The 122,015-nt window shown below is 35.6% G+C and overlaps 4 protein-coding genes across 4 annotated transcripts; 2 read left to right on the top strand and 2 right to left on the bottom strand.

Annotated features, from left to right (window-relative positions):
- The first annotated feature begins 24,805 nt into the window (after positions 1-24,805).
- On the top strand, positions 24,806-27,593 carry LOC121423116 (cytochrome P450 1A1-like). The gene has a single exon (XM_041618405.1). It carries the CDS (start codon positions 25,397-25,399, stop codon positions 26,837-26,839), a length of 1,443 nt encoding a protein of 480 aa, XP_041474339.1. The 5' UTR covers positions 24,806-25,396; the 3' UTR covers positions 26,840-27,593.
- Positions 27,594-52,082: 24,489 nt separating this feature from the next.
- LOC121422734 lies at positions 52,083-77,403 on the bottom strand. The gene is made up of 9 exons (XM_041617912.1): positions 77,058-77,403; positions 72,683-72,745; positions 71,924-72,105; positions 71,149-71,214; positions 70,357-70,462; positions 69,010-69,125; positions 67,549-67,640; positions 63,866-63,951; positions 52,083-54,412 (listed from the first exon to the last, which is right to left on the bottom strand). The coding sequence occupies exons 1-9, from the start codon at positions 77,070-77,072 to the stop codon at positions 54,281-54,283; spliced, it is 858 nt and encodes a 285-aa protein (XP_041473846.1). The 5' UTR covers positions 77,073-77,403; the 3' UTR covers positions 52,083-54,280.
- Positions 77,404-81,319: 3,916 nt separating this feature from the next.
- On the top strand, positions 81,320-94,753 carry LOC121422692 (dynein regulatory complex subunit 3-like). Its single transcript, XM_041617858.1, has 12 exons — positions 81,320-81,426; positions 84,605-84,829; positions 85,407-85,523; positions 86,014-86,180; positions 87,073-87,219; positions 87,890-88,009; positions 88,483-88,595; positions 89,497-89,671; positions 90,260-90,391; positions 91,554-91,624; positions 92,936-93,059; positions 93,789-94,753. The coding sequence occupies exons 2-12, from the start codon at positions 84,670-84,672 to the stop codon at positions 94,032-94,034; spliced, it is 1,572 nt and encodes a 523-aa protein (XP_041473792.1). The 5' UTR covers positions 81,320-81,426; positions 84,605-84,669; the 3' UTR covers positions 94,035-94,753.
- A 3,185-nt stretch (positions 94,754-97,938) lies between these two features.
- On the bottom strand, positions 97,939-105,425 carry LOC121422670 (ATP synthase mitochondrial F1 complex assembly factor 2-like). The gene is made up of 6 exons (XM_041617832.1): positions 105,257-105,425; positions 103,428-103,621; positions 102,395-102,492; positions 101,821-102,014; positions 99,751-99,866; positions 97,939-98,777 (listed from the first exon to the last, which is right to left on the bottom strand). Exons 1-6 carry the CDS (start codon positions 105,381-105,383, stop codon positions 98,640-98,642), a joined length of 867 nt encoding a protein of 288 aa, XP_041473766.1. The 5' UTR covers positions 105,384-105,425; the 3' UTR covers positions 97,939-98,639.
- Between the last annotated feature and the right edge of the window lie 16,590 nt (positions 105,426-122,015).

Genomic DNA, 122,015 nt, shown 5'->3' with positions numbered 1-122,015 from the left:
GTAAGTTTCAATAACGGAGTGCAGCAGCAAGGTATATGTTCTTTCACCCTATGTCATTTTTGTTTTTCGTAAATTTAATGTCTTGTTTTCCTTTCTGTTAACTCTCTTGATTGTCTTTCTGTTTATCTTTCCATTGATAACCCTTTTTTTGTTTTGCTTTCTATCCATCCCTGAAGCTACTTCAGATCACCTCACAAAAATGGAAGAAAATACAAATAACACACTTCTCTTTTCGTTTGATAAAATCGATATCATTAGGGCCTCTTGATTATGCCTTCGATCGGACATTTTAATTAGGTAAAAGGGTTTAAAATGTCCCCAACTGGATAAATTGCAAGTTCGCAAGTCAGATGACCGTTTGTAAGCATCATTCAATATAAACGGGGAAGTCATGCCGTTCTGGTTTCAAATTTTCACAAGCGCGTTGCTCTGAATAAAACACGATGATACGCATTCTCAATCAATTTAACAGGGATCAGATTAATCTCTCCTAAATTGACTTCACACGCATTCTGCACACGCGATATCATGCCATTGCGTGCGTACTGCTAGTGTGCGATGCTCTCGTGCGTGAGATAGATCGTTACGTTTGTCGGTCAAATGGTTATGAGTAAGGATAGTTGGCCTGTGGGTTCGGATCAACATAATTATCATATGCCAGGTCAAATAATAAAAATCAATGATTGGATAAATAGATAAATAAATGAATCAATAAAACAGATAAAAATAATACACTGACATGATTAACGATAGCTCTATGGCTCTATGATCATGATGATTGAATAAAGCAAAATCACACAGAAACAAATAGTTTTTAAGTGATGAGGCCTGTATCGATACACCAATGAATATATAAATAATATAAGCCAAAATAAGTGGAGTTACATAAAAATATATAATACGACAAAATATGATCCTTGCAGCTCTGGTCGCGTGATGGCTTTTTGAAATATCATTGACTAGAATCTTGGGTGATATCCATATCGAATAAACATAGCTTATATCAATTACTGTTATTTTAGCATCAAAATTACTCCTAGGATGGCATTTCCTTTACCTAAAATGCACACATACATGGTCGGATTAATCTCTTTTCCATAAAGATAATCAATATAGGCAGAGACACGATACGAACACACGGGTAAAGTTATTTGAATTTAAAAAAAGGTTATACTTGTTTGATTAGGGGGTACTGTTTTCTCAATAAATTCTGCTCGGAAAGCCCATGGACGATTTAATGGAGTCACGGCTCTGAATCTAGAATTTGAAATGAACAAAGACTTTAAAGCATATATTTCATAAACGTGTTTTCCGCTTCGCGATAGTTCGTTTTCCAGTTCGAAAACAGCGATAATAATGAGGGGTAAAAAATCCACTCATTAATTGGGTGAAAGGGGTATACATGCTCGTTTGTTGGGTAAAAGTCATGTTTCATGGCCATATTTTTACACATTGTGTCAATTTACCCAGCACTTGGTGTTTATATATATCCAGTCTTGATTAGGCATTTAAGGCCTACTGATGTAAGGGGTGGGGCTTGTGCTACTACCCCCCCCCCATGAAAAAATATGTCACCCCCATAAAAAAAACTAAGAAGTGGGTGAAATGTGAGATTATCAAAACAATCGCTGCTATATACACACGTTTATGACCCTTTAAAGGTCAAGTCCTCTCCAGAAAAATGTTGATTTGAATAATTAGAGAAAAATCAAACTAGCATAACGCTAAAAAAATCATAAATATCGGACGTATGACATTTTAAAGCTTATTATTATGCACAAAACCGTGATATGCACAACTCAATGATTTGCAAATAAGACAGAAGTTGATGTCCATCACTCACTATTTATTTTGTTTTTTTTATTATCTGAATTTTATGTCTGATTTCTTTTTTTTCCAGATTTAACGATAATTACAAACTTGACTGATCCATATTGCTTATTACACGTGTTCAGGGAGGAATTAATCGTTGTTTCACTTGACAATGAGAAGATGATTAGAATTATTTCATATAATGAAAACAAAAAAATAGTGAGTGGATGACTTCATCAGTCTCCTATGTGGAGAAGCGGTGGTGTAGTGGTTCTGACTCTCGCCTTGTAAACAGAGGGTCGTGTGTTCGAATCCCACCGCGGTCTAGCGTCCTTTGGCAAGGCGTTAATCCACACTTTGCCACTCTCGGCCCAGGTGCTAAATGGGTACCCGGTAGGATGTGAAAGTCATTGTAGCTTGTCCAGTACTGTGTGCGCCTCACCGGCGACTGACTGGAATACTCCCCAGTGAGTGGAGGATGTGCACACATTGTGTGCGGGAATAACTGAATGAATCAGATGACCGTGTTAGACACATCGTTCCGATGTATTAAGCGCTATATAAAAGCGAATTATTACTCCTCATTTGCATACTGACCAAGATAGCACATAGCCGTTTATTCAGCGAAACTTAAGAAAAAAATCATAACTTTCATCTTGTACATCCGATTTTGATGAAATTTTCAGTGTTATGCTTGTTAGATTTTTCTCTTTTTATTCAAATCAACTTTTTGTTGTGTTGGACTTGCCCTTTATTTAATAATACAGTGAGTTCGGACATTATGACCCCTAAAAGGTGCAGAATTGTACCATTTTTATTTTAAGGAAGGTCTGGTTTGTTGGTTGGATCTTGGTGGATTGGACCTGAGATTGCTGATGATCCTGATTGGTTAGTGGGTTGGGCCTTAGATTGTTGATGATCCTGATTGGTTGGTGAGTTGTACCTGAGATTGTTGATGATCCTGAGTGGTTGGTGGGTTGGGCCTTAGATCGTTGATGATCCTGATTGGTTGGTGAGTTGTACCTGAGATTGTTGATGATCCTGAGTGGTTGGTGGGTTGGGCCCTAAATTGTTGATGATCCTGATTGGTTAGTGGGTTGGGCCTTAGATTTTTGATGATCCTGATTGGTTGGTGAGTTGTACCTGAGATTGTTGATAATCTTGAGTGGTTGGAAGGTTGGGCCTTAGATTATTGATGATCCTGAGTGGTTGGTGGGTTGGGCCTTAGATTGTTGATGATCCTGAGTGGTTGGTGGGTTGGGCCTTAGATCGTTGCTGATCCTTATTGGTTGGTGAGTTGTACCTGAGATTGTTGATGATCTTGAGTGGTTGGAAGGTTGGGCCTTAGATCATTGATGATCCTGATTGGTTGGTGGGTTAGGTCTTAGATTGCTGATGATCATGAGTGGTTGGTGGGTTGGGCCTTAGATTGTTGATGATCCTGAGTGGTTGGTGAGTTGTACCTGAGATTGTTGATGATCCTGATTGGTTGGTGGGTTGGGCCTTAGATCGTTGATGATCCTGAGTGGTTGGTGGGTTGGACCTTAGATCGTTGATGATCCTGAGTGGTTGGTGAGTTGTACCTGAGATTGTTGATGATCCTGATTAGTTGGTGAGTTGTACCTGAGATTGTTGATGATCCTGATTGGTTGGTGAGTTGGACCTGAGATTGTTGATGATCCTGATTAGTTGGTGAGTTGTACCTGAGATTGTTGATGATCCTGATTGGTTGGTGGGTTGGGCCTTAGATCGTTGATGATCCTGATTGATTAGTGGGTTGGACCTGAGATTGCTGATGATCCTGATTGGTTAGTGGGTTGGGCCTTAGATCGTTGATGATCCTGATTGGTTAGTGGGTTGGGCCTGAGATTGTTGATGATCCTGAGTGGTTGGTGAGTTGTACCTGAGATTGTTGATGATCCTGAGTGGTTAGTGAGTTGGGCCTTAGATGGTTGATTATCCTGATTGTTCAGTGGGTTGGGCCTGAGATTGTTGATGATCCTGAGTGGTTGGTGGGTTGGGTCTTAGATCGTTGATGATCCTGAGTGGTTGGTGAGTTGTACCTGAGATTGTTGATGATCCTGAGTGGTTGGTGGGTTGGACCTTAGATCGTTGATGATCCTGATTGGTTGGTGAGTTGTACCTGAGATTGTTGATGAACCTTATTGGTTGGTTCAGTAAATGACGGACAATCTGGGGTCTTCCAGAGGCCGATGTTTATTTGCATAACACTTGTTTCTACTCTGTTTTGAGAGTTATAGTTTGATCGACAGATTTCTAGACATCCTTTATTAGCTGTGTTAATTATCAATGATTTCCATCTAGGATTCCTTTGTCGTTTTCACCATTCGTAAATCAGAAATATTCAATGATGAAAGAATATTCCATCAACCTACAACTCTCAGACAAGATAAAAATCAGAACAGCTTTGATTCATGGCATATTTCAAAGATAAAATCTTTAAAAATATTTTTTCAACTTTGGCGAAATCATGTAGCCATGTAAAAGGAAACGAAGTGAACTAGAGCATTGATGATTGTTCTCACAGAAAGTATACAGTGATGATATCAATAGGGAATGAAATTCATCTTTGATGTAATGATCGTGACTTGTAATGGAGAGAAGAAACAGAGATTTCTCGCATAAACTCTGGTGATATTCTGTTTGAAATTTGCAAATATTATATTTAAATCTCTAATTCCTGTAGCTAGTAGTACACTTTATGACTCTCGTCTTTCAATTTGAGGGACGTGGTTACGATTCCAAGCCATGTCGTGTTTTCAACCAAGGTGCAGGAGTACCCGGTCTTGACGGTAGGAAGAAATTCCTCGAACGTTGGAGCGCCAAGGCAGCCCAGCTAAAGCCGGGGTAATGATACCAGTAGGGCCCACTGGGAGTGGCTACCCTGGGTAGACATGCCGTTATCACTATCATGATTGTGCTTTATTTTTTCTTTCTCTTCTTCTGCTTCTTATTATTATCATTATTATCTATTATTATCATTATCTAGTATTATCATTAGTAGCAGTAGAAGTAGTAGTAGACGTAGAAGTATTAACATTATTATTATTATTACCTGTGGGTATTTTTTAAGACGTTATTCAATATCATAAAAATATAATGCACGAAAGCTCTGAAAATAAGATCCAGGTTAAACCTAATACTGAAAATATGAATATTTAATGGAAGATGACACAAAGGCTATAAAGGCTGACACCTTTGGAATGTCATAATACCATCTGTTTATTCCAGGTGTTTATCAGTTAAATCATCTCACTTCAAAGGTTCACTGGACAGTTCAAATAATATTTCTAACAAAGAAAAAGAGATGATCCGTGCCATAACCCGGAAGATCTTTCAAAGATAAACTCGTATTGTTCGTTATGATTTATAATTTTTATTCATCTTACTTGATTGACATAATAAAGAATAGTGGAAGAATCATCTAGAAGTCACTAATAACAAAATAATTCAAAACAAATAAGACAATACAAAAATGGGGAACCTTGTATTGAAAAAATAATAATATGAGTATACAGGTAACAGAGTCTAGCTCAATATTTAGGGAATATTGGATGACCTTGAGTGGGATGCGAAGAAATATTGTACGAGCTGAAAAACTATATTGGATGAGTCAGAGACGAATCCAATATTGTTCTTCTGCGAGTAACAAAATTTCCGCATCCCAAGAAAATTGGTCATCCATTATTATTATTATTATTGTTTATATACCCCCCACAAAGCTAAACATCAATTAATAAAGCAACCAAAAACAAATTTTTTTACTAACCATCATTTATGGCAATTCTGTAAATCATGAGCATGGCGCCTAAATGTTGTAATTTTTTAAAATAAATTTCTGTTGAGATGCATTAGCATATAGTGCAAGCGCATTGACGCAATCTATCTCCTTTTCCACATCTGCTGGCAACTACTGTAATACGCGATGGAATTTCATTGTGACGTAAGAATAGATTCATGCGCAAAATCATTATTAACCAATGATAATCTTGTGGGCGGGGCAAAATATTCATTTCGTCCAACATTTTCAATATTGGATGGTTTTCATAGGCGTGCACGTTAAAAATCAGTTTTAATATTTTGTCTCGTTGAAACAACCTCGCAAGACGTCAAATATAATGCGCCTTTAAAACCCTACATTTAAATAATAATATACTTTCTTTGAGCTTTGTAGAGCTTCGCACTGTTTTATATTTTGCGGTCATTTATTCCAGATCGTGGGACCCTTAGTAAAACTATAAGAATAGAGATTAATAATTGCATGAGTATCTTCTAAAATTATTGTATATGTACATCTCTTAGGTCTTTTTTTATAAAGAAATTTTTGGATATTCTAAAGAAAATTATTTTGATTATATACATTATTATTTTATCTTTTACAAATTGCTGTACAAAGTAATGTATTGATATATTAATGTGACCATCGTTTTTATTTCGCTGTTTTAACTGAACGAAATGAGATGTATGTTGAACTATATTAGCCCTGGCTGTCAATCAGTGCAAGGCGGATCGTGAATCGCGTGACAGCTATATCATTCAACAACATGTGAGCGCACAACAGAGGTATTTTGCTTTACAAATTTCAATGGAAGAAAACGCCGAAACGTGCAAACGAACAATGGGCATCGTCAAATGGCATGATAACAGTCTTTGAGATCGGCCTTTGAGAAATCATTATGAATGATTTCAACGCAGACTGTGAGAGCACCTTGGATGGCTCCTATATTTATCCATGACCGGGTAAATTGACAATAGAAACATCAAGCGAAATAGCAATGAAACCAATGCACCGCTCGCACGTCGCGTGCAACATTTTCATTTTACCTGCCTTCCGTTCGCTGCTTCCGCAATACTCCCTGTAACTAATTCACATTACACAGGTGTTGAAGTCGTCACTACAGTCAGCTAATGAGAGTTGCGTGCAGATTGACGGCGACTTTCAGCGCGAACGCAGCTTGCGTGCATAAAATAAGGACGAAGTTAAATGGCATGTAGCGAGCAAGCGATGGGAGATCTATAGAGTAAGAGATTTACTCTTAGCCATGCTTGCCCGCGTCGATTGATATCATAATTCGCTATACTTATTAATAATAACATCACAGCATTGCGTGTGCGGTGTGTTGTGCGTGAGAAATTCAAGTAGATTGGACCACGGTATTGCGTGTCCACTTTCAGGACGTTTAAGTAGCGTGCGTGCGAAGCAGATTAATGATCAATGAATCGCTAGGTCATCACAATCTTGACCTCATTAGTCCCATGGAATTACTCCATGTCAACCTTTTGTTTAACAGCCCGGTTTAACAGAAAGAAAGAAAGATATAATAAATAAAAGCAATACATATGTGAACAAATGAATAAATTGATGAATAAATGAGGCCCCTTATTTACGAAACAAGATAATGAAAGGCTAAATCAAGAAATTAATTGAATATTCCAGAAGGGAAATTACCCCCAAACTAAAAATGACTGTACAAACTCGAAACATATCGCGCAAAAAATGGACGAAATATGGACATTTCTCTTAGATGAATAGTATTCTTTATTATCGATCTATGGGCAAAAGAGCGACGTATCTATAGCCATAGACCTAGATCTCATACAAAATAACAATTTCTTAAGGTCAGTTGAGTAACTACTAAAAAAAAAGAAGAAATGATATAAAAAAAAAAAAAAGTGGCGTCCTGTCTCCCATGCATATTGAATGTAACAAATAAATTAATTTCGCATTTCTCACGATGTTCACCTTTCAATCCGCATCACCCCCACATACACACGCACCCTTAACACGCACCCCACCCACAAATATATCTCACACACGCACACCCTACCATAAACACACCCTCACACGCAAGTGCGCTCAACACGCACTCCACTTCTCATGCTTCCCAATACACTCTTTCAAAACCTCTGATTCAGTCTCTCTCCCCCTCTCCCTCTCTTATCGTCTGCCGTCTTCCAGCTCAAGTATACGACGTTCAAAGGCTAGGCCGGGACATTGACCTTGGCGTGCTAATATTTATATTCTAGGGCATGAGTTTGGATAATAAAGCGACTTCCATCTCTGACCGAGTTATGGTCACGAATAGCTTCCGTCGTTCATAGTCTACTCGTTCAGACACACTAGTTCAACGTTTTACCACAAAACTGATGTTTTTCTCTTCATTCTGATTCTATGTTTCGCAACTAGCAATTTTCAATTTTTAATAAGATCAATAACAAGTGTACCCGCCCTGCTCTCAAGATCATTATTTTAAGAGGGAAATAGCCAAGTAATAATTCGTTTCAGTAAATTGACCCGAGTACACTGGTATAAGATCAAACTATCACAAGAAATCGCAACCTAGACCATATTAATGCCAATTTGATATGTTAATAAAATGCAGTTGTAGGACGAATGATAAACACCAACCCATCATGCATGCCTTGTTGCTGATATTCGATATCTTTATCATTTTCTTTTTTGAACAAAAGTAAAGAAAAAAGGAGGCATATACTTATAGATATCAAAATCATCATCATCATTGTCATTATTACCTCTCCTTCTTTTATCAGCATTATCTTCTTCTTCTTCTTCTTGTGGTAATGATGACCAATCGTTACGTGCAAGACAGGGATTTATTCAAACAAATAATGAAATAAACAAAAAATTATTTTCATTAATGGTATACTGTCATTTTTCGTTAAAACGAAATTCGAAAAAGGAGCATTGTACGAGGCTTGTTTTATTATTGCGGGTAAAAAATTAGAAAAGCTTGTGTGGAAAATGTATAGTTGTAACAATTCTCTTGCCTTAAGAGACTGAATGTATTTGATACTGTGTCAATGTCAAGTTGCAATATTCATGTATTTACGTTCTAAAATATGTTATATCAAATCATTGATGGATTATTTTTTGTCTTAACACAATACACTCATATCAAACAGGAAATACAGTAACTATATCATCTACCTTAGGGAAGAACAGCTGCTTATTTATAAAAAAGGGGGGGGGGTCAGTATTTTCCAACGGCCCTAAATTATTCTTAACCTTCTCTTAATGCATTCAAACGAAAATATCAATATTTTACTTAAAATCATCCATAATTCTTTTAGCGTCGCATGTTTGTTTGTGTGTGTGTGTCCGTCAGTGTACTTTAAACCTGCACAATTATTTTTAACAGGTATGTTTTAGGGTCAGCAACTCATTAGTCGACTTCTTAGCTGATCCTCATCCATGTAATATTGGCTACATCACATGGAGCTTTTTTCCTGTACCTGAATAAAAATAAAAATTGAATTGAATTGAATTAGTTGGTAATTTTCATATATATCCTTATAAATATCCTTATACCCATCAAACTGAGATTGGTACTTTGATAGAAAATTAAGTGATAGAGAAGTATGTTGCCCAATGCACATCCCTTTTTTCGGTAAATGATCGTATATAGCGTGTGAAGTTCGGTCAATTTAAAAGTAAATTTCGTGCGAAAGCCAACCATTTTACAGTTATTTCATTAAATAGAAATAGTTTATAATAAATATTTATATAATAAATATTTATGAAGAATTTTACACAAAAATAAATTTATATCTTTCAAAGACATGAATCACTGAAATAAAATGGAATACAAAGATTTCGAAAGAAATTCTTCAAGAAGTGATAGTGATGTAAACGTTGACCCACTCCCCTTTAGACCAAGCATCGCGTGCAGGCTATCAGAGAAAGACCGACCGTATGAGCAAACTTCAAATAATAAACATTAAACCTTCTAAAGATTGTCAAGTGTTTGTACCTTCTTCATCATAAAAACGCAATTAAGTGGTCTCTAAATAGACAAAAAAATCCAACTCGCTATTTTGCTTTATCATTTTAGAATCGCTCTTCCGAAATCAAAAGAGATAAGTAACACGCAAGGTCTCCGGCGAGCCTTCTTGTGTAATTAAAGGAACTGGTGATCTTACTTGAAATTAATTGCAAAGTTAAGATTATCTAAGATACAAAGTTGATTTTTTTTTGTAGAAATTGTTTGTAATATTTTGAATAATTATTTAGTTAATTACTTCATTGCTGGATTTATTCTATCACATACTATCCTATCGATTTTATAGTTAAGGTAAAATTATCATTATTTATGTAGATATAGGTGTCATTATTTATTCAAAATAGCAAAGAACAAAGGGAAAATAAGTATAGGTGGAATGTGCCATAGTTAGGGATATTGCAAAATCATCATCTATATAATTATCTTCTTCTAATGTAGCCTGAAGATTTTTTTTAAACCAACATTATTCAAACCCAATATCTATTTTTTTCTTTTTGAGCATGATGAGCGCGGTGATTTTTTTTTATTCATGAGATTACTACAATTTGTGTGAGATGTATATTTAGGTGTGTACCTGAAATTGAAAAGCGTATTATTCCGTGATGAATCTTCAAGCAATTTGGGGTTATAGTTTCAGAGTAATAATTCAGATAAGAAAAAGTATCGATTCGTTTTGCTCTGATAAGAAATTGTAAATATGAATACAAAGACATATGAACATGAGTACATTAATGTAAATTCCTTCATTATCGAAACTGATAATATAATAGTGTGAGAAATTAAATGTACAATTAACACCTCTGGCAACTCTTTCTTACTTATGCTGTGAAAGAAATGTATCTACATCCAGATTTCTATCACAATATATATATATATATATATATATATATATATATATATGTATACTATATATACATGTATTTATATATTATTCGTTTCGATAATAAAGGAATTTCCATTGATGTAATCTATATATAAATATATCTGCAATCATATCTGGTTTTCTCTCTCTTCCTCATTAAACGTTACTTCCATCCAGTATTTGAACGGAAATTTAAATTTATTGACGGTACAAGGGACAATAATGCTAAAGTCTGAAACTGTTTCAGTTCTTTCATTCACACATTTCGTTGGTAAATATACAATGAAAGATTTCGTGCAAATTTCAATGTCCACGAACACAATCTCGTGTGATATCTTGGCACGCCATAATTTAATAGTTTACTCAGCACACACACTCATTGACACACGTATAAATAATGTCACGATAGTCATAGTCTCACTGCACAAACGTTATCAATCAAATTATACATGATTACTCTCTGAAACTATGTCTCTTAATCAATTAATATTTTTTTATGGAAATACATAAAACAATTATCCCATATATAGGTCTATCATACTGTATTACTTCCTATTTCCGACTAAAAAATGAATGCATAAAGTCATTGTCGGAAACACAGTTTAGAACAAGGAGACTATCAAAAAGTACTTCCGTGCAAGAGATAGAGAGAACTCGAAAGATAAAAATGATAATGTACATATATATATTTCAATAAAAAGTTTAATGTAAATAGATTGTCACGAAATCTATTCATGATTATAATAAATTCCTATTTCGTTAATACAGCAATATAATTATTATTCGTGTTTTTAACCCGACGAACGCTACTTTTAACTATTTTATTTTTAAGATTGTTATTCTTATATTACTAGAATTACAATGATAAGATACGTTTCCTAATTCCAATTTATCACATATACCTGAATTTTAAAGTAAGGTTAGAAATGAATATGGGCAGAAATAAAAGAATAACAGAAATAAAATTCAAGAGAAGTAAATACATAAACACGGTTTATTATTTTTTTTGGTTAACTGCATGTGGTAATACATTCTTTTATTTTATGTTTTCGGTATTGTTCTTATTCCTATATACCGATATTCATTCTTAGGGATGACAATCTACTTTTAATTTTTCTTATTATTCTCTGATGTTGTATTTTTTATTGTCAAGTTTCTTATAATATCTATAATTTCTTTTATTTTGTCTGAATAATCATGATCAATAGAAAATTGAGTGAAAACAGCCAGCGATTACATTTTGAAAAGTGTTAATGGTTTATTGACGTGGCCTATAAGCGGATTGGCTGGGTGTCAAAATATAATTTTTCGTGAAACTTTAGAATTTGCTGCACCAAGACGTTCTCAAGCCCTTTTCAGTATTTTGTTTACAGATAGCAAAATGGAGATCACAATTTGAAAAAGGGCTCTTATTAATGCATTTTGAATTGTTCTGGAAACATATAGCACCCGACAAAGAGAGATTATCAATTTAGATATACTCATTGATATCAAAGTAGCGCCGTTAACTAAAAACAACCCCGAAGTACTCTGGTAGCTCTGGTTATTAATGTTGACATACCCCATCTACGCAAAGGTCTTTTCATGACAATTGAAATAAAATTATTCGTGAATGAGTGAATCAATCATAAATCCAAGAAATTAACTATGACAAATCGACAATTACGTTTCATTCTTATTGTTCTTTTGTTTAAAGATTAATGGAACTACTCATCGTTCAAAAGAATTAACATTGTTCAAATTATGTTCATGGTATTAGTCTCATCGTCAGGAACGATAACTATTTAATTTCTCAAAGGGGGTATATAAGCCAAACAAAACACTCAAAATTTTATCAAAACCGGAAAAGAATAACAATGTACATGATGTATGACATTTCAAAGTTTTGAATTATATTCGGTGAAATAGTTCTATGCTCACTTATCTGTAATTAGCGAAGATGCTATATCTCCACTTATTTTTTTCTATTTAATGATACAAAATATACCTATTCGAATTTTGTCCACCAATTAGAGGGGGAAATGGACTGATGAGTACTTTAACGTGAAAAATAATCACTGCTGTAACTTATTATGGAGATTGGAGTATAATGCATGTATGAATAATCGTGTAATAATAAAGTAAGAAAACGGAAAGTGGGAACATGACACCATCAACCAACCCATTGCATATTCATAATTATATGCATAGTACTGTTCTCTCAAAATATTGCTAAGCATTAAAATTCATTAAGTTTCTTACTTGTTATTAGATATGAATGATTTTTTAAGCGTTTTGCTAAGTCAATTTAACTTCATTTCTTAAGATATAATTATTTTCAGCCTGGAGTACCCCTCCTTTTCTTAATCTTATAAAAAACGATTTTGTTTTACAACAGAGCGATGATTTTGTACAATATTTCCAGTAAATGCAATCGAATCAGGAAGCAAAACATTCTGCATTTTTAAACCGAACTTTAATCTTACATGTATATTTTTCAACTGCCATTATGATCTATTTTCATCGTAATTGAACATGGAAACAAACACTTTTTATTATTAAGTTCTTTGTTTTAATAAATGATGCATCTTAAAATTTTGTTGCCATTTTATACCGATTTTATATTTATAGGTCCCGACTAGTGAGAAGAGTTTCAAAACAGAAACTATTTTTTCTTTTAGTCATCCTCAGGCACTAGTCGGTGGTAATTTCTTCCTCTTGTACATATTCTCGTTGTCTTTTCCCTGGAAATAAAATAAATAGAAAATAAATATTTACAGCCTTCCTTGATATGTCAAAAGTTTTACCTTTATTAAGTCCTTTATATCATTAACATATTCACTTACACCTTAATTGTTTAGGATTCTTGAACCATCTACAGAGTGGAATTGGGCTTTACAGTTACATTTCATTATTATCATTTTCCGAAAAAATACAGATGATTTTAAAATTATTTACATAATAGTGGTGCAATTTGATAATTCATTCACTTTATTCACAATTCATTTCGTTTATAAGAAGATATTTTCTTACCCGGTTAGATTACATTTTCATTTCTTTGAAAATAACTGTGGCTAAATTTGCTTTTATCTATTCGATTGGAAAGGAGTTAGAAAATATCCAAGGTTCATTAAAAGAAATTGGCTGCATGTAAGATATAAAGTGGGGGTTTTAAAACACTCAATTGTGTATGACATATATATTTTATTATGACGGGTGGCTCACATGTGAGTGTATACTTGCATACGAAGGCATATAATATGTTGTACAGAGTGAATTTCTTTCTGACTTGGTCACCATGTCAAGGACAATTCAAAGTCGTACAGACGAATATCAAGAACAAAACTATGATCAAAGGTGCCGAGTTTCGGCTTTTACTTTGTCACTTATTTAATGTAATTGAAATAACTTCTTCGGCACCAACGATCCGTATTTCAAGCGTATAAGAGCGAAAGCGTTTACTGGCAATGTAAAATTAACAGATGCTATCCATGTACGTTTCGGGGGGGGGGAGGGGGGGGGGGGGGGGGGTCGGTATAAAGGTATCGACGCATGCTTGTAGTCCTATAACCGATCGGACTTACATAATAAATTCGGAAATCCCGTAATCATGATAACCTAAATCATAGCAACTGCGATTGATTATGTACAATTATAAGTGGAATCAATCGTAGAAATCGTTCAGTTTTATGTTAGTATATGCCCTGATGCCAGCCGGTGGTTCATTATATCTCCGCATTGTAATGGAGATGTCTGAGTATGAACGAAAGTGTACGAAACATGTCGGGAACAACATTCGACATAGTTCACCATTTCTGATAAAATCCTACGTCAATATCACATTCTTGCCAACATGAACATGACGCTTGAAAAAGAAAAAAGATTCCACAAAAATAAAGAATTGCAAATCGATGAGGCTGCCATTATAATAAACATCGAGGAATTCGGGCACGAAGTTTTATTTTGTGTCGGTTTATTTGGAAATACAATCGGAAAGTCGGGCTATCATGTTATCAACCTGTTTTCAAAGAGTTCTAATTGTTATTGTTCATAATACGAGCAGACCACTCCAGGGAAATTAGCTTACATTAACGACATTTTAAGCTATAAAAATATCATTATCCGTTTTCTCTTCCCCCCTCCAGACAGAGATGAGATATTGCACTCTTTAGAATGTAAACTTGATTAGAATCGTTTCAAGTCAAATTTGTATTTAGTTCTAAAGAAATATATATTCATGATTCCTGAAGGTGTCAGGCGTCTACGTGGGTATCAAACAAAATAAATCTAACTTGAAAATGACTAAACTTTGCCTATTAACACACAAATGCGTGTAATGATTAGCCATGTGGCTAAAGTTAAAGTCTGGAAAAAAGGCTAAAGTTCATCGTACTTTCTCTCGACGTATTTTACATGAGGATGTGATCGAATGTCCAGTTTATTCATCTGACATCTGGTGAAATGACGTGCCAAGCTACGGTTTTCGGTAACATCGTAGTCATGTAAATTTTTGTATTTATTATTCTATAGAACAGACTATATTTAGTTAAATATCAAAGATTTCACAATAATATATTTTAACTTGATCAAAATAATGTGTTTTCATTGGCATCGGCGGCTAGGAAAATTCAAGAGGAGGCGAGGGGATGGCAAACCAGCGATCTGGCGTATGGAATTATGAATGCACAGACAATAATAGCATCCGGCGGATTGAGATCTGTGACAACATCCGACGAGATAGCGTTGCGACCGAGCAATAAAATCAATTATTTTCATACATTATCTTGCTAAGTCGACTTTTGAAAAAAAAAATGCATGTTGACAAGACGAGATGCGTTGTATTGCCATGTCGACTTACTTTCCTAATTTTGTCAACATGGCGGTATACCTCGACTTGGCAAGATAAGATATCTCGCGATGTTCACATTATTAGGCTATACTTAACTTAACTTAAATGGTTCCTAATGAATTATTTTTGTTTTCTTTTTATGATCGGGTGTGAGATGATTTCTCTATTGACCCATTTTCAATTTTCTGAGAAAATTACACTTCATTGAGTTTTTTTACCATTCGCTATGTATGAATATGACCTCACAGATCGAATAATTAAAATTCTAATGATTTTTTAATTCTTTGATGGATTCATCTCAAACCTTGGGCAATATTTTTTTTATTATATTTCTGCTATTTTTACAACAAAGTTTTGTCAGGGTGAACTACCCCTTTAAAGGCTACGTCTTTTTATCATTATGTTTACAGTACGAACAGAGATTATCTTGAACAAATCCAAATCTAAAAAAATTAACTTTAGTGTAAATTGCCCCATGCAGAAGCTTAAATTGAAATTCCCTCTGTCTTCCAATTAATAATGTTATTCTTGGTCTAAAAAAACATTCACCAATATCTTTCTCTGTATAATTATAATTATTTTGTCCATCTCTTATCTGTAAATCATATGACTTTTGCAATTCTTTAATAAAATATTCATATATTTTTCTTGATGGTACCTCCTTAAAGCTAATTTCCCTCCCCAACAGAAGCAAGTTTATATGACAGTTAATTAAGTCTATCTCACAAAATTGTATCGAACCTAAATCATTTCTCTAATCACTTGGAATTGCATAATATATTTCACCTATTGTAAACAAAAGATGATATACCTACAAAAGATGTAGGAGGTATACACACACACACCGCCTCACACACAAACACACGCCTTCACACCCCCACACATACACCCCCTCACACACAAATACACGCCTTCACACCCCCCACACATACACCCCCTCACACACAAATACACGCCTTCACACCCCCACACACACCCTCACACACACGCCTTCACCCACACACACCCTCACACACGTTGACGCACACACATCGTCGACTGTATAACCCGACCTATATAATATGTGCAGCGTCTGCTCGTATAAGACTTAAATCTGAACAGCAAATTAGCGTATAGTTTGAGTTTTTTTTTCATCCTGCAGGCGTATGGTTTAAAGATTAGCTCCAACATGAACTTGAACTCGATTCATCTTTGCATAAAAGATTACTTTCCTTGAAAGGGTAGCCTGCCCCGTGGGTTTCTTTGATTCAAGTGGCGATTCTTGAACAAAATTATTGCATGCGCGATTGTGGGCTTAATTTGCAAGCGAACCAAAAAATAATTTTCAACAATGTTTACCACGGAATTTCCCTTACTGAAAAGGGTAGAAAACTGAATCTGATGAATGACGATAAGCTAATTTTATTTCTTTTACATTATGCATTCACTGGTAATCACTCAAGTTCAGGTAACTGAATTCATGAACGAATCATATATAACGACAATTTCAGGGGCGGCTGAGCTGGAGGGAAGTGAGGGTACCCCCTTCCTCCGAAAAAAAATCCCCGTAAGAAAAAAATGCATTTTTTTCAAAAAGGAAAGGCTTTCTTCTCAAAATATAATATGCCCTTTTTCACAATGAAATGCCCTTTTTGAAGTAAAACATAATACATTGAAAATTAGAAAATCAAAAAATTTTGGGCTCGCGCTTGCATCAATTATTGTCTAGTAGGGTACTCACTCTGTCCTTGGTTACAAAATGCGTAGAATGTCTAGTCTTAAGGTTGGAATATAACAATGTTACAAAAAGTGCTTAGAATGTCCAGTTTTCATGTAAAAATATCACACATTTTCAGTTCCCGCTTCGCGCTCGCATTATTCTATTAGTGAGATAAATTATGTATCCTATTCATCATAATACCGTGTTTACACAGTGACACGGCTCGGGGGTTCGACAGGCGAGCCGTGCTCAACACGGCAATTTTATGCTGTGTAAACGCGATCAGTGTGATCCGCGAGCCGTGTCGAACACGGCTTTTTTGATCCGCCAAAATCGTAGGTTTCAACCCGCGAGCCGAGTCAGACTCGGCAATTTTTTCGTGTGTAAACAGAAAGCCGTGTCGAACTCTCTTGACCAGGTCACTGCGCGCGCTTTCACTTTTGGCATTGTTGTTGTTCGCACGGACAAGATTCGATTCCGGCGGTGAATTTCCCGCGTTTAATTTGCGACGTCATAATTCTTCCGTTCGAGATCCGCGAGCCGTGTTGAACTCGCCTTTTTATATGTACGTATAAACGCGATCTCTGATCCCTTCTTCGCAGTGTTCAACCCGGCTCGCGGATTCAACACCCGAGCCGAGTCAATGTGTAAACACGGTAGTAATGCAGTCCTTATCAGGGTACTTATGTGGTCGGTATATTTATTCATGCTCGCAATATTTTGGAATGATGCCCTTCTAACAGTAATAAGCGCCACAAATGACCAAAAAGCGACCTTTCACAAATTCAGATTTTAAAAATTGTCTAAATCACTCTCTCGCTACGCTCGCTCGCGAAATGAAATAGAGCCTAACTATATATTTTATCAATCAGAAATCACTTCAAAAGGACTTACTCAACATATCTACTACAAAACACAAAACTACTTCGCCCAGATGATAATCTCGTGGTGACAATATTTTGCACCAAAATTCCAATGTTGACATATAAGTGCCTTTGTTTGGCTCTGCCCCCCCCCCCTTCCTTGAAAATACGTTCCGCCTCCCCCGGATCATTTAATGTTTTGTTCATTACAAAAAACCAAATTGGGTGATTGGGTGGCACTGTCGATGCCTAATTTTTTTTAATTGCTTATATCAAAGCCCAATTAAGTCACGTTTTGAAAGGCCGCCCCCTTCTTCCCGCAAAAAAAATTATAATTTCATATCCTCATGATCCACCACGAGCTTTAGGGCCTAAAACACGTGAAGAATCATGAAGATATGGAATTGAAATATACTCTATTGGATAAATTTTGCGATTTTATTTAAAAAAGGGCTTTTTGATCGGCATGATATCATAATCGGATGACCGAGCAAAATAAAATATCTTTTTTTAATTAAAACACTTTTTTCTAGCAATGAAATGTCAGTAAATAAGAACTATGTAGCTTTCTGATATCTAACTACTAAATATGGAAGATTAGTGCTGAAATTGCTATTTCAACATGTTCAAAGAAAAAATAAAACCTGCAGAAGAGAGGGCGCTAAATACTTTAGGTACTTAATTTTCTAAGTTTTAAAAAATAGATTGACGGATGATTAAAAAAAATCCAAGAGTATAATTCACATTGCTGAACCTTTACCATAGTTCTAGACGGGTTAAACAATGTTGAATTTAAATTTTGATATGAATTTTTAAAATACTTTTAATCATTCTGTAACAAAGTCAAAATGCAGTGAAAGTACATCGTTTAATAGCATCTTCAATAGATGTCAATTCCATACGAAATATCTATAAGTCGATCAGAATACAAGATAACAGATAATTAACATTTAAAACACCGCAAATTGTATAAAAATGAATGTCTGATAAGAAACCTATGACATTATATGTTCAGCTTAATTTCTTAAAATTTCTTTGTGTTTTGTTTAAATTGTTCACTTGTATTTTGTTTATATGAATATGTAATCGGAGGCTGCATTCTACATGCTTCGCTTTTTAGAAGGTTCCTCCGTTTCCGACCTGATACATGGTTATCTTGAGTTATAGTACATATAATAAGTTTCCTTGTTTTATTGATCATGATTATATCAAGATGTATGTAACAAAACTTATTGTAAATGATTGTTGTAAATGGAAAATAAATGAAATGAGCTGAAATGAAAATAGTTGTAATAATAGTATGCTCAACACTTGATGATGTTTCACACTCGTATCATGCACTGTAAAAACTATGGTGTTAAAACTGACATCAATTGATGTTAATAGAAGACCACACCCTGAGGTGTTAAAATAACACCCTAGAGATTGAACATAACACCAAAGAGTGTAAATGTAACAACCATAGGTGTTGTAATATAAACCTATAGGTGTAAAAGTAACACCACCAATTTAACACCAGTGTAAAATAAATGGTGTGGTCCTCTATGTACACCGGTTAACACCACAGTTTTTGCTGTGTGACATAATCACAAATTTTCATTTCTTTAATTCAGTAAAAAGGAAGCTTCTGATTGTATCAAATAAAATCAGACATGTTCAAGGTAGAGTCAAACCATAGTTTAAAGACTCTTGCCTGAAATAAAACAATATACAAAGGGAAATTTGTGTGTATGACGTCATCGGTTTCCTCATTTAATAGCAAATCACCCGCAATGTACCTGCACAACCTTTGTGAAATTGTTTGAAACTTTAAAATATTAAAACTTTCTTTTTTTGACGTCCGCTTTTGTTTATCTTTTCAGCATTGCTCTTGATTTGCCACTTTTGATCACATCAACATTTTTGTTGGGGTGGAATTGACCTTCGGACTCCTGTAGCATTTACGATTTTAAATCATCTGGGTCACTAAATAAACAACGAAGAGTGCGTAATGATTTATGTGTGATGTATACAGAGTACTAATCTCGCTATCAATATGTCTTTTTATTGTCTTTGGGAAGATGAAATAACCCTCGCAAAAATCAAAATCGCGTGATGAGGAGGGCGACGAAGCCCTACAGCTAGGCCTCTTATAATCCTCTATGATCTATATCAATGATGTATGGCTTCAATCGTGAGAAGAGAAGATCATAAATAAAAATGGGGTATCCGTAGAAATGAGTTACCTCCCATTTTAGTTTCAATTAAAATAAAGGTCAAGTTGTAAATGTATTTTACTGTTATATACCATGTTGACGAAACATAATTATCGTGTGCTCATTTGTTTTCAGATGTCAGATGAAATAATCGCAACGTGTAATTTTCCTAGTATTCATGCTCAAAATTGATTGTAAGTCTATGTGTCGTTTGTTGGAAATGTATTTTCCTTTTATTCTTACAGAACATGATTCATGATACATCAACATTTTATTTTGATATGGCAAAGAATAAAATAATGATAGGCCTATTATGAATAATATGTGAAATGTAACAATAACTATCAATTGGTAGCTGCGCAATAATATTATAGAATCATAGTAAATATCAATTCCAAATAAAATCGCGAAGTCAATATCCTTTCCGAAATCATTAGAAATGTTTTTTTTATGAAATCGGAAATATCAAAAACAATGTTTTATAAACATGATGTTACCAATGAGCATTACAAGTTTCACGTTGTTAAATAGTAGTATATCGGAGGCATATTTGACAAACAACTGAGTGACGCATAAAAAAATTAGTAAAAGTTAAATAAAACAAGTGGAATGCCTCTGACCGTCTCACCTGCATCACGCGGTTCAATGTAGCAGCAGTGCTGACTTTGAATACTACTCTAACTCGCACAAGATGTTCAGTGATACATGGTTACTCTTATGTCCACTTTTTATGAACTAGACCAATAAACTTACAGAGATATGATGGTTATTCAACAAAAAACCCCAACATGGCCAAAGTTCATTGACCTTACATGACCTTTGACCTTGATCATGTGACCTGAAACTCGAACAGGATGTTCAGTGATACTTGATTACTCTTATGTACAAGTTTCATGAATCAGATCCATAAACTTTCAAAGTTATGATGGTAATTCAACAGATACACCCAATTCGGCCAAAGTTCATTGACCTTTGACCTTGGTCATGTGACCTGAAACGCGCACAGGATGTTTAGTGATACTTGATTACTCTAATGTCCAAGTTTAATGAACTAGACCAATAAACTTTCAAAGTTATGATGGTAATTTAACAGATACCCCCGATTCGGCCAAAGTTCATTGACCCTAAATGACCTTTGACCTTAATCATGAGACCTGAAACTTGCACAAAATTTTCAGTGATGCTTGCTTACTATTATGTCCAAGTTTCATGAATCAGATCCATAAACTTTCAAAGTTATGATGGGAATTCAACAGATATCCCCAATTCGGCCAAAGTTCATTGACCCTAAATGACCTTTGACCTTGGTCATGTGATATGAAACTCATGCAGGATCTTCAGTGATACTTGATTAACCTTATGTCCAAGTTTCATGAACTAGGTCCATATATTTTCTAAGTTATGATGACATTTCAAAAACTTAACCTCAGGTTAAGATTTCGATGTTGATTCCTCCAACATGGTCTAAGTTCATTGACCCTAAATGACCTTTGACCTTGGTCATGTGACATGAAACTCTAATAGGATGTTCAGTAATACTTGATCAACCTTATGGCCAAGTTTTATTAACTAGGTCCATATACTTTCTAAGTTATGACATCATTTCAAAAACTTAACCTCAGGTTAAGATTTGATGTTGACGCCGCCGCCGCCACCGCCGCCGTCGCCGCCGCCGCCGCCGTCGGAAAAGCGGCGCCTATAGTCTCACTTTGCTTCGCAGGTGAGACAAAAAAACTGGGAAGAAGAGTCAATTTAATGGACACAAGGAATGAAAGAGGGGCGATAGACAAGCTAAATAAATAGCAAGATATAAATTTCAAATGGAGAGAGGGTGGATGGGGAGGGGTGATGAGTCATTGAGATATAATATTAAAACTGTTATTTCAACTGTTAAAAACACTTGACACTTCGATATAATCACAATTGGTCAGCATGCTGGTTTAAATATATCAAATAATAATTAAAAAATGAAATTATTGAAAGTATTTCCTAAGTAACGCTACAAAAAAATAATGTAAATCTCAAGGTATAACTGGCATTTTCCTTTTAAGACAATAAACATTCACTTTTTCTTATTTCATGACTGATGAATGTTAAGAATAACAAATAAAATCATCTCTTTTTTAAGGAAATGATTGAAAAAAAAAAACATTGAGATAGCCATCTTATCCCCTGTAAAATAGAAAAAGAAGTTTTCAAATGAAAGGGCGAATATTTTGAAACATCAAGCATCACTTATAGAAGCAAGACTCTACTTTACACCCATCAGCATATATCATCGACTGACTTGGTATCGCGGCTTCGTTGGTGTGACTGAATCATAGCTCGCTGGTAGTCATCAGTAGCAGTAATACTGGTCAGTGGTTATCATCGCGTGAGATCATTTTAATTAGATTAAGAATACTAATCAGAAAATAGCGTTCCATTACTGCTTTACTCATCAATGATCCTCTATAGTAAGAAGATTCTGTATAACATAGGGCTTGATGTGTACTTGAAAATAAAACAGTTCGTTGAAGCTGCTTTCACCGTTGGTCTTGCGACTGTTTGGCAACTACGACAGGCTGTACAATCTTCAAAATGATCAATAAATCAAGGAATATTGCCTAAAATGAAAAGGACGATTATTAACCAAAATGTATATAAATCATGAAGGAAGGAAATTTCCATGCAGTATTTCTTTTGTATTTCATTGTTTGAAATATGAAATATTTTGATTTTCTCGTCATTGTCATGTAAAATGAAGTTTCATTCCTCCCTGAACACGTGGAATTCCATTATTTTAACATTTTGTGCTTCAGGCAATGAGGTCCTAATCATCAAATTCGTAAAAATTAAAATATTGTATAATTCAAACAATAAAAACAAAAGAAAAATGTGAGTGAGTGACACCATCGACTCTCTCATTTGGATGTAACTTGCTCGTTCATATAACTATTTTGTTAAAAATAAGCGAAACTTTGAAATGTCATAACTTTCTTATTTTACATCAGATTTTGATGAAATCTTCAGCATTGTGCTTGTCTGATTTTTTTCTATTGATTCAAATCAACATTTTTCTGAGGTGGACTTGACCTTTAATTAGGTTAAGGAACAAAACTAATCATCCGTTTTTACCCTACCCCAATCCGTATTGAAAGTGTGAGCTTTGAAATAAATGTAACAAATAAATTGATTATTATAGATTATTATCATGTCATCTATTGTATTAAAAAAATAAAGAGTCCTTCCATTTTCCTTTGCCCCACCCTACCCTACCCCACCCCACTCTTTTATACGCACGACTTAATATAATCATCAACCAGCCTGATGTTATCATGATGAATGAAAAATGGGCCTTCGCGTGCGAATCCAGTAATTTGCATGATGGTCACTCATTGCGTGTATGCATGCGGGATGACTTTAGATAATAGCTGAAGCTGAGATTGCGTGTCGAGCTACGTCGCAAGGGCAGCAAAATAGAACGAGGCGGTCATACAGAAAAACAAATAATGAATGCTAGATTTATGAATTGTGCGATGATGATCGGGCGTTGATGGTAGTTTTCAGCAACCCTTTTGCCAATAACTATTGAATACAATGAACATGAACAAAGTAATAAAAAAGTTTTTTATTGTGAAGACACATAAACGGAAAAGTAAACGAATCGCTAGTTCGACACTTCATAAAAGAAGAATTATTTGGGGAAGTAGTCGAAGACTTGTCACATTACCCTTAAATTAATCCGTCATGAACAGAACTCATACAAGATGACGGTGAGACAGAAAAGTACATCTTCTACATCAAAATATTTCATTGTTCCAGAGGAGGTTGCCATGGTTATATTATGACACATTTGTATTTCATAATGAACTTATCTCGCTCTTGTTGGACTTTGGCTTTGCCATTTTTTATTTTATTTCTGTTTTTATTTTAGCTTTATAAGTAGAAATTCTAAGGTTGTCTGGTATAAAATTAAAAAAAATGCCAAGAAGTAATTGATCCCTACCCTCTGGAATAATTTGATATAGAGCTTGAAGTGACTATTGTAAGCAACGAATTATAACAAATTAGTAACTAAAAAGATCAACAAACCATTTCAGTCACATCAATGAAACGGACTCCTAATCGACCAGCGATCTGTCATTGAAAAAATAACGTAATAGCTTTTATTAGTATAACTTTATCAGTTTAACGTAAGCCACTACTCTGCGCTAAAACTTATAGGCCTATGGGAAGTCGAAAATGTCAAAAAATATGTTTAAATCATATATTTGTAATGTTTACTGTGTTCTTTTATCATGTTCTAATGACGAAAATAACTGATTTAGGTCCTATTTACAAATATTTATTGATTATTTGGGTATTAAAAGAACGGGTTAATTTAACATGTAACATTAAAGATTTATTTTACAATTAGTTATCCATGGTTAAACCATAACTTTAGATCAGAGTTTAGATTCAACCCCATTTCAGAATACGGGCTAATGGCTTAAAAAGACAATAATGAAAATCAAATTGCCATGTTTCAAATATTGTTCTATCTTGTTCTGTCATTTGTCATTATCAAAATCGCAACACGTGATATCTTTATTCGTTGTTTTAAACAGCCTAAATACCAGTTTTCAACATCGTCATCACAACGTCCTACGAAAAATATATTCAGTTATTCCTTTTATATTCTTCTTATTGAGTGATTGGTAGTATTATTCCATTCATCTTACAAACAGAACATCATGTTATTGTACTACCTAAAAGAGTGATATTTTGATATGATATTCTTTACCGGTTTTAATCTACAAAAACAAGTAGTGAGCCGATAAGAAAGTCAATGTGTATATACGGTAGAGGAGAAGCCTCGGCTGTTGGATTCCTATCGCACATTCCAAAGAGAAAGTCAATGCCCTTTCACGTGAGCAAACGTAGTAGAACGTTGATTGACGTGGCGTGACAAAGCTTTGACCAATCACAGGCCTCCTGTCATCTGGGTCGGACTGAAGTGGGCGGGTACTTTGATTCATTCATGACCAATTGGGGAGGTGGTTCAACCGTGTACAGTTTGGCAAGGGGGCGTTCTTTGAGAACAACAGATTTTACGCAGCTAAAGTTTTGACACTTTTCATTGCAAGTATTTTCCCCCTCGTACTGCGATGAGGTGTCGTGAACAGCTGAGGTGATTTCCGCAGAATTATCATACACGAATGACCTATGATTTGCCCCTATAAAAAGACGGCGGCAAAGCCCTTGAAAGTCACAATCAGTGTGCCAAGCAATCAAACCTCAGCGAGGCAAAGCTTTCATCATCCCACGACTTGTGAGAACGTCAGCTGGAAATATGAGCGAGAGCAAAGCTAAATCGCTGCCCGGCCCGTGGGGGTTGCCAATATTGGGTAACCTTCTAAACCTCGGTAGTGACGAACCGCACGTAGGTCTGATGAAATTAGCCAAAGAATACGGTAACGTCTATCAGATTCGACTCGGCAGTCGACCTGTGGTTGTACTTTGTGGCCAGGAGGCTATTAGAAGTGCACTTGTACACCAGCCAGTGGCTTTTGCGGGTAGACCTGACTTAGCATCCTTTCAATTTATTCGTAAGAACACAGAGGCAACCGTTGCATTTCAGACAAACGATGCAACATGGAAATTGCATCGTAAACTAGCTGAATCCTCAATTCGATTCTTCGTCTCAGGACAACGAAAATCAAGCATAGAATCAACTGTGACACAAGAGGTTCAAGAACTCATCAATTACTGGACAAACAATAACAACAATGAAGATAACATGCAGATTGACCCCGTTAATGTCATCAAACTTTCAGTGAGTAACGTAATGTTGTGGTGCATCCTCGGTAAACGACATTCGCTCGACGATTCTAGACTTCGTGAATTTGTCTCGAAATCGGACGACTTCGCGGTCGCGGTTGGCAGCGGAAACATCGCAGACTTCATGCCTTGGGTTCGTTTCGTCACCGTTCGTACAACACAGAACCTCAAGAAACTACTTAATACATTCCGTGGATGGTTTATTCCGTACATCGAGGAGCATCGCCGTGAGTATGAACAGGACTCCGAGAAGGATATCCTTGATTACCTCGTCACATCGTCCAACAAACTAGATGATGCTGATCTTCAGCAGCTCGGGGTGTCCCGTGAAGCATTGCAAATATCAACAGTATTCGACCTCTTTGGAGCAGGGTTTGATACTACATCAGCTACCATCACCTGGCAATTGTACTACGCCATACGTCATCCTGATGTCATTGCCCGAGTCCAAGCCGAGCTCGACGAGGTCCTCGGGCGAGACTGCCTACCAAACCTCGCCGCACGTGATCATCTACCACTGACTCAGGCGTTCCTCCTGGAGACCTTCCGTCACTCATCGGTGGTACCGTTTACCATCCCACACAGTACGACCTCAGACACCACTCTTCTTGGTTATCATATCCCTAAAGACACTGTGGTTTTCGTCAACCTTTACTCTGTTCACCATGATCCAGATACTTGGCACCGACCATCGGATTTCAATCCAGATCGTTTCATTGACAAGGAGACTGGTCTCCTTGATAAGACCAAGGTGGATGCTATCATGCCATTCGGAGCTGGACGGAGGCGATGCATTGGTGCTGAAATGGGTCGTATCCAATCCTTTCTTTACTTTGCCATTTTGATGCACCAGTGCAATATCAGTTCCTTAGACAAGGCATCACTGGACAGTAAGCCAATCTATGGTCTCACCATGCGACCGCCACCATTCAAAATCTGTGTGACTAGGAGGTAGGCATATGAACAGAAAATGGACTGATAACAAGTCATTTTCATAACTCTAAAAACATTCGATATCGATAAGAAAACTTAACTTTTGCTCACATTGTCCTTACAAGAGATGTGCCTCCATGTACATTTTTCATTTTCCTTTAACAACGTTATGTCATTAAAGAATCACTGACTGACTGTTTTGTTAATTTAAGTTTTATGGCTTCACATACAGTAATTTTTTTCATCTTTTGTAATTTTGTAAGAGACAGGAACCGAAAATAATTTTCGGCGGCGATATGGCATGAAGACTTATTACTTAGAGATAAACTACTTACCAAAAAGCCATTAAGAATTTTATTTTGCTTATCTTTTTTTTCTTATTTATACAATGTGTCATACTTTTCAGTTTTTATATCTAAAAAAATAAACAATGACGGTCAGCGCTTTACAGTTATACTGTATAATGAAGTAGATAACATTGTACTTAGAAGACAAATTTACATATTCGATGGGACTTCTTTTAAGATTTCATGAATATAAACACAGTCTAGAGATACGAAATTTGTTATTAACTGTATATGATGTTGGTGACGTAGTAATCTCTTCATTGTTAGACGTGAGAATGCGAGATTTTCAGTCGTTGATTTTTTGCCGTTCGATATTTGACGTGAAGTCAAAAGTTTATTTTTACACTATTTTCTTCTTACATCCAGGGGCCGCGGAACCGGGGGGGGGGGGGGGCTTCAGCCCCCGCACTTTTTTTCCCCAAAACGTAAAAATTACCATCCGATTATGATTTTTTGCATGATCAGCCGCCCCCCCCCCCCTCAAAACCGTTCCACGGCCCCTGATACCTCTATTAAAACAGACCTATTATGCTCCAACGAGCTAAAAAAAAATCACTTGATTTTGATGGTGTTCGTAGAAACAACATGCTGTGAACAACAGTGGATTTTTGACAAGAACAACTAATCAGAACGCTCAGGTATCTGATTGTTGATTTGCTAAATTTGTTCGAAAGTATCTATAAAATGTGAATATTTTATATTGTAAATATCAACGGAATCGTATTTGTGTATATTTGGTAAATGTAAAATCGTATTTATTCAATGTAAATACAAACTTTCCTATTGACTGATTCGAGGCATTTATATATTCAAATATACAAAGGATTGACGATGAAAAAAAAGTATATTACTGCCATAATGTTCAAACTTCATTTTTGCTGATTTACATTGTTTTGAATATTTCATATTATTGTTCTTTTCGAATTGTATAGTGGTGTAGTAACGAAACTTCAAACCAAACCCATCGCACAGAGATCATGGAAATGATGACAAAAGCTAAACCATATGTTTGAAATGGGTTTGAGAATGATAAATTGAACACTCATCTATATAATATTCAAACAAACATGCAGATGGCATTTTGTACGTGAAACAATTCGAAACAGAAGACCTTCACTTATTTTTTTTATTGTTGTCTAGTTTATAATGTAGGTTTAATTTATAAGACATGATATAATTTTGAAATGTATGTGGGGGATTTCGTTGATGCAACGGTTTATATACAAAGCATATACATTTAAAAGGAAATAAAGACTTTTTTATACATTTTGAAAATACTGATCATCATAATCATTGTTATTATTTTCTATTATTTTTCATCAATAATAATATAATTCCCACAGTTTACCTGTTATAGGTCTACATTTCTAGTGTTTGTATTCATTTTTCTTCAAATAAGTCAAGCTTATAAGATTATGCGAACCAAAATTATTCGCAAATGTCTGATTCTCTTGTCCCAATTTTAAAATTGTGATTCAAATTGTTTTCTTTCTACTTCAAAGAGGGGATGTTGATATGTAGTACCACAGATGCAAAATGGTTTTATCACAGAATTTAGTACGTATCTGTTTTTATATTTTTATGTAATTAATTTCTAATTTGAATTGATTTGATCTGATTGAAGTGATACAACATTGGAAAAACACAATTGAAGTTAAACTCCCGCCTTCTAGAAGTTGGTAAAGTATATCTCAGGAAACGAATTTCAGAGTATTAATGAATCTCACAGGATTTAGAAATCTCGAAAAGTAATGCCTCGTATTTTGTTTCAAATATGTATTAGTATATTTATTTTTGTTTTACTAAAATTTACATATTTATAATGGAAATGACAACTATGCAGAATGAATACTATAGTGGTTATGATTATGTTGTTTAGTAAAACTATAATGTCTTAGACACACCTACAAAACTGACGACAAACTGACCGATATCATCGGAAATAACATTATTTGTGGTCGCTTTGAAATCAGGATCAATGGTATGACTGCGGTATCGCACAGTAAAAACTGTGGTGTTAACCGGTATACATAGAGGAACGGCACACCAGTTATTTTACACCGGTGTTAAATCGGTGGTGTTAGTTTTACACCTATAGGTGTCATTACAGCACCTTTTGCTGTTACATTACACTCTTTGGTGTTATGTTTAATGATCTCTATGGTGTAATTTTAACACCTCAGGGTGTGGTCCTCTATTAACACAATTGGTGTCAGTTTTAACACAACAGTTTTTACAGTGATCGGAATGCGGCATACATTTTGAGGAGAAAAAGGTTTGCAAGGTTACTGAAAATAGATACTGTTCTCATTTTTACATCACCAATTGATGTTTTATTATGTAGAATGATAAGATCGAACCGAAATTCGCTATCTGATGTTGAAATCAGTATACAACCATTGAAACAAAGATACGAGTATGATTTAGTTGGGGTGAGGGCTGGGGGCAGTAGCCCGCCGAAATACCCCATCAATAGGCACACAGCAGTGTTAAAGTATCTTCATTGAGTTCTGAGGAAGAAAATATACAACTCAGAAGTCATTGATCTATTCTGTTCATGAAAAATACCCTGGATTCCGATATGACTGATATCAATCCACAAGATGGAGAATCAGATGAGGTTTATCACATGTCGGTGAATCTATAGGCATGTTAGACTATGGTCATTCGAAATTTATAAGAAACTAAATAAATGTTCCCGACTTTGAGTTCAATAACCAGTTGGGATTAAGCATATACGACCATGTTAAACTTGATTACTAAACCTTCTAGAAAAAAAGAGTTTCAATGTCTAATTACGATTATGTTCATAATATATGTATATTTATGTCCAGACCGTTTTTTATTCATTAAAATATGAGATTAAACAATACGAAATTGTATGAGTTTTGCTCCTTCATTTTCGTTCTCTCCTTTTTTCAGTTTGACGATGTTGGCTGAATATTTCCTACAATGCATTTAGTGGTGCCAGTGAGGCATGTCGCCCATGTGACACTTTCAGTTAGTGCCAAAAATGAAAAGAAAAAGAAAGGTAAATGGGATGTTTGAATAATATTGTTTGTTGGTTATTGATTAGTTGAGGTGCAGAAGATTACTTAATGAAATGATGACTTTGTTTGTTGGTACGATGACGTATTCGTGGATTGATTGATGATTGTTTTATATATTGATTGGTTGCTCCATTTAAATATTCAATCCATTCCATACTCGAGAATTAGTTTGATTAGTTAGGTCGTAGTGATGTGCTATTTTGGTCGAGATTCCGATCCCCAAATATGTAAAATCGCAAAAATTCGCAAAAATACATAAAATAGAAACAGGTTTTTATTTCATACCATCCACACCATAACCATGATAACAGTTATATGACATACGGTGTTTCACAAGCTGTTCGTAAGTTTAGAGCGATTTTAAGAACGACTGGTGAACCTTTCTTACCCTATAAATAATCACCAATTAATTGTGAATGTTATTTACCTCAAGAAAGGGTAACCAGTCGTTCTTAGAGTCCCTCTTAATTTACAAACAGCTTTAATACATGATAAAGAATTACTAAAACCAAGGAGAAGCATGAACTACCGATTTATCCCTGTATATACATTTTCTATCAACATATTTGACGATTTTCAGAAATGTTGCTTATTATTTTTCATCAGTATTCTGAAATTCACCTTCTTTGAAGAACAAAACCCCCCAAATTTGATGATTTGGTTCTTTAAGATAGTAGTTTGGCAATGAACTTTCTGTCTATCGACATGATCGAAGATCGGAGAGAGAACAAGGTCATGTTTCTGAAAGGTCAAACCCCTGCAGAGCTTAGGTTCATCATCATCTATCTGATACCCTCAGAAAGAAGGCTCATTGCTTTCTCTTCCACGCCTCACTCACACCAGCGAAACAAACTCCAAAGTGACCGATAGTATGACATTGGAAATAGCTTTGATCGGTCTGGAGTCGGTTTCGTTGATGTAACAATCGCATCATGTATAGCTCTGCAGTGCAAATAAAAAGGTTGCAGTATCAAAATTGAAAGGGCTAAATACTTAGTGAATATCAAGTTTACCCAAATGAAAGAGCAAGTCTTCGGCTTTCTGTCGATATGTTACTTTTACCTAGACATGCTCAGTATTGGAGCGGTACTTAGGGGATGGAGGGCTGGAGGAGGGGAGGGGGCATGACGACTTAAATGTGATGTGGTTTGATTACATGGGCAATATATCACACCCCAAAAACGTCTATAATAGATACTTTTCTTTCTTTCCTTTTATTCACGTTTCCGTTTTTCTCGGAAATCGTGGGGGCCCAGCCTTCCCCCGTTTCATCATTTTGCCTCCCTCCCCTACCTGTACCACTGTAAACCATGGCTCCGTAACACAAAGGTTTGCGATGAATACAAATATGAAAGAACAGCGCTGATTGGTTCCTGGTCAGTATTTTAAACAGAGTGCGCATGCAACGATGATCTTGATTGGTCATTGGTATTAAGCTATCGATTGCAAATCTTTGTGTTACGGAACCCTAACCATGTGGTAGAGACATCGATTTAAAAAAAATACATATTTGTAGAGTTTTGGCAAGTATTGCTGAGATGAAAGTCTCACTGATGCCTCTGCTAAATTGATTTATTTGTTACTTGTTTGTTATTTGTTTGTTTGTTTATTTGTTATTTGTATAACTTGTAAAAAATTCCTTTTTAATTCATTTTACTGAATGCAAGACTAGTAACATTCACTTTATTTACACCGATTAAAAAGGTACAATAATACAAAGGGATATAATAAACAACAAAAAATATATTTCAAAACTCAATATAATGACACAAGGAAAAGGTCGAAAAATATATGCAGTGGGTGTAGGGATTAACAAAGGCAAAATACTTATCGAGGTCAATTCCCCTTACTTCAGCGCATTGGTTAATACAAATATAACGATGATTAAACAATTACAGTCAACACCTTAACATAAACAAACACAAGAAAGGGTATAAAAGCCGAATCTCTTGATTGAAATATCAATTTTCAAATAACAAACGAAACTATAAAAACTGGAGTCTGTAGCTGTTTTCTTTCAGTCATTCATGCATGACGCCAAAGTATCAGTGTGAGGGAGAGCCTTTTCGTATTGTGATATACAATATTAATAAATGTTTTGATAGAAGTCCTCTAAATTAGGATGACATTTAGATTGATGTACTCATTGTAAATAATTGTTTTCCTCCCTTATATAAACCTTTATTATTTATATATGCATATTTAATCATTTTTTCATGTGGGGTTAGAGTTTATTTTGGTTTCTATGTCTACGTTTACCTTTCCCTTCTCTTATTCTTTTCCTTTATTTTGTAAAACTTGTCCATTATCACCGAAAATTGTACAATTCTTGATTAAAAAATGTTTAAACACTTTTGAATCAATAATTGTACAATACTTGTCATAATTTTTCACAACAACAGCTAAATCACTCAGAAAGTCATTTGAGTTATTCAACGTGACAAAACTATTATGTTGAGGGATGTATTCAACATATCTTTAATGACCATATTCAAAATATTCGCAGCGTTTGTCTTTACTTGAAAATAATTCTTTTTTTTCTTGTATATATATAAATAATAATAAAATAATGTAGGATTTGTATAGCGCACGTAATTTTAAGGCGCTCCTATATTTCCCCGGCTAACCTAGTCTACCGATTGTGGTGCGCACAGCCTTTTAGGAATTACTCCTGCCAGTACCTATTTTCCTCACCTGGGTCGAGTGCAACACAGTGTGGATACATTTCTTGCTGAAGGAAAACACGCCATGGCTAGGATTCGAACCCACGACACTCTGTTTGCAAGGAGAGAGTCAGAACCACTAGACCACGACGCGCCCAATATACATAATTGTTATTGTAATTCGTAATCCTAAAACATTGAGGCTTACGGATCAATTTGTATGTTTATATGTTTTTTCAAGCAAAAATCTGTCAAGAATGGTAAATTGAATATATTTATGCAAGTTCCCTTTTCTTCTTCTTTCACTCTAAATTACAGGGATTTAAAATAAGTCCACATGGACTGTAGTTAGGGACCAATCGAATTCCAGATTTAGTTTGAATCCTTAAGATTCATTTTTAAATCTCAAAAGATTTAAATTCAAATCATTTGAGATTTAAATTCAAGTCCTTAGGATTAAAACTAAATTCAGAAATCGATTGCTCCCTAACTACAGTCCATCTGGACTTATTTTAAATCCCTGTAATTTAGAGTGTTATTTGCCACCATTCTCTATGGTAGGTCCATGTTAGTCTCAAGGCACATGTTAGTCTGCAGGCACAGACCCTCATTGGAACTATGATCAACAAGTGTGCCTCCACGCAAAGACTAGCACATACCTGAGCGAGAGAGCCTTCAGTACACAAGGCATGCATGAGTAGGCTGCAAATTCAGACCCTTATTTTCGAGTGAAGGGTTTTCCCAGCAGACTAGGTCCATGTGATATTGATAAACCTACCTCGAATAGGTCCCCATCCCACAAGCAGGTCCATGACAAGACACGAACACGTAAACCTGAAACCACATTATCAAACATGTCGAATGAGACAGGGGAAAACCCTTAATTGCGTGTTGGCCCGGAGTTGCCCACAGGCATGACAGGCGAGACACTCACTTCTCAAGGGCTTTTTCAAAGTCTCTACTCGGGGAACATTGGGAATGGTTTTGTTGGTAGCTCACCAATTTCTTTCCCGAGTTCTAACCGTTGTCTGACTTTACAGGAAGCACACCTGCATTCTGGGACACCATTCTTTTATTTTAAGCTTCATGTTTAACACGTGACGTTAATAAGTTTTCACCAAAAAGAAGAAAGAATAGTGAGAGAAAAATTAAAATGGGTTCACACGCTATGAAGAGGATTAATTCCCGGCTGGGGGAGAGTCGTATAATTATATTAAGAAGATAATAAAAACAAGACATAAGGAAAGGAAATGGAGGATATTTCTTAACACGCATTATTTTGAAATCATAAGCAGACCACATTGTAGCCCCGTCAAGTTTATTTTAATGGCTGAAATAAAGGCCATCAAACTAAGTTATTTTCTTTTAAAACAAAATAAAAATAAAACTCCATAATGATCAAAAATACCTTTTCACATTTTCGCGTTTAATCAATTACAAATTTCCAGGCACTAGATGTACTTTTTTTAAATCCCGTTTTGAGGGTTTCTTCGACACAAATAAATGATATTGAAATCAAGTTGATTTTTTTATAACTAAATGTTTTTAGTATTTGTTGCATTGGTTATTAAACACATATTTTCTAGCCACAGTTTAAAAAAGTTGCATAACATAAGCTTGAATATGCAAGATGTCGATGCATTATAGCATTGTTAATTTTTATTTAAATGATTATTTGCCTTCGCCAAGAGTTTGGTCGTAAATAAATTCATGTCAACGGGAAGGAGCAGTGGGCACATATTCTCAAACAGACTAAAGATACACACCTTTCACAAAAGTAAACTGTAACAAAAAGAAGTCATCTATAACGCGATATTTATGCTTTAAAAATAATGATCGTTAATATAAGAAAATGAAAATGGGCAGTATTGAGATAATTTATACTCCTAGACTGTTTTGTTCATAGCTTGGTAAGGGTTGGAACAGAGACTTGAATTATAGACCATAGACTCAAACTTGAACAGTTTATCACCAATATACTATAGCAAACAGCTGCATGAGTTTTTTTTCTTTTAAGTATAAATTTCGCATTTGACCGATGAATTCTGAAAAGTAGAAAGCGGGGTTATGGCAGGTCGCCGATACCTTCGTATATCATTGTTCCCCCCACGGAAACATAATATTGGTCCTATAGGACATGTAGGAGATTGATATAAAGCGATGTATATCTATTAATGATTGATTTAAGAAAAATTAAGAAAAAGTTTCTTCAGTAAGATACACATGTATTGACAGTCACGAAATTCCATGTCTACCAAAATGAATGCCAATTACAGCTTACATCATCAACAAAAGATTGCTCTATGATAAGAGTAAATTGTTAATAGTTTTAAATGTGTTCATACACATGCAATATTCCCAATAGTACGGAATGTGTTGATCATCTTGGTCGAAATAGCTGAAATGTTTATCTGTTGTCACGCGATATACTTATTTGAACTAAAAACTATCAAATTATGAGGGGCTAAATGATCAAACCATAATAGGCTGAATGAAAAGGGTATAAGCCCATCCTATATGCCCTAGGGTTAACGGTAGAGGGGGGGTGTCACAAAGGAAATTCGTGCTTAGTGAATTGGATATCATATATTCCGAACTGAATCACCCCCATACGACATGCAATTTATTAATTTCGAAATGGCTTCGTTATTCGGACATTTTCAAATGTTTGATAATTTCACACCTCATTGCCATGATAGAATTCAACCTATTCATTGTACAGACAATAGGGCAATCATAACTATTGTACATTCATTCACTCCGAAATGATATAAATGCACCTGTGATATAGTTCATGATAATTACATGGTGCACTTGATGCGCAATAATTTCCATCTAGAATAAATGATTTTTGCAAAATGAGGATTGTTATATTTCAGTTGGTCCATCCAGCTGCCTGCTATTCAATTTAGAATCATGCGTTTTGATAGAGTACGAGTGTAATACCTTAAAAGATAATCCGGGCTGAATTATCTAAATAAAAGTGTAAACTTCGTTGAGGAAAACTGCTGAAAATTTCATCAAAAAATGATAACAAATAAAGAAGTTATTGAAATTTAAGGTTTACAGTAACTTTTCCGGTAATTCTGCAAGAATCACGCATTTCTTATATAGTGAGGAAAAAAAGTAACTATTTCTATCACTTTCATTTGTCATGTAAGTAAATTGTTTTTCTTCTGTAGGCCTACAGAATTTACAATTTGAAGTGTAAATTCGATCCTTAAAGGCACAAGTGGAATGCCTCTGGCCGTCTCACCTGCATCACGCAGTTCAATATAGCAGCAGTGCTGACTTTGAAAACTACTCTAACTCGCACAAGATGTTCAGTGATACATGGTTAATCTTATGTCAACTAGACCAATAAACTTACAGAGATATGATGGTTATTCAACAAAAAAACCTAACATGGACAAAGTTCATTGGCCTTACATGACCTTTGACCTTGATCATGTGACTTGAAACTCGCACAGGATGTTCCGTGATACTTGATTACTCTTATGTCCAAGTTTCATGAATCAGATCCATAAACTTTCAAAGTTATGGTGGTAATTCAACAGTTACACCCAATTCGGCCAAAGTTCATTGACCTTTGACCTTGGTCATGTGACCTGAAATGCGCACAGGATGTTCAGTGATACTTGATTACTCTAATGTCCAAGTTTAACGAACTAGACCAATAAATTTTCAAAGTTATGATGGTAATTCAACAGATACCCCCAAATCGGCCAAAGTTCATTGACCCTAAATGACCTTTGACCTTAATCATGAGACCTGAAACTTGCACAAAATGTTCAGTGATGCTTGATTACTATTATGTCCATGTTTCATGAATCAGATCCATAAACTTTCAAAGTTATGATGGGAATTCAACAGATACCCCCAATTCGGTCAAAGTTCATTGACCCTAAATGACCTTTGACCTTGGTCATGTGACATAAAACTCACGCAGGATGTTCAGTGATAATTGATTAACCTTATGTCCAAGTTTCATGAACTAGGTCCATATATTTTCTAAGTTATGATGACATTTCAAAAACTTAACCTCAGGTTAAGATTTCGATGTTGATTCCTCCAACATGGTCTAAGTTCATTGACCCTAAATGACCTTTGACCTTGGTCATGTGACATGAAACTCTAAAAGGATATTCAGTAATACTTGATTGAGCTTATGGCAAAGTTTCATGAACTAGGTCCATATACTTTCGAAGTTATGTCATTTCAAAAACTTAACCTCAGGTTAAGATTTGATGTTGACGCCGCCGCCGCCGCCGCCGCCGCCGCCGCCGCCGTCGCCCCCGCCGTCGGAAAAGCGGCGCCTATAGTCTCACTCTGCTTCGCAGGTGAGACAATAAAATGAGAAAAAACAAAGAAGCATAGCAATGAAAATTCATCAATATCGGATTTAAAATAAGAAAGTTATGACATTTTAAATTTTCGCCTTTTTCACAAAACAATTATGCACAACTTGGTGATATGCAAATGGGAGAGTTGATAATGTCCCTCACACACTATTTCTTTAGTTTTTTTTTTTTTTTGAAATGTACAATATTTCAATTTTTACAGATTTGACAATAGAGACATTCTACTTGTTTCAACCATAAAATGTTAAACAATGATAATCACAGATGTTCAGGAAGGAATCAAACTTCGTTTCATATGACAATGAGAGGAAAATTAGAATTTTTCATATTCCATGTAATAAAATACAAAAGGAATAGTGAGTGGATGATGTCATCAGTTTTTTATTTACATACCGACCAGGATGTGAATACAACTATTTTTCAAATTAAGCAAAATTTTAAAATATCATAACTTCCTTATTTTAAATCCGATTTTGATGAAAATTTCAGTGTTATGCTAGTTGGTTTTTCTCTTTTTATTCAATTCAGATTTGTTGGAGTGGACTTATCCTTTAACAATGTTGCATTGAATCACAGTTGCCCATACGGCAATTAAAAGACAAGTACAGATGTGTTACTTGCCCGCCCGGTGTATTGTCCTATAGAGGGATAGTTGCCCAAAGGAATAGATGAGGGTAATCATCTTACCGGGTTATCTCATCCCAGGGAATTGCTCTCCCAGAAGGGGATCCTCCAATGGGCGTTTACCCGTGGTTGTCATGGGGTAAGTCTACTACAATCACTTCGTATGATATTATCGATTTATTAGATAGCATTTTCCAGCCGCGGTCGTTTTATGATTTATCGTATATACACATATAAATTGCATCCATTACCGAAAGGCATGTGTTAACACCTTTTCGAACTTGCTACTCAAGTAGTCACTTCTATGATAATTTACGAGAGTATACACAATTCATCATCCGTATTTATTGTTTCTAAGTGAATTATAGTCATATGCCGTGCTGACGGTGTGGATATTCGATTAGAGTCAAACACGCGAGTACGAGCTAGCTTGTGAATAAATCATGGTTAGCATGTGGGTATGGCACGGACGTTCAGGGGGGCAAGTAATAAAGGCGTTTTGGGGGTTCAATATTCTCAGAGAAAGTATGCTATCTGGCAAACGATGAACAGATGTAACTTTCCATTTACTAAATTTTATCGGGGAAGGAGGAGTATTATGTTTTCTTCTTGATCGTATATCGATTCATACTTCTAACAGATGCTTCTGAAAAGTATTTTGCATATCTATTTTATGTTCAAAGCAAAACACGCGCTGATCATGCTATCGCATAAGGCAACTAACAGCTCATATTTGTTTAGCCTCCAAGATGTTCAGAGCTGATGTTCCATGCTCAGACATAATACTGGGAGAAATATTCGTTGTAGGTCTCCATATTTTTTTTTCATTTGGGGACTGACCTAAAAAAAAATCGATATATCAAAAGAGGGAAAGGTTTGAGCTAGATACAAAGCAGGGGGAGATGGGGGAGGGGTTATGGGAGGAAAGGGGCGGGGAGATATCTTTTTGGAGTGGGGCCAGAAATAATCTGTGACTGGGATCAATGCACAAACTATTTCAATTATCATCTCTATACTGAAATATTTCCGTCGACGATATACGAGCACGCGATCCATGGGGAAGAAATGGCGAGGATGAGTTCATATAATATTCCTTCAAGAGAATAATCTTATTGCAGCCACCCCGTCCTTCTCGTCAAAATTATAAATGGTTGCATTTTATATTTCAGGCCCTAGACAAGACTAATCAGTGATATCAAGGTTGGTCAATCGGGAAAAGTTCATAATAATAATAGTAAGATCTTGTTGCATGTTGAAAATTTTAGGGAGGTTTACTACCGGTTTTTTTTTATGAAATGACAACTTGCTTGAACTTACCCAGTCCTGCAGAATTAGCAATGGTCAACGATCATTCCGTCAAACTGACGACGGTGTGTAATCTGGATAATCTTATTTTGTTTGTATGAACATATCTTGATGAAGCCATTGACCTGGATGGTCTAGCCTTGACATCTATTGACTCGACGATCTGTGTACTTTTCTATTCGATTGTTCATTTCTTCATCTTTTCACAAGGGAATCTTAGTTCTGCACTGATGTTTGGCTGTAAATTGAAATAGAAAGTCGTCATAAATTCAAATTTTCGCTATGCCCTTCAAAATTATGTCACAGTGGTATCATTAAGTCTGCATGGACCTACTTAAAGGGATGGTCCGGGCTGAAAGTATTTATAGCTTAATAAATAGGGTAGAATTCACTGAGCAATATGGCGAAAAATTTCATCAAAATTGGACATCAAATAACAGTTATTGAATTTTAAAGTTTAGCAATATTTTGTGAAAAAAAGTAATCATGAATATTCATTAGGTAGGCTGATGATGTCACATCCCCACTTGTTCTTTTGTATGTTATTATATGAAAATAGGTTTATTTGATTCTTTTTCCTCCAAGACCTAGAAAAATTGGATTGACAACTGATTTAGTGCATTAGATATTTATTGCTGCAACTTATTTCGTTATAAGGGAGACACATTATTCACACAAATATGAAATAATGAAAAAATTACGATTGTATGAAATAACATGAGAAAACTGAATGTGGGGATGTGACATCATCAGCCCACCTAATGAATATTCATGACGACTGTTTTCACAAAATATTGCTTAAGTTTAAACTTCAATAGCTTTATTATTTGTTATGCGACTTTGATGAAATTTTCGGCATTTTGCTCAGTGAATTCTACTCGACGTATTAAGATATATATATTTTTAGTCCGGACTATCCCTTTTAGACCAACTCTCTTAAGACCTGCCCTACATGTATGACTCTCTTCATTGTAAGAACTGTGGTGTTAAAACTGACACCAATTGGTGTTAATAGAGGACCACACCCTGAGGTGTTAAAATTACACCCTAAAGATTGAACATAACACCAAAGAGTGTAAATGTAACAACCAAAGGTGCTGTAATAACACCTATAGGTGTCAAACTAAAACCACCAATTTAACACCGGTGTAAAATAACTGGTGTGGTCCTCTATGTACACCGGTTAACACCACAGTTTTGCTGTGTTGAAACAAGTGAGGTTTTTATCAAGATGAGCATTGTTTACCAGCTTCTGTCACGTCAATTGCATAAAACGAAGTTTTGATGATAATAATTTAACTTATAGGCAAACATAGCGTCAGATCCACTCTGTGGAGTACTTGTATAATGTGCCTTCGATAGTCAAGGGACTCTGTAGTCTACTGCTTTATTGCAATGGCGCGTTTTGTTTTTGCTGTTGCTGTTGTGATTATAATGTGTATAATTATGCACGTCATTGATTTGGCGCCTATAAACTCGGCCTGAAACACATACTTTGAAATGACTCTTTATTGTTTCGACTAGGCATCCACTTTTTGATCTATATTTAAAGGAAAGTGATTTCTTTATTATCAAAAAGTAGGGGAAAAATTATTTGGCCATTTGAATAACCAATCAGGGAGTTGTCATACTGCACTTTTCTTGCTATTGTTGTGTTATGGGTGTCAATTTCATCCAATGATATCGCTATTGCACATCTCCGGTGTAAATCAATGTTCCTTCCCTGAGATACAATTAATAACAGTATCATCAATCCTCATTGGAATAACAATGACGTGATCTTATGAATGACGCTGTAGCCGTCGCCAATATGATCATGTTATGTCACAGTCACACACGCTAGACCAACTTCGGACCGACCAAATCTATTAGGCCCCTATGACAATGACATGATTAATGATCATCTGTCGGGTTTGGAATCAATTGTGTTGGTGTGACCGTAACATCAGCATCATAGCATTCCAGACTCCCCATTTCCTCATTTCCTGCCAATAATCATAATTCTTCGATTCTAATAGGAGGATATACTCATTTTCTTGTTGATATTACGAAAGTCATCAATCTAATCAAATATCTGCAATCTTTTGACGTTGTAGTTCCAATGCCAAATGATGCTTAAATAACATAAAATACTTGTTGGGACGCAAAATACGACACAGTTTTTTTTGGCAAATTGTTGTTATGCGCTTGCGCAGAACATACTCCATAATTTTGGGCAGGCGCAGAATGATGGCTAGATAAACGCGTCGAGGAAGTTATCCGGCAAATTTGAAACTCCCAAATTGATAACGAATTGTTGTAAAAATAATTGGATGGTTTAACTCGGTTGGGGTTTGACTTGCCATTTTTTTTATCTTGAAGCCATGGGTATAAACGTAAATTTAAAAGTGACATTCATTTACTTTTGTTATGTGAGGTGCTATCAGCATCTTATCACTGTCATCCCTAACGTTCTTCGCTTTGGTCCTTGATATCTAACAAGGTCTTCACCTCTCAGGCGCCAACAAGGTTATCTTAAACAACATTTACATCCATCAAATCCTGTCAAAGTGCTAATGATGGACGAGAAAAATATATTCTGATGTAGATGTTCTTTTGCTTCGAGATATCTATTCTTTATCTTGCTTCCCCTCGTTTTTTCCTGGAGTATTGAGCCTGTCTGTCCTTCCATTTGTCATGTGACATTCCTTTGCTCTTCCGTTTCTAGTAGATCTATTATATTTTCGAGAGTATCTTTTAAAGTCTGTCTTATTCGTTTGACTGAGTACCATCGATGTATCCATCTTTTCTGTCTTCTTCGCTCTCATCCTCCTCTACCTACGTGCTCCAGGCCCAACTCACATTCTTCCACCTTTCCCCGACCTCCTCCACCCTCTGTGCCTCATCCTGGAGGTATGGTCTAACCTTTGTCTTCTTTCACATAAACCTTTCCAATCCTGAATTTCATTTCTCCCTTGACACCCAGCTTCTCCTTCTCCTGTCATCTCATCTGCTACCATCATGCATTTCGTTTTACCCCTCGATCCGTAGTTCACAACCTCCACCACTGGTTCATGCTCACCAAGTGTTGTTTAAATTGAATATGATGCTTAATTTTTGAGCGAGCGAGCAAAGCGTGCGTTCCAGTTGTTTTAACGTAATGAATAATTTCTAGACACGGTTATATATCGGTATCAACTATATCAAAATAAATGACTAGAAACCAACAAACAAAGTAACGAGACATATCAAGATCTCAAAGAAGTGTTAAATAAGACAATTAAATATTTCAGTGGTCGTAAAGAGTTGCATGCCAGAAGGTTGCGCAGCGATGGGAAGGAAAACCTGGAAGTGTAAGCTTGTAATTGTATTCATTACGTTATCTCAGTTTCCCTAAGAGGATGGTTCGACAAACGGAGAGCTCAAGCAGGTGAATGAAGCACGAGAAACCCTTAAAAAGAAAATTTTGGGATGTCATCAACATCTCCGTCATAAAATAATGTCTGTCGATATATGAAAAGCAACTGTAGGCCTATAGCAATTAAAAACAGTTTAAATTGCCAGTTTCGGCAGCTTAAGATTAAATGAATATGAATGGAATTTAAAAAAAATTGGGGGGTGAGGTTAATAAAGTGCGAAAATAATGGCATCGGTTACGTTGCTTCTCTATATGTATATCATTATTTTGCAGAGAAAACTAGACGAACTTTGACTGACATTCCTGTTGCTTGTCAAAAGGTTGATCAACGCTCGCGGGAGGTATTGTTTGTTGCGATGAAGTAAGGTGTAAGATGTCATTCCCATATTATGAAAATAAAGTTAAAACGAGAGGGAGAAAGGGAGAGTGAAAAGGGGCGTCGTTCTAACATTTCTATTGGGGAGGGGGACCTGGTTATCCTTAAAAAAATTGTCGATGGTGTTCACTATTATCATTATCTAGTTGCAAACTACCACCCCCAATAAACACACACCGAATAATTTCAGCAACATTCAGGTGGATCTTCACATGGTTTAAAATCAAGATTGACGAGTCGAGCTATAAATCTGCGAGCGAGCGAAAAATAACAAAAAAGTTAATTTTCCTTGAAAGTACACTACCAAGACAAAATCACGGTAACCTATAGACGTAGAGTCTGAAACTAATCTTTTTTTTTTAGAAATTGCGAGTGAGCGAAGGAAGAGAGGAAAATCATTTTCTCATTACGATAGAGCTGATAAAGATAAATGAATCCATCGAATCATATTGGATCATAATAAGACTAAAGCAAACTAATGTGTATGAGCAGGTTGAGACAGCCACGAGCGCACTTTGATTTCACCTTGCTCATGTTGCTTTCGTATCTGTTCGCTTTTCAAGATCATCTTCGAGAAAGCGTAACAAGCGAGGAAAAACTAAGAATTGCTTTAATTCGCACAATAACTATACTGCTATTTGGATATCGAAATGGAGGTAGAGATGCGTTATTTATTTCATCTCTAAAATGTTTTGTTTCCAAACTATTGAAGCAACAGCATTCCGTAACCACTTTAATTGCGGTCACGTATATTGCGAATTTCGACTTTTCTAGTGCTTTATTTAGTGTTTATAATCTTCCGAGGATAATACCGCGGCCGTTTTGGTTCGATTTTTGTTTCACTATTAGAGCTTATATAGCCTATGAAATTGATTACGTTTTCAGTGCAAAAATTATCTTTGAAAATGTTTCTCTCTCATGATGTGTCCCTAAGAGGAATCTCCAAGCAGTATAAGAGCGAGAATGATTGTTCTGTCATCACCAGCAATCACATGTTACTGGTTTACTCGAAGGAAAACATCCTCTTGTTTCAATAAAACCCGGCTTTGATGAAGATTACTTCATTCTTGGAGGAATTCTCCAAGCCTAAGTGGGAAGAACGAGATCCTACAATCTCATTTTGGGCGTGTTGTACCCTTTCGCTCCTGTAAGGGTCTCGATTCCATACGAAATCGTGGTTTGCTCTCTGATTTAAACAAACGGTGCTCTAGTTGCCATGGTTACCAGGGATTGCTGAAAGGTCTAAAGTAATGCTTGGTTAAAGCTTAATCAGGGATGGAATTGCAAATGTAGCATATAAAATGACATCTATGTGGGTTGGTTATACCTACTACCGCACGTAGGCATACCCAGGCGAGGGGACCTTTCTTAAACTTTCCTCGAAAATTGTAAAAGATATAGAATCATGATAGCACGAAAACGCGGTCTTCGACCTTGGGTCCAGGTCTGTGGCATGTTACTTAGATCCGATTTAATGCAATCGATCTGTGATTCATTGCAGAATGAGTTGTAATCAATCGATACTCTAAGTTTGACTAAGAAGTGCACATTTGCAACTAGACATTGATTATTTTTAGTTTATAGTCAATTAGATGTGATTGCCGAAGATAGAAATACTCCTTTCCCCTGTATTCCTTTGCTCCTCAGAATGGTATACTGGAGCTGGAGCCATATAACCGCTCTATTTATTATCATCATAAAAAAAATCAATGATGACCAATACGGGGGAGGGGGACTGAGCCTAAGTCAAACCCAATCCAATCCAATCCAAAGATCATTTGATGTAGCGCATTTTTCTCTCGGTAACAAAGCACTGCACTGCGCACAACTACACCAAGTTTTGGCCACTAAAAGAATAATCAAACACCTCAGAATGCAATGCAATGCAATTCATTGTTCTCTTTAGCAAAAAAGATGATGTTCAATAGCTTTCTTGAATTGCTCAACAGAGGAGGCTGTCTTTGCAGAAAGCTCTCTGTCATGTCTGTATGCTACCGATAATACTCAGAAAGTCCCGGTTTAAGGTCTAAATCTATTTTTTAAAAATAAAGTTCGCGCTTCGCGCTCGCATCATATATTTGGTAAAAAAATGCTGAAAATATTGCTTAAATTTCCCTCAGAATGTCAAAAATTCTCAGCTCGCACTTCTGTACCGACATTGATAAGAATGTCCCGGTTTAAAGTCTAAATCTGAAAAAAAATCAGCTCGCTTTGCACTCGCATCATATATTTAGTGAAAATGTTGCCTAAATTTCCATCAGAATAGCAAACATTTCCGCTCGCACTTCGCGTTCGCATTGAGATACACAGATTGTTAAATGGCATATGCATATCTGAGTTTGTTCTTTACATAAAAAACGTGTGAAAATTAAAACATCAAAAGTTCTCAGATCGCGCTTCGTGCTCCCATCATATATTTAGTGAAAATTTTGCCTAAATTTCCCTCAGAATATCAACAATTTCTGCTCTCACAGATAAACAGATTGTTGAATTGCATATACATATCTGAGTTTGTTCTTATAAAAAACCGTGTGAAAATATCAAATTTTCAAGTCAAACCATCAAAAGTTCTCACCTCGCGCTTCTGTACCGACAATGATAAGAATAATACCGGTTTAAAGTCTAAATCTCAACAAAGTTTCAGCTCGCGCTTCGCGCTCTCATCACACATATAGCGAGATCAATATTCTCTCCACAATTTTCTTTCATGTTGATGTTGGACAGTGCTTAAAATTTCTCTTCCGGGTCAGTACTATACCAAAAATTTCAGCCCGCGCTTTGCACTCGCACTATGATTATTGAGATACACAGCTTGTTCAAATGCAGAACCCTGGTTTGCTTTTATGTAAAAATATGTAAAATTAAGTTAATTTTTTTCATTCAAAATATCTAACTAAATTTTCGGATGAAAAACCGAGTTTGTTTATGTAAAAACGTTTAGTTTTCAGCTCGCGCCTCGCATTAATGTTTGTATAGACACAAAGATTGTTTAATTACAGATGCAGAAACTGAGTTTGTTTTAATGTTAAAACATATTTTTAAAAAATTAGTCAAAATACCTCAAAATTTAGTTTGGATCAATTTCTTTGTTGTGACTGCAGCATTGCAATTATACACTGATGAAAGTCTTCTGCTACAGTCCTTTCAACGATCCCGGCTTATTACCGACAGAAGATACAGCATTCGAAGTAACGTAATACATTTGATCGGTTTGCGCGGAGTTCGTCGGTGTGACATGGGTTTGAAGAAAGCCTCGATGAGCGGTGGGTGTAAAGGTTCAATGTCATGGGAATGTAGAAGCATGCTTGGTGAGAAAGAGGACCGGATTACCTTCTATGTTGACAAACCTAGGGATACATCGACACTTGACCCGAAACTATGGACCTCCCTGTAGGATTCACAGACATTCAGACTGCCAAGTAAGTTTGGATTTATATGGGAGAGGGAGAGGGGGGTAGAGAAAGAGAGGGAGTGAGGGGGAGAGAGATACAGTGAGAGACAGAAGGAAGGAAAGAGGGGGAGAGCGCGCAAGTGTGAGAGAAAATTGGGGTAGAAAGGTGGCGTATCTAGAAAAGCGATAAAATATTAATATCTTTACGAGATTAATATTAATATCTTTGAGAGCGGTGTTGGCTCAGTCGGTAACGCGTCTGCCCGTCGAACCAAAGATCGTGGGTTCGAGTCCACCCCGGGCGGATGACTGAAGCCAGTGCGTTGTGTGTAAACGTCTCTCCCATGTTTCATAGATGCAGGCTATGTTACAATGGAAAACACTCCGTCCCTCGGATAGGACATTAAATGGCGGCCCAGTGTAGAGGAGAGTCACCACCTTTGCACGTTAAGAACCCATTGCACTATTCGTATAAGAGTAGGGGGGAATCCCGATGTAGTGGTCCACCTGCATTCCCCCAATCAGTTATATCGGGAGGAGAGACCTGCGGGTCACAGTGATTCAGTTCGCTTTTCGCCTCCCAGGCACAGGTGACGCCAAACAAATAATAATAACAAAAATCTTAAAATCCATATTTTATTGTTCGAAATAGACACCAGAAATGAAATACTCCGAAAATTTGTTTTGCCCAATTGATCGTGGGCCCGGCAGCCGCTGTGCAGCGCAAGATCGACGAGGTTCTATCCCTTTAATTATTGAACGCCAAACGGGGTAGCAGCAACTCCCATCTTTTAACGTCTTTTGGTCTGACGCGGCCGGAGATTGAACCCCCGACCTCCCGGCTGTGAGACGGACGCTCTGCCAACTGAGCCAACACACCGGTCGCCACTTGAGCCCCTACCAACATTTCACGTCAGGGCAAAATTGCGCCTCCTTCAAAATTTCAACGCTAGTGGGTTTTTTTTCTCGTTGTTCAACATTTTAGTCCTCTTTTTCTTTTCCCTTTTCCCCCTATTATATTTTGTGTGCATTTCTTCCCTCTTTCTTTTCCATTCTTGGCGCCCCTGAAACAAGTGAAAGTGGCACCCAAAGTATTGCATGCACCTTGCCCCATAAATACGCCACTGAGTTTAAAGAAATAGAGAGATAGATGTAGACAAAGAAATGGAATGAAGGAGGTAAGATGGAACAATGGCGACAGAAGCAATTTAGAAAGTAAACAGCAGAGCAAGTAACATATTTAAAAAAAAATATATAACAAAGTTTGTGCCTAATATCGAGCCATTTAATCTTTGATACATTGAAATGAACTTGATAACTCCGAAGTGGAGACTTGTGTCCCCTCAATCGGCTGGGGGGACGAAGTGAAAAAATAAAAACAGAATGAAAGAGACCGAAAATGGTTAAAGATGAAACCTATAGTAGGGAGCGAAAGCTTCTCAAATATTTCCCTCAAGCAAATCAAAAATGTGTGACTGTCAACGAGATATCTTTTTCCTTTCAAAATTTAAAGATCAAATTTACTTAAGCGGTCTCTCTTTCTTGGGACCCAAACATAGTTTCTTCACTTGAACAATTTCGTGATTATTCCACATCGTAAAGATCGTCGTCTTTCTTGATGAAACTTCCTTCATCTAACTTTTGGAAAGATAGTTGCATTCAGATACTAGTAACTTAGCTAGGAGTGATAGTGTGTAATTAGAAAAAGCTATAACTTTTTGATGACAAGATAATGAAATATCCTTTATTTTGGAGAAAGTCAGATATGGAACCTGTCCGTTGCGATGCAATATCCGTTATATAACGCATCAACGCATTGGTCAGATCACGCATGTGACGAGCACCGCCGCGTATGTCTAAATGTAATTCAGTTTTTGTGAAACGCCCCCAAGATGAGGGAACGAAATAAGATATATCAAAGTAAGAAGTTCAAAGTCATTCACGGAACGGAGAGAGACTGGTGGGATTGTTGACAGACCTATCATGCCTATGGTTAGATTAACCTTTGACCTCATATTTCTAGATCTCCCTATATAGAATGGAACAATCAAATTATATGGAAATGAATGAAAAGACAATGTAGCAAATTTGGGTTAATGAAAGGTTATAAACGAAACAGGATTGATGGAAGTATACACTCTTGAAACACGATTGGCGGGTCGAGGAGTGTGCACCTTCATTTAAACGCTGACACCCCTCGTTTTTATAAGTGGTTATTTACCCCATTCCCACTTACGTTTTAAGAATGCTGCAGATTTGAAACAGAGAGAGGTGGAAAGAGAGGGGGGGGGGGTGGAGAGAGAAAGGCTCTTGGTATGATCTGCTTCCACCTGAACTTTTATCGGCAATTTTTATCAGTCAATAAATAGTTCAGTCCGGCATTCATGGAAAGACAACAAAATTCCGAGTTGATGCTCGGTCACAGCCAGGTTTATTAAACTACAATATAGCTCAAACGTAATTGCATAAGTATTTAAGTATTTTATAAATTATTGTATGTTACCAAATATTCCTTTAAATTATGATCACTTTCACTTCTTCAGGTCATGGACCTTCGTAATAGGTCCATGTTCAGGTCCACAGGGAACCCTGGAGAGAAATAATTGGGCATTGGTGTAGGTCAGTAAGTGTATGTGTGTGTGTGTGTGTATGTGCGGAGGGCTACTGAAAAAACTAGTACGTAGCGAAGTAAATATAGATAATATAGGCTAAATGCATGCAAATTGTGCTTTGTTTTTTGTCTGTTTTGTGAGAAGAGTTCTGTCAATTTGTATATTCCAATCCAACATTGATGAATGTTGATCCTTGGATTACGTAATACAGTCAGTTGCGTGTGACCTCAAGCTGAGGACATCTAGGGTCTGTGTTATTCTATTACGTAACAGTAGGATAGACACTCAATCGTGTGCTAGTCTTCTAATTTCACACCGAGAACAAATGCCACCGATTCAACATTAAATCTTTTTCTAATTTATGAAATCTAGACTAACAGTACCTTGCACTGTTCTCTTTAAATACATTTATTTCAATGAAAAAAAAATCAATTATAAGTCACTGATAGAGAATACGACTACAAATTAATGAAGAGTATGAGAATGATTATAACCAGCATTTGTTGTATTTTTCTTTAAGGAGAAATATACAAACGTTTGTACTTTCAACGTGAAGGCGGATTGTTGATTTAATGGATATAATTACTTTCGAATGGGGATTGAGCTTACCCGATACGCGTAACCGAACACGAGAAAGAGAAATTTGAAAGTCCTGAGAACGGACTCTTTTGGCCCTTTGTCGGAGTGAAAACATGGGTTTTCTTGCCATTTCTTACAATTGATTTCAGTTGCTCGGGAAAAGTAAGTGAAATATGAAGATTACACATTAACGATGTTACTTCATTTGATATATCCAGCAATATATCAACAGGAATCATTATACCGTCCTCTATACATGTAAGCCCTCTAATAATTCATCCCATCATTTTTCCCCCTCCCCCTGTCTCTCTCTCTCTCGCCGCTCGCTTTTGAAATCATTATATTCTTAAAGGGGAATCCAACCCAAATAAAAACTTGTTTTTATAAAGAAAAGAAAAATCAGACAAGTTGATAGGTGAAAGTTTGAACAATATTGGACAAACAAAAAGAAAGATATGAATTTTTAAAAGTTGTAAATATTGGTAATCACTATACCCATGGAGATTTCAAATTGGCCGCATATGGGATGTCATAGTGATGTAAGGCAAGGACTACTCTTCCATGTACTCCAATACATGTTATGGCTAAAATGTCATTTTTCCCAAAAGTTTTATTTCAAATTATATTTTTCTTTCATGAGGACATATAACAATATACTACATGGGTTATATTTAGATTACTGCCCCAGGGGAATGGGTACTTAGGAGAAAACCACAAATCCCTGATAATAAAGTCCATGGCCTATGGGAAAGTTGTCCTTGCCTCTTGTCATAATTTACTTACCCAGTTGCCAATTTGAAATCTACATAGTATTAGTGATCTCAATTTTAAAGCAGCTATAACTTTCTTATTCCTTGTCCAATTTCTTTCAAACTTTCACCATTCTGTTTAATTTATTTTTCTCCTTCCCAACACAACATTTTATGGCTAAGGCTGGATTCCCCTTTAAGTGGTGTATTCTCCTCAAACAGCAAATGGATTGAGGTTTATTGGCAGGGACAGTCCTCTCATTTTGTGTTGTACTTTTAATGAGCAATATTGTTGCATCCTCGTGAAAGAAAAATGTCACTTTAAATCCATGTCCCAAGTCAAAATTCTGAAAAGGACATGATAGCCATCTTTAGTATTCTGACCAATCAGGGGACGTTTTCTTTAACACGATCGAGATCACTGCCAATACGAAGTCCCCCATTGGTGTAGTTCCTACAACTCATTGAATAGTTAATGATCCGAGATTTTGCCCAAAGTTTATATTTTTGGTTTTATTATAAATACCTTTCGATTACGATTTAAATCAAATAAAATTATTAGTGTTTGTTTTTTCCTTTTAATTGATTGATTAATGCTCCGATTAAACCAACGACTGTAGACCCATCAAAGTTATTACCTAATTTTGATTGGCATATCAGTGGTCGGTTTGGGGTTTAGTGGGACAATTACACCTTGATTCGACGGAGAGGGCGTGGGGTAGCTTACGTGGGAGAAAGACAGGGATATGCAAAGCAGGGGGGACTGGAGAAAAGAAATTAATAAAGACAGTTATTGTTAATCGCTAGCATTTATTTATTTTACAAACGTGTCATAATGAAATGGCAATTGAATCTTGAAATATATAATCTTATAATACAAAATATTGCAACTTATTAACACATAAACGGGATAACATATACAAACATTCATAAATCTGAAAGAAAATAAGATATCATATTCACCAAATATAATGTGCTCTTCGAAATAAGGTATCAACGAAGAAATTTCGTTTTCTCATAAAAGTAACTTAAAAATAACAAGGTATAAATTGTTAGTTATACTGTTAGAAAATATAACAATAAGTAGGAATGCCATCCTATTCACAAGACAGGCTTATAATTTATAGGAAATATGAGACACTAAAAAACGCCACTCCGTGTTCACTGTATCAACAGGGAAGTGTTATCAACATGCACAAGGAGTTTCGGGAAATATTTTACAATTTAAAATTCATGATCAGTAAGGTTGTCTCTGTGTTTTTGTCAATTCAGTTCAATTATCATTTTAATAAAACAATGCAGAGCAATGATATACAATAAAAATGTGTCTGGGAGCTTACAATATAAACATATGGCTTGCAAAGTAGAGCCACTCCCCGTACAAAGAAAGATATGTAACGATAAATCCTTCAATTTGACAATTCAAAACAAGCTAACAAGCAACAGATGTACGATATTTAGAGTTCGGTAAAGTTAGTGTAGCAAGATAACGTGACCTTTATTTACAAGATACAAGATTAAGTGAGTGTTTTAACGTACTATTACCATGAATAAAGAAGAAATCGTAAAAATGCATCAAAATCTGCAAAAACTGCAGATTTCGAAGTTTGGGAGGATTTTTATCAAAAAACAATTAAGATATTTATTTTTTTAAAAGAAATTAAGGGAAGAAGAGTGTGCAATATAGTTTGAGTTGATCAGTCGAACAGCTTTCTTATGCAATAATAACAAATCGATTTAAATCATGTCATGGATCCATGATCATGTTCATGAGAGTCACTCGTATATGTGTATTATGGCGTTTCTTTTTCTGATTTTTTTTTTTGGGGGGAAGGGGTGGTCAGACGACATAAATGTTTCGTCAAAAGACATTTCCATTATAAACTCTTTTCTCTCCTTTACTTTAACAACTTAAAAATCCCATTGCACAATATGGCTCTTGGTTTAATTGAGATACCATTAAAATTGAACTATTTGGAACACTTTTCCTATTCATAAAATCATAACTAAATAGACAATTTTAGGCCTGTATTATGAAAATGGCACATTGCTTCTAGTTGGTTTCCAAGTTTATGTACTCAATCTACGATAAGGCACTTTTCCACTGAAAACAATTGGAGATGTGCTGGGATCCATGCAACTATCAGGTGACGTGTATGACCTCGTGACCTAGGATCGGATGCACGTGACCTTTCAATTGATACGACCTCTCATATTATCACCTACTCTCGTTGCGTTCTGCTGAGACAAAACGACTACAAAAACGTTTAAATACTCTGTTCATATTTAAATCTTCTAACGTGCAGTACTACGATATCTGATCAGAAAACTGCTTCAAAAGTAACGGCAAATGATAATCAAAATTACCTAACATTATCAGCTAGCATCACACCAGTTTAAATATGTGGGCACAATTTATCTTTTCCACCTGTAATACCGATGTTCCTTTTCTTGGAGCTTGAAATACTCTTTCCTTGGTAATTACATGATATGGCCTGATCAGGGACGTTTGATGATAACCACAAGAGATCCGTTGCCGCGAATGATAACAGATGGAGAACTCAGTATTATCACGTGATTAACTTTTGACCAATCCTAAGCTAGATGCTTAGTATGTGGAAAACTACCTGGCAACAGGTGAAGGGGAAATCAGGAAATCTATTCTTTTTTAAGAGTTGCTTAGTAGTTTGGTTTACAACAACTTTACACCAAAATTAGTCACATGGTATCTTGGGTGTTTTCTCGAGGGCAACATTTTTATATAAACTGATGATATAGGCCTAAAACCTTAAAAAATAAATTTCTGCAACTCATTACGACTGATATCACAAAAATTGCAAGGAATAAATTATTCAAATTATGCTTTATTTTTTCCAAGCATCAATAATTCGTAATATATGTTTTGATCGTGAATGGTATATGTATCTTAATGCACATTGTCCTATGGAAGTAGACTGCCTGAGTGTGAACGCTCCTTTTACTTATGTTTATGATATCGTGCTGTGTTGAACTGTGAGCCTAAACAAAACGATTCATGTTGATGGTGCAAATTACATGATTCGTCATGTTCGTGTTGCAACAAAAGATCGCTATTACAATCTATCTATAATCCATTCTTTATCATTCGCATACGAATTAAAGATCAAGAAATAAACAATGTATAATGATCTTGTGTACATAAAATGGAAATAAATAGAATTGCAATGTTCGTAAAAAAATCCCATGAAGTTCTTCACCAGATTTAAAACATTCGTAGGCGTTTGAATCACTCGCCATAACAGGTGACGAATACAAAATCCTTGCTCAGTGAGATACACCGTTAACATTATTTTCATTATGATCACATTGCATTGCTGTGACGGTCAAAGTGGATCGTAAAGTGTTGGCTGGGTTAATCGATACCTTTATCAAATATGGTTTGCTACAAAGTAATAATTACCATTAACAAAATGACCAAACTAAATTTTACGCCAAATAGAACCGATCTCTTCAGGTATATTTTCTAACCTGCCAGTCTATACATACATTATCTGTTCCAGTAAGATATAAAAAAAAAACAGATAATCACATATTGCCCTCTTTTATGTTAAATTTTCTTGATTAACTGTATATACCTTTCATTTATGTATTTGAATAGCTATTAAAAACATAATAAAATCTGCAATTAAGATGGAATTATTGTAAAGGTCTCCTCATTATAGCCAGGTCAATCTTTGACGTTCCAACCTGCCCCATCCTTGTAACTATCAGGAGAGCGTTTCATGAAAGGACTTTTCAGACGATTTGTCTAACAAGTTCTGTTTTCTCCGACAGTTACCATATTAACAGTTCCTCTCAGCCAATCAGATTCAAGGAAAGTTGTCAGATCTGACAAATCGTCGGACAAAAAAAAATGTTGATGAAATGCTCCCCTGATCTCTGTCACTGAGCAAGGCTCTGACCTCATATGAAACTTCTTCCTCTCCATTGGGGCAAGGAGCTTCATCTCCTTTATTGGGGCAAGAGTTATCTAATGTTTATATCCTGTTTCCCATCCAGCGATCATTGGAGGTTCTAAGAATCCTCGAAACTCTGTCCCATCCGGTGACCATCGTGCCCCATACCCATCGATATTCCGTACTTCCAATATCGGCAACGCGTGCTGTCAAGCGAAAAAGAATTCGAAAACAATTACTTCATTTCACTACAACTTCAGCACTCGGGAAGATATTCATAAACCTATAAAGCGGTATATTATTTTCAAATGCTGTGTATTATCATTTATCATAATTATCATTATTATCAAAGAGTATAAACTAACGCACAGTTTATAAATAAAACCCCTTTTCCCCGCAAATACCGCAACTTCAAGGAGATTAAGCAAAATAATGTCAAGAATGGTTCGACCCTCATTTACTATCTCATTCTTATAGTTGATTGAAAATTATTATAAACCCTAATTAATTTGTTGGACATGGTGTAATTTAAACCTTATCATTTTATTTGATTTATATTTCTAGGTCAATATTTCATTCTTTATGTTTATTAATGATAAAATTGTTCTGCAAATTAGAAAACCATCTTACAGCAATATAACGTATGCAGCAAACAATAAAATATTCTAATAAAAAACTTTGGATAAAGAGTGATTAAACAATATCGAAAGGGTGTGGGGGCGAGATCGTGAAAAGCAGGTCAGTGCTCGGCATCAGTGACAAATTACATTTCAAAGTTCACTTGCACTGAAGGAAATTATTCGGATTACTTGAGATTGCATCTGTTCCTTCCCAGTTTCCGATTATTTCACGATGACTTAAAGAGTGTCAAGAATCATCGTGACCGATCATTCATTTTGCCATGTTCCCACCCCACATTATTTTCTCAAATAACAACTAAATTAAATGCAAGCTTTTAATACTAATGATAATAATGATAGGCATTTATATAGCGTCATCTATCTAGAAATATTATATTCCAAGGCGCATTGTTATTATTATTACTACCCCGGCTTTAGCTCGAGCAGCCTTTCAATTCCTTGCTGAAGGAAATTACGCCATGGGTGGGATTCGAACCCACGACCCTGTGTTTCAAAGTCGGAGGCTAATCCACTGGGCCACTACACTCCTATAGATCCTCAAACATATACGCGCACCAACCACTAACCCACACACGCGCACACACAGACTCTCCCCCTCAAACATGCGTGGACAAAGTAGGCACAAACATACCCTCCCATCACACTCAAACCTTCGCGCACACACTCACGCACACTTTCCCCTCAAACATACGTGCACACATCCACATCCGCACCCATCCTCCTATAAACACCTTCACACAGGCGCGGACACACGTTTACACTTAGTAATACACATGGTATTGCCACAGCTGATAACTGAACACCCCCCCCCCCCACTCCCTCCCGAAAGAGATACCTTGAACATCCCAGCTGAACATCGGCTCCTTATTGACTATGATGACTCAGCACTTTCACTCATTTTTCATGACTGAAAACGCAGCCAAACTTTTTAGTGTGATATCACAATGACCGAGTCCCGTTTGTTAGTTTGGCACCGCAAACGTGTTTCAACTTTTAAGAATAGTCAAATCAAGCTTAGTTGATTGATTATATATATATATATTAACAATATATTTATGTTACCTGTTGCAAAGTGGAACTAATTAATGAAAAAGGGGGACTAACTCATAATAATAATACATCATATTCATAACAAGTTAGGAACTTTTATGGAGTTAATTTATATTTAGCCATAACTTTCCAACGGAAAAACCTTGAAAAAGTGAGCATGTCTCATGATTCTATCAGCAATTGTGCCTTCTACAAAATAAAGATACGGGTATTTCACATTGACCTAAAAAAAAATTTAATCCCGAAAAATAATGCTTTGTTTAAACAGGATTTCCACAAAAAATCACTAAAGAAAAGTTTTAAGTTTTTTTTAGTCGAAGGCCCATCACACACGTCGTGTAATATAAACTCCATTAACTCCAAATATTGAATGCTTTATGAAGGCTTTAAATACTTTTCACATAGGCGCATGTATGTAATAATGCGTGTTATGATATTGAACAAAAGAAAAAAATAAAACAATTTTCAATTGAATTTTCTGTGGAAATGGCTTTTGTAAAATGTAAAGCTTCATTGATGTATGTTTTGTTGTTCTGTCTAAAATTATCAATACCAAATTCATGTACTACGTCATGTTGAACTTCTATCTTATTCATTAGAATGCAGGTGATGGTATGAAACGGAAGAGAAGATGGATGTAATGAAGAAAGGATAAAGATTCAACATAAACGTCTGTTTATCAAGCACATACAGACCAAAATCACGAAATAAAAATAAAGTTTTGAGAACGAAGACTACAAAGATGCGATCGCGTGAATGCGAAAGTGCAGAGAGCACGGCCAACCCCGCACGCGATCATCAACATCCACTCTAAATATAAATATTATCCAAAAGACACGAGGGAAAGGGGACAACAAAATGGGGTCGCGGGGAGGTTAAAAAGAGGAAATTTGCTCAAAATAATCAATCGTAGTGGCACCCGGTTGTAATGGGAAAATGGGCAGAGTATTCCCATGCTGTATATTCTTCTTCCCCATGAAAACCTTTAGAGGTCACATATTCCTGTTTTGTTATTCCTAAAATTTAGCTGGTATTCATATCTTCTACGTAGGTTATTGGTTGAACCATGCCTTGCCGCCTTGAATGACCAATCAAATCTTCAAGCCGAGTCTGAAACAAGATGTGCATCCCCTGAAAAATTGACCAATTACATATTTATTCCTATATAGTCTGAACCATGTCTTTGCCGCCCATAAATAAAATCCAATATAAATCAACCATGCCATTGAATGGCCAAATCTTCAACCCTAGTCTGAACCAATACCCTGCTGCCCCAAATTGACCAATCACATCCCTCCATGAGGACCTAACTTAGCATTCAGTCCTTTAGTTGCTTTACTCTATATTGCAGGAATTTGAAATAGATCCAGATGGACGGTATTTAGCGACCAATCGAATTCTAGATCACTTAATCAATCCCCCAAACTGACTTTCAAATCTCGAGGATATAAATTTAAATTCTTTGAGATTTAAAAATGAATCTCTAGGATTCAGATTATGCTTAAATCTAGGATTCGATTGGTCCATAACTAGCTAACTAGAGGTCATATGGATTTATTTTACATCCCTGCATTCAATTTAGTGTTGGTGACACGTATTCATGCTTCCTTAGCAATCAGATTAAAACAAAAAATCACCACCACCACCAACACCATCCTCCATCCTAGTCTAATCCATGCGTGTCGCCCAAGAATGACCAATTACATCCTCAACTCTAGTCTGAACCATGCCATGCCGCCATTGAATGACCAATCTCAACCTCAAATATTGTCACACATGAAGTTAATGATCTCTGACACTGCTCATATATCTGTCGTCGTTTAACGGACCAAACCCGATTGTCATCTCTGCAGAAGCAGGCCACTATATTTTCTGTTGTTGATCCAATTAAAGTCCACCGAAAAATGGAATGGCACGGCATTTTAATTATGTCTGCTAGACAGTGCACGCAAACCATCATCCCTCAACACGCAACCCTTAACAGGAAGATCTTCCTATATAGGCCTGGTATATTACACATCCCCCCTAACAATAAAAGAAACACAAATCTTAATTCTTTTCAACATCTTTGCTGAATGCACTTAACATTGATACCAAATGAAGTTCTTAACAGTTATCAGGGCAAGATGGAGGAGGGAAGGATGACAGAGATATACAGAGATGCAGAGGGGGTCAGTGATCTTATTTCAATTCTGGAGAAGGGTAAGCCAGCCCTACACTTTCATATTTCATTAAGCCTCGATATGGCGATCGTTCCCATGACAAAAGACGAATGATAGTTTTAACGACCGATGTAAAGACCATTCTTGTTCTTGGGTCATCTGTATTGTCTTCAATATGTTATCAGTAATATGATCATGACAATCATGCCCACCCCCCCCCCCACCTCCTCTGCCCCTCCCCAAAACAGTTGCATGCAAATGTAATTAGCCAGTTAGTGATCACGTCTCCAATGTGTAGTTTTGTCACGTCTCATATCATCTTTTTAAATAATTATTGACATACCTCATCTAAAACAAAATAAGAAGTTCAAGCAATGATGATTTCACATTGTGAATTGGTAGTCGATCGTTATGTTTACATTCTTCAAGCACCAGGTCCAGCTGTACTTACATAATCACATGATATAAAAAAGAAGAAAATTAGATTTAAGCTCGCACATTAGTCGATGGCATTCATAGAACTTCAGTATCGATTTAACAGATTCGTTGTCAGCCAACCCAAACGCTTTGAAATATCCGTATAAAGCACATTATTGTTATCATTTTTATAATAAAACCGTTTGGTCGAACAACTATGAAACGTAATTTACTGTAACTTCGTTACTTTCCATTATTGTTTTGTTGAAATTTCATTGATTATTTTGTTCAATGGTTCATACTCTGTTCGTTCTAATCATATAACATGTAGCCTTGAGAATCATTTTATCTTAAAAATAAAATTTATACTATTGCGTTTTAAGTATGATTCATACTGCACTCGCCATTCACAATAAAAACCAGTTATCTGTCATTCCAAGGTGTTTACATCACTAGCAAATACGGGGGGGGGGGGGGGAGCGGGACTTGACCAACCAAATTTCGGTGACCAGGAAAGAATAATGGAAAGGATGTGAAATATCATATCATTTTTCTTAATATTACACCGAGATCTATCACAAAATCAGATTTCCATATCAAACAGGTCAACATTTTTCGCTCGCTCGCTTTGCACCTCGCGTCTTTTCAGAAATTTTGTTCAATACGCCATATTTGGACCGTCAACATTTTGTTGATTTACATTGCCCGGTTTCAATAATGAACCTCGGGAGTGAAGCCGAGTGAAGCCTATATCCTCATCGGTGAAGAGATCGGAAATGAGGGTCTAAAGTTGAACTGTTTTACTAGTAGTTGATTTTCACACCTACGAAGAGACAGGTGCGTGCGTGGGTAAGTCCCCCGCAGATTACAGGTAGAAATCTGACGAAGCACGCAATGCAATAGAGGTATTCACGGGTGCAATGCCGGGGAAACGATCCATCACAACTTGGACAAAACACACTATTCAAACTCAGACGCACTTTCGGGGTGAAATCATTTAGGGGGAGGAGGAGAGAGTGGAGCACCTGTTATGAACGTTCATCAGAGAATCGTTGCGTGTTTTCATACCGTTGCACACGATCAGCTGCGACGATGACGGAATATGTGAAAACAAGGTACGAAAATAGGCGCTAAATCAGTCTCCATAGATGGCACTTCATGGCGGCATCGTCATGATCGTTGAGTCAAATGTCTGAAAAGCACAATTAAACTCTTTTGCTCGAATCACCGACGCCTATATCAATTCTTTGTAATTTAAATTTCATTTCAATCTCTGGTCCGCATCGATCGCAGTGCTAACGTGTATTGATGAGACCGCGTAACGATACCGTGAAGCTACCGCGTTACGATACCGTGACGCCCGTGACGCTACCGCGTTCACATCGGTAAACAAAATATAACCATTTATTGTGGATATACTAACACGTAACAAGGCGTGAACACGGTTATTCTTTCAACGCTGAATGGCGTTTTGAACAAAATTTATTATACACAATCGGCAGGAAGAATTAATCTTTGCGCCTGCCGGTCATGGTTCATAAGGGAAGCAGAGTCTGAAAATAACGGTCTGTGGCAGAGTACAACAATTCTGAAAGGATCCGCCATCTAATTCGGTCATTTGTAAAAAGTCCACCCCAACAAAAAGTTGATTTGAATAAAAAGAGAAAATCCAACAAGCATAACACTGAAAAAATCATCAAAATCTGATGTAAAATAAGAAGTCATGACATTTCCCGTAATTAGAACCCTGTGTGTGATGACAAACCTATACATAATATACAAAATGGAGCATCGAATCGTTCCCGTTTATCTGTTTATCACTCGGTCTGGTTGATCTTGAGTTACATGTCGATTCGAAGGGTAGGTTCTATTATTTCTTTCAAGCTCTTGACATAAATACGGAATTTTTTCATGTTAGGCCAAATCAATTACTAATGCGCCGTTTCCACTGTGTTTACGTTTATCAAAGGCAGAAACGTTTGCCCGAGCATCGCAGAGCATCGGGGAATTTTGCCATTTTACCGCCGTTTTCAAGATTTTGTAAACGCTACATAAAAGCAGATTATTGTTATCATTTCTGGTTATATTTTTTTAATGTTTATCTTTTCATTGGAATAAATTTGACACTTCTTTATCATTATTTCACCATCACAGCACGTTATTGCATAGCAAACTTCAAGCAATTTTGTATGAATAATAAATCAATAAATATAAATGAATAATCAAAACTGTGTCCATCTCCAAACTTCTTTCACTTGTCCAAATTCTGTATTATAATTCAACACATCTGGTTGTATAGCCAATTATCTCTGGCAGACTAACCCAGACGTTCAATAACACAACTTATACCTGTCCCGGACCTGTCCCTCTCAATTGGCATACCAATAATGACATATAAAGAAATGTCCAACCTATAATCCACCAATTACCCTTGACCGCTACAAGTCAAATGTTCATTATCTGAGTCAATATACGTTTTTAGTGACTCCACACATTCTAAGCTGTAAAGGAAAAAAGCCTTTTTTAGTACTAATGCCTGACCTCTTTTTTCTATTACAATATCAGGAAATAGCTGATGAAATTTTAACAGGGTTCCACACGCAAGCCATGTGAATAATTCCTGTATTGTCGCCATCCATCTTATGAGTAAGAGAAACAAATTAGGGTAAGTAAATTCTTCCCTTTCGTATAGCCACCATGGCTTAAATTTTGTTACTAATTAACTTGTTCAATTTCACTTGTGTTGGAAACAATGCTAAGTAGACAAAGTCTCTGATATTACACAACCGAAGTAAACCTTTTTATTCACCAATTAGAGAGAGATGATCAAATATGTTTAAAAGATGAGCAATGAGTGAGATGAGAATGCAGTGAAATTTAACATTTATTGAGATTGAGATCATGGCGCCAATGATGTTTATCGTCAATAAAGATAGGTTGTGAGGGTGTGTGTGTGTTATTGAGTTTTTCAGATGTGCATCAATCTTCACATGCATTAATAGAGTAATAGAAGGCAATAAGTAAACAAATACAGAACTTGACTCTCATATTTTTATAAATTTCTATAACAAGAAATAAAGAATAGCAAAATAATTTGGCAGGAATATTGCTTCAATCTTTGGCTACCTAGAATGGTGTGAACATGTTATTAATAATCCCTCAAGTCGTGTATGATTGGGCAGTATCAAAAGTCACTGGGCCATAATTGTGAACCAATGCATCTATTTTAAAGATAAATAGGCCTACGACTTGTGGTAACGATTGCAAAATGAGGTTGAACAGAATCCAATGAAATTACCATCAAAGTGTTTTGTATGTAAAAAATAAAAATATATGAGCCAAATGACTCTGGAAGAAAAGGCGTAATTGTAGAGAAATGAGCAAAATAACTAAGGAATTCCATCAAAAGTGGGGTCTTTTTCAAAGCAATATTAATAATACACTGTCCAAATATGCTTTCTATGTTAATGATCATCAGAATTATCGATTTTGAGCTAAGATTTCATTTTACAAAGTTTATATTAATGTACCAGATCTAGATGTATGAAAATATTTTGACAATTAACCGTGATTTAAACAACTTTTTCATGAAATAATTGTTTGCTGTCTTAATTACCTTCAGGAAGAATTTGTCTTGTATGTAATCATACTTGATTAGCAGATTAAAGCTAGTAAAAAGGGCAGAAGTAAATATGGCATGGGTAAGAATGGGTAGGAATGGCACACATACACGCAAACACACACAACGTCACCTCCCCCCCCCCCCACACACACATTTTAACCCTAGCTCTCCCAGGGTATTACAAGGGTATTACAAGGGAAAGATGTCACAATCACATGATGTTATAAATTGATACGTGCGGTAACACAGCTAAATTTCATCAAAGATAAATATTTCATTTCATGTAAATAATATGTCCATTTATATAGCGCAGTTACTCCGTGCATATACTCAACTGCGCATTGATACTTGGTATCACATTATTACCCAGCCATAGCTGAGCCGCCATATTAATAGGCGCTAAAGCATTAAAGGAATAAATCCTACCGGGTACCCATTCACCTCACCTGGGTCGAGTGCAGCACAATGTGGGTAAATGTGAATCAATTATGCTAATTAGAATTATGAAAATTATTATAATTCAGCTGTAAATCTAGAAAATCCCCCGAACTGCAGGTTTTTTGTTCAAATACTGCTATTCAGCATCTCTATAGCAAGTGCTTTCTGGATGGCACATGCAATTATGAAAGGCTCTACAGAAGAAGTAAAATTCTTCAAGTTTATCTGACTTATAAGCCTTTCATCATTTAAAAATGCCTGCTTTCAAGGCACCTGTAGATGAATTTTCTCACATTGTGCTGCACTCAACCCACGCGAGGTGAATAGGTACCGTGTAGGATGAAATTTATCAAGTGCTCAAATTCCTGATCAAGGTAGCCATGCTAAAGTCGGGGTAATAATAACATTATCATGATAAGCACAGCATGTTAAGAAAACGGTTTTCAGAACTGAAGTGGCTACCCTGGGTAAATATGACATTATTATTATGTACATATTATTGTTGGAGCTGAGCTAGATGGATATTTCTGATTGGAAATTACTAATCAATCAAATAAATGTGAATACATAGATCCACACTCATATATAGCTTAAGTAGTTGGTGGGTAAATAGTCCTAATGAAACTCTTCAATATACTGCTTGATTCAATTAACAAATTTCAAGCATCCATCTTTAAAAGTCAAGTCCAACCAATCAATATTGCTTTGAATGAATAGAGAAAAATCAAACTTACATAATGCCAAAAATTCCATTAAAATCTGTTATATCAGAAAAAAGTTATGACGTTTTAGTCTTGCTTATTTTCACAAATAGAAATAAATATGCACAGCACAAATTATTATACGAAGGAGAGACTTGATGACATCTCATCATTTAAAAATGATGAAAGTCTATACCATGTTATCATTTTATTGTTATATTTTGTAAATCCAATGCAATTCAGTCTAAATGGCTGCGATATGTGGATATTCTAATAAAACCTTAAACCGATTTCTTTTTTTGTCTCATGAATTACAGTACATTTTAATTTTTGCATACTTGAAAATAAGTAAACTCTACAATGAATGAATTCTGGTTGCATGAACCATGTTTTACATTACAATGGGGAAAATAGCAAGCGGCTGATGTCATCAGCTACCTCATTTACATACTGAACATAACATGCATCTAATCAATGTAAAACATCAAAAAGGCATAACTTTCTTATTCAATTCCAGATTTTAATGAAATTTTCAGTGTAACAGTTTCTTCATTTTTCTCTTTTAATTCAATTAAACTTTTCTTCAGATTTATGGCTCATTACACTAATAATCCAATTCTATACTTACTGGCAACTGATGAATATTAAGCCATCCAACCTCATTGAGAATCTTCCTCAAAACACGCTCAGCATTTTCATTCTTAGATTCCTCACCTTCAAGAAGAGAAAAAAAAGGAAAATCCATATGTTACTGTTTGAAATAATTATAATTATACTTGCATATATAGCGCTTAATACTTTCTTTGTCAGAAATCTCTAAGCGCTCTACAGTATATGCAGCAAAATTACCCTGGCTTTAGCAGTGCAGCTGTTACGCGCGCTGCGTTGCAAGGAATAAATTCCTGCCAGGTACCCATTTACCTCACCTGGGTTGAGTGCAGCACATTGTGGATCAAGTTCTTGCTGAAGGAAATTACGCCATGGTTGGGATTCGAACCCACGACCCTCTGTTTCAGAGTCCGGAGACTAATCCACTGGGCCACAACGCTCCACATCAGCAATTGATTGTGGGCCCGGCAGCTGTTGTCCAGCGCCAGATTGACGAGGCTCTATCCCTTTAATTGTTGAACACCAAACAGGGGAGCAGCAGCTCCCATCTTTAACATCTTTTGGTCTGACACGGCCGAGGTTTGAACTCCCAACCTCCCGGTTGTGAGACCAACTCTCTACCAACTGAGCCAACACTCCTTCTGGTAAAGGAGGGTTCCCTGCTTAAAGCATTTTTTTTTCTTTCTTTGTAACCCTTCCACAAGGTTCCTTTATTGAAATCACTATAATACATATTTTTCGACAATACATAACTAAATAATTGAGACAGTATATGACACTTAATTCAAATATGTACAATACAATATTCCATGAAATTGTCGTAAAATTTGTATAAATAAAGCAAAATCAAAGTGCAAAGGAAAGAAAAAATCCATACAAGATAATTAGAATAAAATCTGAGAGACTTCATGTAATGAAGTAAAAGATGACAACCTTTTTTATGAATTTCTTCTCTTTCAGATTGTTTTATATATACTTTTCCATACCATAATAGGATTTTATTTCAGACAAAATATGGTCGAAAACTGGAAGACAGTGTTTGCATTTTGCTGCAAAAATTTCTTTTCTAACGATTATAAAAATACAATTAAGAGCACCATTATAGTTTCTGTAAAAACCGAACAGTTTATTCTGGTTTGAAATTTTGATATGCAAATTGTTAAGAGAAAACCAAATTTCGAGTTGAGACAATATTTTGTTTGTGTGGGCACAAGAAGAAAAAATATACATAATAATGCTAAAAGCATGGCTCCTGGTGAAAAGCTGAGAGAACAGTGCTATGTATAACATTGCTCTGCACTACAAAGATATATAAATAATAAGATGGTATAATGTTGTATAGGGAAAACCTACCATTTATAAAAAAATGACAAATAATTAAAGGAGATTTTAATAAAATGTTCTATTCCAGCATTAATAGATGTGGGTATTACATCAATAGAAATGAACCCACAGGAATTAAAGCCAACTAAAAAAAACCCAAAGTGATTGATGACTTAAAAAAACAAGTGGAATGCCTCTGGCCATCTCACTTGCATCACGCGGTTCAATATAGCAGTAGTGCTGACTTTGAATACTACTCTAACTCGCACAAGATGTTCAGTGATACATGGTTACTCTTATGTCCACTTTTTATGAACGAGACCAATAAACTTACAGAGATATGATGGTTATTCAACAAAAAACCTCAACATGGCCAAAGTTCATTGACCTTACATGACCTTTGACCTTGATCATGTGACCTGAAACTCGAACAGGATGTTCAGTGATACTTGATTACTCTTATGTACAAGTTTCATGAATCAGATCCATAAACTTTCAAAGTTTTGATGGTAATTCAACAGATACACCCAATTCGGCCAAAGTTCATTGACCTTTGACCTTGGTCATGTGACCTGAAATGCGCACAGGATGTTCAGTGATATTTGATTACTCATATGTCCAAGTTTAGTGAACTAGACTAATAAACTTTCAAAGTTATGATGGTAATTCAACAGATACCCCCGGTTCGGCCAAAGTTCATTGACCCTAAATGACCTTTGACCTTAATCATGAGACCTGAAACTTGCACAAAATATTCAGTGATGCTTGATTACTATTATGTCCAAGTTTCATGAATCAGATCCATAAACTTTTAAAGTTATGATGGGAATTCAACAGATATCCCCAATTCGGCCAAAGTTTATTGACCCTAAATGACCTTTGACCTTGGTCATGTGACGTGAAACTCATGCAGGATGTTCAGTGCAGTGATACTTGATTAACCTTATGTGTAAGTTTCATGAACTAGGTCCATATATTTTCTAAGTTATGATGACATTTCAAAAACTTAACCTCAGGTTAAGATTTCGATGTTGATTCCTCCAACATGGTCTAAGTTCATTGACCCTAAATGACCTTTGACCTTGGTCATGTGACATGAAACTTTAATAGGATGTTCAGTAATACTTGATTAACCTTATGGCCAAGTTTCATGAACTAGGTCCATATACTTTCTAAGTTATGATGTCATTTCAAAAACTTAACCTCAGGTTAAGATTTGATGTTGACGCCGCCGCCGCCGCCGTCGGAAAAGCGGCGCCTATAGTCTCACTCTGCTTCGCAGGTGAGACAAAAAAATGACAAATAATTAAAGGAGATTTCAATAAAATGTTCTATTCCAGCATCAATAGATGTGGGTATTACATCAATAGAAATGAACCCACAGGAATTAAAGCCAACTAAAACAAAACCCCAAAGTGATTGATGACTTAAAAAAAAACCCTTCTAAATCACTAATGTATTTCACAACATTTAGCTCAGGTAATCTAAAAGGACAAGTCCACCCCAAAAAAACTTGATTTGAATAAAAAGAGAAAAATTCAACAAGCATAACACTGAAAATTTCATCAAAATCGGATGTAAAATAAGAAAGTTATGGCATTTTAAAGTTTCGCTTATTTTCAACAAAATAGTTATATGAACGAGCCAGTTACATCCAAATGAGAGAGTTGATGACATCACTCACTCACTATTTCTTTTGTAATTTATTATATGAAATATGAAATATTTTTATTTTCTCGTCATTGTCATGTGAAATGAAGTTTCATTCCTCCCTGAACTCATGGAATTCCATTATTTTAACATTTTGTGCTTCAGGCAAGGAGGTCCTAATCATCAAATTCGTAAAAATTGAAATATTGTATAATTCAAACAATAAAAAACAAAAGAAACAGTGAGTGACATCATCGACTCTCATTTGGATGTAACTGGCTCATTCATATAACTATTTTGTTGAAAATAAGCAAAACTTTGAAATGTCATAACTTTCTTATTTTACATCCGATTTTGGTGAAAATTTCAGCATTGTGCTTGTCTGATTTTTCTTTATTGATTCAAATCAACATTTTTCTGGGGTGGACCTGACCTTTAAACTAAATCATGGAAACAGTAGAATCTAGACTGAAATATGGGTATGCTAAAATTTACTAACACACATTAGCACGAGTGGGGATCCAGGTTCAACCTAATAAAATGCCTTGCTTACTTTGCTAATTTCTGAGCAATTACTTTATTCCGGAATCAATAAGCACATATATTTATTCACACGTACAAAGTCTTGAAGGGTAATTTTGTTACATTCATTTCAAATATTATGTGTCCAGCCACCATCTATTGAAGGACGGAAACATTTTCAATATGACAATCAACATATTTACTCACTTCCTTTTGGTCGTCCCCACCAGTTATTCGACTGATCTCGATGGCAATGTTTGTCTAGCGCCCTCGCTCCAACTGTTAACTTACTACTCCCTCTGATGACAAAAAATAGAAAAATGACAAGATCTTTGTTTTGTAAATGTTTGTAATATCCTGATTTACAATTCAAAATTCATGTCACTTTGCCCAATTTAAATTCATGCAAACTGGCCTGGTTTACATGAACTATGTCAATTTACAATGATTTCAATAGGAATTATTAGGTATTCTCTTGTTCACACTTGGTGCCATCATGAATTCAAATTCAGTATATTGAGGTTTTCCACCATGTTCTACTGAAATATATTAATGAAAATGCTAAAATGCACAAAGAGAAAACTGATGATGTCAAACTTCAGAACTATATTGCTCAGGAGATCATTATAAAAACATATTATTGTGTTGGATGAGAAATAAAAGAGTTGCGGTGACAAGAGACACTATCAAATGATTTTTTTTATTGCCCCCTATCAATGTTACATTGAGGGTTGGTGACAAAGTTAACAGATATTCTGTGATTGCAAACTCCAAATTATGTTGATAATGACCCCCCCCCCCCCCCTTTAACCCTATCTAGGCCGGGGTATTTTGGGAGTTCCTATGGCCGGGGGGGGGGCCTCCCAGGCCCCCCCTAAGATCTCGGCCGTCGACCGCGCGATCGCGCCGAAAATTGGCACGCGGGTTGCCTGGGGCATAATCTACAAGATTGTATAGTAATTTATTTCATGCGAATCGCTATTAAGTGATTATGCTAATTTATGCGTAATTAGTATGCGAAATCATACTTTTCCCTCTAACTCCCTAAATAAAGCTCTAAATGTACTAATTTTTGGTATAGAAACTCTTTGTGGTGTCCTTAGCAAGCGTACATGAAAAAAATTGTGATATCGAATCATTTTCTTATGTATTATATTGTTTTTTGCAATTTCTTATGTATTTCTTTGTTTTTTGGACCTTTTGTTTTTCATTGTTTTTTCAATGAAATTTGTTGGGGACTCTTCTGTGATCATAAAAAGCATAAAATGAATACATTTAGACTAGAAAAACAATAAATAATCATACATTTATGAATTTTGGTTGAAAACACAATTTGCATTGACTTTGTACACGAAATCACGTTTTTGAGCAATTTTCGGTCTGACATGCACTTACATAATGTTGCGTAATTTCGGAACCACGTACCCGGGTGATGCAAAATTGGTCTCAAAAGTTGCGCAAGACTTGAAAGTAAAAAGTCAGCGAGCGGCGCGGTCAAAAAATTTCGCACAGCGAAAATATCGCGCGATTCGTTGAGGGGGGGGCCTCCGAGGCCCCCCCCCGGCCTAGATAGGGTTAAGTATCATGTATGTTCATTGAATAAAGGTAACTATTCATCTAATTCAACAGTAATTCAAGTAAATACATAGAAAGGGGGCAGATACTAACTTATTTTGTTCCCTGAAACTTTTTTCTAAGATATCTCTTGTTGGTGGGAATGTATCTTCTGTTCCGACTGTTCTTCTCACACCAATCAAGTCAAGAAGTCCTCTCTTACCAATGTCCTAAACGCAGAGAGAAAAGAAAACATGCAAAACTTAACTTAAATTGGAGATTCTATCAGGGGATGGGTCCTACTGATGTGAGTTTCACACAGCTCTATTGACTGAGCTGGGTGATTATCTCAGAGGCAGTTCAAGTCACCAGAAGGGAGTTCCACTCTAGTTATCCAGTCTTAATCTGGATGAACCACATTATGTTACTCTACAGTAAATTGCTGATTGATCTAAACCTGTTCTATCTTCTGCTTGGTCTTATCACACATGGTATAATCCTACTTCATCTAAAACCAGTTTGTCTAATTACTATTTTGCCCATTTACCTTTTTCTCTCCTTTCAAGTTCAATTCAATTCAATCTTTATTGCAACTGTATACATGGTATACAAGGTTGGATTATGTACAAATAAAAATGGTTGACAATAATAAATTTCATATCTTACAAAGATTGACAATTTCATATATTAAAATTGAATACACATCATATTAAAGAGTATCTTAAAATATCATAAGTTAAGAAATATAATTATTATACATTTAAAAGGAGAAAAACACACAGACATACTGTCCTAAAATGCACGCCCATAATAATGCCATTAACTCAGACCAGACCCAAACAAAAATCTGAAACAAAACATAAATTATCATTGCAAATGATATAAGCACCAGGGAGTAAAACTATTTTTATAAGGTAAGAATTAACTATAATTACGTTTATTATCCACTTGGTCTAATACTTAATCTATATGGTCAAATGAAATGTATATGAACCAAATTTTCATTTGACAGAGTAGATAAATCTACAAGTAGACAAAGTGTAAATAAACAAACTGGGCATTGGACTGAATGAGAATTAGACTGTGAGAGTCTTACTTAGACCAAGTGTAGCGTAGACCAAACGATGAACGAAAAAAATGACAGTAGAATATATTAGCCCATGTGGTAGTAGACTATTTGAGAAATAAACTAATTCCTTGTAGACCAGATGCACATGAAGAAAAAACAAATTTCATGGTTCGTAACAAAATCTGAAATAGGAAATCTTCAAAAATTCTTCTTGCCCAATTGATCGTAAGCCTGGGCAGCCACCAAGCAGCGCCAGATCAACGTAGCTCTATCCCTTGAATTGCTAAACAAGGTAGCAGCAACTCCCATCTTTTTCAAAACATCTTTTGGTCTGACGCGGCTAGGGTTTGAAATCACCGAAACCCTCATTCCTTGTTGTATCATTTCCTTACCTTAAACAACTGGCTTATCTTGTGTTTCTTCTCGTCATCTTGCAACCCTTCCCATGATCCTCTGATTCCCATCATGTGACATGTCACATTGTCCAGAACCATTTTCCTTTAGTTAAAAAAAGGGAAAAAAAGAAAGATCTGACTTCATTAAAAATGAACATTGCACATTATACACCATCAACGCAGCTCCTAATTATACCATTGTCATCATTGAAATTAGCAACAGTTATCAGCAACATCATAATCTGATTGAAATAAAGTTTACAATTATTATCAACATCATAACCATTATTATGTACTTCAATCATTACCATCACCACCATAACCGATCAAGAGTTCAAGAACCATCATAATCATCAACAAAATAATGATCATTGCTCCTACAATCATCAGCGGCTGCATCACCACCATCTTTAATTACCATCACTATAGTATAACAAACATCTGCATCATCACGAGAAATGGACTACCAAAATAATAAGATGCAACATTTATATAGCGCTTAATACAAATGTTTCTAGGCACTGCATACTATTACCCCGGCTTTAGCACTGCTACCCTGATCGGGCGCATCACGCATTCAAGGAATTCCTTCCTACTGGGTACCCATTTACTACACCTGGGTCGAGAGTGGCAGATGTAGATAAACGCCTCGCCAAAGGTCGCCAGTGCTGCACTAGGATTTGAACCGCGGACCTTGCAGTTCAAAGTCTGAAGACTTATCCATTGAGCCACAACACTTCTACAATGATTTAGAAGAACATACTGAATGAAAACTTGAAAATCCCTCACCTCTTATCAATGCCTTCTGCTTCATCCAGACACTCATATGTAATCAGATCCTTGGCATAACATACTCTATGGGAGAGAAAAAAAATAGTTTTAAAAAAGTTGCACTACGATACTGGTAAAAAGAAGGCTTTGTTATCCATACACTAGGCAAGAGCCAACATATGCCATTTGTATTGTGACATGTCTAATGATAGAGTATTCTGCCCTTGAAATAATTTACATTAACTTAGAAAGAAAGATAGGAACTGTTAGCCAAATTAATATATTTTTTTCTTAATAGATGGACAAGACTCAAATAAGTAAATGTAAATTGATTTTACTAAAAAAGTATGTGTTTGCTTACTCACACTAATGTATAAATTGATTGTTTATTTACTGTGAAAATTCTGAAATAAAATATGAGCCTATGGCCTATTTATAGGCATCACTCTGTTGCACATTTAAACATAATTTTCATTCATTTTTCAAGTCCCTTGAGATCTTTTATAGAGTATCATAATGTCACCATTTTTGCATTTAAGAACCCACTGCGCCTTTCATATAAGAGTAGGATAAGAGTAAGGAGTGAGACCCACAGTTCACAGTGATTCAGTTGGCTTTTCTCCTCACTAACAAATAATGAGTAATAATAGTAAAATTCATGTTGTTGGGTTCTTGTTTGTTTCTTTGAATTTACTGTATTGATTTGATTAAAATATTTTGGATGCAATTTGTCTTCAAAGTAAAGTCCTACAGAGACATCAATCAGTCTTTCATTAGATAGTTAAAAACTTACCCATAATCCATCCACTGATTTAGGATGTCTGCAAGCAAAGTATAGAGAGGTATCCCTGGATAAAGGAAGCTTCCTACTGATGACGGCTGGTGATGGCGAGATGTTTGCTCTACAGGATGGTACAGGAGTCTGGATCGGTCATCACTAGATATCATCTTCTGTTTATATAAGTCATTAATAGCCTAATGACCAAAAGAGGGAGTTTGAACACAGTGATTACAATCATTACAACTTAAAACAACAACAGAATCTGAGAAGCAGAATGTTTTAAATTTGAACCAAACAAATAGATGGACTGTTGCTTGCACATAGACAAAACAATTCTGCCTTCACCATTGCAATGTCATATAACACTCTTCACCATTGCAATGTCAGATAACTTAAACATGTCAAACAATGAGAGGGGGGAGAGAAAGAGGGACAAAATAGAGGGATAAGGAGGGGTGATATGACATTTGCTCAGGTGTCCAGTCTTAATATCTCAGAGGGCATAGGGTTAGAGTTAGGATTGTAATAGAGTTTTCTGGTTTAGATTAAGGTGAAGGTTAGGGTTTATTTAGGTTTGGAGGTTAGGTTTCATATTTGGCTAAATGAGCAGATTTTCCATAACAACAATAGCTGTCAGATCAAATGTAATGGAAACCAAGGAGGAGGAGGGGTGGGAAACAAAGAAGAAGGAAGAGGAGGAGAAGGAGAAGAAGAAGGAGGAGGAGGAGAAGAAGAAGATGAAGAAGGAGGAGGAGGGGGAGGAAGACTTACCAATAGAACAGCATTTTCCATTTCTCCCATATCAGGGTGGCTGGTCAAAAATTCAGTTATATCCTGCATCAAGGATCAATAATGAATAAAATCATGTGTTTATTCAAAAGATCCACACACAAAATATATCAAAAATTACAGCCAAACAATTACATTGCAGATTCTTTTGTAGAGTAAAACATCATCAAAATTATAGTAAATTTATAAAACTCCACACTTCAAAGTTATCACGAATAATCAAAATATGTCTCTATTCTTGAATTTCTTGTAGATCTGGGTCAATCCATGTCAAATCAACCAATGCTTGTCACCCGACCCTCTTCGATTTTCTTTAAACTCGCACCAAATGTTGCCCCAAGTGTCTGACGGAAAAATCTGAAATATTTTGCCCCAAGGTCAAATGGTTGCTAAGATACGGCCTCCCATAGCAACCAATGCGCACACAACAAAATTATTTTAAATAAAATTGCCTATTTTTGATTGACTACTGCAGCAAAGTTTGATTGATTACAGTCTTCATTTTAAGTAAATTGGAAGAACTTTTTGGTCTAAACATGCAGAGTATACTGTAGTGCGGACCTGTCAACCGGATTTCGCACACGAGGTCACCGAAAATGGCGTTAAGCATCCGTGTCAATGATTTCAGAAGCATGTTTGGAGGCTCATAAATCCAAAACTAAATTAGCTTAGAACCAAATATTATGCACATTTATGGACTTTCAGATACTCAACAGAATTACAAAAAATTGACCCAAGAGTATGTGTCGTTTTCCCATAGAGCGCCCTCAAAGTTGGATTTTTTTCAAAAGATGCCAAGTTCAAGGTCACGGATCACCTCCCGTCCCATCGAGGAAGGGGACCAATTTCTGTGTTTTGATAGACATTTACCCATATTTTCAAGTGTTACTTGAGAAATTTTGCTACCGGAATGTTTAGGGGCTGATTTGCGCATTCCAAAATGGTCGTAAACACCCTAAAATTGATGTTAATGACACATACATGCTTTTCAACACTTTTCAAATTGTGATAACTCAAAAATGAAGAGCCCAAAGACATTGATCTCTTCTGTGATGATAGTATATAATTAGTATTAAAAGGATATATCTTCAAAAATAGTTTTTATTGTTGGTAATGACCTTGAAAACACACCTAAAATTCAATAAAAACAGTAAATTGGCTAATTTTCTAGAATCAAATGGCATTCAAATGGTGTTTACATTGACTTTCAAATGGGTGTCATTTCAAGACAAAGGGTGAGCTTAAGCTAAAACTTGAAAGACATGTTAAACTTTTGGTCTACTTTGAGCAACATAAAATATTTGAACTCAAAACCATATCATTTGACCTTGAAATTATTCCAAACATAGCTATTTGTTGCTTCATAAGTAGCATATTCAAATCGCGCGTGTACATTGTACTTTGCAACACATTTCAAAATGGATTTTTTCATAGAGGGAATATCTGATCAGGCTGATATTTGCAGTATAAGTAGTCTGTAATGCGTTCTTGGAGGATCTACAGTTTAAGTACCTATTCTCTCATGACAATGACCTTGAAAATACAGCTGAAAATCATGAAAATCAATAAATCATACAATTTTCATTAATCAAGTGTTTTTATCCACTTTTAATTGTGTGTTATTCCATCTTAGATTGTGAGTCCATGCTGATAATTGCAAATCATGTTCCACTTTTGGTCTACTTTAAGCTACATAAAATATTTGAACTCAAAACCATATCATTTGACCTTGAAATTATTCCAAATATAGCTATTTGTTGCTTTATAAGTAGCATGTACATTGTACTTTGCAACACATTTCAAAATGGATTTTCTCATAGAGAGAATACATGATCAGGCTGATATATGCAGTATTAGTAGTCTGTAATGAGTACTTGGAAAATCTACAGTTTAGGTAACTATTCTATCAAGACATGAGTGGGTTAAAAACACTTGATTACTAATGAAAATTGTATGATTTATTGATTTTCATGATTATCAGCTGTATTTTCAAGGTCATTGTCATGAGAGAATAGGTACTTAATCTGTAGATCCTCCAAGAACTCATTACAGACTACTTATACTGCAAATATCAGCCTGATCAGGTATTCTCTCTATGAGAAAATCCATTTTGAAATGTGTTGCAAAGTACAATGTACACGCGCGATTTGAATATGCTACTTATGAAGCAACAAATAGCTATATTTGGAATAATTTCAAGGTCAAATGATATGGTTTTGAGTTCAAATATTTTATGTAGCTTAAAGTAGACCAAAAGTGGAACATGATTTGCAATTATCAGCATGAACTCACAATCTAAGATGGAATAACACACAATTAAAAGTGGATAAAAACACTTGATTATTAATGAAAATTGTATGATTTATTGATTTTCATGATTTTCAGCTGTATTTTCAAGGTCATTGTCATGAGAGAATAGGTACTTAATCTATAGATCCTCCAAGAACCCATTACAGACTACTTATACTGCAAATATCAGCCTGATCAGGTATTCTCTCTATGAGAAAATCCATTTTGAAATGTGTTGCAAAGTACAATGTACACGCGCGATTTGAATATGCTACTTATGAAGCAACAAATAGCTATATTTGGAATAATTTCAAGGTCAAATGATATGGTTTTGAGTTCAAATATTTTATGTTGCTTAAAGTAGACCAAAAGTTGAACATGTCTTTCAAGTTTTGGCTTAAGCTCACCCTTTGTATTGAAATGACACCCATTTGAAAGTCAATGTAAACACCATTTGAATGCCATTTGATTCTGGAAAATTAGCCAATTTACTGTTTTTATTGAATTTTAGGTGTGTTTTCAAGGTCATTACCAACAATAAAAAACTATTTTTGAAGATATATCCTTTTAATACTAATTACAGACTATCATCACAGAAAAGATCAATGTCTTTGGGCTCTTCATCTGTGAGTTATCACAATTTGAACAGTGTTGAAAAGCATGTATGTGTCATTAACATCAATTTTAGGGTGTTTACGACCATTTTGGAATGCGCAAATCAGCCCCTAAACATTCCGGTAGCAAAATTTCTCAAGTAACACTTGAAAATATGGGTAAATGTCTATCAAAACACAGAAATTGGTCCCCCTCCTCGATGGGACGGGAGGTGATCCGTGACCTTGAACTTGGCATCTTTTGAAAAAAATCCAACTTTGAGGGCGCCCTACAGGAAAACGACACATACTCTTGGGTCAATTTTTTGTAATTCTGTTGAGCATCTGAAAGTCCATAAATGTGCATAATATTTGGTTCTAAGCTAATTTAGTTTTGGATTTATGAGCCTCCAAACATGCTTCTGAAATCATTGACACGGATGCTTAACGCCATTTTCGGTGACCTCGTGTGCGAAATCCGGTTGACAGGTCCGCACTACAGTATACTCTGCATGTTTAGACCAAAAAGTTCTTCCAATTTACTAAAAATGAAGACTGTAATCAATCAAACTTTGCTGCAGTAGTCAATCAAAAATAGGCAATTTTATTTAAAATAATTTTGTTGTGTGTGCATTGGTTGCTATGGGAGGCCGTATCTTAGCAACCATTTGACCTTGGGGCAAAATATTTCAGATTTTTCCGTCAGACACTTGGGGCAACACTTGGTGCGAGTTTAAAGAAAATCGAAGAGGGTCGGGTGACAAATTGTCTGAAAATTGGTTGATTTGACGTGGATTGACCCATCTACTTTATTGTAATTTTGTCAGGAAACTGCAACTTTCATTTCTTTTTATTTATATCTTGCATAGGTCTAGTACTAATGATAATTCTTATCTAGTAATAGAGAAAGCTTGAAGTTGAAACAATACTCATGATACTAGATGGGGGTCCCATGCCCAGAACTTAAACTGATAAATATTAAAAACATTAATATTTTTGTCTGTGTTTTCTCAACAAACATGCATAAAATCAAAAGCATACGTATTTTTGAAAGTTTTTGCATTGTGATATTGTTTCATATTATTTTTCAAATACCATATTATTTTCAAATATTATTTAATTCACGAACTATTGATCACAAAGTACCTGATATTGCTCATTTGCTGTCTTGTCCGGATATGCATGATATGCAACGGCTGAGTATACTGAGCCAAGCTTATCAAAATTATGAATGTCTCAAGTAAAAATATGATAAAAAGGGTTGTGTTTTTTTATAACTGTAACAGTTGTAAGTGTTACTGTTAGTTCAGTTCATCATGCCCATGTTCGGACCTTCTTCGCTTCTTAGGATTTGGAAGTGCATTTTTTCAAGCAAATTATTTCACAACATAAACCTGGCATTGGTGTGAGTGGGCAACAATATCAATATCTGGCATTACAATACAGGAAATGAAACAATAATCCGTACTACTTACCTCCCCACCGATCATGTTTGTGGCTGTAGTCAAAGCCGAGTCGGACGGGGCAGCGAGCGTCGATGATACTGTCTGATGATCGCCAGAGGCAGACAGCGGGAATGAATCTTTGAAGTTCGAACTTCGATCTCTTCTCAGTCAGGTACGGTAGCTAGTTTGATAAATAGAAATGGGGGTACTGATTATAAACCAAACAAGATTGTGCTCATTACCACTCTGGCAAAAGATTGCATCAGATAGACACTAGACAGACGTGTTAGAGTTAAGTAGAATTTTCTGGAGATCCAGGCTGGGCGAGGAAGTGGTGATGACACATTTCGCAATATGTTTTGGTTTGTTGGGACTAGTCGTAATTCAGACGTATTAAACGCAAAGCATTTATAATTGCTTTTGGTACTCGAACTCTTGACAGCAGCAGCACCACTGGTGCTTCCACTCTTCCTTGAATTTGTTATTTTCCAGGATCATTCCAGGATGTGATAAATTCGAAGTTATCATTTTTCGGGAACAATATTTTATCCGAATATTATGTCAAAATCTATCACAAAATTGGATCTTAATTAAAATGTCAAAATTTTTGCTCCCTCGAACATCTTTATAAACTTTGCCTGTTACGTCATGTTTCGTCGGACCCCCTCTAAATATTTGGTTCACTAACGCGGCACTGGGTCTGGGTCCTACATTCAATGATATTTCATTCGTTTTTGTGTGTTTATAGAAGAGAATTATAATGGAGAACATTCGGAAAATTGCAGGATATTTTGTAAACTCCAAATATTTTTTCGAGTAAATTCCAGGAAGTTCCGTTTTGAAAAGTGGAAGCACTGAGCACCACTGATATCTGAAAAGTAGGCCTCAGTGCAGATCAATGAATGCGCATCACCCAACACTGGGGGGGGGGTGCAACGGATCGCAAGTTTCATTTCATTTCCACCATTCCGAAACGTATAGAAAACTTTTATATAATAACGTAACGCTAAACTGGGTACTACAATACCAAAAAAAAATGAAAAGGGGAGGGGAAAAAGGACCTCCCATTTGAAGGTGAATTTGATCAGCAGATCTAGTCATATACCTACTCATTTTCGTTTTATTGGGGTGACCTGATATCTTTAAGGATACTGCTTTCATTTTAAAGGCTAAACTCGGGGCGGTTCCAGCTTCCGCCAATATATAGGGCCAGGGGGGCGAAAGTTTTTTTTCACCCATATTTTCCCCGATCGGCCGCTCAAAGTTGATTTTTGTTTGTTTCTTTGAAGGGGTTGTCTCAGTGGTGTAATGCGGCCAGTTTTGAGGGGGCTTGATACGGCATATTAATGAACAGTTGCGAGCGAGCGAGCAAAATATAATTGACATTTTTATTACAAAAATCAAAGTTTGTGACAGATTTGGACATTACATTTGATACAAATATAGGCATATATTTCACCTATCCGTTTCATTTTCTCCCCATTTTCTTGGTCATGAACAATAAAGGGTGCGCCGATCTCCTAACAGTCATTTCTTAGCTTTAATCTTATAAAACAACATAAAATGGGATAATCTCTTCAGCCCTATTTTATTTGAATAGTATAAGCGCAAAGCGCGAGCTGATTTTTTATTGTATTTTGTCCTGAAAATTCAATATTCTGACAATATTTGTGAACCTGAACAAGATGCGTATGTAACTAGATAATTATTGCGACAGCGAAGCGCGAGCAGAATATTGGTTCTGGTTTGATCGAAAAAGGTCCTGTTAAGACCGCTTTGCAGTTAGCCTATTAAGTCGATACATAATTATTTCAACATTTCGATAATGCGAGAGCGAAGCGCGAGCTGAAAATGTTTTGACATTCCGACCTAAAAAAGAAAAAAAATGAAATTCCTAGCACTTTTGAAATAAACGTTATAGGTGTAAAAAGTAAACAACATCGATGCGAGAGAGAAGCGCGAGCGGGAAAAAAAGATATTTCAGACCTAAAAAATGAGACACTCTATTCATTTTTTTGTAAATCATGAAAAAAGAAGTTCCTACATTAATAATGCAAGGGCAAACTTGATAATTTTAGCACGTTTTGAATAACTGCTTATCTCAATAAACATATGTGCGCGTGCTTTAAAGTTAGACAGAATCTGGGCATTCTGAATACATTTCATTTTTATATCATGAAAATTGATAATGCGAGCGCGATGCACGAGTGGAAAATATTTGATATTCCGATATAAAAAGAGTAAATTTAAATACTATCTAAAGCACTGTGTAGGGAAATTGTGAAGTGTATGTGGATAACACTTAGCTGATATTTTTATTATTATTCTGATCAAGGACCTGGACATTCTAGGCCCTAAGGACACTTTTGTCATCATATGAAAATAATTTCATTTCATTTCATTCGTTTATTTCCATTTTCAACAATTACAGTTTCTTCTGTACATGTTGACATATATAAATAACAAAACATATTTCAATTATTCCTGTACAGAAAATTATATTCAAGATTATTACAAATCAGGTTGAAAATGGAGGAGGCTGCTAAAAAGCGGAGCTTGTAGAGTGCAGCCTCCTAATAAATATTCTTGCAGTTGTTTAGCATATAAAAAAAATATGGTACCAACTTGAGCATGACCAGTTGAATTAAAAAGAAAAATTGGAAATAAAAATAGAAAAGGAAATAATAACGATCTTCCTATTCCTCTTCTTATAAGCGCAATATGAAACTTTTCGAAATTCCTTTCTGAAACAAGGGGCAATTTAGTTATTAGGAATTCATTCCAATTTTATGATCATATTTGTTAATGTACATGTAATAAGCCTCATTAGTGAGTAAAAATGTCTTGATATTAGAGGTCAGAAGACTGGTTATATTAAGCACTTTTGTAATCATGAATAGGATTTATGAGTTGAAATATTTTTAACTATTAATGCGAGCGTGAAGCGCGAGATCATTTTTTAACTGTCGTAAAAGGGGGTCTTTAAGTAGTTTGCTATAGAATTAATATATAAAGGATCTTACATTTACATTTTTATCACTGCGAGCGCGAAGCGCGAGCAAAAACTTTAAATATACGTTTTGATCTGATCGAAAGTGACCTGTTAAGGACTTCATGCTTGCAGTTAATTAGACATGAAAACGTTATATAATTTCACCAATCAAATAATGTGAGCGCAAAGCCTGAGCTGAATTTTTTTTGACATTTCTACCAAAATTCCAAGCAATTTTTGTAATCTTGAACAGATTAGGTAGGCTTTACATAGCCAAAGAATTGATGTGGAAAAATTCAGTCGAGATTTAGACCTAAAAACGGGACACTCTATTCATGTTTTATTGTAAATCAAGTAATTGGGGATCTTCTTACATTCATAATACGAGCCCGCGCGCGAGCCAAACATTTTTGATATTCTGATCTGACTCCTGGATAATGATTTAAAAAGAGAACAAGCTGCCTATCTGAATAATCATGCGCGCGTGTGTTTGGGTATTCCAAATGCATTTTTATCACTAAAAATGTAGCAGGGCCCGCTGGGAGAACAGTTTTCGGAACTGAAGTGGCTATCCTTTAGGCAGACTGAAATAAACAGAAATGTTTCCTCGTCTATTTTTATTTTCACATTTTTATTATTTTTTTTTTTTGGGGGGGCGGCATTACTCTTCATGCTATTCGTACTTCATGCCAGGGGAGGCTAATAGGGGATTGTGAGACTTCCCCTTGTCCACAACTAAATGGCTGTTTCTGGATGGTTTTTTTTTTGGGGGGGGGATTTTTGTCTGTTTGTTTTCTTGTCAAAAAATGGAAATTTGAAAATATGCCTACATCCAGTATCCAGTCCATTTTGTATACATCAAGTCAACTTAAACTCGTTGAAAGCAAAAAAGTCATATTTTAATGATGATAAGCCTACTTTTAATATGACATAATATAATCATATTACAGGTAAAAAGATCAACACAGTAAATGAATAATATTCAAAACGAAATCAGAAGAATTGATAGGAAGAGGGGGTTAACTAAAAAGCAGATGGAGCTGATTGTACTGTGTATATGCCCCCTGTAATATTAAAATGCATGTATATCATATTAATTTTATTATAAAGAAAACAAACAAAAACGACTTAATTGATGAAATGCGTAATACAAATAATTGATAACTATTATAGTCTCAATTCCTAAAAAGGCAAGCCCCCGCTCCCCCCCCCCCCCCCAAAAAAAAAATCCAACATTACGACAGTGCAGTATTAGTCGCTATCTCTGACCGCGTTTTTACAATACGAGCGTGCTCATTCCTATCGCACTTATTGGTCGCTCTGACTCGCTCATTTCAATCGCTCCATGACAACAATTGACGCTACATCAAGCAGACCGTCCGGTCGGATTTAGGCATTATTAATTCTGTAAGTTATGACATCTGAGTTATATTGAATCACTTTTGTAACCATTTTCTTTTCGAACGTTGAAATATGAAATATGTTCGATTCCTGAAAGTCTATCTCGGTTGAGGTTATTTTTAAATTGATCAATACTAATAGATGGAAATATTAAGATTTTAGTTCGGTCCCACGTGCTGAGATTTTTGTAAGGCCCATGGCCTTAGAACAAGATGAGTAATTCATTGAATCAGTTTGCAGAGCTAAAAAAGAAAAAAGGGGAAAGGAAGAAAAAAAGGAAAAGAGAGGAGAAAAAAAAAGAAGAAGAAAAAAGGCGTGCCAAAAAAAGCAGGAAGGTGACAAGTGATTAAGCCAAGGTCAAGGTGAGGGGAAGGAATAAAAAAAAAATTGTTGACGATGCCGATGACAAACGATGTCACTAAAAAAAGTTTTAAAAAAGTAAAAGAAATTTTGCTCATGCTCGCATTGAATATTCGATGAAGTACATATCTGCTCAATTAATAGGCTAATATGGAGCTTAAAAAAATCAAGTTTTGAAGTCAATAAATGCTAAACATATTTCACTTTTCAGCTCAGACATCAAGCTTTCCTCATATTTTGTTTGATTTAGATCTACAAGTTGATTTTCAAAAAGTGCTCTCTGTAAAATGTCTGTTTTCTTGTCTACGTATCAACACTAACAGCTCACGCTACACACTCGCATTTCAGTTTTCAAGTACCTATTCTCTTTGTGTATTCCATAAAGTTCTCAAGTTCTCAAAATATCCATCATAACCTTGTTCATTGAATGAGTGAAAATATCCCCTTTTCAGGTCTGATTGTCAAGACCTATTAGCTAACGCTATTCAGTTTCATTTCGATTGGTCATTAATGTATACATCCATAGTGTTAATAATAAACTATTTAAAATTCTCTTTTCATGACACATCAAAAATTTTGGCTAGCAATTTGCGATCACATTAAAGGTCAAATCCACCCCAGAAAAATGTTGATTTGAATAAATAGAGAAAAATCAAACCAGCATAACGCTGAAAATTTTATCAAAATCGGATATAAAATAAGAAAGTTATGGCATTTTTTTCACAAAACAGTAATATGCACAATTCAGTGACATGCAAATGAGACAGTCGATGATTCCCTCACTATTTCTTTTGATTTATTTGTTGTAATTATAAATTATAAATTTCATTGTTTACATATTTGACAGTAAGGACCAACTTGACTGAACCATATAGCATTAAACAATGCTAATTCCACATATTCAGGGTGGAATTAACCATTGTCTCACTTGACAATGAGGAGAAAATTATATTTCATATTTCATATTATAAAATACAAAAGAAAAAGTGAGTGGGTGATGTCATCAGTCTCCTCCTTTGCAAACTGATCAGGATGTGCCTATAACTGTTTTGTGAAATTAAGCAAAATTTTTAAAATGACATAACTTTCTTATTTTATATCAGATTTTGATGAAACTTTCAGTGTTACGCTTGTTTGATTTTTCTCTTTATTTGAATCAACTTTAGGTTGGGGTGGACTTGTCCTTTAATTATTAAAAATATATTAGCCCATGCGTCCATCTATTCATAGTTACAAAAGTCCTTAAAATGTCCAATTTTCAGGTCTTAATTTCAACAAATTTCATTAGGTTTACTACATCAAAAAATAAGATAATATTTTTATGAAGTCTTTATAATCGAATTATTCTTTTTTTCAAAAGGGAATATCAACAAGCATTATTATGCGCTTAGGAAGAGGAATTGGTTGGTAGACAGTCATCATTTTCCATATGATAACAAAATGTCCTTAGAATGTCCCATTCCTAGGTCAAACTGAAAATAGGTCAAATAAAAATTTTAGCTCGCGCTTTGCGCTCGCACCATTTATTAAGTGCGATCCATATCCACTTCTCAATTTTCCTACACAGTGCTTGAATTAGAGTTTGACAACTTTTCAGAATGGAATACATGTACCAAATATGTTCAGCTCGTGCTCGCATTATTGATTTTCATGATAAAAAATGCATTCATATATAGGATGCCAAGATTCTAAGTCTAAAACTCACGCACGCATTTTTATGAGACTCGCGATTTGTTCTTTATTTACAACATGTCTAAATTACCCAGTGTCAAATCAGAATACCAAAAATTTTCTACTCGCGCTTCACGTTTGCATTATCAATGTAGGATATACCCAAATTACCCATCCTTATCATGGTTTAAAAAACATACGAGTGTCCTGCTTTTGGGTCTAACTCTCTTTTTTTCCCTCGCACTATGTGCTCGCATTGTTTAGTTATATACATATCCTATTCATGATTGCAAAAAGTGCTTACAATGTCCATGTTTTTAGGTCAGGATGTCAAAAATTCTCAACTCGCTCTTCGTGCTCACATTATTTGATTGTTGAAATATGTATCGTATTTATGGCTGACTGCAAACAGTCCTTAACAGGTCCCTTTTTGATCAGACCTGAAAGTATTCTGTACGAAAAATTTGTTCGTGCTTTGCGCTAGCAGTAATTATGTAGTTTCATACGCATCTTGTTCAGGATCACATACATTACCAAGAATATTTAATTTTCAGGACAAAATACATGAAATTTACCAAAAAAAATTAGCCTGCGATTTGCGCTCGCACTATTTAAATAGGGCTTATGAGATTTGTTGTTTTATATAGATAAGAAGTGACTACCCCTTCAAAGAACCGAATAAAAATCAATTTTGAGTGGCTGATCGGGAAAAATATGAGTGAAAAAAAATTCACCCCCCCCCTGTATTGGCAAAGGCTAAATCTGCCCCTGTTGAATGCCTGTAAAGCGGATTGAAGATTAAACCTGTCTTTCCTTAACATTACACAAAAAAGCTTTATTTCATATTATATTGTTTCTTATATTCTGGTCAAGAAGAAGCTAGGGATAGTGTGCAAAAAAAAAAGAAGTCCATGGATGATCATGGACTATGGCATGCCCAATTAATAGGAATAATACAGGATTTTTCTATCTCATCAACAACTTCATAAAACTGATTTTTTTCAGATCTTGATGAAAAGAGTGCAAAACAGACATCTACCAAACTTTATAGTAATTTATGAATTCTTTTTTTTTTATAATAATCATATGACTTTGTCTGCACATCCATTCATTTTACACAGTAATGGAATTTTTTTTTGCCTTCTATTTGCAGATCTCTGTGACTCTGTTAGTTTGGTTTATTTTCTGGTGTTGATTGTGAGAAAGTGACTCATCAATATGAGCCGGCTGTATGACACAGTGGAACCATCCGTAGTGGATGAGATAATGCTTCAGAAAGCTGTAGAGGAGCAAGGTCCTAAAGAAGAAGCAGGAAGAATAGCCAAGGCTGAAGGAATAGACTTTACTGATGTAACACAGCTTAGATTAGATTTCAAAAGTAAGGAAGTGTGTTCTTTGCTTTGATCATTGCCGACCAACTCCAGAATGATGTAAATTAATCATCTTATTGTCCCTACTAGACAATATAGTAAGGAAAATATGTTAAGGTTTTACTATGCTTTGAACAATGCCAAATCTGTATACTAAATTTAAAAATATTATATATCACTAAAGAGCAATTACACAAATTGCAAAAAGGAAGAACATTACAGTGCTGTTGTGAGATAGACATGTCTGCCCATTATTTATACCTATCATTGTATTATTGTTATAATTCATTTACTCTTAATGAAGGGTATATGCATCACACCCTTCAGATCTGTCGTTTAGTCTTTTTGGTTGAAAATATCATAACACTCTTTTATTTGTTATGTCAGTTAACCCGGATTCTTATTCCTTTTCCCACAGTAGGTAGTTATGTGAGTTATGTTTACCCATTTTCTGTCTGTCTGTCCATGAGACATGGCACATTTCTTTAGTTGAAGTAAGGAGAAGACAGATTATTAAACAAGTAAATTGTTCCAATGTCCACTTGCATAACACTATATCTATTTTCCTTCATTCAAATATTCTAGATATCCTCAAAGTTGACAATCTGTGGCAGTTCAATAATCTTGTCAAGCTCCAGTTAGATAATAACATCATTGAGAAGATTGAAGGTTTAGACACTCTCCATCATCTGGTTTGGCTTGGTAAGTTATCAAAATACAAAAGCAATTAAAGTTATTGCCTGTCTTACTGTTCTCAGAACATTTTGATATTATTGAAATATCTTAAGCCCAAGAGATGTAATAAGTAATTTTGATTCAGCACATAGATTCTTACCAAATGCAAGTATTTCTTCGTTTTTAATTTTAGATACATGTAACCTTTTTTCCCATTATGCATATAATTATTTTGTTAAGTTGCACTGCATATAGAAAAAATGATATTATTCCCCCCAAAAAAAATACAAGTAAGAAAGGATAGACCCTGTATTTGCAAAATAGCTTGGATTATTCATTATCCATTTCTATTTCAATTTCATGTCACTTACAATTTAATTATGCAAATGATTGTATTAGAGATTGAGATCAACCCTTTCAACAACTTACCAGAATGCCAGAACAAACAACAAAATATATTGTGACTGTTTGAATTGAATTTACTAACCCTGTTTTATTGCTCTCACTTCCCCCACAGATTTGTCCTTTAACAATATTGAAGTGATAGAAGGTTTAGACAAGCTTGACAAACTTGAAGACCTGACGCTGTATAACAATCGTATCACAACCTTAGAAAACATGGACAGCCTCACCAAACTTCATGTTTTCTCTGTCGGCAATAATAACCTTTCATCTCTAGAAAATGTAAGTATCATATGAAAAAATCCATGAAAATCCATAATTTACTGTTCGAAATAGACATGAAATGAAATACTCTGAAAATTTGCTTTGCCCAATTGATCGTGGGCTTGGCAGCCGATGTGCAGCACCAGATCGACGAGGCTCTATCCCTTAAATCGTTGAACGCCAAACAGGGTAGCAGCAACTCCCATCTTTTAACGTCTTTTGGTCTGATGTGGCTGGGGTTTGAACCCCCGACCTCCCAGTTGTGAGACGGACGCTCTACCAACTGAGCCAACACGCCGGTCTATATCTATATTCCCTCAATTAATGAACACTTGCAACTTTACTTTTGACCGAGTGCTGTAGAAAAATATAATTTCATTATGCTGTTTAGTGCCTTGAGCCCTCTGGAGAATAGATATGAGCAAATACTATTACTAATATATTACTATTATAATAGCTGGATTTGTATAGTGCTTTTTGCCTGAGGAAACAAAAGTACTATTATTAAACCCAGGCTTTAGCTCTAGTTACCATCACCGGCGCTCAGTGCATGGAGGGAATTAATCCTGCCAGGTACCCATTCACCTCACCTGGGTCAAGTGCAGCACAGTGTGGATAAATTTCTTGCTGAAGGAAAACACGCCATGGCTAGGTCTTGAACCCACGACCCTCTGTTTGAAAGGCGAGAGTCCGAACCACTAGACCATGATGCGCCCATTATTTATTTTATGAGTATTATTATAATTTACTGTTATATTAGTAGTATTATTTCATTTGTACATGTAGGCAATTAATGAAAATGTTTATTTCAGGACACAATTTTTCTTACTTTTAGCTTGAACCACTTGCAATAATCCATGCAACTAATCTGTGTCATTGTTAAAACCATCCTTTCAATGTTCCTTTTCAGTTAATCTACATGAGAAGATTTAAAGGTTTACAAACACTCAACCTGGCTGGCAATCCATTCTGTGATGATGCAAACTACAAGCAGTATGTTGTCGCTCACATTCCTACCTTAGCTTACCTGGACTTTAGACTCATTGATGGAAACACAGTAAGTACAGTCAAACCTGTCTTGAAAGACCACCAAACGAAGACAAAAATAGCTGTCTTCATGAACAGGTTTTTTTTTATGGACAGGTTCCTTTCAATGAATGTTTCAATGGGGGATTTTGTTCAGGCAAACCCAAACTTGTGGCAGGTTTTCCTTGATCAAGTTGACATTCTTATTGATCTATCTATTGGATGTCTGTATATTTTCACCAACAGTTTCTCCATTAGCAAGGATTATTTGAAGAGATGGAGTAACATCAAACTCATTTCTTGTTTGAAGCCCCAAGCAGACACTATGTCAGACATTGGCTTTACTGAATTTCTTTGTATATCATGGGTAGATTACAGTATGATTGTACATCTATAGGTAACTTATACAGGGAAATATGCCCTTCAAACAATAATTACTTTTTGTTGCCACTGTTTAGTTTTTATTGGGAATCCAGAAAGGGGAGTGCAATATCTCTTGACATATAAATCAAATTTTACTCAACTTGGCACGTTTTGACAGCGATCTAACATATAATCATTAAATGATACATTGTAACATACAATCTTGATTGTTGTTTGCTGGATAAGTGAATACAATCTTGACCCAGCTTTTGTTTTTAAATTGAGAAAAGAAGAAATGAATGACCTAAGCATATGTTTGTACTATTGTTTATCATCAGAAAACAGCTGCCATGGAGCAGTACAAGTATGCTATTGAAGAATTGATGGCTGATGAGACAGCAGCGGAGAACAAGAGATTGGAAAAAGAACTTAAAGAGAGCGAATTTGAGAAGCAGAAGGTAGGAAGTTCCTCATTTGTAGCTACAATCATTTTGTAAGCTTGCATTCTTAGCTCAGGTGTTAAAATCAGCTCAATGTTCAGTATTTTATGATAAAGATATTATTGAATCAATTCGAATTACACGTTTTAGTTCATAATTTTGATGGTGGTCCCTCTTTATCTAATCATCGTACTTGACACAGATAATTATGAATTGAAAAAGAAATGAGAAAGAAAGAAGGTATATTTGAGAGGTTAGTGAAATGTAAAACATTTGAGAAAAAGCCATCTCAAATCATTTGAAAAATATGAAATATTTCAACGTACATGCCTAATGGCAGAAATATGACCAAATTCGTATGCAGGTGTTGAAAGTTTTTAATAATCTGTTTAGATATTCCTAGATATTCCAACTTCACTATTTGAGAAATGAATCTAAGATGTATTTTTTTGTTGTGCATTTTTTTCATCATACCCTTATTGTCTTTTTAGCTTGCCTACATTGAGAACTTAGATGGACCACATCTCTTTGATAACATGTTTGCTGAGGATCCAGAAGCAAGCAAACTGGGAGCCCTGCCTGGGGTCGATGAACTATTGGCTGTATATCCTTTTCTTATTCAACAATATCAAGATGGTTTTGTGTATTAAAAGGCTATGGGTCAGTTCAAAATCGGTGTTGGTGTTGGAAGAATTCTTGAACAGGAAAAAAAAAGTTGTGTGGGATCCGGGTGGATTAACCCCCAAAATACCATCCAAAGCCCTTGAAAACTAAAACTATGAACAGCTCATCAAAGGGTTGATATAAGGTCTGATGTAAACCTGCATATGTAGCAAATTTGAGTTGGCTACCTAAAAAAAGTATCCCTGAAAATCCACTACTGTAGCAACTGCAACTTAGATTGATTTCTATAGTTGCAACATCTAATCTCATTTCAAAAAAATGATTTAAACCTTATTATTGATAGCTCAATACCTTTTGAGATTCATTTCAAATTTGGGGCTGTGCTGATGTACAATGCAACCTGAGATCAACACCAGAAGGTAAACACCAAACTTCAAAGCACCAGTTCATCTGTAATCCTAACTGATTTACTTGTAGTCATCATAATGTTTATATAAACAAGTGCAGTTCAGGTTTTGAATAAATCTTGAATCTTGACCCCTATTCCAAAATGGAAAGATTTAGAAGAATACCTTTCTTGTGAATGGATGTGATAAAAGAACACAAACAGGCATCAAACAACTACAGCATTGTCATTCTGTAATTTCTTTAATTATGAAGAGTATATCTCTATGATTGATATTTACACAAAATGAAATGATGAAATTAACAAGGGTAATGATGTTATGTTATACAGGGCCTGTTATGAGATTAAATACAGCTGAAGTGATTACCCTGGGTCCCGGCTCTGGGTAGATATGATTTGTTTTGCATTATCGTTATGTTTTCCTGTGTCCTGTTCAAAAAAATTGATGATGTTTAAACCCTTAACTGCTGTGCACCTATAAAGAGAAGATGGTGGCTATTTGCCAGCAGGTGTTTGACTTTGGACTTGCTGAGCATGAGAAACGATGTAAAGAAGTAGACGAGTTCTATTCCTGTGTACAAGAAGCTAAAGATGAAAACAAGGACATGGCTGTAGACATCATTGCCGTCTTCAACAAATATAAGAAGAAGGTAGGTAGATTGAATTTCATCTTCATTTTGATTAAAGACATTATCTTTGTGAGCAGGCAATTCAATTTGAAATATTCAATTTAAAATGAGATATGTATGTGGATATAATATATATATAAACTCTTGAAACCAATTTTAATTCTGTATGAAATGCTTTGTATATGATACAAGCAGGTATTGTGGTTATAGTTAAATTCCCCATCACAGAAATGCAATACAATGCAGGAATTCTATATATTGTATTGTCTCATACAGTTACATGATAACTGAAGAACTGTCTTGATTCATGCATGCATATTGGAAAACAGTGATCTGAATAGATGTAAGGGTCACTGTGTCAGAATGTCACAAAGGTATTATAATTTAAAACTTTTAGGATTCTTGATCTGTCAATGGACGAAGCATAGAATATGATTTCACACCTCCATTAATCCATCTAGATAATCTTACAAACATTAAATGTGAACTATACCCTGGTATGATATGTTTAAAAATGCATCTTTTGTGCTTGTGTTTTATACAGACAGTAAATTTTTGACTTTGAAATTAATTTTTACAAGCTATAAACTTATATCTTGGTCTTCTTAGATTGTGGCAGAGCTGACCGTGATGAGCGACCCGAATGGAATTGAATCTCAAATTACTGAATACAAAGAAGAAGTTGACATTCTGTGGGATAGATTGATGGGATTTGAACTTCAGTTGGTAGATCAACTAGAGGTAAGGAGACATTTATTGGTGATGTTCATTGTTTTCATGATACATTCTTTTAATTTCACCAATATTTGATTTGGGCGTGTTCATAAAGAGTTGCATCGTAACACAGCCCCCCCCCCAAAAAAAAGAATCAATCAAACGCAAGTCCAAATGGAGGCTTCTGATTGGCTGAAAATCAACTTGCATTTGATAATCAAGGTTTGATGCAATGGCCCCTGATGTAGTTTGTCTTAACAATATAATTCTAAGGTCACTTTTTTAAAACAATTTCGATGTCAAAGTCAATGAATTTGATTATTTTTGCTCGGGAAGTCTACATGCGTGTTCATGAGAAAAGATGGCCGAACAGTGCACCTGATAAAAATATGGAAATTATCCCCCCCAAAATGTAGGTATTAATTAAAGAAAAATTCACCCAAGATCCCCTTTAAAGTTGTAGATATGAATTCTTCTGGCATAGAGATTTTTTTATATGAATATGCCTTGATTGAATCTCTCTAGATATTAAAGAATTAGAAATGTGATAATTCTGCACTATGAAACTCTGATTTTCTTGTCAAATTATCATTGTGCAAATCATATGAACAATCACAACCAATGTGAAAATATCCATTATCAGTACTTAGCATACATCTGAAGTTCTTGGCCTCATAACACAATGTTTGGCATCAATCACTATGTGGCAAGGGCTAATCAAGTTCAAAGTTACACAACTAATTTTCTAAAACACTTACCAGGAACCAATCGGAAGCATTCTTTCATATTTGCTATCCATAGTAAATCATTGTGTAACCAGGCCCTGATGTTTAATGATACATACACAGTCAGGGCCTTTGATGCTGTAAAAGTTGCATCTTAATAAGCAATTTACAGAATCAATCGCAACTTTCATATACTTGCTTCTGATTGGTTGAAAAGTAAGTTGTGTTTGAATTCCGGTTGATCAATACCTTGAGTGCAATGGACTCACATTTTGTATGATTATGGTGATAGAGAGAGTGGAATCTCTTTACATTGCCTGTACATGAAATTAATCATCCGTATACTACATGTTAGTCTATGGAATGAAAGTTGTAACTATGCAAGAGGTTAACTTATCAAGCTTTCACTGCAGGCAGCAAGGGCCAGTATTATAAAACTTAGCATTTTTTTTTCTTCATTTCAGGATACCATAAAGGACTTTGAAAGGAACCTGGCAGACATGGTGTCATCATTCGTGGAACACGTCCAAGGATTATATCCTTTTTGAAACTGTTGCATTAATACACATATTTAAAGGACAAGCCTACCCCAACAAAAGATTGATTTGAATAAAAAGAGAAAAATCCAACAAGCATAAAACTGAACATTTCATCAAAATGGGATGTAAAATAAGAAAGTTATGACATTTTAAAGTTTTGCTTAATTTCACAAAACAGTTATATGCACATCCTGGTGGGTATGCAAATGAGGAGACTATGACGTCATACACTCACTAGTTCTTTTGTATTTTATTTATGAAATAGAGATTATTCTATTTTTCTCCTCATTGTCAAGTGAAACATCTATTAATTCCTCCCTTACGGAATAAGCATTGTTTACTACTTTACTACTGTATGATTTACTCAAGTTGGTCCTTATTGTCAAATCTATAAAAAATGAAATATTGTATAATTCAAACAATTAAAAAAAATAGTGAGTTAGGGACATCATCAACTTTCTCATTTGAGTTGTGAATATCACAGTTTTGTGAAAAATAAACAAAACTTTAAAGTGTCATAACTTTCTTATTTTACATCCGATTTTGATGAAATTTTCAGCGTTTTGCTAGTTTGATTTATCTCTATTTATTCAAATCAACATTTTTCTGAGGTGGACTTGATCTTTAATGTTATTGTGCTGGTGTGAGGTTAGCTATATGAATGTGATGAGAAATTTTGGTTCCTGTTATCTTACACAGTTATGCCTTGGAGAGAATTAATCTAAGGACAAATATGATGCAAAAAATGATTATAAAGAAATTTTGCATGCCTAACATCTGAGAAATTGTTTACGGGATCATCTTCAGTCATGCTTCTCATTTGCATATTGGAGAGCAATGATTTGATTAGATTTTGGGGTCTCAAGGTCAAAGGTCACAATTATGTTTACATGTATGTGAAAATATTTCTTTCTTGTAACAACCATATTAGGGTTCATCTTTAATCTTGGCTTATGTATATTAGTATGTGAGAGAAGATGATTTAATTTGATTTGGGTGTTATACATATTGTGTAAAGCAAAGGTCACAGAGTGTTTTTTTTTATTTAGAGGTTAAAGGTCTGTAATATATTTTTGTTCTGGCAGTGGCAGAGGAATAGTTGAGATTACTAGTATTTGATTTAAATTGATTGAAAATAGAAAATAAACTAAGATTTAATCAGCACCTCATATTAGGATGCATCCAATATATAAGTATATATTTTTGAGTTGAAATGAGTTGCACGAATGAAATTTAGAAATTGGTTTCCTCTTTGTAGCTTTGAGTTACAATGTAAGTGTATATGATCCTTGACCATTTGTATTCACGATATCTCAGATTCGAGATTTAGAGAATATCCATCATGAGCGTTTGCTTGAGATTGCTCATATCACGTTGGAGAAGTATGTTAAGAATGAATTAGATGATGAATTACCAGAGGATCTCAGAATGGTATGTACTTAATAATAATAATAGCTGTTTTTGTCTGATTTGCATTTTTTTAGTTTGAGGTGTATTTTAGTTTGATTCTCTATTAAAAACGTGATATTCGGGCAAAGTTTTAATTAATATTAAGTGTTAACTTAAAATACTATGCACACTTGCTTACCAAGAACTTTTCAGATTTGATTTGGTGTGTAAATGAAAAGGTGAATGGAACAATTTAAATGATGTACAGATGTAGCCGGGGCAATAATAATAGCAGGGCCCACTGAGAGAAGTTTTCAGAACTGTGGCTTCCCTGGGTAATATACCTACCGGTATATCATTTTTATTATCCTTTCTTAAGTTCAATTCCTCTTTATCATCCCATTCACCCTGAGCCATCTACCAGACAATTGTAGGGAATATTGAGAAATACTTTTCAAGGGAAACAAAGGTTTGGGCTTTACAGACAGATGATTCTTCTTTACAGGTGATGTAGCAGGGGGTGCTTCATAAAGCTGTTCAACAAGTTGAGAGTGATTTTAAGAACAACTGGTGATCCTTTCTTGTGGTAATTTCGTGAGGTAATTATTTAGTACATAAGGGTCACCAGTCATTATTAAAGTCACTCTAACTTACAAACAGCTTTATGAAACACCAAAATGGTTTGACTGTGATATCTGTGTTCTGTTTTTGTTACCTTTCTCAGTATTCTGATCAATCCCTAACAAGTTAGCTTTCTTTATTCTTTCATAGCTCTTGGTCGACAAGGACACTATTACTAATGCGGTGAGCGCATCCCACGACGTCCATCTTCTAAAGATTGATAACCGAGAAGATGATATCATTCAGCGTGCTAACGGTTGGTTGGGAGGTTTGATGGAACGCATTCATAATGAGGAGGAGGTGACGAGGAATCGGGACCGTGTCAAGGAAATAAATAACTTCATCGATCATCTCAAGGATGATATTGAAAACATGGAACTACCCAATGCAATGTGATGAGATAGACAGAGATATATCGCTCTACAACCTTGACTGATATGTATTTTAATTGATCTTCAAATATATTTTAACTGCAAGTAGAGCTCCAATATAGATTGATTGATACAAGGAGCAATTACATGATATGTCAAAGCTGTGACATCTTTCTTCTTAGGATATGGAGAACAATGCATGTTCAGCTTGGCCATAAAGTGTACATGCATCTGTCTAGCTACTGCTATACCCACTCCTGATAAGTACAAGTGATTCCTGCAAATCATCCTACATGTAATAAAAAAAATGTTGAAATATTTACATTCATTCACACAGAAACATTCATGCGGATGGCCGAGTACAACTGTTCTTGAGACAAAGCAAAATGCACATATTCCAGTAGATATTGCTGGCAATGTCACAAGATTGAGAAGCTTGCAAATGGTATTTTTTTCTATGTTTCTAGTGGTAATGAATTGATATCATTGACAGCATTTGGCAAGTGTTAGAATACAGAAGACTCACCACATGTTTGACATTGAGACATATCAATAAAACTATGTTTTCCTAAACTTTTTATCTTCAGATATTCTAGATATATCATTACTAGCAAAAAGAATTTTACCCTTAAGAAATATGACAGTTTGATTTAACATTACTATTTTCCCAGAGAATCAAAAGGAAGGCTTTTGTTTAAGTACACAAAGACTTGCTTGGTTGGGAAATTTGGGATATGAAATATTTAAAAAAAAGTTTATTATTCTGAAGCTTGAATAGTCAGAAAGTGAAGTAGGTTATTTTTGTACTTACGAACCTTATTCTATTTCCGAAATAACCATTATTTCATTTTTAGATTACAGAAGCTTTGAAATGACAAACCCTTTTTTCATTTTCCAACAAGCATTCAGAATAATGCTGCAGGTGTTCCTATGTATATCATTTTCGGACCAGCAAATATCTACACAATTGCAATGGTGTAAGCATGTGAGCTGTAGTAAACAAAAAAACCCCAGATGTTTCAAATTGTAATATCCAAAGGAAGTATAAAAATCAATCCATCCAATAGCATTGTTGAATTATCTCTCCTGGTAAGAATATCAACATTGCTGTTTTTACCCCATCTAATATATTGTATTCATTTTTCTGGGTCTCTATTTTAATCCATCCATATAATTATATATTTTTCATCAAGAGTGAGAGAATAGAGGCGAAGGCTTGTGATATATCATATGAAAAGAAGAAATTGCGCAACTAGTGCTGAAAATGTTATCTATTTGTACATGGGTAAAATATATGACATTACTCATTTTAGTAAAATTTCAATGAGGTACAATACTGTACTTTTTCTAACCATTTGATTGTTATGATAAGTCCTGAATTTGATGTTTGGAAACATTTGAAGTAATCATTACTAATGATTACTTCAAATGTTTCCAAACATCAAATTCAGGACTTAAAGAGAAATTCCAGTAGTTGCAGTCAACACTGATTTCATGAGAAAGTCTGTAAAACAAAGGTTAATTGTCAGTATATCATCGAGGATCTAGATCTGGTACAGTTACATTAACTGAACTTTGTGAAATCTTGAAATCTACGCTGAAAATGTTCACACCGAAGATCCCCAACACAGATAAGCGCACGTGGGACAATGTATAATTATTGCTTAAAGCGTCGGGCCCGACGCCCTACCCGAATCCTGTGCTTATTTGCTGATTTCTCAGCAATTACACAATTTCTTCCAGAATCCTTTGGCACATGCGTTTTATTTATACAAACAGACACTTTGGTGGTCATTTAATTGGATTCTGTACGAACTCATTTTGATATCGTTACCAAAACTAGCATTTACCTTTAAGTCATAATAAGACCATGGACGTACTACTAGTAGTAGGTCCATGATAAGACTAAACCAAATATTAAAAATCCATTCCATGAAAAACATAATTAAATCCCTTTATGTATAGTAAGCATACAGGGAATTGCAATTGATGTGATGTGGTTGACATACAAGTCCCTGATCACAAATTATTGTCAAGCCTTTATCCACACAATAAATTTTGGTAAATGACAGCTATAAGCTTTCAAATACAACAATACCATTTTACTTTATTTAGATTGCTTGAGATTGTTAACTGTTTATTATATCATTATGTACAATAATGAATTCACTATATATATTTCTTTTGTACGTTATTTTATATTGTCTATTTTGCTTTGTAAATAGTTCTGAAATAAAGTGATTTATTTGTAAATATAATCATTGAGCTGAACCGTGTACCGACTAAAACAATGTAGTATGTGAAAAGATCAAGGAAACTGAGTCGTTAATTAACAAATTTCTCAGATCTTTATTTTAGATCATGATCTCCAGGAACTGATTTGTCGACCAAAAACAGATTATATGGATCAGTATAAGGGAAATTTATCAAGCAAAACTCCAAATAAAGATACATGTGACTGAACTAAACTAAATTATGACAAATGAATCAAATGAATCAAATGACCTCTGATAGGAATTTGACTTTGACACTCTAAATAATGTATGGACTCATTTATTTCTTCAATATCACCATCACATGTAACTTGATTAATCAAAGAGGTACTCCAGGCTGAAAAATAGAGTATATTCAACAGATATTGACAATTTACTTAATATCCAACAACAAATAATGAAGTTTTTAAAGTTTAAGATAAGTCATATTTTGTGAAGTCTTATTTGAACTCATGTTATGAATATTCATAAGATGAGCTAATAATGTCATGTTCCCACTTTTCTTTATCTTGTTTTTACAAGAAATAATAATTTCATTTTTTCATACATGTGTGCATGATATGCTTCCCTTAAAATGAAGTAAGTTGCAGCGATGAATATCTTATGTATTAAATCATTTGTCAAAATCTTTTTTTTCTTTCTTGGTCGAGAAAATATGATTTCATTTAATAAAAAAGAGTGGGGATATGACATCATCAGCTGGCTCATTGCGTATTCATGATGACATGCATAGAACTGTTTCACTGAAATAATGCAAAGCTGATCTTTTCAAATCATATTATATTTAGGCTGCAGTACCCCTTTACCATCTATGAAGTTAAATTTATTAGCATGCTACACAAGCTTGTGTGCTGTCCTGGATTGGCCGAGATAGGATCATCATTCATCTCTCCAATAACACAGTCATACTGAGGAAACCGACTCCAGACCGATCAAAGTTATTATGTTATTTCTTGGTCGGTTTGGTTCAGCTTCATTGGTATTACTGTCCCATAAAGATTTAAACCAATTTTAAATAAAACCACTTCTGAGAGCTTAGCGTATATCGTCGGCCTTATGCCAAAAGGGCCTTAACCCGATTTTAGGGGTTCTGAATATTTTATAATAAATTTAACACATTTCATGTAAAACTTAATAACTTAACACGTTTATCGAAATTGGCTTCAAAACCAAGAAAACGACCACAAACTTTTGATTATTAGAGAGGCCAAAACCTTTATAAACGCCATTATCTCGGAATGGCCAAAAGCAGTTAAGGCCCTTTTGGCATAAGGCCGACGTATATCTAATCTTTGTATTTAATTTAATGGTTCGTCAGCCCTTTGAATACTCCTTACACTTGGCTCTGAACACAAAGGCCTAAATTCATGAAGGTGGTTTTGAAATCCCATGGTTGAATAATACGTCCACTTATATAGCGCAGTTACTATGTGCATATACTCAACTGCGCTTTGATACTTGGTATATTATCACCCTGGCTGTAGCTAAGCCGTCATATTAATAGGCGCTAAAGCGTTCGAGGAAAAATCCTACAGGGTATCCATTCACCTCACCTGGTCGAGTGCAGCACAATGTGCGCCAAATTGATGCGTTGCCGTGGTTATCCACGCTATTTTATTCATGAGTCCACGGTTTTGAATTAATAAATCCACTCTTCAAACAGTGGACTCGTGAATAAAATTGCGTATCTAACCATGGTAGCATGCATCAAATTTTAAAGAAATTGTAATAACATGTTAGATGAGCATTCCAGTCGACAAAATCTTAGCGACAGAGTTCATAATAGTGGTATGACTACTGACGTCAAAATTCAGTCTAGTTTGAACCTCCCTGTAGGAATAAAAGAAAATTCAATTTCAAACCATAATGACATCATCCGCTGCGATTTGAAGCCGATTTGGACTTTACTCAGACCACAGGGCTTGCCACAAATTTTCTAACATAATCCTGAACTTTAAATGAAATAATTCTAACTTCTGGAACCTTCACATTTAATGCAAAAGGTGATTTATTAAATGTCGCATCGGATTGCATAGTGTGCACTGGGCTGAAACAGCATGCCCTGATGTAACATTCAAGCTTGCCTTACCAGTGATATTGAAAGACTTCTCCTGTTCTTAGGTAGCTGTCTGTAAAAAATATGGAGCAAATTACGATGAGATACCAGAAAATTATTCCCTGCTTTCCTATAGAGCTATATCTCAGCATGATGCGGAAAATGACAAAGGGCACAAAGATAGTGAAGGCCAATGACAGGGGCATCGAGGTTAATCAATGGGGCATCTAAGGCCATGACCTTTGTGCGCTTGGATTAATTCAAACCATGATGATAAATCTGGAACACTGTCGGTAGATCATCATGGAGTTCTTAATTTTGCAACAGTCTCTGTGTGTTCTGTTACGAGGTGAGTGAAGAGAACTGCCGCTGCTACTCTTGATTTACAATCGGCTAACTCGGTATCATGTGACCATTCAACACTTCCCCATTTACTAATCTGAAAAAAACAAACAGTGACACATAACTTTGGTTGATTTTTCAAATTACATTCATGATACATCATGATTAACTAAAATATTATATTGTAAGCAGTAAATATTCTAGTAGTTTGAAGGTATTTTAACATTTTCAACATTAAAAATGACTGACAATATAGCCGGAGGAAAGATATCTAATTTACCAAATTACAACGTAATACATTTAAAAATATTTTACAAATGGGCAATGCCTTGACAAGAGACATCACCAATTTTTATTTACACATTTGACACCATCTTGTTAAAGTGCCTAGAATGTGACACCAGATGCGCCGGGATTGCCAAAAATGTGATTGATTTATTGTGAAATATTATCAAAAGGGTCCTGTGAGTGCATCAATGGGTTTTTATCTCCTATTGCCAGGTGGATTTAACCTCTGAACAATTACAGCTTGTGTAAATGACAAAAACATACACTTGTTTGCATTGTTTCATATTTTCATATGGAATATGGAAAAATTGGTTTTATTTTTAATAATAATAATGATAGGAATTTATATAGCGCCATCTATCTAGAAATATTCTATTCCGAGGCGTGTTATTATTATTACCCCGGCTTTAGCTCGAGCTGCCTCTCAGCGCTCATGCATTCAAGGAAGTAATCCTGCCGGGTACCCATTTACCTCACCTGGGTCGAGTGCAGCACAATGTGGATACATTTCTTGCTGAAGGAAATTACGCCATGGCTGGGATTCGAACCCACGACCTTCTGTTTCAAAGTCAGAAGACTTATCCACTGGGCCACAACGCTCCACAATTTTTGCATTTTTCTACTAATATTACAGAATACTCTTATGCAGGTTTGAATCAGATATATCACTGCACTTTTTTTTCTTTTTGTGAAGTCTTTATAAAGTATTAATTCCTGCATTAAAATTTCACTCAATACCACTGATTAAGTTATGAAACGCAAGTAATGCTACATGGTTTTACCTGAAATTCAGTCTCTAGTCTTGATAATGAAACTGCTTCTTCTACTGAGATCTCTCTGTCAATGGCAGCAAATGTAAGGACCACAGATTTCAAGCTCTGAATTGCATTCTCATATCCTGCAAATCAAATACAACCAATTAGATCATGAAAAACTTGATTTCATTTTTCTTTTGTTGGAATTTGTTCTTGATTTGGACAGAGCTAGATTTCTCACTTGACGTTGGCATCAAGACATTACAATACCACACTGGTGATGTCTAATTTTTTTCTTTTTTTTCCTAAAGAAATCAGAGAAAATTGTACCATTTCTTTGGTAGTTTTATAACGAGAAATGAAAATCTTCTCTTATATAATCATTATATTGGAAGATGCATAGGCAGAGGCCATGGTCTTCTCTTTGACGGAAATAACTCCCCCCCCCTTGAAGTGCCACTGCTAAAACATCACAAATTGGGAGCAAGTCTACTAAAATGAAAAAAATAATATTAAGACCACCATGAAAGACCAAGTATCGTACATTCATGGTGCATTAAAAACTGTTCAGTAAAGCCCCAGTCACATATAGAGCCCGGACCATCCCGGATCTGATCCGGGGTGGTCCGGGGAGAGATCCGTGTTGGCGCCTTGGGCATCCTTGGAGGTCCGGGGTGGTCCGTGTTGGTCCTTGAACATCCGGGAGGCCAACACGGCAGTTTTTGACTGTCAAAAACATCCGGCGTCATCCGTGGACTGCCGTGTTGGCAAAGCCATCCGGGATGGTCCGTGTGGCTGCCGTGTAGGTCCGTGTAGCTGCCGTGTAGGTCCGTGTGGCTGCCTGGAGTATCCTTGGCAGTCCGTGTTCTTTTTTCCCCATCAAAATCATTACAGCGCTATTTACTTTATGAACTTTTCAGTAGTTATTAAACAGTTGACACAAACATGCTTAATTTATTCAAGTGGATGATTAAATGATTCAGGATATTTTCTTACGCTTTGGAGATTGGCCCCAACCTAATATTTGTTAACTTAGTGCATGTATGAATAATTTTTTTTCTCTTTTTTTCCTAATATTTACCCACTACTTTGTCTGTTATTATTATTTCACATTTCATTTAAAAAATTTTTTTTTATATGTATATGTTATATGTTATGTACCTGTTACATCGAAATTGTACATTAAGTTTTATACTACTGCCCTGCATCGACAGTAATATGCGTCATAACCTGGGCCTATCTTAATTGTTATTATGTTTTGTATAGACTTTGTAAATTTCTTTCCTTTATTGTGATTTCAATGAAGTGATATCAAATCAAATCGAAATTACATTTGTCGTTCAAGATTTAAAGTACTTAACATTTAACAACTACTGTTAAAACAGTAAACTGTGTTGTATAAAAACTGCGTTTTTACTGGTTAAGGAAGTTTTGATATATTTTTAAACACAACATGATAATTTTGCGACAAGGATGAGAAAAAATGAACAAATAGATAAATAAATAAATAATTAGATAAATATCAGCTCATTGTTATGAACAGATTTTCATTTGCCGTGCTGGTCAATATAGTTGCCGTGTTGGTCCTTGAGCTGACGTGTTGGTCCGTGTAGCTGACGTGTTGGTCCTTGTAGCTGACGTGTTGGTCCGTGTTGCTGACGTGTTGGTCCGTGTAGCTGACGTGTTGGTCCGTGTAGCTGACGTGTTGGTCCGTGTAGCTGACGTGTTGGTCCGTGTTGGTCCTTGTCGCTGACGTGTTGCTGACGTGTTGGTCCGTGTAGCTGACGTGTTGGTCCGTGTTGCTGACGTGTTGGTCCGTGTTGACGACGTGCTCTGCCGGCATGGTCCGTGTAGATCCGTGTGAAGCTGCCGTGTTGATGCCGTGTTTACAGTCATCCGGGGCAAAACTATCCCGGACCTCCCCGGATCATGCCGGCATTGCCGTGTTGATCCGTGAGGATCCGTGTCTATGTGTGACTGGGGCTTAATACTTTCCAAGGAAGAAAGAAAAGATATATATACTTCATGTATCATATAATTATTGATAAAATATTTTAAAAAGTAAAATCAAATAATACAAGAGCTGAATGATCTCACCTACTAGTGCCCAGTTAGTGTGTGTTTCTAGATGATGTTGTAGAGTCTTGTAGGTTTCCTGGGGTATGACTGGCCCACTGATTGACATGGTGGAATGAATGTCTACCTCATATCTTTTGTTGATCCACTCAAGCATAGGTTCCCATCTTTCATCTTGCATAGCCACAAGCTCAGGGGGGTCTTCTAATCTGTAACTATGATAACAAAATAAAACTTGGGATTAGGGGGGTGTTTCACAAAGGATAAAGTGTGACTAAAATTTGTGTGCAGTATACAATTCACCAGTCAAATCAATTAGGAAGATTTCAAACAGTCACTGGTACAAGGGAAGGGGCAGAAAAGGAACGTGTCATTTTGTGCTTGTCAGAAAAAAATATTCATCTTGAAAGAGCTTAAGAAAATGAGAGTGACATCTGAATCTTTTTGGGGGGCTTGCCAGAAAATTTTTGCCCACCCCCCTTTTTTGGTAAAGCCTGGATCTACCATGCTTCTACACAATGCACCAGCTCGACAATCTACAACTTTATAAAATGAATGTTATGATTTGAGGAGAAAAGCAATTGAAGAAACTTACCACAGTGTGTCTGTTTCCAGAAAATGAAGCATACCCTTGATGATCTGAGCCTTAGATCTATGTGACGGATTATCAAGTACTGTATTACACAGAGCAGTCTATATTACAGGAAAGAAACAAAAACACATTGAAACAAGTGCTATTTGAGATAGAAGGCAAAAATACATTTCACACTTATACTTTAAAAGTAATGCCTGATATATATGCTATAATATTTCAATAAGTTTGGTAATAATGATAACAATATACAAATTTTATAAAGTGCTTTATTAATACAATTTTGCTATAAAGAGCTACATATTACCCTGGCTTTAACATGACTACTCCGATCTGGTGTCCTATTTATCCATATCTCAATTCTAGACCAAATCCGTTCAGCCACTGCACTTAACAGGCAATATGCCGTGCTACATCACGAGGGTTAATTTAGCAACTGGTTTGGAAACTGGTTGGTTGGCATGTCAGAGAGATTGCATTATATTTCATTTACCTTCAAAGTTTTGTAAATATTTCAACTATGCATGGTCTGTGAAATATTCAGAGTTCTAGCAGAGACATGTTTTTCGTACTGAAATGAATAATGTATGTGCTTATTAGAATTACAAGGGAAATTGATTGTCTGAAATATATCAAAACTTTAATTACACTATTATGGTATGCGATATCACGAACCTAATATGGCCCGTATTCTGAAGTAGTTTAACTTAGACCATGGTCTATAAACTCTGTGCTACAATTATGTTGAGCCAAAAACTAAAATGTTCTGCTTATATTGTATATTTCTTATATTTACTATTTTGTTTCATTTTGCTTTCATCATTAAGAAAATATTTCTGTTATCATTCTGAGACAGTAATAAATGATTTGAGTGTCATAAGAATTAATAAATTGATCATGTAATAATAGAGATTTGTGCTCCATTTGGCTCTCCTTAGTTAAATTACAACTTTAGACCAGGGTTCAATTTACAGTCATCATCGATATATTAAAGTCATCGTCATTTGTCATCATGCAGTCCTATGATGTAACCTACCAAATGCATACTATGCTGTTTGATGACCTCATTCTGGGTATCCCACTCCGTTGCCACAGCAACAGCTAATGATTCAGTAGGGATGACCACTGGCTGACCACTGGGTGTTCTTAACTTCCTCTGATCAAGATTTATCTCAAATGCATTGCTTCCTGATTGAGTGATTGACACATTCTTGTAAAATCGTTTCCTTTCTGTAAATGAAATTCAACAGAGAAAAAATTAAAGTAAAAAATGACTTAAAGAAATTTCTATTTCAAGCTATACATGTGTATGTGATAGTCGTCGGACAAGAGGACTATTGGCCATCATCATGCTGCATGAGAAGTGACCTGTTAAGTACAGTGCAACTTGCAAATCAGTGTTGTGAGTAGTGAGAGCCAAAAACATTATCTCATGAATAAATTAGTATAAACTAAAAAAAAGTGGTAAGTTTGTGCCCTGGGCGAGACAAAAAAAAAACAGGGGCTTTGGAGCAGGCCTATTGTAAAAAGGAGGGTCCTCAGAACGGACTTCGAACTAAAATGTCTGTGAAAATGGGGGTCATCAAAATTTGCTATTTTCTGGCATATATTTCCACCATTACAAGCCCAATGGCCGTCATCAGTCTACATCAGCATGATCAGTGGCAGTGCAGACTGCAGTGCAAAGTGCTTTATAAAAGAAAATTCTCCCTGGCCAGTGCCCTTGCTGTATTCATGATTCGTGAGGAAAATTGACAATTACGGTTTTAGAATTTAGGCTATAATAGTCGGCACGATCGGCTAGTTGGAAAGTGATCCCTGCTGTAGCGCTGTTAACATGCAATTGCCAATACAGAATCTAGATCTACCTTTTATTTTCAAATGGTTGCATGACTGACATTGGAAGGGTAGCTAAGTCAGTGAGAGCGCATGTTTCGGATAAGACTGTAGATCTTGTTCGCTCTCGTCAAAATTGAAAACGAAATGGCCGATCAATACCATAATGAACACGACATAGACGTCTAACTTTTCCTTTTTTTGAGGGTCCAGTTTGTGCCTCAATGTCATGATTAGTGTGTCACGATAGACCTTCATTCATATAATCGAGGTACCTGCATAATTTATTTTTCCCCTCGTCTTATTTGGAGTGCTATTGTGAATTGTGACCCCATTCTTCCCAATTTTGGAGAGTATATGTTTGACTAGTATTACACGGACGAGTCCTGGGCTACCGCCCGCAAAGTAAGTAAGTGGGCCAGAACTCCCTGGGTAAAAGGGGGCCCTGCGTTTTGCATCGATCGTATACATCCAGATCCACATACCAAGCAGTCCTTCGCCAGGAGTCGACCGTGCAAAATGAGGGAGACACAGGACTGGGGTAGATTGGGTTCTGTGTGGAAACAAAAATTATGCACTTACCACGATTATATGGATGAAGGTCAAGTAATAAAGTATCGTAACACACAAATCCTGACATTGAGGCAAAGTCAAAGACTGGAACCTTAAGTTAAAAAAAAAATTAAGCCTCGGTCTCAATCATACTTCATAGTCAATCTGCCATTTTTTTAAAGGAGAGGTATTGCCACAGAACTTTTCGTTTTTTTTGAGGTTACAGTCTGTGCCTCGATGTCAGGATTTGTGTGTCACGATAGACCTTCATCCATATAATCGTAAGTGCATAATTTCTGTTTCCACATTTTATAAGATTAGTATCGAAACCCCAATCTACCCCCGTGTCTCCCTCGTTTTGCACGGTCGACTCCTGGGCTCCGGCCCGCAAAGCGGGCCGGAGCTCCCTGGCCTGGGTTAGGTCCGGGGCCGCGGACGAGCATGGTGTTAGAAAATCTATACCCGGCTTTTAATTACCTCGGTAATGTCGGCAAGTGAAGACATAAGCCTGTGGTGAATTCTTGGCTAATAATAGACTCCGACAAACATTTTGTTTTGGTCCAGAAAACCATCCAATAAGGCCAATTTTTTGAAAGAAAGCCATCGCTCTCGCTTCGCTTCTACGGTATCTCCACTGCAAAAAAGAAAGTTGGAGATTTTTTCCTACCAACTCGACGTTTGTATGTTTTGTCAAAATAATGATAGGTAAATTGCCAATTCGTCTACTGCCAACTTGTCCACTCACATAGTCTACTTTCATTTAGTTTAATGCCATTCCGTCCAACGTTTCATAACAACTGGCCATTAGGTCCAATATTCATTTGGTCCAATCATCACTTTGTCTGATCACCAGTTCGTCTATGGCCGTTTCGTCTCATCATGGAGCTATTAATAGCTCTATGGTCTCATAACCAGTTTATAATATCCATTTTATTATGTGATGATAAGACATATCTAACATATTCAATAATATATCAATACATAATCAAGACTTCATCTTTTTTTCCCTTCAGACTCATAGGCCTGTATTCTGAAGTCATAGTTTAACTAAGACCACGGTCTAACTCTGTGCTAAAATAATGGGGAGCCAAAAATTCTGTTTGTATTGTATATTTCGTATGTTTATTATTTTGTTTGCTTTTGCTTTAATGATAAAGAAAAATGTTTCGAAATACTACAGTTATCATTCCCAGACAATAAAATATTATGAATAATTTGAGTGTCCAATAAGTTAATAAATTAGATGTGTACTGTTCAGTGGCGTAGCTAGGATTTTTTTCCCGGGGGGGGCACTGGGGGGGTCCTTGCTTTTTCAATTCAATTCAATTCAATTCAAAAATGGTCTTTATTGATAATCAAACATGTTAACAATCATACATGAAAAAACAGCAAAAGCTGGAAAGATCATGCTTACAAGTTGGTTTTGGCACATTATTAAGTACATAGTAAAATGCATTAAAAACGGTTATACATTTAAAAGTAAATACATTTTAAATAAGGCATAAAAGACAATGAACATGATGAACGAGTGAATGTAATATGATAATGGCAGACTTGAAGGAGAGGAGACTGACACTTATTTAAATGACAAAAATAATTTTATAATAGGGTGAGGACCATTTGCATTGCCTTTCTTAGTCTACACACTCATCTTTTGTTGAGTATGTCTATCAAAAAAGGCAATGGACTGTTTTTAAATCTTGTTGTTCTTATTGGAAACTGTTGATAGTTGTTTGTACGACGAAGAGATATGTTTGTATGTTTTTTTCGAGGTAGCCATGTCTTACACAATGGATGAGTTGAAAGAGATTTTGCAAATTTTTTACTTAGTGTCAGTCTTCTCTCCTCAAGTGTTGGTAAATTACATACCTGACATGCATTTGAGTATGTAATGTAATTATGTCCTAAGATAATTTTACATACTCTCCGTTGTATTCTTTCAATAGTATTATTTTGTTTTGCTGTAAGACTGCTGTGGAAAACTGGAGCACAATATTCTAAAATTGGTCGTATATAACCCATATATATTGTCACTAAATCCTTCAAAGGTAAGTTGAACTTTTTCAGTTTCCTTAACATATATAATTTTCTATTGCACCTCTTAACCAAGTCATCGACATGTAAATTCCATTTCAAATCAGATTGTATAATAACTCCAAGAATTTTGATACTTTCTACATTATATAAGGCAGAGTTATTAATGGCAAGAACCTCAGGAGTGATGGGGTTTTTCATAAAAGTAATATGTAAAGTAAAACACTTTGAGGGATTGAGTGACATATTATTTGATTGTGACCAGGATTGCACTGAATTGAGTACTGACTGTAATTGCGAATTGTCGGTTGATTTACGACATTGTACTAAAGACAAATCATCAACATATTTAAAATAATGTATAGGAATATTTTCACATAAATCATTTACCATAATTAAAAAAAGGATCGGGCCAAGTCGTGTCCCTTGGGGCACACCGGCATGATTAACTTTGATATCAGAAAAGATTCCATGATATAACGTACATTGCTTACGATGTTCCAAAAAACTTACAATCCAATTTATGATCCATGGTTTTATGTGCATATTAATCATTTTTTTAATTAGAATATTGTGATCCAGGCGATCAAACGCCTTTTTAAAATCTGTACATACAACAGTGGACACAGATTTTTTGTTTTCTGCATTGTCATAGAGATGATGTAATAGACCAACAAGATAATGTGATGTAGACAATCCTGGTCTGTTACCGAACTGATGCATATCAATTTGTTTCTCAATGTCTTTCAATAACCATTGAGCCATAAAAGATTCGGCGAGCTTAGCAAAATGTGAAGTTAAAGATATAGGACGTAAATTATTGATGCACGGTGGATGAGATTTTGGAATGGGAGTTACTTGACCGAATTTCCACTGTGAAGGTACTATACCTTGTCTAAAAGATATATTGAGTATCCTAGTAACCGGTACACTCAATTCACATGCAAATTCTCTAATAACACGAATGGGGAGATCATCTCTGATTGATGATTTATGTAATTGCAATTTACGCAGTTTGCAATAGACTTGCCAACAACTGATCTCAGGACTTTCAAACTGAGAAGGTAAAAAAGCTGGTAGTGATCCTCTATTTAGAGGAGAAAGATCAGAAGCGATTGACACAAAAAAATTGTTGATTGCGTTAGCTGCTTGTTTACAATATAGATCATCTTCAATGTCAACATTAGGAATCGTGATTGGAATATTGTCTTGATTACCATTCGTAAGTATTTTAATATGTCTATACCAGGCTGAAGGATTATTTAATTTTTCTTTTTTTATACGAGTATTGTAATAATTAGTTTTTGCAACGGAGATAGCTTGAGCAATTTTATTTCTTAAATGTCTCCAAAGAGTGTCATTTTGTTTTTTGAAAGCCTTTTGTCGGTCACGTATAAGTGATTTGATAAAAGGTGTTATCCAAGGTTTATCAGTCTGACTAATTTTTACTTCTTGCGAAGGTAAGTATAAATCAAGTTTATTTTTTATGCTATCGATCAACCTGGTATACATTATTGATAAATCAGACGTATTTAAAAAGACTTCTTCCCATGTTTGTGATGTCAACCATTGTCCAAACAACCTCAAACCACTATCCGTTAAAGGACGTACAATTCTAATTTTCTTATCAATAATTCTTTTAGAAATATTAGAAGGAAACCAAATAACACAGTTATGGTCGCTTCTGCTGACTGGCGGGAGAATAAAAACATTATCATAAAATTCAGAAAAGTTTGTAAAAATCTTATCAAGTATATTGTGCCCTCTTGTTGGTTTATTTACAACTTGTTTAAACATGTCATCATTTAGTATTTCTTGTAAATTCAAATCATTAAAATCACCAAGTACAGTTATCCCTGCATCAGGGTATTTCACAAGTAAAGAGTCAATTGTCGAGATAACATGATCTGCATAATCAGCTTCATTAGTGCTTCTTGGAGGAAAATAGAGTACACATAAAATGATACTTGAAATTTTCCTGGGTAAATGAGAGGGTCTCAACATAACCCATATTGCTTCAATATTCTCTGGTACTTTAATGTCAGTTAAAAGACGAGGATGAAATTCATGCTTGGCAAGCAGAGCTACCCCACCTCCTTGTCGATTTTTACGTGGTCTAGAAAAAGTTGCGAAACCATCTAAATGTAATAACTCAAGAGGTGAAACTTCATTTTCCCAAGTTTCTGTCAATGCTACTATATCAACACAATTTTCTTTCACGATGATTTCAAGCTCATCCAATTTGTTGTTGATCGATCTTGGATTTGTCAATAAAAATTTAGGTAAAAAATATCTACTGGTTTCACTTCTATGCAATTCAATTTGACGAAGATTAGGTGAATTAATATGAACTCCTTTTTTTCGCCGATATTTAATTCTCGAACGGATAATAACTGGTATTGTGCATTGATCATCATTACAAGCAATTTCAGGTGTTGTTATTGAAAGATGAACTGGTTGCCGCCCTATTGCGATCAGGTTTTTTCTCTTTCCTGCTCGTTTTCCACGATGGTGAAGAGGTTCCCGTTGAATACCAAGATCTTTGATGATTTTCCATGTTGTATGTGGTAGATGTAGTGATTGTTTATTTGTGTTCTGTAAGCCATATAATTCGGATGAAGAATAATGATGATTTTGATGATTGTTCCTAGTGACATTTGCTGGGCCGGGGTTAGGCTTTATATCACCGCATATTAAGAGTTCAATTTGAAATGATGAGTTGCTGTTACTGTAGTACGGAATACGTGTAGATAAGTATTTATGGTGAAACAGTTTAGATGTTGGAACCCAATTTGGTTTGTAACTTTGTAGAGAGCAAACAGGTTGGTAACAGTGTTGATTTCTGCACACACATAGTAAAGTACAAACAAATGAAATGATCACCACCGGCTTCATGCTGCATAAAACACAATAGCACTGGTCTATTCATGTTGAGACCAGTCTATGCAGTTCAAGGCTGAGTGGATATGCTGTAAGGTGCTATGCTGGGTAAGAATGTGCAATGAGTGTATGAAGATGGCTGTCTTACCAAACCAATGTAGAGTGCAATAATAAATTATCCTTTGTACAGCAATTAAAACGTTGTTTACATCCACAAATGGCTCAAAAAGAAGCTATATTCCTCTAAATATCCAATAGATTGAGTCATTCCAGAGGATGAGTAGTATTTGAGATTAAAAGAAACACAATATTGGGAGCAATAATCAGCTGCCTGCCAGGCGCTTTTAACCTATCCATAGCTTTCAGGGGGGGCACCGGCCATTTTTCCGGTGTGTGTTTGTATGTGTCACAAGGGCGGATCCGACTTTCGCCAATAGGGGACGGGGCCCGAAATTATCTTCACCTATATTTTCCCCGATCAGTCACTTCTTACTTTTATTCTTATAAAACAACATAAACATGAAATAATCTCATAAGCCTTATGAAAAGTGCGAGCGCGAAGCGCGAGCGATTTTTTTTTTACTTTCATGTATTTTTTCCTGAAAATTTAATTTTCTGGGCAATGTAATGTGTGATCCTGAACAAGATTCGTATATGTAACTAGATGGTTACTGCGAACGCCAATATATTTCAATAATGCGAGCGCGAAGCGCGAGCAAATTTTTTTTTACATTCCGACCTAGAAATTGGTCATTCTAATTTTTGTATTGATAAATGGGATAGGTATGTAACTAAACAATTGATGCGAGCGCGAAGCGCGAGAGGAAGAAAATTGAGATTTTAGACCTAAAATTATCATTAATAATGCGATCGTGAATCATGAGCAGACAGTTAATGATATTCTGATGTGAAACTGGATAATTTAAGTACATTTTAAATAAAGAACATGCAGGCTATCGCGCTTGTGTTAGATTTTGACCTAGAATCAATCTGGGCATTCTGAATACATTTGTTTAATGGAATATTATGGAATACACGTAGACAATATGAACTTGGCAAATTAAACAATATGACCACGCAGCGTGAGCTTAAAATGCTGATATGTAGACCATAAAACGGACATTTTACAGACCAATTAAATTTGGAATTGAAAAAAAATAATGAAAGCTCGATGTCCGAGCTAAAATATGTTTTGTATATTGTCTTCAAAACTTGTTCATATCAGCCTATTTAACAAGATATGAATCTCATCGAACAGGCAATTCTAGCGCGAAGCGCAAGCAAAAATTTTATATAAAAAAATTAGTAACATGATTTGTTTTTTTAATTGCAAGTCTTCCTCCTCTTATTTTCCTCTTCTTTTTTTCTTCTATCTTCTTCTCCTTTTTTTCTTTTCTTCTTTCTCCCTTTTTCTTTCTTTTTTTTGCTTTGCCAATTTTTTCTGGGGGGGGGGGGCACCTGGGGGGGCACACCAAATCTCAGGGGGGGCACGTGCCCCCCCAGGCCCCCCCGTAGCTACGCCACTGGTACTGTTAGGAATTTGTGCCCCAGTTGGCTCTCCATTGTTAAACCACAACTTTAAACCAGGATGAATTCAAACCCGAGTTAAGAATGCGGGCTATATAGCAAAGAGTGGTAATACCCAACTGCAAAAATGTCGGTGTTAATTTAACACCAGCGTGGTATCTATATCTGTCCACACCAGGTAGGTGTTGAAACAACACTGGTTTGGCGTTAGGCTTATTCCAATGTGGCATTTGAGCAACACAAATTAGTCTTAAACCCCGGGGGGGGGGGCCACTTCCATTCACGAGTGGATACCATGCGCGACCATGGGGTCTCAAAAAGCACCCTAAAGACGTAATTTCCATATTCTGAAAATGCACATCTTAACAAGTATTAGCATGTGAAACCCTACCCTTAACAAGTATTGGAAACAAAACGATACTCTTGGCAAATATTCCCTGAAATGAACCCCTAAACAAGTACAGGAATGTTTTATTTTTACGGGTCCTTCGGTCGTGTGCTTTACCTTATTTGGTTGAGTACGACCCCACCTTCTACACCTCGCGCAAATCGGACTCTAAACACGAAGTGTTGGGGCAAAAAGGACATCCTTTATAAAACACATTTTAATTTTGTTTTAACATCCCAGCAAATTCGACCCTAAACACGTAATGTTCCTAACGAAATAGATACCCTTTTTTCATTATTTTTGTGTTTTTGACACCCTTATCACATACGTACGTAACGTGCCCTATCGTGAAAAAGACATCCTTTTTACGTGTTTTTTTTTGGTCGCGCATGGTATCCACTCGTCAATGTAAGTGGCCCCTCCGGGTCTGAAACCAATATCAGTTTGATTCTTAACTGGTGTTGCTTCATTACCTCTCTGGCGTGGACCGATATAGATACCAAACTGGTGTTAGATTAACACCGGCGTTTTCGCAGTGCCATATGTCAACCATATTGATAGAGATGCTCCAGGCTGAAGATTTTTATTTCACAATAAACAGATGAAAATTCACCGAGCAAAATGCTGAAAATCTGATCAAAATCGGATAACAAATAACAAAGTTATTGAATTTTAAAGATTTGCATTATTCCGGTGAAATCAAAGACATTTAAGCATGTCTTCATGAATATTCTTATAGGTAGGCTGATGATGTCATATCCCCACGTGTTCTTTTGTTTTTATTATATGAAATTAGTAGGTTTATTCAAATTTTTCTACCAAGAACTGAAACAATTGGATTGACAACAGATTAAGTTGCATTGCTGTAACTTATTTCATTATAATGAAGACACATCACTTACACATGTATGAACAAATGAAAAAATTAAATGATTTCATGTAATAACATAAAATAGGAATATGGGGATTTGACATCATCATCAGCCCGTCTCATGAATATTCATGAGGACGTGCATTTAACTGTTTTCAACTGAATATTGCTATAAAAATTCAATAACTTTATTATTATCCGATTTTGATGAAATTTTCAGCATTTTGATTTGTGAATTTTAGGTATTAATGCAAATTCCTCCAATTGCCAACTCGTCTGCTATCATTTGGTCTATCATCAGTTCGTTTACTCACCACATGGTCTACTTTCAGTTAGTCTAATGCCATTCCGTCTAGTAACCAGTTGGTCCAATATCCATTTAGTCCATATACCATTTGGTCTAATTAAACCAAAGTGTTATTTGTGCAAAATGAATGAAAAGAAAATGGGTATTAGACCAACTGGTTATTAGACGACATAGCAATAGACGAAATGGTGACTGTACCAAATAGTTATTGAACAAATGGTTGTTAGACGAAATGTTGATGGACTAGATGGCATTAGACTAAATGAAGATAGACCATGTGGTGAGTGTACGATTTGGCATGAATCGGCAAATTTACCGCCTTGTCAACTATTTTTCACCACGTAACAGATCGTTCTCAAATGACAGGAAACAGCAGCAAACTAACTTTTCAATGCAATAATTTAGTGACCGAAATCGGTAGCTAGCCGAAATCAGCCCCCGCCAAAAGTGGTCAAAGGTCGCCACCCTAATACGGGAGGGTGGCGGTATTTAGGTCAAAGTTGTGAAGATTCATCAATTATATGAATATTTAAAACAATATATTTGTTATAGTTCATTGCTTAATTTGAATATATTTTTCCACTCATAATACTTTTTAAAAATTATTGAAATAATTGGAAAGATGTATTGTCATTTAATTCAATATTTATTCAACAATAAAAGTATAAATATCAATATGTATCATTAAATTACCTTTTTTAATTGGATTGCGAAGAGAGTTTATAATCGATTACAAATGCAGACAAACGGGCAAAGTTTTGAGCGAACAAACAAAAGCCGATGTTATTCAGTCTGGAGTTCACATGACCCTGGGTATAACCCACCCCACCAAAGATTTTTTTCTGGAAGGGGGGGGGGTATGCGTAAGTCATACGCCATACACAGCGTCCCCTGGAAATTAGGTTGGTGTTAGAATTTTTCACCTTCAATTTTAATTGAAAACCTTTTTTTTGTCAAATACATGCATTTTTTTATTTGCATAATTAGAATTTCTACAATTGCATATTGAAGATAGTGTTATTATCATTATTATTATTATTGTTATTGTTATTATCATTGTTATTATTAAAGGGATGGTCAGGCCTGAAGATATTTATATCTAAATAAATAGAGTAAAATTCACAGAGCAAAATGCTGACAATTTCATCATAATCGATAACAAATAAAAAAGTGATTGAATTTAGAAGCTTATCAATATTAACATCGTCATGAAAATTCATTAGGTGGGCTAATAATGTCACATCCCCACTTTCCTTTTTCTTATGTTATTACATGAAATCATAATTGTTTCATTTTTTCAAACATGTGTAAGTGATGTGTCTCCATTATGATGAAATAAGTTGCCGCAAAAATAACTAATGCACTTAATTAGTTGTCAATCACATTGTTTTAATTCTTGGTAGAACATTTTTTAGTAAAACTTATATCATATAATGAAATACAAAAGAACAACTGGGATATGACATCATCAGCCAACCTAATGAATTTTCATGAAGACATGCCTAGAACTGTTTCACCAGAATAATGCAAATCTATAGAATTCAATACCTTCGTTAATAACAATAATAATTGCAATAATAATCATAATAATTATAAGAAGAAATATAGTTATAATCAAAAGAATAAAGATAATAATATTCATTTAATATCTATTATTATTATAACTGTAACTATATTTCTTATTCTTATTATTATTATTGTAATTAATATTATTTTCTAATACATGTGTTTTATATATTTTTAAAGCTTTTTTTAGAACCCCAAAAGGAAAACTGATTACATATCTGAGTTTGTTGAATAATTGAGGTTATTTTCAAATAAAAAAACAGTCTAATTAGGATAATAACTGCTTATGGTAATTATTGAATAGGAATAGATCGCAAGTGTTACTAAAATACTCCGATTAAAGAAAAATATTTTAAAAATTAAAAGAAAATCTCTGATAACTTGATGATATTGATAAATTAACAATGACAAGAGTGATGATAATAATATATGATAATTATAACAGGCACCCTAATAATACTAATTCTACTACTATTAATTAGAATAGTAATGAAAAGTAATAGCAATAGTGAAAGATGATTATAATAACAACAACTAAGACAGCAGGAAAATACTTTATTTGGTCATGGACGTCCATGACTTGGTTATCCTGACGGCAATACCTTTTTTTAATCGATTACAGATATAGCTTGTCTTTATTTATTTGATATTTGTTTTTCTTTCCTCATGCCTAGACAATTATAATGAAATAAAAAGGGCAATTACAAATATTCTTAATATATTTAATTAAAATATGTATGTTAAAAAGCAAAAATAAAATCTATGAATTGTATTTCTTTATGTAATCCTATTAGTAAAAAAAATTAACCGTAAAATATATTTATTATTGTGTGTATATTACGAGTAAGAAATCACGGATTGTCAATGTTGACGCCGCCGTCGCTCTGCTGTGCGCTCACAGCAGTGCTGACTTTGTAATTATTCTTTGGAAGAGGCCGTAATCGGTTAGCTGCCGATTTCGGTCTTTATCATGTTTGAAAATAGATACAGCGTTGGGTGTCTCGATCATTGATCTCTCCCCTAAGCAGTAGAGAGACTCGACGTTTCGGACAGGTTGACTGTCCGTCTTCAGGAGGGACAGTCAACCTGTCCGAAACTTCGAGTCTACTACTCATCATCTCTACTCGCCGACTCAAGCCAGCATCTCCTCATCAGCTCTACTACTCAAGCTGTTCTCACTCATCAATTCCTTCTGGTTTACAGTCCTTTTCAGGACTACTTTCAAGAAAGAATACTCTACTCTCAAATCTCCACTTTCTCGCCTATCCAATTCTTCTCTTCTATCCACTGTTTCTATAACACTCCACATGGTGTACCGTAAACCACATCAGCGATAATATACTTTAGCAATGACTACACAGCAATTTAACAAAATTAGTTAACAGTATTTACATATATATGAAAGATATCTAGATCATAACAAAATTACCATATAGATGGTATCAAAATTCATTTTTCCAACAGATGTTCGACAATAGCTTTACGAAAACTTGATCTTGATGGTTTGTTTCTGATATTGGTTGGTAGCTCATTCCAAGAAGTTGTGCCTACATAAGATAAACACTCCTTTCCCAAGCTTGTCCTAATCCAAATGTTTTAGTGAGCTTTAACCACCTCCTTCCTTTTTCTCAGTTTCTCTCCTTCCACCCCCGTCTCATTTTTTCTCTTTCTCTCAATCATCTTCGACTGCTCAGGAACTTGATCACTTTCCAGTCTGATTTGAGATACCTTCTTGATTAGCCCCAATGGCCCGTATTCTGAAGTGAGGTTTAACTTAGACCATGTCTGACGCTGTGCTAAAATTATGGGAAGCCAAAAGTGTCAAATTTTTAATTAAGTTGTATGTTTCTTAGGTTTACTGTGCTCTTTCCGGATTCATCGATGGTGAAGACAATCATCTATTTATACCTCCTAGACAATTATAAATGATTTGAGAGCCAAATGAGCTGAAGTATGATATACATGTATCTACTGTTAGTGATTTATGTAACGATTGGCTATCCATACTCAAACCACAACTTTAAACCCGACCTTAGAATACGGGCCATTGTCTCTGTCATTGACCCTGGATTAGAAAGTAATAATAAACGATGCAAATGTTTACAAACGGGATCAAATTCTCCTTGAATATTTAAAAATTACACAGATTCAACCTCTGACCCTTTCCCCTCTTTTCATTTTATTAATTTTCCCCTTCTTTTTCTTTCTTCATGCATCGACATAGGCGGAGGAAGCAAGGACCTGCCCCACTAAATATGAGGTGGGGTCGGCCCCATATTATTTTTTTTTGATAACCACTTTTTTTGAGGGGGGGGGGGCTTGTCTATTTTGTTTCCTGGGTCCTCCTCCTAATTTTCAAGTGGACCCCCCTCCCTAATTTTTTGGGCTTCCGCCGCCAATATGAATGGATCCCCATCCCCATACATCTTGTTCAGACATTTTTAAAAATACCCATGACCATACATTTATCATCACTGAAATCCAATCTCTGCTTACACTACCCAATATCCTATTTACGTTTCGTTTAATATTCGCCTTCTGTTCGAGAGATCAGCGTCATACAAACGCTTCTCAACTGTTTTTTTTTAATGAAAATTAGACCAAGTGGAAATTAGACCAAGTGGTGTTAGACCAACTGGAAATTAGACTAAATGGTCTTAGCTCAATTTTCCATTAGACAACGAATTGGACATTAGACAAACTGGTTGTAGACAATATGAGTTTAGACTATGTGAAGTTGGACAAACTGATAAGTAGACCAAAGTGGTATTAGACCATCCGATAATTCACTGTCGTGTTTAGTTTGAAAATGTTAGTCGGTCTCAAAAATCCAGTATGTTCTGACAAAGGTTTACCTAAAAATAATGATAATAATAATAATAGTCATAATGATAATAATACTAATAATTATTATAATATTGATAATAATAATAGTAATAATAACGGTAATTGTAATGATAATGATAGTTAATTATAATAATACTAAAAATAATAAACCAAAGTAATGAATAAATAATAATAATCATCAATGTCGTAATCATCATCATCGTCATAATAAATGTATAATCGATTACAAGCGCATACCATAAATCAGTTTTTTTATGTAAAAAATGAAGTGCAATCATATCATTTTCTCTGGGAAAAAAAGGACAAAGTAAAATTTATCTTAGAACTTATGTAACACAACGCTAGAGTATGAAAATAATTACACAGTTTGTAAATTTGCGTTATTATCGCGCATACGTGAAGGTTTGGAGTGAACAAACATACATGTGTAATCTGTTTCCATTTCTGGAGCTCCAAGTTAAAAAAAAAAACACAAGTATAATGATAAAAATGATAATCATAACAGGCATATTAATGATACCACTTGTAATGTTATTAATTTGAATTGTAATGAAAAGAAATAGCAATAATGATTTATGATTATGATAACAATAACAAAGATAAGGAAAATACTTCAATCGATTTCAATCGATTATAAATTGATAATATTTTTTATTTAATATTTTTTTCTTCTTCATCATTTACATTACTTGATAATTAAAATTAGGAAAATGAACAATAAAAAATTTTATGTTTATATTTATGATAAAAAAAATGTATGTTTAAAACTGACTTTATTCATATGTAATCATAATAGGATTTAAAAAACTTAACCGGCAAATATAATTATTGTATATTTATCATATCGAGTATTTCGCGCCCTTTGTCAATCTCTGCGGCGGTCGCGCTGCTGTGCGCTTACAGCAGTGCGCATCCGTCATTGCTACTCTTTGGAAGAGGCTGGTACATCGGTTGAATGCCGATTGCGGTCTTACATAACAATCATGTAAAGATCTAAGGCCCCCATCTCACTAGGGTGGCGATCATGGCGACCATGGCGATCTCTCTAAATCCCGCAAAGCGTAGCAGAATCGTCATCGAATTCTATTTTTAGCCTGCGAGGCGATTGCACTACAACTTCACTGCGACGGACCTGTGCTGAAGGCGATGGTAATATGCTGGTAGTACGACGCTGCCACTCTCTTGCCACGATTTGAGGCAGATGTGATGCGCTGCTTCTGCGATCAAAGCGACCGTACAACGAGGCCCATACGCTAATTAGGACCTCGGTACGGTGGTGCTACGAATGGAACGATTGTGTTACGTTCACGATGGGCTCTTGAAACGATTTCAAGCAATCGGCATATTGATCGCGGCACATGAGACATTTTCAGTCGATTGCCAACCTCCGACCAAGATGGATGTCCAGAATTTGGTTGGACTTATACATCTTAACATTATACAACAACATCAGTTAGAAGTTGAATACGAGGACCTGATACGAGGACGTTAGAAGGAGGAGGCCAAAAAGATACTGGGTCCGATCCTGGCTGTCACTTAAGTCATAATATACAATATATATTAAAATTTCACTCAAAAGATGTCGATGAGCCGGCTAATAGTTAATATGAGGGATGCATCCAGAAATTCATAAAAGAGCATAAAAATGTTTTATATTTTGTTTATTTTTTCCACAAAAGTTTGTCACTCAAAATTGTCAGGTAAATTCCTTTCAAATTTGCTTTCAAGAAGTAGTCTACTGATGTGAGAGCACTCATAAGGGGGGGGGGCACAATGCAATGTGACATGCGAACGTCTTTTTTTTCTCTCTTTCAAGCTGGCTCAGCAGTTAGATTTTCATCCTCCTACTATACCTCCTCCTCTACCACCACCATAACCTCTTGTTCGCTTCCTCTTGGACCCCCGGCAGATTGGGCAGCTTCCCTTTTTGGTCCTTTTTCTGGGAAGTATATTTGAAAACGTCGTGGTGTCGCCTCGTAATTTGTTGAAAATGTGATAATCCGCTACCATCGGCGCGTTGTTTCATAGCAGCGCAGACGGTCGCCGCTCAATCGCTGGCCAGTCATCAGCAGCGCAGCAAATGCGCAACGCGAATGCCTGCAGCGGGCTGAGAACGTGTGCCACATGCCACCCAAAGGGAAAGCGTCGTGGTGGAAACGGTGTGAAGCGTGTCGAGCGCAAGGCAGTCGCCTCGTAAACGGAAGCAGCGTAGCAGAATTGTCTTGGGAACGGGCCTGAAAAACACGGGCGATCGGTGCCGCTTTTAATGCGCTTCTACTACGCTTTGTGCGTTGGAGCTTCGTTACAGCTACGAATATGTCGTTTGTAATACGCTCTTGACTCGATTATGATGCGCTTTAGCACCTCCGCGATCTCGCTACGTAAGTTTTGAACATGTTCAAAATTTTGTGGCGACCAGGAAGATGGTGGCGATCCTTGCCGCTTCAGAAAAGATCAAGGTACGACGGAGAAGATTGAAAAGATCAAGCCACGTTCAAGCTACGATATACCACGCTTTGTCGATTTTTGACGATCGCAGCGGAATCGCCATCTAGTGAGATGGGGGTATAAGATCTGATGCTCCGACGTGTCTGTCCTAATTTAAAACGCAATGCATGAAATACAGAGGAAAGACCTGGGTACAAACACTTTCACAAAGCTAAAAGCCATTATTGGCCCGCTTCACAAAGCCCCCCCCCCCTTGAGATCTTGGCCATCGACCTCACCAAAATGCAGGTTGTCTAGAATATACAAACTTGTAAAGTGAAGTTTTGGTATATGTGTTCTTCAATTCAATATGCTTCGCATCCACAATGTGTAGTCTTTGCTAGATCAGACGTATCTCTTGCGTTCAGCATAACAGCAAGGACAATAACTGCAGCCTCCGTCTACATTATAGGCTACTTAAAAATAAGCTTCGTCTCTAGAAAAGAAACAAAAGAAAAAAATAAAGAGATCTCTCCAAATCCATTTCTTTCACCCTCTCTCTCTAATTTTCTATCACTGCTCAGTTCAATATTCAGTAAAATCATAAAAGAAATACAAAGAAAAGAACAATATCAGATAATTTTCAATAGACATTGACAAAAATCTCAGAATCAAGCATTACTTTGCTATCTTGACTGAAAAACAGGTAGATTTTAAGAGTATGCATGTAGTAAAAGGCCTGAACTCTCGATATTCATATACATCGATACACAGATGCAACTTAAAACGTATTCATTTATTTCAAGACAGACTCGCATCTTACGAGCAGTCCTAACAATAATTGTCCCTCAAATAATGACCCATTAACAAAGAAAGCGACATGAATTTTATGGGAGCAGCATACCCTCGTCGGCAACCACATGACTATACAACATTCTTCACTTCAAAATTTCAGGCTCAAAATATTGTTGAAAAGTTTCATCTCTTTTCTGATATACATGTACATGTTATATACATATCAATTCATATCAGCTAGAAATGATTCGTAATGGGACAAAAGTTTTGAGGGGCCACATATGGTGGATGGAGCAAAGATTTCTCTTTTTTTTTGGGGGGGGGTACAAAACCCTATCTCTCCAATAGATTTTGATATAATATTCCGAAAATGATATATTTCACTCACTATCTCTTTCCTTTTCTTTCTTCTCCTTTTATTTTTGTTGGTCATGAAACCTTTATGGGGCCATGGCCCAAGTCTTCCCCTTCCCCCTCACCATCAGTGTTGTAATCTGTAATAAAAGCAGATAGGACTAACACATTCTCCATACTTCAAAAGATGAGAAGTGATATAGATAAATATATTGCCAGGTTTTTTTTCAGTCAACACGTAATACTCAAATATACACAGAGTTCGAAGCTAAGGATAAATCAATGAATATAGAATTGATTTGATATACACTCTAAAAATGAAGTGCTAATTTAGCTCTTAAAGAGCGTGTATAGTGACTGCACTTCGGAGTGCTGTTTTTTCTAGTTCAAATTTGAACGAGGAAAATCAGCACTCCGAAGTGCAGTCACTATACACGCTCTTTAAGAGCAGAATTAGCACTTCATTTTTTTAGAGTGTACACATATATTATTTGGATACTTTGATAAGTTCTATATTATATGCTACTAACATGGCATCCAATTTTGGAACGCTCTTCCTAATCAAGTAAAAGCTGTTAAAATTTCGTCCCTTTCAGAGTGCGCTACAGAAACACCTAAAAATAGAAGCTCTGTTCAGCCCCGCTTTGCTATAAATTCCACATATTATACTATGGGTTTTCCCGTCCAATTTAGTCAAAATTTCAACTGATTTAATGATGCAATAATTCAATTTGAAACAAAGTTGAATGACCTATGAGATCAGCATTTAAATAGCCAAATGCCTCGTTCAATTTGATTCATTTGGCACGCGATTTCACGGTTATCTCATTTAAACATGTAATATAAAGAACGATCAAATTAAAATAGCTGCATGAAGAAGTGTTTTCAAATTCGCACCTGTAACCTCCTTGCGAACGTGTAGGAATTCAAAATCATTCATATGCAATCACTAAAAAGATATGGACAGTTTTACGTAGTTTTTTATTTTTACTTCTTTCGAATAATTATGGAAAATGTGGTTTACTTCTAAATTGGATGTTTATAATTTTACTGAAATTTATCATCCATCTGACAAATCATCATCGGAACAACAACTCGTTTTTTCCATTTTCATAAATATAGACTGTGGTCAATACTATGTTTCTTATCCCTTCCCAAAACGATATAAATTACAATGTAAAATAAAAAAGAACAAGATGATAAATAAAAAATACATACCATTTGGCATAAGTCATCCACC

The sequence above is a fragment of the Lytechinus variegatus genome, chromosome 10 (assembly GCF_018143015.1).
Source record: "Lytechinus variegatus isolate NC3 chromosome 10, Lvar_3.0, whole genome shotgun sequence".
Lineage (NCBI taxonomy): Eukaryota > Metazoa > Echinodermata > Echinoidea > Temnopleuroida > Toxopneustidae > Lytechinus > Lytechinus variegatus.
The sequence above is the reverse complement of the archived record's forward strand: the minus strand, read 5'-3'. Positions and strand labels throughout refer to the sequence as shown.

Bases quoted from the DNA above. Each gene is read 5' to 3' on its own strand.
- LOC121422734 (XM_041617912.1), bottom strand. The intron at 70,463-71,148 runs GTGAGGGATTTT...TTTTAACTAAAG, and splicing joins GCAGAAGGCATTGATAAGAG to GAAAATGGTTCTGGACAATG. The intron at 54,413-63,865 runs GTAAGTATAGAA...TTCGCTTGACAG, and splicing joins TTAATATTCATCAGTTGCCA to CACGCGTTGCCGATATTGGA.
- LOC121422692 (XM_041617858.1), top strand. From the start codon at position 84,670: ATGAGCCGGCTGTATGACACAGTGGAACCATCCGTAGTGGATGAGATA. The intron at 86,181-87,072 runs GTAAGTATCATA...GTTCCTTTTCAG, and splicing joins ACCTTTCATCTCTAGAAAAT to TTAATCTACATGAGAAGATT. The intron at 88,010-88,482 runs GTAGGAAGTTCC...TTGTCTTTTTAG, and splicing joins GCGAATTTGAGAAGCAGAAG to CTTGCCTACATTGAGAACTT.
- LOC121422670 (XM_041617832.1), bottom strand. From the start codon at position 105,383: ATGGCTTTCTTTCAAAAAATTGGCCTTATTGGATGGTTTTCTGGACCA. The intron at 103,622-105,256 runs GTAATTAAAAGC...TTTCATTTACAG, and splicing joins CACTTGCCGACATTACCGAG to AAAGGAAACGATTTTACAAG. The intron at 102,015-102,394 runs GTAAGTTTCTTC...TTGTTATCATAG, and splicing joins CTGGAAACAGACACACTGTG to TTACAGATTAGAAGACCCCC.
- LOC121423116 (XM_041618405.1), top strand. From the start codon at position 25,397: ATGAGCGAGAGCAAAGCTAAATCGCTGCCCGGCCCGTGGGGGTTGCCA.